At 57.8% G+C, this 141,135-nt stretch overlaps 1 protein-coding gene across 5 annotated transcripts; it reads right to left on the bottom strand.

Annotated features, from left to right (window-relative positions):
- Positions 1-24,164: 24,164 nt before the first annotated feature.
- On the bottom strand, positions 24,165-129,487 carry ARHGEF10L (Rho guanine nucleotide exchange factor 10 like). Of its 5 annotated transcripts, XM_069479410.1 has the most exons (28): positions 129,345-129,487; positions 123,576-123,761; positions 122,758-122,791; positions 108,888-108,979; positions 107,613-107,696; positions 103,611-103,780; positions 98,673-98,789; positions 95,701-95,809; positions 92,532-92,638; positions 90,382-90,459; positions 89,197-89,376; positions 87,969-88,085; positions 86,387-86,479; positions 84,975-85,148; positions 80,893-81,038; positions 79,080-79,094; positions 78,645-78,826; positions 76,126-76,241; positions 75,496-75,623; positions 73,534-73,634; positions 66,234-66,355; positions 62,323-62,409; positions 61,119-61,342; positions 59,382-59,536; positions 52,424-52,572; positions 33,402-33,576; positions 26,196-26,318; positions 24,165-25,026 (listed from the first exon to the last, which is right to left on the bottom strand). In XM_069479410.1, exons 1-28 carry the CDS (start codon positions 129,379-129,381, stop codon positions 24,488-24,490), a joined length of 3,840 nt encoding a protein of 1,279 aa, XP_069335511.1. In that variant the 5' UTR covers positions 129,382-129,487; the 3' UTR covers positions 24,165-24,487. The 5 variants fall into 5 exon arrangements, with proteins under 5 accessions (XP_069335511.1, XP_069335513.1, XP_069335512.1 ...); XM_069479412.1 differs by lacking the exon at positions 98,673-98,789; XM_069479411.1 differs by lacking the exons at positions 79,080-79,094; positions 98,673-98,789.
- Between the last annotated feature and the right edge of the window lie 11,648 nt (positions 129,488-141,135).

Raw genomic sequence — 141,135 nt, 5'->3', positions numbered from 1 at the left:
GCGGGGCCGCCGCACCAACATTAAGAGGGAGCAGCGGCTGTGGAAGCAATTGCCACCCCCTCTGGAAGAACGATTACTGTAGCGCTGCGTAAACACCCATCCAGACCCGTTCTGCGGGTAAATGAAAGTACAAGAGCATCCGGGCTGATTTATCTCGGCCAGAGGAAGCTGGAGAAATTCATTTCCCCTCTAAACGATCTGCTCCGGCTCCTAAATATTCAATAATTTCCTAGCTGGGAAATGGATTTCTTCCCCTTCCCCCGTGGCAGGCGGTTTGCACGCTTACACACGACAGCAGCAAGGTGTTAGGGGCACCTTTATGGCAGGCTCTGGTCTGCAGCCCCTCACCCTTTGCCGGCTCAGGGGGACTTAGCGGCACGCCAGGACCACAGACCCCTTCCCACCTGGGGCCACTCTGAGCCAGGCAGAGCCAGAGGCTGCAGGGATGTCCCAGCCCAGCGTGCCCAGACCCGGAATCTGCTGAAAGCTGAGCTCAGAGCTCCCTAATTGTCTACCTGCTTGTCTGTCTTCCCCACTAGGGGGGGACTTTGAGGGCAGGGACCGTCCCAGGTTTATTCCTGTAGCCCCAAGGCCTGGCTGTGTGACTGGCATAGTAGGTGCTCACTGTTTATTGAATAAATGGAGAGATGAATGAATGATGAATGGACAGAAGGGTGGAGAAATGGCACCTTTTACATTATTTGCTTGAGTCCTTTGGGTGAAGACTGTGATTATTTCTCTTTCTACCCCGTGCCTGAAATGCCATAGTCACCCCAATAAATGTTCACTGAATTAATGATTCAGAGAACCAACCAGAGTCACTATCCCAATGGGTCTCAAGGACCCAGCTTCCCTACCCAACCAAGACTGACACCTGCCCAGTGGGGACTCTGACCCTTGAGTAGCCCCGGGCCCTTCCACGCCCAGGGCTGGGGAGAGGCAGGATGCACCAGCCTCTCTGGCTGTCCTGCCAGGGAGGGGATTTCGTGTCCACGGGTAGAGGAAAGGAGACGAGTCAAGGAGATGCCAAAGGGTTCCTGGAGCTGCGGGTGTGGATTGTCCCTCAAAGGAAGGCGACACAGTGAGAGCAGAGAAACCCAACCGGGAAGGGGCTTCCCAAGGAGCTGCAGCTGGAGGAAAAGCCAACGTCCCAAGGTGGCCGGGGCTTCTGACTGCGTGCCTGGATGATGGAGACCCACAAAGAAAGGAGAAACAGAGAGAACAACAGCAGAGAGAAAGAGTGAAAACAGGAGACAGAGGAATAAAAAGAGAGAGACTCAGCCAACGAAGGAACCGGCCGGGCAGAGACCTAGACAGACGGGCTCCCAGACCCACCAGAGGGGACAGGCTCAGGGTGGATAGGGGGTGACTGCTGTCATCTTTGTTGGAGGCAGAGGGTTGGACTGGGTGACCCTGAGGTGCCTGTCACCTAAGAGCTGACCAAGGTCTGCCAAGAGGAAACAGTCTGACTCCCATCTTGGAGAACATGCCCAGAGTGAGGACTGGGAGCCTGCCCGCTGCCCCCTGCCCAGCCCCGACCCCAGCACCTGCCCCAATACCTAGGTTCCATCACTTGACAGTCGGGAGTAGGAACAGAGCGGCCCTCAGTTGCCAGGGCCCCTCTGGACCACACGCTGCTGTGCTGGTGCCGAGAACGTCACGAAGGCCGGCAGCTCCGTCTGCTTCGTTCGCCGCTGTGGCTAGACACCCCCGCGCACGTGTCTGCAGACTCCCGGTGGTGCTGAACGAACAGACCCCCTAGCAGTGCCAGACGCCAGCTACTTTGGTAGCTCCAAGGGGCAGCTCCCGGCCTGCCCGGCCCTGAGTCTGGGGGTGGCTCTTGCTGGGAGCTGAGCCCCAAGGGGGTGTCTTTGCCTCCCCCCATCTCAGCACCTCTAGCAGGATACAGCAGCTCACTTACCCTGCCCCATGCGTGGCTGGTTCCCAGCTCTTAACCACACACTAGAATCACCTGGAGAACCCTTTAAACTACCTGCCCAGCCCAGGCCAATTAAGTCAATCTCTGGGAGTGAGGCCCTGGGCCCAGCAGAGTTTTCAAGATGATTCTCAGGTGCAGCCAGGGCTGAGAATTCATCATCTAAATTCACGGGACTCTGGGAGGGTCAATTTCCTGAGCTGCAGTCTCAGTACGTCCAAAATAACAGTACTCTTGGGCAACTAACACTCCTACAATCACAATTTCCAGAGCTTGGGGTCCCAGTAGCCCTTAAATATCAGTATTCCTGGGGCCTTCGCCTTCTAGGGTATCAATAATCCCATAGCAACGCCAGGGGACCGGCAGGGTGGAGCACTAATCTCCCGAGATGGGATCCAAACCCCTTTGGTATCAGGGCGGGCGTCACTTATTTCTGGAAAGTTTCTCCCCAATTCCTATGGGATCCCTGCCCGTCGTCCTCACCCACTGCCAAACGGGGCCAGTTTCCACAGCTTTTTCCTAAAGCTCCTGAGACTTGGAGGAGAGGTCAACAGGGGTCCTGCAGGCCCCAAAGGTGCTTCCTCCTTTGCCCCCCAAGATAAGACAGCTCCTATTGCTACCAAAAGCTTGGCACTTGTCACAAGGCTGAGTCAGAAAAAACGAGAACAAGTGGTTTGAGGGGAAGGAAAGACTTTATTACTTTGCCGGCCAAGGCAGGACAATGGTAGACCTTCTGGTTACTATTCTAATGTCCCATTTCTGCCAAAGACAAAGCCTGTGATCTCCGCCCACCTGGGCCCACCTAGGGGGCTGGCGCTGGCCTGGGATGGCTGAGCTATCTCCTGGAACACAAAGAACAAAAAAATTACCCTGCCCCTCCCAACCACTGGCCTGAGGCTGGCGTGCAGGTTTTCTCAAAAAGAAGTGGAGGATGTTTTAAGGAGACAGAAAATATTTTTGCCATTTTTTCCAGGCGATTCCCTCGGTTACACATTCCGCACTCTCAGTTTCAGGCTTCCACGTGAAAGGAGGAGGAGCGGGCGATTACCCGGTGACATCGCTAATCAGTCCACCATTTGAAGGATGATCCGCTCAGAACATCAGCTTCTCCAAACTGTGTGCACCCCAGCCCTGGGTGGGGACGGGAGGTGGACGCCCGGACACTGACCCCCAGCCCCTGACAGAAGGGCACGGTTTCCCACTGGCCAGACGCACCAGAAGAGGCTGAGACGGAGCCTGCATCCAGATGTGGTGACACCCCGGGGGGAGGATGCAGAGGCTGCTGGGCAGGAGGGACGGCCACCAGAGGCCACCTCCTGGGCCCCAGCCCTGGGTGCCCGAAACTTCTGGTCCTGGCTCCATCCCAAATGCTGTGTCATTCTGGAAATTCCTCTCCTCTAGGCTTCAGTGACCATGTCATAAAAGGACAGAGTGAGCCTGGCTGGTTTCTGAGGCCCCTTCCGGGCGATTCCACTCCATCTAATCGAGCCCTCTGCCATCATTCAGCGAAGAGGATATGACCGTCTCAAAGATGGAGCCACTGAGGCCTAAACAGGCAAAATGACTTGCCCAAGGTCACACGATGAATCAGGGCAGGGGTGGGGGGGTTGGAGCCCTGGCCGCTGCCTTCTGAAGACAGTCAGATAGTCCCTTCCGGGGCAGCAGGACTTAGGGATTTAGATCCCAGCTCCACCTGTGTAGCCGTGTGGCCCTGGACAAGTTCCTTTCCCTCGCTAATCCTCAGTTTCCTGGGGACCTCTCAGAGGGCTCTCACATAAAGATCAAAAAAAGCATCGACCACAAACATTTACCCAAGCTTGACTCTGTGCCCGGCCCGGTTCTGGGCACTCACACAGATCGACTCATTTAGTTTCTCAAAATCGCCTCTCGAGGTCCTTGTGAAGCTGCTGCCAGTATCCCCAGCTCACAGAGGAGGAAACTGAGGCTCAGAGACATCCAATCCCTCATCCAAAGACACCGGCTTTCATGTGGCAGAGCCAGGACTCCACGAGCTCTGAGTGTCCACACTGTGCGTGCCGCGTCGAGCCACCCCGATGGTGAGCATTTGGGACTTGGCAACCCCCCGTCGCGGGGGGTTAACTGTGTATGTCCCTCTTCATCGTGGCCAAGTCTGGTTCCCTTCACAAGGACGATGGCCTCCTAGCATGACAAGTGATCCAGCCCAAGTCAGCGAAGGAGGCAGGGACTTTCTATCCAGCAACATGAGTGTCACTTCTTTACAACCTGAGACAGGAGCCCGCAGGGTCCCCTTGGCGAAAGGGACCCTCCCTCCCCACCCCGGTTCAGAGGAAAATGAACCTAAGAAGATGCAGGGCGGTCTGTTCTTTCCCCTCTTACTGTGTTCTGAGACCTGCTCTGTGCCAGGCCAATGCCACAATGCCAGTCCCCGTCCTTGCAGGTGGGAGCTCACAGTCCGGTAGTGGCCCTTGCCAGGACACACCCCCACCCGAAGCTGGACAGAGTGCCACCACTTCCCGGGAACGTGGTCACTCCCTGCGCGGTGACAGAGGCGTGCACCAATGCACTGCATGAGCCAGCCCAGCCCCGAGATTGCAGACGAGGAACTTGGGGTGCACTCTGGAGAGAAGCCCGGGCAGTAAGGGATTTCCAGGCACTTGCAGCAGCGGCTGCAGCTGGGGGTGGGGACGGGAAGCAGCCAACAGGCGAGATAATTGTTTCGTGTGTCTAAGAGGGAACATCCAGGGCTGCCTGCGGCCTGATAAACAAGCCCTCCCCACCCTGGGCCAGAGGTGTGCAGGGCCCCAGATTTGGCTGGGGCGAGATAAGGTTATTAATTCCCCAGTCGCGCCCTAGTCAATGGTTCTCATCCTTAATTGCCATCAAGTGGGCAGGAGGCCGAGGGAGGGCAGGGAAGGGAGGGTCCCACTCCCAGGACCCGGCCTGGGGCTGAGGCGGCTCCATCGCAGCAGGCAGCAGGGTACCGAGGGCTTCAGGGACACCCCGGACCTTAGTGGGGGGCAGGGGCTGCCGGGTGGGGTTTCACCCAAAATGCGTTGGGTCCCCACTATGCATTCGGGTCCCAGCTCTGCCCCTCAGGGGCTGTGCGGCCTCGGGCCAGTTGCCATACCAGCCTGAGCCTGGATGTCTTCACCTGCAAGGGGGGGCGGTCCTACTAACCCCACCTGAAATGGCCACTGAGAGACCCAGCTACATAACCCATACCCCGAGCACCCAGCACAGCGCCTGCCCCCCATGGCCGGTGCATGAGAACTCCCGGGGCTTCCGAGTCAAGAACAGAACAAAAAGTGGTGGTTTATAAAAATAACTTCCTCTGCAAAATGCCCATTGATAGCTCTGGAGGGAGGCCTGCGCCTTTAAGATAGAATCGATCCAGCCTTCGGTCAGGCCAAGGAAGAATATCAATCCTTGGGCACATTAGGAGCAGGGATTGATCGGGAGCTCGGGAGGTGATGAACGGACGCCTGGGGACCAGGCCCTGACCCCTGCAGTGGGGCTCGGGGGAGCCTGGGGACCTGCGGGACCCTCGGGGGTAAGAAGGCCACCCCAACCGTTACTCCTGGGCCTTTTCCTGAAGGAGCAGCCGGCATCTGAGGTCCCTCCCCAGACACACACACACACGCACACACACACACACAACTGCAGGACAGCTGTTTACAGAACACCTACTATGTGCCAGGCCCTGGAGTACTGATGGGAATGGGAGACAGGCCTGCCCTCAAGGGGCCCACAGTCCCACCTGGGAAATAGTCTTAGAGCAGGACCTACTGCTCAGGTGATGGGTTCTCCAGAGAAGCAGGCCCAGGAGCTGCAGGAGCCCAGAGGAGGGCACAGCCCAGGCTAACAGGCAAGGAGGGCTTCCTGGAAGAGGCAACCACCGCGCTGCGCCAGGGGAGAGAGAGCTTTGTTAGGCAGGGGAGGGAGAGGAAAGGTGTTAGAGCCGGAACGGCATGAGAACGAGCCAGGGTGTGTGTACAGGGCTCACAGTCATCCTGCAGGGGGACAGGGCAGAGGGGAGGGGTCCTGGTGTGACCCTGTGGGCTTTAACACTCAGTTCTAGGCCAGCTCCCTGCAGTGGCTCCTGGCTGGGAGAGTAGATGTGGTGGAAGAGAAGAGCGTCACTGGGGTTCCAGAGGGGCACCGAGCAACCCCAGATTGTTGAGGGAGCCTGGCCTGACCCACAGAGCTGCCCCCATAGCTGCCCCCTGGGCCATGGGCCTTGCGTTCAGAGTAGAAGGGCACCATGGGTAGGGAAGGGAGACCCCGCCACCACCCGATGCCAGCTGCGTGACCCAGGCCATGCACTGCCTGGCTGGGTTTTCAGTTCTCTTCACCTGGGGCTGGAGGGAGGGAGAGAGAGAGGGAAGGAAACGGACTTAAACCTACTAAGTGCAGCAAGGGCCGGGGGAGGCTTTGTACCCCGATCTACTTCCTGGGGAGCAGCTGACCCGCCTCAAGCCCAGACCGGCTCTGGCCAGGGACCCCGCTCAGCAAAGCACGGCGGCAAGGAAGTGCACACGGCTCGGGCTATTTGTTCAGGCATTCCGTTTGGAATGAATCTCCTTTTATCCCTGCGAGTGAAGTCGCCCGCGCTGGGCCACTTGCGTCCAAAGTGAGTGTCTACAGCGGCACGGGCCCCCATTTATCACGAGGCGTTTGATGGAATATTCCTCCTCGAGGAATTGTGCTCCCAGACACTCTTCATGCTCAGCAAGGGTCTTTGAAACTTAACAGTGGGTTCTTTAAAGGGACGGGAGAGGCGTGCTGCATTCCAATATGAGGCTTTGAACGCGCCAACATTAATAGAGGTCACCATTCCAGGGGACGCGGGGCCCTTCCCAGAAATAAATCAACAGCGGATGCCGCAGGCCGGCCGGTTCCTTTAGAGTTTCCATCGGCTGCTGGTGCCGGGGCGGTTAGAGGGTGGGGGCGGCAGACATATCTGCTCACGCGTTCCTGGGCCTTGGGGTGGGGGAAGAATCCTGTCTGAAAGGGGCCTAGAGAGGTCATTTGTCATCCTGTCCCTTCCACTACTGCCACGTGGGCTCACAGTGACTCAGTGCGGGACGCCAGTGAGCACTGTGGAGGGTGTACGGGGTGCCAGGCACCTGGCTAAGGGGGCGTTATGCGTCCTCTCATTTCACCCTTACAGCTGTCTGGGAAGACGGAGGCCCAGAGAGGTTAGGGTCCTTGCCCAAAGTCACACAGTCACTTAGGTGAGGCTCAAACTTCCATTGTCTCCTAATCCAAAGTCTGACTTTAGCAACACAATAGGCTGCCTGTCAGAAGGGCTTTGGGATCCAGGATGCACCGGAAATGGGAATTCCCGACCTGTAGGAAACCGCTGAGCTGAGCGCCAACTGTCTGCCCTGCAGCTTTATGAAGACCAGAGGCTGTGTGGCCGGAAAAATGCACCGGGGATTTGCAACCCGACAGGCCTGGTTCGAATCCCAGCTCTGCCAGGCCCTCGCTCGCTGGCTAGCTTGGGCAAGTGACTTGAGCTCTCTGAGCCTCCGTGTGTAAGCAGTCTTCGCTCTTACTGTGAAGACACGGGGCCCCTGCACTGCAGGGTCTGCGTGACAGTCTCCCCCAGGGTCCCGGGCCCGTCTGGCTCTTTCCCCAACCCTCACTCTGCAATGATGCCCTGCCGCGGTCCTGCCACATTTAAAACTCTTAACGAGGACTCAGATGCACAATGCTTTACGCTTCTTTCGTTTCTCAGTTACTGATCATTTTATCAATACTGAGGCTTATGTGAGTCCCATGATTTATCTGGCTCTGCCCCGCCTCCCTGTGTGGCCCTGGGTGAGTCGTTCATCCTCCCATCACAGAGTACGGGAGCCGGGAGGGAGGGCCCCAGAGATCATCCATCCGGGCCTTTCATGACACTGATTCTAAGCACAGTAACAGCCCACACTGCCCACGGGCCTATGGCAGACAGCACAGCGGTGGCCCCCAGGGACCCGTGCCCTCATGGAGTCACCGCCCACACTGACTCTGGGTTAGGCCATGCCACCTGTTTCGGCCAAGCAGAATCAAGAGGAAGCTCTACAGGTGCTCACTCCTTGGGGCTTTCCCTCTCATAACACGCCCTCCTGGAATGCGGCCTGGAGCGCCCCGTGCTGTGAGGAAGTCCAAGCCCTGGAGGAAAACCTGGAAGTCCTGGCAGAGACCCCTCGCTGAGCTCGCAGTCCCCCAACTCGCCAGCACCAACTGCCAACCACGTGAGCAAATCTATCCTGGACATCCCAGCCCAGCAGCCCACAGCAACTGCAGCTGCTCGAGTGACCCAGACAGCAATGGGGTGACCGACACATCTTGCTTTGCCTGGGACTCTCCCAGTTTGAGCAGGGAAACGTCTCCGTTCCCAGGAACACCACCGCCCACCCGCCCCCCATCACCCCACTGAACACACAAGGAGCAGGAAAATCAATCCATTAACCCATAGAATTAAGAAAAATAATACACAGTTGTTTCAAACCTCTAAGTTTTGGGGTGTTTTGTGATGCAGCAATAGATAACTGAAACAAGCTCCTAATATGTGCCAAGCCCTGGACTCAGTCCTTGATGTAGAATTTCTAATCCGCACGGCAGTCCTGGGAGATGGTTGGATTGTCCAACAAGGGAAGGAAATGAGGCTCAGACAGGTCAAGTGACATGGCAAGTTTGGGCATGAAGAAAGAGGTGGCACTGAGGTTCTAACCCCAGTCTAACTCCAGCATCTAAGCGTGGTTCCCTCCCACAATTGTCACCACAAAAGCCCGGGGTGTGATTACTGACGTTGAGCAGATAGGATTCCACAGTTCAGAAAGAAGTGACTTCCCCAAGGTCACGCAGCAAGTTGGTACCCAGGGCTCCCCCTGTCCCTGTAAGTTTAATCATACAAACATCTGAAGCAGTTATCTAGAGCCCTAGTAAGGTTGTGTAACAAAGCACCCTACAGTCAGTGGCTTAAAGCAACACGCATTTAGTTAGCTCACGAGGCTGTGGGTCTTGGTGGCTGTGGTTTGGCCTGGGCTCCTGTGCCTAGCGGGTGTTGGCGGGGGGCTGCTCTGGGCTGGCTGCAGTTAGGGGTCTGTGCAACTCGGGTCTCCATTCATCTTCCCCCCTCCTGCAGGCCAGCCCGGCACGTTCTCAGGACAACGCAGAAGTGCAGGAGCAAACTAGTGGAAACACACAAGGCCTAGACTCGGAGGAACTGGAGTATCATGGCTTCTATCACATTCTACTGGCCAAAGCAACAAAGGATGGGGAAATAGCCTCTGCCTATCGAGTGAGAGCAACCGCCAGGTCCCGTTGCAGAGGATGCAGGTGCAGGAAAGACTGGAAACTTGGGGTGTTGATGCAATCAGTTTATCACAGTAAAATGGTCCCACGCGCCGGGGCGGTGTGCAGGTTATGTTATGCTTGTTATCATAGATTTCTTGACTCCTTCTGGTAATTTAATTACTACTGTTATTAGTCTCCAGATCCCAGTTAGGGAAACTGAGTCGTATGAAGGTTAAGCAAATAGCCCGAGGTCACACAGCAAGTAAGTGACAAAGCCAAAATTCAAGGCTGGGCTGCTTTACTCTGAAGTCCGTGCCCTTAACCCCTGCGCCAGCCCAGTTCCTGCGCCCGGCGCCAGCCCTGACATTCCAGAGGACGCCAGGCTGGGCTCTCCGAAGGCGCCTCCGGAGTCAGGAGCCTGTTTCTTCCCCAACCAGAAGTTTCTGCTGATGCGGCGGGAAGTCCCGCTCACAGAGATGAAAGCCTCTTTGTCAGGCGAGGCAGCTCTGCTGACAAAGGACAGGCTTCCTTTGGAGTCACTCCTCTGGGAAGGGAGCAGGTGGGAGCCACGAGCGTGGAGGGCGGGTGGAGGTGGGGGCCTTCCATGGATAAGTAAAAAATTTATGTCATTTTTGAATATGAGTTCTATCATGGAACCAATGCAGCGCAGACAGCTCCAAATATCAGCGAAGTGTTTGGAAAGGGTGTGGCTAACGAACACATAGTACGTCGATGGTTTGAGAAGTTCCATTCTGGTGATTTTCATCTTGACAACGGGCCATGTGGGCGACCTAAGATCAAGGTGGATAATGATGAGCTGAAAGCTGTGGTGGAAGCGAATCCATCTCAACCTACGCGGGAATTAGCTGCAAGGTTTGACATTACTACTCCAACAATATTGGACCATTTGAAACAAACGTGCAAGGTAAAGAAGCTGGATGGGTGGGTTCGGCATGAATTAAACAAGCGTCAGAAGAGATGTCGTCTCCAAGCCTGCCTTTTCTTTGCTGTCGCAACATAAAGGTGAACCATTTCTATAAGGTATTGTTACATATGATGAAATATGGATTCTTTTTGACAATCACAATTTTTGGGCACAATGGTTGGATAATGATAAAGTGTCAAAACACAGTCCAAAACTGAATATTCATCAAAAAAAGCTAATGGCGTCTGTTTTGTGGTCCAGGGCCGGTATGATCCACTACAGCTTCATGAAACCTGGTCAGTCGATTACAGCGGATGTCTGCTGCAACCAGTTAATTGGGTGAAATGATGAAGATGCTTGTGATGCCAGCCGAGATTGGTCAACAGAGACAGGTCAATCCTCTTGCAAGACAGCGCTTGACCACATGTCGCACAAACAGCGCTGCTCAAACTGCAGAGGCTGGACTTGCAAACTCTCTGTCATCCACTATATTCATCAGACCTTGCACCAACTGACCACCACTTCTCCCAGGCTTTCGACCACTTCTTGCAAGGAAAAATATTCAGTTCTCAACAAGCTGTGGAAAACACATTTCATAATTTCATCGCCAGTCACTCCCCAGGCTTCTTTGCTGCTGGCATAAACAAGCTGCCTTTAAGGTGGCAAAACTATGTCGATAGTTTAGGTGTAGACTTTGATTAATTGTACTGCTTCTTGTTTGAGATATAATAAACTACACTTTTGATTTGAAACTGAACATTTCATATTTAATGACCTAATATTTAAGCCCATTGAAATAGATTTTCTGTCACTTGCAACCCAAATTGTAGTATGGGGGTGGGTGTTAACACAGGCACAGTGCCGGGGCTGGCACAGAAAGGGCACTCGGAAGACCACAGCCTTGTGCACAGAGGGGCAGAGCAGACAAATTAAGAGTGTGGGCATCCATACAAGACAGATCTGGGTTCAAACCTCAGTTGCATCTCCTCCATGCTCTGCTGTGTGACCCTGGGCTAGTGACTTTACCTCTCTGAGCCTCAGTTTGCTCATCTGTAACTTGAGGATGATAATATCTGCCTTCTCGGGGTTTATGAGAATTAAAATAAAATCCATAAAAAGCTCTCCAACTTCCTACCCTATAATAAACACTTAACAGATTATTCTTATTATTTATTAATCGTATATTGCTACGGTAATTTTTATTATTACCTTTCTCTCATGTTTGGCAGTGAGCATCTTGGGGGAAGGGTGGAGTTTGAGTCGCCTTGTGTTTCTATTGCAGGGACCTGAGTTATCACCTCATTGTCGATTGTGTGCTGTGTTTTGCCTCCATGGACGCAGCAGTGACAAGCTCCCTGAGGGCAGGGGCTGGGACCCGTGTCAGAGCTCTGCAGAGGATAGAGCAGCCACGCGTCCCAAATCCCTCCTTGAGGCATCAGTGGATCACAAGGCCTGCTGTGCCTGAGAAGCACAACACCTCGCGGAGGCCATCACCTCTCTCCAGCTGCGACAGATGCGGAAACTGAGGCTCGGAGGGGAGCAGGAGGCAGCGTAGAGGTTAGATTCCAGGTCTGTCCCCACCTCCTCGTCTTCCCTGGGCAGCTCTGACCTTCCACTGCAAAGCCGGGGGCTGGCGGCACCTCCTAGCCGGGCCTGAGTGTCTGACAAGAAGGGGAGGACCCGGGGCTTCCGCAGGGAGTGATTCCCTCAGGGCGCAGAAACACCAGAGGCCAGACACCTCCTCCTTGTCCAGGGCTGACGGAGGCGGAGGCGGCAATTTACGAGCACCCTGGGACGGGGGACTATCTCTGCAGACACCCAGCACCTCTGAAAGCATTAACTCCGCTTCCCTTCCGTCCTCAGCCTTCCTCTCTGGCCCGCAGCTATCGATCCTCCGTGTTCGCTGCTCCTCCCGGCACCACCCGCAGTAGCTGGCCACACCACCAACCAGCCACACCACCAACCAGCCACGCCACCCGGCTGCAACTTCACCTCTGCAACCTGGTCCCCTCGCCTGGAACTGCAGATGATGACAGCAATGCCCACAGGACTGTCTGCAGGGTGGCCCCTGCACTCATAGGCCTTGATAATGTTGGTTTCTTTCCTGAGAAGTGGCCACAGGCTCAGGCCTGCAGCTCCCCAGGCCACGCGTCCCTCCCTGCCCTCCCAGAGTTGAGAACGTCTGTTTCCTCAGGAGCCGTTTCCCCAAGGTTTGTCTCCGGTTGTCCAGCCAGAGCTGAGGGAAGGGCCCAGGTGTTCTGAGAGCTCAGTGAATAATTGCGAGTGACTGACCAACCAACAGGAGAAGCCAGACCCAGCAGGATGCTTCCAGGAACCCCCTCCTCCAGGAAGCCTTCCCTGATCCTCCATCTGGGCCAGGTGAGAGGCTCCTCATACGAGATCCGCTATTACCCAGAACTGCAAAATAGTTATAAAGTGCAGGTTCTGGGGTCCAAATCTCAGCTCTGCACTGATATGGCTGTGTGTCTTTGGGCAAGTGGCATAACCTCTCTGTGCCTCCATGTCCTCACCTGTAAAATGAGGATAACAATAACAATGCCTGCTAGATCTCATCGTCGTGAGGTGTCAGGACACACGTACAGCCACTGTGTGGGGCCAGATGCATCCAAAGAGAAGCATCTCCAGAGAGCACAGATTGCACCCAGATCCTCACCTCCCAACCAGCCGCCTAGGACAGTAAGTGGCAAAGTCTGTCCACCTCTGTCCCGTGCCTAGCAGTGCCCAGACGTGGGAGAGCTTGGTCAAGGTGAACCGAGTGATGTCATCGGGAGAAAGACGGGGGCAGTCAGCCTTGGGAAGAGTTCTAAGAGGGGGCGGCCATGGCTGAGAGCCGGGGGTCTCCCGGCCGCTCCCACCTGCCCCATCCACACACGGCCCCTCCCTGTCCACACCGCAGAGCCATTTGCAACCATAACTGTTCCATGGAGCGTGTGGGCTTTAGTGCTTGGTCCTTGAGCTGCATAAACCAGGTTGTAAAATTTAAAGCCAAACGGGGCTGGGATCCCAGAGGCAGCCGCTGACATCACAGACGGAGGCGGGGGCTGTACGGGTGGGGGCAGGAGCAAGGGGCAATCTGGCCCCGCCTGATGGCTGCTCACGGTGACTTGCTTTGCAATCCTGTGACCTGAGATGTCGCGTGGAAGCAGGGCGGCATCCAGACATACCGCTGTTCAAGGGGGTCAGGTATCTTGTCTCTTCCACAGAGAACCGATGCTCCTCCCTGCTGACGAACAAGGACCCACACAGGGATGCACACGTCGGGGCTTCAGCCTCAGGTGAACAGGACGAAGTCCTCGCCCTCCGGGAGCTTCCATTCTAGAGGGAGAACCAAGCAAGCAAACGAGTAAGTTGCGCCAATTTTGATACCGATCAGTGCTAGAAAAATGAGATTGGGAGGGAAGCCTCCTTCCGATGGGGGGGGGTCACAGTGGGAAGACACCCCAGTAACCTGGCGGGAGCCCCAGCCCTCGGGAGGGAGGTGCTGGCCCCAGAGCTCTGCCGCGAGCACAGGCGGGTGGCTCCAGCCTTCCTCCCCACCTCCCTCCACTGCAAACCGGGCAGCCGTTTGCAGATCAGACCCACCCCGCGCAGCCCACCCAGTGGGGAGTCCTCGCCAGCCCAGCCTCCCGACTCCGGGCACCGCTGATGCAGCCTGGCACCCCGGAGCCACCGTCCTGGGTTCAGGTCCCACCTCTGCTGTTCACCGGCTGTACGCCCCTGGGCAAGACATGTGCCTCATTCCCTGCGCTGTCGCCTGGAAATAGTGGCGGTCCCTACCTGGCAGAGTCTCTGGGAGGACGAGGTGAGGCAGGGCACGGCGCACACTACGCCTGTCGTGAGGGCTGGTGATGGTGGCTGTGTTTAGCACTGTCGTTCACTGCTTGCTGTGACCGGGCACAGCTCTGCAGCCCGCTTGAGCCGATCAGCAGGTCTGGAGCAGGGGCAGGCAAAGGGTAGGGCCCAGGGACGCCAGACTCTGGCTGCGCTGGGAAGAGAAGCGGCCAGTCAGGTGGAGACAGAAGCAGCTTCTGGCGCAGAAGGGGCTTGGGCAGGGGGGCGGGGTGGGGGGGCCTTGAGGCCTCCAGGCTCTGGACAAGAATGAACGTGGGGCCGGGCGGGGACTGCATGACCCCATGTAAGAGACGCCACGGCAGACTCTGGGGCAGGGAGGGTGGCCCCTTCCGACCCTGGGACGCTCGGCAGTTAGCCTGGTTTGTGCGATGAGGGAGGCGGCAAAGGAAGGGCCAGGTATCTGAGGCGCCTGGGCCTCGTCCTGGCTTCGGGGCCATGTGGACTTGACCAAAGAGCTTACTCTGCCTGAGCCCCGACGGCCTCATCTGCAAATGGGGAGAAGCCTGGAGCCCACCGCGCTGGGTCCCTGCCAGGGCAGACCAAGATGCTGCGGGAGGTTGGCTCTCACACACGCAAGTTGGTAACGTTATATGAAGAGTCTCTGATTTAAACATTGAGTGAACCCAAAACTCAGATTTCAAGATGCTAAATGATGAGATTAACCCGAAATTCTTACAGGAATGTTGGCTCTGTGAGGACAGGGATTCCGTCTGTTTGTTCATGGTGCTAATCCCGTGGCACACAGAAGGCGGGCAGCGTGCGTGTGTGTGTGTGTGTATGTGTGTGCACGTGTGTGTTTGATGAACGACTGAATGATGCGTGAATGATGGAGCTGGCAAGGCCGACCACTCTCGGTCCAGCAGCTCCCACCCACCCTTGAGCCCGCACCACCACAGCCCCCGCGGGCCTCCCACCCCCCAGTCTCACCTGCCTTCCCCTCCCATCTTAAAAATCTCATTTACAGAAAGAAAAGAAGTTCATTAACCAAATTGGGGGCACCCTGCTACAGGGCTGAGCCATCAGCAGACACAAGAGAAAGTCAAATCTCTGTCACTTACGAAATTAACGAGGAGGAGCTAGGGGCGAGGGATCTGCGGTGCTGGACTGCGGCTGGGCCTTCCAGGGAGCGCGGGCCCCAGCACACCTGCCTTCCCGAGGGTCCCGGAGAGCTGAGGACCTCGGCAGTGGGACGGACACAACGACCAGGGGTGGACACTCTGGACACTCGCAGCCCCGGACCACGGCACGGCAGCAGCCCCGTGGCCATCACGGCCTCACTCCGACACCCCCACTCCCCTCCTCACCCCAGGACACGCGAACCTGCGTCCAGCTACTCCTGCCTCATTAAGCAGCCAGCACAGGCCCTGGGAAATGTCTTAATTAGGTGGCCACACTGGCTCACATAAATTAATTTGATAAAGATAATGAAGTTCATCAGAGCAGAGCTGACGACGTTTCCGAGAGTAGCTGCCTTGAGATCCGAGCTTGAGGATCAGGATGGGGGGTGCGGGGGGGATGTCTCCGGGACACACTGTCCCCCCTGCCCAGGGGCATTTTTCCTCTGCAGGCTGAAGAGCCTGGGGAATCCGTCTTGTCCTAAAGGTGGTCTTCAATCCCGGCCTTGCCACGTGCCATGGAAATCAAGTCACCTGATTTCTAAGAGCCTCTGTTTTCTCAGCTGTCAAATGGGCCCAGCAGTCCTGCCTCCTTGCACTGATGAAGTGAGATAACGCGCACGAAGCATTTGACACGTGCCTGGACTGTACGCTGGACCCGCGTACACGGCAGCAGTTATTTTTATTACTGAAATAAAATAATGGAAAACAATTTTTTAAATAAATAAAATAAAATAAAGGAAGCCCCTCTTCCAGAACCTCGGGTGTCCATTTGGAAAGTGACTCTTTTGGCTGGACGCTTACCTCCTGGACCTCCGTGAGCTCTGCCTCACGCTGGGCCTCCTGCTCCCTTTGGGTTCAAAGGGTTGAAGAATTTGGTCAAAGTCACAGCTGGTAAGTAGTCGATAGAGGATTTGAACCCAGGTCCTCTGACCCCAAAGCAAAGCCCGTCCATGTGCTAAGAAGGGCGCAGACGTGTGGGCCTGCAGCCCGGGGGTGGTGCCGGCACCTGCACACGTTGGACGATTGTTTCCCCTCTGATCCCGACTGACTCACAGACACAGTCGGTCGCAGGGGAGGTTTAAACAACCGTGACATCACAGTGGCGGCAGACAGCGGCTAGAAAGACTGTTGGATCGGAGGTCAGGGGACCCAGCGTTCAGTCACAGCTCGGCCACAACTGTCTGCAGCACCTTGGCCACGTCACACGCCTCTCTGAGCCTCAGTTTCCCCATCTGCAAAAGGGAAGTAAGGTTTCTGACTCTGAACGCTTTTCAGCCTGATTTGTCCCTCTGATCCTCCTCGGAGCCACCTGGTCTTTGCCCTTTGGCACCTGAAGTTTCTCACCATGTGTCCTGCGTCCTGGCACGATGTCATCCCTCGGGGGCTGAGCACACTGGCACCACCTGCATTCCGTCTCCTCAGAGAGCAGCAGGAAGGACTAAGGGTAGGTGTCAGGGGTCCTCTGATCCTGCCCAGGGCAGTGTCGTGGGATGAAGGATCCTCAAAACTGAAGTTCTCTCCTTGGGATATGAAATCCCAGCGCCGGGGCGCGTTACAACTGCCGCTCGGCAAAGAATAACAACAATGACGGTGCTAAGTGTTTCTCCTCCCCGTGCTAGAAACAAGAGAGATGCATCGGGTGTCTAATTAGCAAAATATTAGATAATTGGTGTAATCTGGTTCTATTCCCTTTTTGACAGCCCCTGCCGTGTTGTCCCGTTTCAAGCTTGAGCTGCTGGTGATATTGGGCCCGTAATTGTAATACGGAAAATGAAAAATCAAATCAGAGTCATCGGAGACTCCCATTAAACTGATTTAGGACTGCAAAAATTAATGGGATTCCCCGGCCTCCCCTCTCTCCCCCACCCCGTCTCTGCCTCGCTCTGCCCCAGAGCAGAACGGCCACACGTTGAGAGGGAGTCGGCGGTTTTCTGAGCCACGGGTGCCACCTCACCGGGGCTCTGCCTCTCGGCCGCTGACCTGCTCCCACCCTGGAAAGCGGTCGGGAGGCGTCTCCCCGGAAGGCAGTGGGGAGAGTTCAGCAAGAGAAAAGAGTACAGCGCCCCGCACAGGGGCCTGGTACACAGCACACGTGTATTTTCTCTCCTTTCCCGTGAGAACCGAGCCTCTGAGACCGAGAACAGCACGGCCCGTGCTATTTCTAAGTCACATAAGGCACAGACATGGCACCGGCATAAAGTGTATCCCATCTGTTCAAGGGACAGTAATCAACTCCAGCTAATTTTAGGAGGAAAGGAACATTTATTGGCTCACGAAACTGGGAAGTCTAGAGGGAGAGCTGGCCCAGAGACACCAAGAACCCAAAGGCGTCACCACCACCTCTTCTGTCCCCGTCTTTGCCTCCTTCCCTCCCCGGTGGCAGGGACTGTTCCGTACTGAGCCGGGGTAATGACGGAGGAGGGGAACATGACCACACAGACTCAACGTTCACATCCTCCCGGTTTAGCAATATCAGAGGGAACAGAGAGTGTCTCTCACCCAGCGTCAATATGCACAAGGGGAGGGGCCTTGATTTGGCTCCTCTTGGGCCACGTCCCCGTCTCCCTATTGCCAGGGTGAGTCATTCTACTGGGCAGGCCTGGGGCCCACACCCACTCCTGTGGCGGAAGGCATAATGTATGTTTATGACTGGCAACCCCACCGAGTGAGGGAGGCTGCCAAAACAATGCTTTTGCTACCAAAAGGGGGGAGACGTGGTTACATGAAACAATCCACCCCAAAATGTAGCATCTTAAAACAACAGCCTTTGTTGTGCTCTCTCATGACTCTGCGGGTTGGCTGGGCTCAGTTAGGTGGTTCTTCTGCTCGACATGATGTATTCTGGATTTATAGTCATCTGGGCACCCGACCAGGCAGCGACGTCCGAGGTGGCTCAGCCGCATGTGCGGTGCCTCAGCAGGGCCAGCTGGGATGGTTGGGACTCTCAGGTCCTCTGCCCACATGGTTTCTCCATCAGGGCACCTGAACTTCTCACATGGCAACTCAGGGCTCCCAAAAGCATGAAAGCAGAAGCTGCCAGGCCCAGAACAGGCACAACATGACTTCCATCATATTCCGTAGTTAAAGTAGTCAAAGACCAACTCAGATTTTAGGGGAAGGAAAATAAACTCCAATTCTCAATGAGGGGAAGTATCAAAGAATCTTTGACCATTTTTAACTCACCCTGGGAGGGTTGGGCAAACAAGGGTAGCAGGTGTGCACCTCACACCCATTTATCTGTGAATGAACTCAAGATGCGCCCACGGAGGTCCCGCTCTGGGCCAGGCTGTGTACAGGGAGCTTCCCTCGATGGACACACGACGTTTGCCCTCACAGGCAGCTGCCCGCCGCCCCGCCACATTGCCAGGGAGGCCTGCAGGCATGCTGGAGGCACAAGTGTTCCTACCGTTCCTTCCTGGCTGGTACCTGAGGCAATGCGGTGAAACACGGGAAAGCCAGAGAAGTTCTCTCCCCGGGAGAAGGGAGGGTCAGGAGGCTTTGAGGAGGGCATGGAGGCCGCAGCTCCCAGGGCTCCTGGGGCAGCCACAGGTTGGATTTTTCACTCTCCTTGATCAGGGTGGAAAGTTCTCGAACCAAATTGACCTATGTTTGAATCCATGGCCTCCAAAGACCACTCATGAGGCCTTAGATGGGTCACTTTAGCTCTCAGAACCTCAATTTGCTCGTCTCTAAAATGGAGTTGATAATAACCCACTCATAAGGCTCTGAGAGGCAATGAACTAACACACCTGAAGAGTCTGGCACACAGTAGGCACTGAACCAGCAGGGCCTGGTAGAACAGTTGCCACCACAGCCCTGTCTACCCCTGTGCCGAGGTCTGTGCTGGGCAACCGAAGACGGCCTACAGTGAGGTTCCATCTCAGCTTCTTTAGCTGATTTGCACCCAGGTGCCCAGAGCGCCCCTTCCCCACCCCCGGGCCTGGGCTGAACGGGGAACAGCCGGCCCCAGGGTCCTAACCCGTGGGTGCTGCCCACCCCTCTGAGCACCTTTATCCCTGCCTCTGGGCGTCAGGCCGGCTCGGGATAGACTCACACTCTATTTCATTTTACGTACATTGAGTTTGGGCCTCTCGAACCTCACTTCCAGAGAAACATGCAAATGGATGCAAATGAGGCCCTGGTTTATGCAAAACAGCATATAAATGCACGGCCCTGGATTTGCCAAAGAAAAAAACCTGGTCACCTAATTTAGCAGAAATAACAGGGGAAGAATATCGTGTCTCTCCACCTGAGTTAGGTTCAGGCCAGAAGGAGCTCACAACACCTTCTGGGATAGAGTTGGGGGACCCCTGGCCCCCCTTGGCCATAGCCCCACAGCCCTGGATCTGAGAACAGAGTCTTGCCTCACAATGGTGCCCCCCTCCCCCACAGCCCAGCACCTGACCTCCCTGCCCTCCAGGTGGGGTTCTCAAAGAGGGTGCCCCGGCCCCAGGCTCGGCCCCACCGTGCTCACAGCAGGGCGGGCCCATTATATGTCACCTTACAGTCAACACTGCTTGAGCACCTCCCCTGTGCCAGGCCCCACGCTGAGCAATTTACGCACATTGTCCCCTTTAATCCTGGGAGCAGCCAGGTAAGTTCTGTCCCTTGCAGAGGGAGAAACTGAGGCCAGTGAGGGCAAAGCACCAGGAGTGGAGCTGAGTGGGAGACCCCACATCTGTGAGTCCCGAACCAGCATCCTCTTCCCTATGCCCCGGGCATTGAACAAGCTTCTCTTTCAAACCTGTGTCGCCCAGGAGGCTGGAGGCTCAGCTCCAGGAGGGCAGGACCCTGTCTGTTCCCTCACGGCCCCGGCCAGGGCCCAGCCCAGAGCCTGGCACGCAGCGGCCAGGGCAGACACTGCTGAGTGAGTGAGGCCTGTGCTCCTGGACGGTGCCTGCCCAAACACGACCCCCTCTTCTGCAGTTTGGACCACCTGCTCTCTGAACCCAGCGACGGCCCGCGGTGGGATGTCTACCGACAGCGCAGCGTTCCTGGGCTTTGCCCTCATATTCCACGAATGCTTGGCACCGCGGTGTGTGAGCCCTCAGCCAGCAGGATGGATAGAAGTTTCTGCACAGACGGCCGGGCTCTCCGGCTAGCTTAAAGGGAGCTGTTCCACTCTAAAGAAGGGGCTAAGAGCGCAGCATCTTGCCCGAGTGTGGAACACTCTGGGGGGCATCTCAGAATAGACGGACACCTGGTGGGCTCCTGCATGAGCCAATAATAATTCAGTTAACCAGGGCTCACCACGGGCCAGGAACTGAGCATCACGTGAACTAGCTCACGTCACCCTTGAAGCAGCCCCTGCAGTCAGTGCTGTGACACCCCATGTTCTGGAAGAGGAAACTGAGGCTGAGGATTTGCGAGCATTCTGCAGCTTGCATTGGCAGGTGGGCACCTGTTCTCAGGGGTCCTCAGGCAGCACAGCAGGGTGGGGGGAGCTGGGAAATGGGCTTCATTTTGTAGCTGAGGCTGGGGCAGCAGGCAGTGCAGGGTTAAGGGTATGGGCATTGGGCAGGTGCGGTGGCTCACTTTAGGAGGCCAAGGCAGGAGGATCGCTTGAGCCCAGGAGTTGGAGGCTGCAGTGAGCTATGATTGTGCCACTGCATCCCAGCCTGGGTGACAGAGCGGGAGCCTCTCTCTAAAAGGAAAAAAAAAAAAGGAGAATATGGCATTGAGTCTGCAGCCCTAGAGTCCTCTTCTGTGCCTTGAGACCACGGGCAAGTGACCTCACCTCCCTGACTTGGTTTCCTCCATAAAGTGGCAATAACAGGACCTCCCTCTGGGGGTGGCTGTGATGACTCATGTCATCGAGGGTAGAGAGTCCAGCACACTTGGACATCTACTGGACGGGACTTGGGCTCACACAGGATCACACGGCAAACCGTGACAGAGCCAGGTCTCAACCAGGTCTCCCAGATTGAGGCCCAGCCCATGCCATCAGGGGTGGGCCCCCGTAAGGACCCGCCCCGCCCCTGCAGGGGACGAGCCAGCTGTCTGTCTGGAGGGGAGAGCCCAGAATGACCGCCTGCTCACCGGGAAAGGCTGCGTGGTTTCTATGGATATGAAGAGGTGACAAGAAATAGCTCAGGTAATTACATTAATTTTCCTCAATTTACACGTTCCTGCTATTTGCCGTTTCCCGGGAAAGTGTAAACGAGGAGTGTAGAGTGGTTTGGCAGTTGCTGTAATTAGGTCTAAAAAGTTTCTGTCGCATGTCTCGTCATGAGGTCTCTTTCCCGGCTGAGGGTCCTGTCTCCCCACTCAGACCGGGATCTCACCAGGGAGGGGGGATTCCTCTCCCGCTTCGGCCTGAGGGCCCTCCCCCATCAGACCAGGGGCTCCTCTGAGGACGGGGGACGTCTCCGCCATCGGACTAGAGTCTCCTCCTGGGCAGAAACTCTGTCCTGCCCCGTGGGACAGCAGAGCCTGTCTCCCTGCCAGACGACTGGCTTCCCCGTCAGACTGGGTGACGGGGCTGTGTCCTCCATCAGTCTGGGAGCTCCCTAGGACAAGGACATCTTCCCCATCGCACTGGGAGCTTCCCAGCTCAGTGGCTCAGTCTCACCCATCAGACCGACTAAAGCTCAGACCCCATTCTTGTGTGACCACCCACGTCCCCGTAGCTGCCTGTGTGAACACACGCTTTGCAGTCTAAAGAAAGCAGAAAGCAAAAGGCAGGCTTCGAGGCCCCTTTTCCCCCACGGGACAACGGGGCACTTGCTGGGCTTGTATGTGTGAATACTGGGCTTTCACAGGGCTGAGGGCCAGCTGGGGGTCACACAGAACATGTCGGTGGCAGGAGGTCCAGTTCCTCTCTGAGAGGGCAAGAGACCTGTGCCCAGGGGCCTGACATGGCTCTGGCCCCAGGGAGGGACAGCTGGGGTCTCCTCCTGAGGAGGAGGAGGCCAGGCCCCCTGCCCCAGCCCTCCCAGGACCAAAGCTCCCAGGCTGGCAGGCCCCCCTAGGCCGGGGTCCCCCACCCCCAGGCTGTGAGCACACCAGCAAGTAACTGCGACCCCAAGGCCCTGCCTCATCTGCTCCCTTCCTGGCTAATTTGGGGACTCACGGACATGACGCCTATAAAAGCAGTGGCAGGACCCGTGCTAGGAATAGCCCACACCTAAGGCCTCCAGAGTGCCCCCGGCCACCCTGCGAGGAAGGCCTTGTCAGCCCATTTGTTCAGCCGAGGACAACGGAGCTCAGAGGGCAGTCACTAGTCTCAGGCCACACAGTGAAGGGATGACAGAGCGCCTGCTATGCCACAGCTCCCCGCCTCCAGGCAGCCTTCCCGGGTTGACTCTCCTTGGCGTCAGTGTCCTGCTCACTAGACTAGTTCCGTGAGGACAGGGACAATCTCATAACCCCAGTGACTATAGCCTCGTGTCGGGCACAGGAAAAGGGTGTACTCGTGCACTGAGGACTGTTTGAGATCTAAAGCTGAGGTTTATTTTCATCCCCTATAAATCTTGATAAGCTGGCGTTTCCCCATCCCCCACCTCACTGAGCCAACGCCACTTAGTGCTGTTATGGGGGTGCAGCAGGGAGAGTATTATGGGCTTAATGTTTGTGTCCCCCAAAGTCCATGTGCTGGCTGGCCCCCCCATGTGGCAATATGTGGAGGTGGGGCCTTTGGGGGTGACTGGGTCACGAGGGTGGAGCCCCCACGATGGGATCAGTGCCCTTGGAAGAAGAGAACGAGAGACCAGAGCTCGCTCTGCCTGTGAGGACTCGGGGAGAAAGTGGACGTCCACCCTGTACCCTCCACCCTGTGCCCTCCACCCTGTACCCTCCACCCTGCACAGACTGCTCCTCCTCCCCTTCCTCTGCAGCGCCCTCCGCCTCCCCGAGCCCTCACTCGCGGACCACGCACTCCCCGTGGGCATGGAGGCTGCCGTCTCATCCACGGCCCCAGCAAGTAGCACAGTGCCTGGCACATACCAGGAACTCGTGGGGTTTGCAAAATGAGTGAGTGAATGGCTTTTCCAGTGGGTGAGATCCTGCCATGTGGTTAGAACCTGGCTGCAATGCCCACTCCTTGGTGGCTTCTCCACTGGGTCCCCAGAGCTTCAGACTTGCACACGGGTGGCTGGGTAGACAGACACACGGACGATGGTAGAGACGTAGAGAGGTGGGAAAGTGGAGGAAACACTACCTTTTTGGGTGAGAGCTTTTGGGTTTGGTTTTCTCCCTGCAGGCAGCTCTAGAAATCTAAGGATGGACTAAGCCAGAAGACAGATGCCGGGGCCACAGGCAGCCCCCCATCAATCCCACCTGCAGCTGGGCTCTGCTCCTGCTGCTGACAGACCCCCAGTCCCGAGCCCCCCACCCCCCAGGGCAGCCAGCCTGCTGAGACCCCCTTCGCCTTCCCCTCCCTCTGGCGTGTGCCGTTAGACGCCAAGGCCTCCTGCCTCCGTGCCGTTCGGGAACTGGGGTGACCCCATCTTTTTGTCAAAAGATATTCAGAAAAGGAGCCTCAAAGCCCCTTCTCGAGCAGCGGAGAACTTCCTGCGGGGATGGAAACGGCCATACCTGGGCTGTCTAATCCGTCCCCACTTACCCCGTGGGGCTCCTCCAGCCACACCTGAAATGCGGCTACGGCGACTGAAGGACTGAATGTTGGATTGAATTTTAATTAATCTGGAAGTTAACGAGCCACCTGTGGCCAGTGACAACCGTGCTGGACAGTGCGGGGCTAGCAGCTCTGCCCTGCGGAGCCCGGATCCCGCTGGCGGCAGCGTGGCTCCCGGGCCGTGACAGCCCCTGCCGCCAGCAGCTGCTCCCTCTGCCTCTTCCCCACCGCGTGTCAGAAAAACCAGGCCTCGATCCAAGTGCCGATGTGACTCTCGCCATTTATTCCAGCATCTCCCAGAGCTCCAATATGTACAGACTTTATTTATACACATAGAATGTACACCATATATATGTATTTATATATATTCACACGCAGCCCACACGCTCGCACACGCACGCGCACACACCCGCACACACACACCTGCGGGAGGGGCGCGCCGCTGCCTGGGAGCCCCGAGCGGGCCCGCACAGGTGGTGCTGGGCTTGCCAGGCAGTTGTGAGGTTTTGTGTTTTTTGCTTTTAAAAAGAAGGCCATTTCCTCCGGATGTGTCCTCCCTCTCCCCTAGCTCTAAAACCCCTCCCCAAAACACTCTGAAAAAAAAAAAAATATCTTCAAAAAGAAGAGGTTTTTCCTTCACCCTGCCAAAGTCGTTCCTGGAGAACCCAGGCCTGTCCGCGCGCCCCGGGCAGGGCCCTGGAGCAAAAGTCTTCCCGGCACCGCCTGGGGACGGAGCAGAGCCCGCCCGGCCATGCCAGGCCTGCAGCTGCGCCCTGGGGGCTGGGCGGGGGCTATAGCATCAAGGGCACCTGCCAGATGAGGAGGGTGCTGTCCGTCTCCCCACACGGGGCCGGCCTCCCGCTGCTGCTGCCCGCGGCGCCGCCGAAGTTGCGGTAGCCTTGCCCGCCGGAGATGATGGCTACGGAGCAGATCTCCTTGCGGTGGGCGTCGCGGGCGCAGGGCCGGCTGCGCACCCAGACGTCGGGGTCGTCGGCCATCTCGTAGATGGAGCCGTCCTCCTCGCTGTGCTCCAGCGCCGAGCCATCGGCGGGCGGCTCCCGCATGGAGAGCAGCGGGCCCGGCAAGTGGGCCGTGGAGCGCAGGCGGTACTGCAGGAGGATGCCCTTCTTCCGGGTCAGCTCTCGGCCCACGTGGCTGTCTGGCGCGGGCACTGGCTCGTGAGTCTGCCCGTCTGGCTTGTCCTCCTCTGCCCGCGGCCCTTCAGCCTCCTCCTGGTCGCTCCGCAGGATGTCGGGGGCCAAGATGCTGGTCGCCACCGCCAGGAAGGCCACAGGCCCACAGTGACCATTGAGTGAGACCATGCCCTTCCCTACAGGGGAAGCATCAAGGGAGCATTAAGGGAGGCGCCCACACATCTCTCCTGAGAACTTCCTGGGTGGGTTTTTTTTTTTTTGGTGGCTGCAATCTTCGGGCACCTCCCGGAAGGCCATGGGGCTGGCTCTGCCAGGCTCCAGGGCTACCCTCTTCGGCGGGGGTAGAACAGGAGCGACCTTACACACCACTTGGGGGAAGCCTGGTCTGAAATCCCCTGAGAATTTCCTGTCTCCGAACCTTCGCCCACGCCGTTGCCTCTGCCTGGAAAGTCTTTCGCGTCTACCTGAATCTGCAGCTCAAGCTCCTCCCAGCAAATCCCTCCTGAATCTGCCCGTCTCTGTGCCCCCCGGCCCTGGAGCACCTCGGCCACAGCACCTGTCACCTGGACTACAACTGCCCCCAGGAGACTGCGGCTCTTTGCGGGCAGGGTCTCCGCTCGTTCAGCCTCGCGGCCCAGGACCCGGCCTGGAGATGGGCCCGTCATGAACAGCCCTGGGGTGAACGCGATGCTGGGGTGCTGAACCACGACAATGGGGATGTGGGGGTTTAGAAGCGACTGGTCCTTAGCAGAGGGGCTCAAGGTCTGGGCAGGGCCGGCCCACCCCCAGGGCTGCACATTCCTCTCGCCCCACTCTCTGCTGGAAACGACCACTGTGCCATCATCTCAGGACAGACAGAGCGGGGCCCAGGGCTCCAGGCCCTCCCTGGTCCTGCCCTTGCTCTCCTGGCCCTAGTGGCGCAGGTCAGAGCAGACATTCCTCTGATCTACGCACACACATTTGCATGTGGACCCCATGAGGGCGCCAGGCCCAGCCCTCAATTCCTCCTCTGGAGCCTGGACATTTTGAAACTGCGGTGGGAGGAAGCAGAAGGGGCCCAGCAGAGCCTTTGCCGTTAGTCAGGTGTCTCAGCCAATCCTTAAGTCATGACTGTGCCCATTTGCCAGATTAGGAAACTGAGACTCAGAAAGAAGGCAGGAGACAGTGGGACTAACATGACTTAGTTCCACTGCGCCACCAGAGATGACAGGAAGCTGAAGACTGGACCCCCCCAAGTCAGAAGACAGGGTCAATACCTGGGGACAATTCACCCTCCCCACCAAGCCCTGCTGGCCGTCTGCAGCTGAGCCCGGGGCCCTGCCAAGACCCGCTCCCAGAAGCCCACCTGTGATCTTGGGGATGCCCTCCAGCCGGGGCACAGGCAGCAGGACGATGACACCCTGGTCAGTGCCCACCCAGAGCAGACCCTGGCAGATCAGGAGGCTGGTGACACACAAGTGCTTCTGGCCTGCAGAGAGAGAGAGGCAGGGTGAGTAGCTCCCTCCCTGGGGGATGGCAGGGCTCTGGGTGCCACCACGAGGTGAGGGCATGGCACAGTCTGGGCCCAAGAAGCTGGGGGGTGTTGTGGTTAAGACCCGGGGCTTGGGGGGCTGACCTGGCGGGAGTCTGGCCCCTGGAGCCCCCAGCTCGGAGCTCCCCTCCCAGCTTCAGTCTCCCCCTGTGCAAAGTGGGGCTGCCGTGAGGACACAGTGGGGTCGCACCCGGGCCCCGGGCCTGGCCCGTGCGCTCAGCACAGTGGCCGGCTGCTCTGGCACAACGCGTCGGCCACAGGCGGCCCATGCCAGGGACACAGCAGCCAGCTGGGCAGTGGGGCCGGGGTGGGGGGACTCGGAAGGTGCAAGTTTCCAATCGGCGTGGGCGGAGCAGATGCCGGTGCAGACGGGCCGGGGGCCGGGGTGAGGCCCGAGGAGGGGTGTGCCTTGGGGGTCTGCTGCAGCCCCTCTGTGCAGCGCTGCTTCCAGCGCGGGCTTGCCCACGTGGGCCTGTCTCTGGGCGAGGGCTCGGCACGCCCTGCAGGCCCCGGGCCCGAGAGGGAAGCGGACGACCCACTGGCGGAATCAGCATGTTTTTGGCATCAGTCCAGACAAGCTCTTCCCAGGCCTCCCCTCGGTGCTGTCACTTCATTTTAGCAAGAATGGCAGCGTCAGGGATGGCGGTGGGTCCCCCTGCTCCTCACAGGGACACACAGTGTGGGCTGCCCAGCACAGTGGCCAAGAAACGGCTCCAGAGTCGGGCGCTGGGTTCAAACCCCGGCTCTGCCACTCTCTAGCTACGCGACCTGGGGCCAGTCCTAACCTCTGTGCCGCTGTCACCTCACTTACAAGAGGGGATGATGACAACAGTCATGTGCCACATAACGTGTGGGTCAACAATGAACTACACATACAACGTTGGTCCTGTAAGATTATAATGCTGTATTTTTCATGTATATTTTCTGTGTTTAATTTGTTCAGATGCACAAATACTTACTGTTATGTTCCAGCTGTATTCAGTACAGCGACACGTTGGACAGGCTTGTAGTCTAGGGACAAGGGGCTGTACCACCTAGGTTTGCGTGAGTACACGCCATGACGTTTGCATGACGACAATGCGTTCCTCAGAACGTGTTCCTGCCATTAAGCGACACATGACTGAATTTCGTAGCATTGTCCTGAGAGTTAAGTCGATGAATGCAAATGAACCCAGTGCCTGGCACGTGCACGCACAGAGACGTGCTGCCTGCTGTATACACGTCTGCCGTGCCGTTAACGATTCTGACCCGCGGGAACAGGGGCGAGGGAGAGGTTGGGGGCCAGGATGGGAGGACTGTCTCAGAGGGCCGAGAGGCACAGCGTGCAGGCCGCCGGCTCAGGGACAGACCCCCTCCCTCGTCACACGCAGGGTGGACAGCCCTGCCAAGCTCCCACGGGCTCCACCTGGCTCCGGCCTTTCCAAAGGGCTGTCTCCTCCCTGCCCAAATCCTCTGCCCCCTGAGAGGGGTTTATTCTTCCCTCATAGGAAATTCATATTTATGCCATAGATCATGGCAACAGCAATGCCAAGATATATCTGGAATGACGTGTGCGTCGGCGTCACGAGGAGACTGAGGGGCCCGACCTCCAAGAAGAGGCTGCAGGTGACACCAATGCTACTGGCCCACTGACTGCACTGCAAGAAATACTGCGTTGGCGTTTGCAGGGCACTGGGGCAGCTGCTCTGCTCTGACACAAGCCCTGCCGCAGCCGAGACGTGTGCAAGGCATGGACGCTCTCCCGTCTTCCAGACGAGGATTTTAAGGCTCAAGGAGGCCCCCAGCTGGGGCGGGCAGGGCAGGAGGCGAGCTGAGGTCCGCTGCCTCCTACAGCCTGGTGCATCTGTTGCCTCTGCTTTTGAGCAAAGACTTCAATCCCATACTCACTGGTGCACGTGCTTCCTCTGCGGAGCAGCCTCCCTCGCCCTGAAGGGAAGGTTGCCACCTTGGGGTCCACACAGCACCATCTAGCACAGGGTGCCGTCCCATCACAAATCCATTTCCATCCCAGACGCCTACTGTGTGCCAGACTCCACGCTGGGTGCTGGAGGTGTAGCTAGAACCACGCACACAACGTCCCTGCCCTGAGGAGCAGGCACTCTAGAACTTTCTGCGATGATGGAATGCTCTCTACCACGCCACCCAATTCAGTAGCCGTCAGTCATTGGCTACCAAGCACTCGAAATGCAGCCAGTGACTGAGGGACTGAATTTTCGATTTTCTTTCATTTCAATAATGGCTAGTGTATTCGATGGCACAGTCCTGGAGAGGGGAGACCGGACGCGAAAACAGAAACACGGACACAAATGCCAGGCAGAGGATTACGACGGGGCCGGGGGGCAGAGAGAGGGAGGGAGGACTCCCAATTTTCCTGCCTCACTCTGCTTCCCGGAAGGATGGGAGGCAGGTGTGGGCCTGTGAAACCTAGATGACAGGGATGAGGTGGCCACATCAAGACCTTTGCATGCAAGGCCCTGTAACAAGAATGAGCTTGGCCAGTCTGTGGAGCAGCTGGAAGCCAGCGCAGCTCTGGGACAGGAGGCGAAATCGAGAGGACCAGAGGGGAGGTCAGGAGAGGGGACGGGTCAGGGCAAGGACTGGGGTTTTTCATCCCGACTGCAGTGAAAAGCTACCAGAAGGTCTAAGCAGGGAGTGCTGCAGCCCGATCTCAGTGGAGCGTCTGGGTGGGGGACCAGTGGGCTCCCGCAGCAGCGACTGGAGACACGTTTGCAGACAGAGCAGCAGAGCAGACTGGAGGGGGAGGGGAGGGGAGGGGCGGGCCCGGGACCACGCTGAGGCTTCTCTGCCTCCAGCAGCTGGTACAGGGCAGAGCTGTCGCCTGGGACAGCGAAGGAGCAAGCTTTGAGGTTGAAGCCCAGAGCTCCCGACTGGACGCGCAGTCTCAGACGCGCGTCAGACGTCCGAGTGGAGCTACCAGGCAGGCAGTGCAATACGAGTCCAGCAACACGACACAAACTCAGAAAGTCACATTCATGGTGTTGATTCAGTGTGGCAAAGCAAACCACACTGGAAAAGCCCGCTGGTGACGCAGAGGCCCGACTGCAGGGGCCATGTCACGAACAGCATCTGGGTCCCAGCAGAGCGGGGACTACTTCCCACACCTGAATCCACCCAGCAAGCAAAGGCTCAGCACGGAGGCTCAGGCTGTGAGCTGCCTTCTCTTCCTGGCACCGGCCAAGGGCAGTAATGACCTCACCCTGCTCTTTGTTTGTTGTCTACCTCCCCAAACGTAAGCTTCGGGGGGACAGCAGCTCCTCTGTCCACGCAGGGTGGATTCCCACCTCCTGGCCGAGTACCTTGGCTCATGGTACACACAAAAGTGCCTGTGAGTGGATGAGTTGACGGATGGACGGACGGACGGATGAAAGTAGAGAATCTGGACACGTCACTTTCTCTCATCCATCAACGCCTTGCTCAGTTTTGTGATTATTAGAAATATTGAATATATTCATACACACACACATACAATACAGATACACAGTGGAGCACAGCTCTTAGCCCATAGTATGCAATCAATAACGGGAGGCTATTAGGATAATGTTTACGATTATTAAAAGGACCTAGACTCTAATGTCTTAAGATCGGCTCCATCAGAGCCATAAACCCACAACATGACAAAGCCAGGAGAGGGAACGGGGCTGACTCTTCCATCACACACGGCCCGCCCCCCTTCCCCGGGCCCCTGGGGCGTGAGGCCCCCAGGAGACCGTTCCCCACGCCCTGCCTCCTCTCGGCCCCACTGGTCAGCCGAACCCCGACAAATGAGAGGAAGGCAAGCGTGAGACCGAAAGAGATGCTGGAACTGAGAAATGGCTTCTTCTGCAGAGCTTGTTCTGGGGCCCTTCCTCCTCCCCGCCCTGCCTCGAGGAGAAGAGCAAGACACTCCACCAACAGTCCGAAAGGAAAAAAATTCTAATGGTGAATAAATATTTTATCACAGAGACTTAATGCGGCAGTGTTCGACTCGCCCCAGCCATCTATCTGGAGATATACAACTTTAAAAAGCTCAGGCTCTCGGAGAACATTTTATTAATGACCTGTCTAGTTAAAAGGAGGAGGGAGTTTAGGTTAAAAAATGCATTAATACCAGCCGGGTACTCGAGTGGAAGAAACGGGTCAGGGGAAGGAAGCGTGATAAATTTTTAACACACCCTAAAAAAATCCACATTTAGAGGAGGAACAAATTTATTACTAATTATGCAATTATTTCATTTGGTAGTGTGGGGGAAGAAAAAAATACTTAACAGGCTTTTAAAAATCTCTCTGATGAAGCATTGAAGAATCCTGCTTTGCTGTCCCTCTGCGAAGGCACAACACGGGGTGGCTCTGAAGCTGCCCTGTCCTCGGCACGGGGCGCGGGGAGCCACTCTCAGGCCTGAGGGTCCCAGGAGGACCTGGCCTGGCAGGGCCTGGGCTCCCCAGTGTCGCTGACAAGGGGAGGTCAGGCCTGGGGGGAGGAGGGAACATTCGGGAAGCCTCACGCCCAGGAACCTCAGCGGATACCCAGACCGATGCAGGGCTCAGCCCCAGGAGGTCTGGCAGGCGGAGGTCACCCTGTCCGCTCTGACAGAGCCGACGTGATAGGAAGGGCACCGCTCTGGAGGGTAAATGTCACCCCCACGGACCGGGACTGACTCGAGCCAGGGAGTGTGGGCGCTGTGCTGGCGCCATCTCACCTAATGCCCACCCCTGCCCTGCCAGGTGGGGACAGGGGATCGGAGGGCTCTCCATTTGCTCCTGGTCGGACCTGGAAGGCGACAGGGCGGGATTCCCGGAGGAATCCTGACTCTAGGCTCTGGTCTACACTACACGTGGCCAAGCTGACCCAAATCTCAGCCCCCTGTCGTGTGGACAGAGACACTGAGGCCCAGGGAGGGGAAGCAACCACCCCAGGCTCCACAGCAAGTGTGCGAACGCTGTGACCAGAGCCTGCGGTCTCCCTGGCCCTGTCCTTTCACAGTGTGACAACAGGCCAATCACTGAACCTCCTGGGCCTCAGTTTACCCAGCCCTAAAGTCACCACCATCGTGATGACTGCCCTTCCTTCTTAAAGATTAACTGCAAAGAACAAGTCAGTCGATGGGCACGGAAATGTGTGTGGCGCGTACAGCAAAGTCGCGTGGTGCAGACGGGCCTGGCTCACACGTCATCGGCCAGACTCCCCCTCACTCCCCCGCCCCTACGAGGTGGAATTCCTAAGATTTTAAAAGGCCTGTAAGATTACCCATTTTTCACTGTTCTATTAACCTGAAATAACTTCGCTATCAGAGGAAATGTGGAGATATTTTTGTGATATGGAGAAACTTGTGTAATGGCTAAATACTACGAAGCACAGCAAAAGTGGGAAAAAAGAAAGACAAGGAGAAAGAAAGAGAACGGAAGACAGACAGACAAGACCCATAACACCGAGCCTCTCCCACAGCCCAGCGGAACGTTAGAGAAGGGTCCCCCCTCATCGGGCACCTGCCGCCCCACAGGCCTGGGCAGGCCCTGTCCCAGCCCTGGTGCCATCTGGCCTCATGACGGCCCCAAGTCGGGAACCACATCGCATCTCGCAGAGGGGCAAGCGGCTCCGGGAGGCAGAGGGACCTGCCAGAGACTGCACGGGGGCGTCCTTTCTCCCCGCTACACAGAGGGCCTCCGCGTGCCCACGGGCATGACACCTCGCCCTGCTGAGCGAATGCTGGTTTCTGCATCTGTAACACGGGGGCAATTCCCACCTCACAGGGGTGGGGGGAAATGAGATCCTGTACGCAAAGCACTAGGGGCCTGGCTCACGACAGGGTACAGGGCAGGTGGCAGGTATTACTGTCGTCACTGCTGTTGGTCATGTTGTCAGCCCTATGTGGGCCAGTAACCCCTATGTGGCCAGTTAGACTCATGGACAGTCGCAACTGGCCAGGGGGAAGCAGGAGCCAGGGTGATTTCTGGGTCCCTGAGCTGGCGTTAGGCCTCTGGGGTGGGACAGAGGTCCCCAGGGCCCCTGAAGTGCTGGCTAATGTGCCTGTCCTTGGTGCACACTCCTAAGACAGGAAGCTCAGCCCATGGCTCAGCATATGGCTACTGCCATCTGCCTGGTTCTTGTGACAATTAGCTCCAGGTCCCAGCCTGACACACAGCCTCTGTTTCCTGGGCCCCGGGGCCCTTTAGCTCCGCAGCTGCTGAAGCCAGCCCTGCCCAGAGCGCTCAGACAGGACGGAGCTGCTACGTCCGCCCAGACCAGCCACGGGTCTGCGTGTCTGGGGAAGCTGGGCCGAGGAGGGAGGCAAGGTGGGCCGATGCCTGCTGGCCCTGTGGGCAGCCCCAAAGCCAGCAGGGTGAGAATGGGCCCTAAGGCGGGTGTCGGCCCCGGCTCCCTCCCCACTCAGCCCCTGCGTCTGGGGCAGCAGACGGTAAGGGGGGCCTTGGGCAGGGCGGAGGCAGGAGCACCAGGCAAGCCCAGCACTCAGTCCTCTCCGCCCCGTCTCGCTAACAGCTATGCGGGAAGCACCAGCCTCGAGCAATGCCGTCCAAACCCCCTGGCCAGCGAACCGAGAGGGACATTTCCCTCTTCTTAGGAAAACCTTCAAGTAAAGAGACCTTGGTGAGCCTTGCTTTCCTGTCACCTCATTCTGAAAGGGATTTGAGGCAGAATTGGGTTTTCGGTCAACCTGAGAAGTGGGACTGTGTAGACAGGCCTGGGTTCCCGCCAGCTTGGCCTGTTCTTGCAGCTGCCCGACTCAGGCGAGTCCACTGGGCTCGGAGCCCATGTCCTGAGAGCCCAGGCTTCCGTGGCAGGGTGGCAGGAAGGAGTGACAGGAAGGGGGGCTTTGAGCACGGGCCTGGGTGCGAATCCCGACCGCACGCTTCCTGGGTTGTGCCCCGCTTGGCACCCGGCTTTCAAGGCTGACCAAGGGCCGCCAAGAGGGTTAAGGGCTGGGCTGTCCGTGGCGCACCCCTACCTGGCCGCAGAAGGGGCTCCACGAATGTCAGCTCCCTCCCCTCCCGAGGCAGCCTCACCTGGCAGGAGGAAGGTGGTCCTGGTGGCGATGTTGATCTCTTGCAGGTGCTCCAGGGTCTCGGTGTGGAAGAGGCGGATGGAGGAGCCCGAGGAGAACGCCATCCAGACGCCGCTGCCCGCCTTCACCATGTGCGTCACGCTCACCGCCTCGTCCTGGTGCGCCTCGAAGCTTTGCTGTGGCAAGTGTGGGGGCGGGGGTCAGTGCCGGTCCAGGGCTGCCAGCCGAGCTCCTGACACCCCGCTCCCCCCACCCCACCAGGTCAGGGTCAGCTGTTTGCACCTGCCTCAGGTGCACAAGCTGACCCGGGCTCTGACTTAACCAGAATGTCCAAAAACGGGTAAATCAAGAAGCAGCAAAATAAACTAATCAGAGTCCTGAGGAAAGTGCTGGGAGGATTAAAAACAGAACAGGTGGAAAGTATTTTGTTCCACAAAGCAGGATTTGGACGGGAGGGGAAAGGGCCGTTCAGGATAAACCGTTCCGTGCTATTTGATTTTTTTTTTTCCTGGCAGTGTATGTACAATCTTGATCTTAAAACAAACAACAAAAACTCTTATTTTTTTAAAAGAAGATACACCCACTGCTGGGGAAACTCCAAGTTCCCTAACTCGGCATTCGAGGCCCCAGCTCTGCTCCCGCTCCGGCCTTTCCCTGCAGGCTCCCTGAGCTTCAGGCCAATCCAGGCCTGGGCCTGGTCAGGGTTCCGGGCACACCACGCAGCCACACCTCCACCCTCGCAATGACACATCCACAACACGCATCGCCCACTGTCCTCCTTCAACATCTGAAGAGGGTGACTTCCCCATTCCGTGAAGCTTGCCCCAAAGCCCCATGGGCCGGCCACTTCCTTCCAAATGCCACATTCTGCTCTCTAGCCCGGGGACACCTACACCACTTCGTGACTCTACTTAGCCACCTTCCACACTGGACTGTGAGCTCCAAGGACAGACACGGGGCCTCGGGCCCTCCCGTATCCCCTCAGCTGGAAACAGGCCCAGGGCACAGTAGAATTTGGTCAAAGGATGAACGAGTGGACCCTTGAATTCCACCCACAACACTGAGCTGCTCCTCAGTGTGGACTCACTCGAGCACACCACACCAGAAACAACCTGAACGCCCAGCCGCCCGGGGTGACCAGGTGACCTTGGTGGACCCGCTCGTCAGACAATCCCACGTCTGTCTGAAGTCGTGTTTACAGACACTGCAGGACGACACAGAAGAATGTGAATGCCATATAAGTGCAAAAAAGAAAAAAAAAAGCCGTGTCCAAAACTGGGGGGAGTAGACGGCCTGGTGATTTTCCTCTTTTCTAATTTTCTGGGTTTTCGATTTTTTCCTATAAATAACACATCTTTGGTGGAAGCCCAAGACTGCAGGAAGATTGGATGGAACATTTATTTAGAATCAGATCTGCTAGTCAATCTGATTTTTCCTGGCAGCTTCGTAGGCCACGGCCTCAGTTTCCCCGTTCGTAAGTATACGTTGTCATGAGCATTATAGGGACCTGCGTGAGCAGAGACCAGTAAGGTCTCATTCATTCAGCAGATGTTCGTAAGTCCCTACTGTGTGCCTGGTGTGGGTCTGAGTGCTGGGAATACAGAGACAAGAAGGCCACAGGGCTCACTCTCACGAAACAAATATTGCCAGTGCAGGAGACAATTAGAACAAATAAAGATGACTTCAAGTAGTGAAAACCACTGCACAGAAAAAATATTGAGCACCATTAAGACTGGGCCGGGGAAAGTCTCTCCAGGAGGTGGCATGTAGTCAGACAGATAAATAACACGAAGGAAACAGCCCTGGGATGGTTGGAAGGCGGGGAGAGCACACCAGGCAGAGGGCACAGCAAGTGCAAAGGCCCTGAGGCAGGAATGAGACGCAGACTGAGGACCAGCGCAGGGGAGCATGCTGGTAAGACAGGCAGGAGAGGCGGGCAGGGCCGGACCACGCCAGGCTGCCTTGGAATCCGTGGTGAAGAGTGGATTTTGTTTACATGCCGGAGGGGCTTGAGCTGGTGAGTGGCACGATCTGTTTGACTTTGAAAGAAGTTCAGCCTGACAATTACGTGGTGGGAGGCCGGATTCCCAGTCTTGGCCGGAAGGCCCAGGGTGGACTTGGGAACGGGACTCCAGCCCTGGCCTCAGCCCCCACTCCATCCTGGCCCGAATCAGTAAGAAGCTTCCCAGCAAGGTAAAGAAAAGCTTGGCGGGGGGGGGGGGCTCTCCATGGGGAGCAAAGCCAATGAGCTTCGTGCTCGCGCCTGATCAGAACGCAGGGCCCAGGAGGGCAGGGCTGCGAGCTGTCCAAGAAAATTGCTTTTTCTGAGCCAGTCCCCGATGGCTGAGTTGTGCGACACGAGGGAGGCGGCGGGGGAAGAAAGCCAAGGCACCCCTTAGGAGGGGCAGGGAAGGAGAGGGGGAGGAGTATCCCCAGCTCTCTGGCCTTTCACCCCCATATCTGCTGCCAACAGCCCTGGCAGTGCAGTTTTCGGTTCTCTGCTCTTAAGAGGAACTCTCCTTCGAGGAAACCCGCAGGTGGTTTGTTGTTTTGCTGAACCAGCCTGCAAGAGGAAGCCAGGAGGAATGTCCAGGTTCAAACGGGAAGCCTCCCGAGAGGCCTTGCTGGCGAAAGCCAGCTGAGGTACCATCGACCCCAATCACAGATGACAACGCTGAGGCCGAGGGGGCTCCCCGCAGCGCCAACCGTGGGCAAGCAGATGGGCGAATGGATGGCCGGCGGGACGGTGGGGAGACCTGGCATGCTTTGTCTGCAGACTTTTCCAAAACACAGCCTACACTCCTTGCTCACAAATGCACAAACATGCACACACCAAGAGAGTCGTCTGCCTGCTCACACGCATGCAGTTGGCCTCCTCCTGCCTGACTCCCCAGGAAAGGTCGAAGCATTTCCTGCCTCCAAAAAAGTCAAACGTGCTGAACCCCAGAGGCTTGGGACCATGGAAAGCTGCACCTGAATTTGCAGCCAGGCAGCCCTGCGTGCTGCTGTCAGAATCTAATTAAAAGAGAAGTCGGTAGTGGAAATCCGGGCTCATTTCTCCAGGCATAACACGTCTGTCTCCAGGCCCAAAGGGCTTTGCAGAAGGCTTGTGCAAACCTGCCAGTCCCGAAGGGGCAAGGCAGGAGGGGAAAGAGCAGGAATCTACAGCAAGAACAACAGAGCAGCTCCAGCCCTGGCCCCAGCCCCTCTGGGCTCCTGGGCTACTGGGCCTGTCCCCAGTAACCCTCCTCACGCCAGAAGCCTGGGGTCCTGGCTGAGCCTCCTGGGCCACAGGACAGAGAGCAGGTGGAACCAGAGAGACACGCTGGCATCACAGGTCCCAGACGGGGCTGAGGGACCTTAGGGTGAGGGTAGCCGGCAGTGGGGCCCAGGCCTCGCCGCCCACTGGGCTTGGTGTTAGCAGGCCACGCAGCTCATTTTGTTTTCCAAACACAGAGGAGCTCAGAGTTCATCGCTAGTGGAGGCTATTAGCCCATCCAGCTCCGCTCCCCTCCCAACCAGGCTGGGGTGAAATACTGCCCACCCGGTGCCCCCATCCCAGGCCATGGCTTCCCATTTGTCACCTCTGGACCAGTCCCCTCATCCCTGGACAGTCTGGGAGGCCCAGGAGTGGGGGGCCTGCCTTAACCACAAAGAGCCTCTATCCGCCTGGTCCCTGAGAAAGGCCAGCTGCCCACCCGCCACGGGGAAGGCCCTCTCCGCCTCTACGATCCAGGCACAGCTATTTCCTGGGAGCTTACCCTGCACCAGCAACTGCTCTGTTAGGATTATATACTAGACCAGCGTCTGCAAACAGAGCCCCTCGGGCTACGTCAACCTGTGCCGGTTTTGGTAATTCAAGCTTTGTTGGAACACAGTCACGCCCACAGAGGAAAGAATCGTTCAAGTAGCTGGAGGTCACAGCACTCGACTATGCATCCCCCGTCATTGCTGAAGAGCAGAAAGATCTGCAAGGAAGTCCTGAGCTTGCCTGAGGGGCTGGGAGGCGGTGGGAGGGCACAGAGATTCTGGACCTGGGCGGTGTGACTGAGACAGGCTGACGTGACTGGGAACCAGGGTGTTCGCAGACAGGAGAGCCAGTGCGGGAGGCGAGGCGAGGGTGGAGCTCCAGGGCCTTGGATTTTAATTGGCGGTATCAGAGTGAACTTCAGGGTTTTCCCGGCTCTGTCTGCTGAAAGGGCCTGGAGGCCAGGATACCCCGGGAGCAGCGCACACGTCTTGATTTTGCATCCCATTCTCCACGAGAGGGAACTAGCTAGGGCATCCTGGAGAAATGGCTAGAACTTCTCACAATGCTGACACACAAGGAAAGGCTCAAAGAAGATGGGGAAGGGTCCCAAGGACCCACGAGCCAGCACGAAGGAGCCCCCATTGGCCAAATTTGAGACAATTTGAGCATCAAAAAATAATACTGATGGTCCTGATCACAACACACTGAATTTTAATGAAAATCTAGGAACTTGCAGTGATAACATAAGGGAGGGGTGGGGTGGGGGCAGGGAAAGCTCTGTAACCCACGACTACCGGTCAGTGCGGAAGGAACGGCAGAATTAGACAATGACCCAAGGGGTCGTCCTGGATGAAAGTTTGCTGGGGGACAGGACGGTCAGTCCCAAGAGCCACCCACAGGTGACTTAGTAATTACAAACAGAAAGAGCGCCGTAGGTGGGAGACCCGGAAACTCCGCCCTAATCAGGCCACCAGGACGGGGCCAGCTGCACTTCTCCCCCACTGAATGTCACAGCGCTTTCCCTCCGCAGCACCTGGCCACACACGCACACCTCATCGGGAGGAAACAGCCAGGCCGTTCCAGATTGTTCTCGACAAAGTCAATATCATGAAGACAAGAACAAAAAGGCAGAGGGATTATTCTGGATTAAAAGGAGACTGGAGAGACGTGACGCCCAAAGGCAGCGCGCGATCCTGGCTACGGCCGGGGCCTCCACAGGCTGAAGGGAGCCGCTTGAAAGCCATTTCTCGGACCACTGGGAAAATAGCATCTGGACGGTGCTGAGATGACATCGGTGCACTGGCGTCACGTTCCCGGGTGTGACAGGCTGTCGCAGTGACGCAGGAGAGACGTGACGCAGGAGAGACGTGCACAGCATTTAGGGGTGAAGGGTATGATGTCTGCAAATGACTTTTCAAAAAGTGGGTGTTGTCTACGTATGTGCATAACATGGGGGGAGATTATAGCAAAATGTTAATAGTTGGTTAAATAGGTGAAGAATATCTATGCGCTTATTATATTATTTTTTCACTTTTCCTGTTTGGAATTTTTCAAAGTAAAAAGTTACAGGGGACAAAGCAAAGTTACTTTAAAAAAAAAAAAAAAGGTGACAGCTGAAGGGGGCGGGGCCGGGTCTGCCTCCCCAGCTCCCCGCCCCCTCTGCAGAGCCACTCGGTCTCCTCTCTCCTCCGCTAAAGGGGACAGAGTATGCCCGTGGCGCTGACTGAGGACCCACGCGACAGTGCTGGTCCCCCGTGAGGGCTCCATGCACGCCGCCGCGCTGGTCGGGGGAGTGGAAAGGAACCCGGGTGTCCTGCCCCAGGGCCCCTCCCTGCCACCTTCCCACAGCAGGCGCCCACACAGTGGGTTTCAGGTGAGCGACACTGTTCCAAATAGTGCTGACACAGCCCAAACTCCCGTCATGCAATATTTATGTGCCTCCAGGTGACGCTTCTGTGCCTGGTTTCCATAAATTCCCAGGGTGAGCCGCCCAGCACTGAGTCATTAGAGCTGCGACGTGGCCAAGGCGCGCTGGGCCCGGCACCCTCAGGGGCCGGGAGCTGCTGAGAAAACGGCAGGAGGAGGGCAGGGCTTCGACTTCCTGGCACCCACTGTGTGCCAGGCCTGCCAACACTGCCCTGGGCGCTGTGCACGCAGAATCGCACCTTCTAAGATGTTATGAAAGGAGATGGGACAGGCCCGGGGGGATGGGTGCCCCCCCACACCCTCCACGCTCACACCCTGTCCCCCGAGGGTCTCACAGGAGACTCTCACGCTGACCAGAGCAGGGTGTGGGTGTGAAGGGGCTTGTGCCACCCACTCCCTGCCCGTCACCACTGACAAGCTGGACCTGGGAGGCACGTTTGTGGGCCCAGAGATCACCCACCGAGCACCTGCTGGCACCAACTCTTCCTCCCTTTAATCCCCACAGCAATCTGGGAGGTGGCATCACCATCCCATCCTCATCCTCATCCAACGGGTAGGACACCGAAGCTTCAAGGAAACAGCCCTGCGGGGTCACTGTGCCAGCAAGGGCGTGGGCTGGGAATGGAGACCCCAGGGTCACGCAGACAGGCGGTCTTCGACAGGCAGTTGGCCCAGCGTCTCCCTTCCCTTCCCTTATCTAGCTCACTCTCGTCAACACTTCGCAGCTCAGGAAGCAAACTGGCTAACACAGGTTTGCAAAGCTGCACCGCTTAAGAAACAGGCAAAAGCCAGATTCAAACCTACGGTGACCAGCTTGTCCCGGTTTGCTCAGGCCTGTCCAGGCTATAGCTCTGGACGTCCCAAACCCCAGGAAATTCCTCAGTCCTGGGCAAGCCAGGCGCTGGTCACCCGCATAGGACTCCAGTGCCCACGCTCTGCCTCCAGGCCACGGATGGCTGCCTTCGCGTGGGCTCCGTGTGGTGCCTCGACGCTCCTGCCTTCAGGGTCGGGCCTGGCTGAGGCCAGGGGTCGTGTGCCGGGAGCGGGTCTGCGCTTCCTGCTGCGTTTCCCAGGGAGGCTCAAGGTACGGCACCTCCACCTCTTCCCAGCAAGACAGAGAATGTCTCTGGGCCTCAGTTTACCCACCTGTAAAGTGGGAGGGAGGTCATTCCTGTCTACCAGAGATACCACTGGATGCTAGACCCTCCTAGCTCGGGGCCATCGTGGGAGCCCAGGAGGGAGAGAGGGATGGACGTCCCTGCCAGCTCCAAGAGGGGTGGTCAGTCCATCCACACGCTTTCCTTTAAATCCATTTTGAAATTGTGCACAATTTTGGTGTCTTTGGTGCGTTTTTCTAGAATGAAGACGAACATTTTTTGCCAACATCTTGAAAGGGTCTGTAAACCACTCTTGCCCCGCAAAAGTTAAAATTTCCCACACTAGGGCCTGCTTGTTACTAAGCACACAAGAAACTGGACACAGATGTTGGGGTCCACCATCTCGTCACCCCAACAACCACCCAGACCGAGGCACACAGAAAGCACCACTGCAGAGAGAGCCGTGCTGTCGAGGCCGTGCCAACATTTTGCCTTTAGCAACTAAACTAACCTAAAACTCACCGGTGCATCTGGCTGTTCTGCAGAAAGTAGAGAATAAAGAGCATCTCCAAGTGTGGGCTGTTGACATCCTTCTCATTAGTCCGACTTAATCTCCTTTTGTTTTCTTCAATTATGAGAGCCAGCCCAGCGTTTCCTCTCCAGCATCGGTATCGAAGGAAGGAGGGCTGGGCTGCTGGCCGCCTGGGGCTACACACGGCCGCCTGGGGCCACCAAGCACCTCTGCTGTGAGTCTTGCCCTTGGCAGCTGCTCCAGCCTTGCCTTGTACAAGCAAGTGCCAGGGCTGAGCCGGGGACTGGCTGGTGCCTGCCCCACCCCAGCTGCCACAGGGACCTGGCGAAGACCAAGCAGCAGAGAGCGGGTCAGGCATCTTCCAGCACCTCACGGAATCCCGGCAACCCCCATGAGGAAGAAGGACCCCCGAGCTTCTGAGCAGAGAGGACGCAGAGGCCCAGCAGGGAAGCAACCTGTGTCAAGCTTGGGTCTGCTGGCTCGTGGGCCACATGGCCCTCACCGCGGCCTGAGACAGACAGACACACTTTCTGGTTATCTGTGTACTGCTTGCAAGAGGCAGCAAAGGCACAGGCTTGGGGCCAGACCCTGCTACTTCCTGCCTCAGTTTCTTCAACTTTAAAATGAGGGTAATCATAGTAACTACGGCATAGGGTGCCACAAAGACTGCACAAGTTACTCCTGGCAGAGAACCTGGAACCGCCTCTGGGACCGGCGAGTCTCTGTAAGGGTTAACTTGTTCTTGGTGGTGTCGGTGGCAGTGGTGTTGTCCTGGCGACAGACAGGACAAGAGAGGAACTGAGCACACAAGCCAGTCCACCCTGGGAGAGAGATGCATGAAAGCTGGAAGAGGGGAAAGGAGGGCACGGGAGAAAGACGGAGAGACGGACAGAGGGAAGACGAGAGAAAAGAACACGAGGCGCGTGTGAAAGACACAGTATGGGCGAGAGGGCGCAAGTGGGGTGGTTTCTCTTGACACATTTAACATCCAGAAAGCAAAACATCAAAGACAAAATAAGGCTCCCAGTCGAGTCCCTGGACACAGGAGTTTGGTGACTGCCCACTGGTGCTGGACACAGGGATTCTGCGCCCCGCTGATGGCAGGCGTGGCCCGGGCAGGCCCCTCCTGGGCCTCACTGGCTCACTCAGCAAACCTCAGGAGCACCCGTGCCGGCCACGCCCCGGGGACACAGCGCAGCCGGGGAGATGCTCAGCGTCCTGTGTGTGACCTGATGAGGAGGGGACAGCTGGGCGGTGGGGACAAGGGATAAGGGAGCCCCGAGGGGAAGCAGAAAGCGGGGGGACAGCCAGGCTCGTGGAGACCAGGGCAGGAAGCCGAGTGACAGGAAGATTCTGCTTAACGGGAAGTCAGGCAAGGGGGTGGGGATGGGGCCTGGCCAGAGCCTGCAGGGGCCTGGGACCCATCATGGCTAGAGAAGGGGACCTCAGGGGAACAGAGACCAGGGGCCTTGACCGTGGGCCACAACAGCCTGGACGGTTCTGACTCAGAGTCAGGTGTGATGGGAGCTTTGTTCTAGAAAGATCCTCCAGCAGCCAAACCTCCACATGAGGCCCAGAAAGTGTCCCCAGGCACCCACTGTGGCCGCTGGGCTTTGCTTCGAGCTGTGCCTGGGGAATCCTGTGGAGCCTTCGGGCCCTGCTTGCGTGACCTCGAACGGTGGCATCTAGGACCTCGCCTGGCGCTCCACGGCCCCCACACCTGCACTCAGCATCTGCTCAGCACCCACCTGCACGTGCCAGAGGGGGCGTCAGTGACACCTTGAGGCCCAGACGCCAGGTTTCCCTCGGTGACAGCTGGCGGGCAGGAAGGTGGGCTCGGCCCTGTCTCCAGCTTGGGGTGTGAGAACCGCAGGGAAGGGTGGGCCTCAGTTTCCACACGGAAACCCACACCCAAGGCTGCTAGGCCACAGCAGCTGTGTGAAAGGTCAGAATCGGTGTGACCAGGACAAGGCATAAACCAGGTCAGGCCCGGTGGGGCTGGGCAGGGGGCAGGGGAGCGGGGAGGGGAGGGACGGCCGGGGTTTCCAGGCCTAATCCGGAGCCCCAGCTCCCAACTGCCCGACTGGACACTCTCCAAAGGACTCGAGCTCAGTCAAGGACTTACATGACACAGTCATGGATTGCTTAGTGGTAGGATAATGTCATTCTGCGAAATTCGTCACCGTAAAAACATCACAGAGTACATTACACAGCCTGCATGGTGTAGCCTACGATACCCGGGCTGTGTGGTCTACGGCCTATCGCTCCAGGCTACGCACCTGCGCAGAACGTCCTGCGCTGAATACTGTGGGCAGCTGGAACCCAACAGTAAGTGTCTGTTTCTCTAAACACAGAAAAGGCACAGCAAAAATACAGTATTATTATGTAATCGTATGGGACCGCCTTTTACATATGGTCTGTTGTTGGCCGAAATGTCCTTATGCAGTGCATGACTATTAACATGATTGACTGACCCCCCCCCATACGCACACAGGTAAACACACAGGCACAGGTGTCTGCTCACACTGCTCAGGACACCCCTCCCACCTGCCAATTTTGCTGAACCCACTCTGGGAAGCCTGGCCCACCACCCTGGCCCACTCTCACTCCTCTCCTGGGCTCCTTCCTGAGCTCTTTGAGGGCAGTGGCAGGTGTGTCTGCCCCACAGCTGGGCACGTGCACCCTCTCCTGTGGGCGAGGCTCCCTCTTCGGGCACCTGCTCTGCGCGGCCTGTGCTGCCCCTGGCTGGTCCCGCTACCCGTGCTAGGAAGCTCCCTTCTCTCCGCAGGTACTCAGGGTGGCCAGCAGCCCCCACCAGGGCCCAGTGGCCGTGCGAACCCCAGGGGCCAAGTGTTCCTGGGGTAGCCAGGAGCCCTGGGAGGCTCAGAGCCAGGCAGAAGGGAAGAGCTGGGTGAGGAGAAGACAGCAGAGGAGGAAGAAGTCAACTCAACACCCGCACTTGCCCTGTAGGACAACACGGAGAGAACAAGATGCTGTCCCTGCTCACAAATGACCTGTAATCCCGAGGGAGGGTGGCACAGGCGTGCACATCCACAGGACATGACAGACCACAGGGCCCAGGACAAGGCAGAGGACACGGCAGCGGGCGGGGGCTTTGGAGTCAGAAGCACCCCGAGATCCCAGCTGTACCATCTAGTGGGTGGCCCCTGGCACCCTGGGCAGTCCTGTGACCACAGTAAAACAACAGCTGACTGTGTGCTTTCTCCCACCATGCTCAGCCCTGGGGGATGTATGTACACAGAGCTGCTTAGTTCTGCGGTGAGTTCTGTAACTGTCTCTATTTTATAGGCAGGGAAACTGAGGCCATCAGTGGTGGAGCCAGGATACAAAGCCAGCTAGCCCAGCTCCGGGGCCCACCTTGGCCACCGTCCAAGCCCACTCAGACAAGGCCTGCAGGGACAGGCGGGAAGGCCTCCCGCAGAGTCGCCTCCTGGTGGGCCCCCTGCAACGGGCAGCCAGGCTTGGGGAGGGCCACCAGGTAACAGCCACTCTCGACTGAGTGTGCGGGAGGCACCGGCCTAGACTCTGCGCGTGTGACCTCGTTCAGAGCGAGGGAGGCTCTGTAATCACACCCAGGGCCCGGCTGTCACCCCGTGCCCTTGGCCTCTGCTGCATTAAGCCCCTAGCCCAGGGCCTGGCAGTCAGCAGATCCCTGTCGGTGGCTCCATTTCATCCTTGCCAAGTTCCAGAAGGATTGGGCAGCTGCCCTCTCCCTCCCCCAATTCGAGGCTCAGAGGGGAGGGGGATGAGGAAGAGCCACGAGGAGAGGAGGCCAGCACTGGAGGCCAGGACAGGAGGCTGGGACGCTACTGACAGCCCAGACTGGAGGCGGGCTCAGAAGGACAAGACTGCCCCCGCTGCGTCACCTCCGGTGCCTTAGGTTCCCTCCCCCAGGATGCGCTTGTCCTCCTGCCCTCCTCCAGGTGCTGGCCCGAGCCTTCTGGGTCAGGCTTTGCAGAGCCTGCTCCCTGAGCCAGCAGCTCCCACCCGCTCTGGAAAGCACGCGGTTCTTTCCTTAACCTAAATCCCCCAGTGGGAGGAGACCAAGTATTGGACACGGGAAAGATCCGAGTTCTTCCGGGTGAGGAGACAGGGGCCTGGAGCGCCGCCCCTCTGCCACCTGCTGCCCCACAGACGTCCCCTGACATGCCCCTCACACCCTCGGGCACCAGGCAGAGTCTGCACCCAACTGACTCGTTTCCAACCCCTCCACACCCCCCAGGCAGCAGCCCCACAGGATCCCAAACCCACCCCACCTCCCATTCCTCACAAGCTTCCTGAAAGGAAGTTCTTCTGAACATCTAACCTCAAGCCCTCCTGCTGCTGGAAAACACTTGCTCCCTCCCCCCCACACCTCCTTCCCCCTGTGAACTTGTTCCTATTGGAGACTCCTGGGAAGTCTCCACAATCTTTAGAAAATTGATTTCTCAAGTTTTCCTTGCCAACTTCTAATTTGAAAACATAACAGGACGACAACAACAATGACACACACATTAAAAAAAAAATTAAGACAAAACTACTGAACAGAGCCAACTCTGCGGAGTGACGTGACCCACGACCCCGCACGCTCCAGTGGTGGCCCAGACGCCAGGTACTTCCACTCCTGGCTACCGGCGGCACCGTGAGAGCCTGGTGCATCTTTTCGCCTTCACGCCAATTTGCATACCATTACCCAAGAAGCCCTGCGCTGGATTTTGCTTTTGCAAATTCCCACCCGTTTCGTGTCATAAATAAGATAGGAGACAGAAAACTAATACAGCCCAGTGATGCATTATTCATGCCTCGTCACACTGGCATGATAGATTTACAACCGCTAATACATGCAAACTAAGTTTGGGCACTAAACATGAAAATTAAGGGTGGGGAAGGCACTGGACGTGGTGGGGGAGGCCAGGGGAACCGAGGGGCTGCTGGAGTCCAGGAGCCCAGAGAAGTTTCTTCTCTGTCGTGCTGAGGGACACAAAGCATTCGTGCTGGTACCAGAGGCCAGCGGGAGGCGCCGGCGGGAGGCGCCGGAGTCAGACACAGGGTGGGACTGACAGCTCGTGCGCTCCGAAGCCGGTTAAGATCAAGCCCTCCGTCAACTGTTCTGCCCAGCCCTGCCCAAACCTCCCTGGCAGGCTTAGGGAAGACGCCACAGCGGAGCCCACCTCCCCTAGGGCTGCCCTTCCGGCCTCGGCCACCCCCGACTGAGCACCTGCTACGTGCCAGGCCTGGTCTCGGGCACCAGGGATGCGACGGGAACAACGGGAGCCAGCCAGGCCCAGCCCTGCCCTGCGCTCTTTGGTCTGGTGATCCCATCATCGGGCCCAAGATGACAGCACCAGCACACAGCGACGGCTCGGTGCTACGCCAGCAGGTCACAGGGGACAACCCAGTGTGTGCGAAGGGGAAGCCGAGGGTGGGGAGCTACGGTCTGCTGGGAGAAGGGCTGCCCCAGTTAACCCCCACGACAGCCCTGCGAGGCGAGAGCTGGGCCTGTCATCCAAACACACACACGACACACTCCGTGTTCCAGCGCTTTCCAGGCAGGGCCCAGGCCTTTGCTTCTACAACTGCACCAGGAAGGCTCAAAATCTGTCTGCAGCGGACAGGGTGGGTGGGGGTAGGGGGTGTTGCCATAGAAACAGCACAAGGCTGGCGCAGGGATGGGGCCTTGTCCTAGCAGTCCAGCAGACTGGAAGATGAGGGCTTTGCCTGAATCCCTGTGCGACCACCACCCTGCTCTGAGGCCCAGGCAGGACCCACCCTACTGGCCACAGACCCTCTGAGAAGCCCTTTATGCAAACTACCCCCCACCTTCTCTGGGTGAGGCCCCCCTGCCTACTGCCCAAAGGCACAGTTCCTCCTGGGACACTTCCCCAACCGCAGCCGAGAAAGAACATGTTCCCACCTGGCCACATCGCACAATCCCACGAGCGCCTGGCGACCTGCCCTACAGAGGTGGCGCCACCATGGCAAAGAGGGTGCCTGCATGGTCACCCCACTAACTGGCTGGGAGGCTGCGCCGTGCCTGGCCCCGGGGAGCCCCAGGGAACAGGGCAGACGAGGCCCCATTTTCTCAGACCGCGATCAAAGAGGGAATCTCAGAAAGGGATCAGTGCTCTGATGGCAAGAAAGCTGGACTGGTGACAGGCGAAGGTAACTCAGCTGGAGGGGTCGGGGCGGCCTCACGGAGGATGTGGCGGTTAAGCTGAGACCCGAGCGACAGAGAAGGAGCCACACGGGATGGGAACAGTGCGCAGGAAGAGGGAACAACACAGGCCAGGCCTGGCAGTGGGAGGAGCTTCACGCGTTTTAAGACCCCCAGAGGGGCCAGCATGGCCATGGGCGGCAACTCTAGAGGCCTGGCGTCCCGTCCACGTCCCCGTCCGTAACGGGCCCTGCTGCCGTCTCTGCAGAGCTCCGACACCACAACGCACATTCACAGCCCAGCCCCCACCACCCCTCCCTGTCGCTACCGCCCGTCTCCTGGGAGCCGGGGTGGCAGAGACCCCAGCCCACGCCGTGTCAGGGAGCAGCCTCCTCCGGTCCCCAAACGCCCCACCCAGCAGGGCACACCCTGCGTGCTGCAGGGCTGCTGGCAGCCTGTCCCCAGTAAGTTTTCTTAAAATTAAGATGCAACAATCATCCCACAGCCGGCTTCCCCCTCCAGCGATCGGTTAAAATGAACTTCAGACGACTGGATTAGACTTTAAAAGCGGTGCAATCTAGATCACGAACGCGGAGAATGCAGTGTTGACACGGGCCCCGGTGAGCGACATTATTATTTAACAGGCCTCGCTCCAGCCTCCGCCGGGATCAAGGAGCTGAACGAGCTGTTGGTGGGCGAGCGTAGAACCCAGAGACAGGCCACGGGCGCAGGCTCTGCGGGGGACGGCGGGAGGAACGAGGTCGGGCGACCAACCAGGGACCAGCTGGTCAAGGGGCAGAGTCCCAGCTGAGTGGGCCTCAGAAAGAGTGACAGTCCCCCAGCTCAGAGCCCCCCAGCCCCAGAGACCGTGTGGCCACTCAGCGCCCAGACACAGTGGCCCACAGCACCCTCCTCCCCCGGACCATGGCTTCCCGTCGTCCCACAGCCACACGGCAGCTCACCTGCCCGGCCCGGCCCGGCCCAGGGATCCTGACCTCCACACACCTCCCCCTGCTCCCATCCGGTCTCCAGCCGGGTCTGGCACCCTCCTGGCTCCCCTGGGTTCCCACGGGGCCTGGACTCACCCCCTCCCAGCCCTCATCGCACCAGGCAGAAGCTGACAGTCCCGGCTATCTCTCCACAGAGGACTGTGAGCTCCCGAAGAGCTGAGACCAAGCCTCACTCATGTGCACCCCCAGCACATGTCACAGAGGGCCTGGGAGCGGCAGCACCTGTATGTGCCAACAACGAGCTAGACGCCGGGGAAACAGACCAGCGGGATGCACTCCTCAGCCCGGAAGACGTATTGGTGGGAAAAGCCGGCTGTGAACACATGGAAGTTCTCTAGAGTTACATCTGACAGGGACAGGAAACCATGGGGCCAAGACAGCCCAGAGGAGACTGAGACTTCTGCCTCCCGCGGCAACCGGCAGGGGGATTAACACTCAGGAGACCTGTGCTCAAATCCTGACTGCCTCTTCTAGCTGTGTGACCTCAGGCAAGTTACTTACCCTCTCTGTGCCCATTTCCTCATCTGTAAAGTGGACATAATAGTAGTGCTCATCTCATAGCATGGTTCGAGGACTAAATAAGTGGAAAACCCATGTCTGGTCCAAAGGAGTCTGAAACACTCAATAGATGCTGGTTCTTGTTACTTCCTGGGGATGGTAGGAATAGGGGAGAACTCCTTAGCGCTAACACGATTCCTAGATTAACTCCCGTGTCTTCACGTTTGGGCCTGGGCCACTCTGGCCACCTCCTCAGCCGACAACACACTCCTGGACCTCCTGGCTTGGGTGCTGAACAGCCCTAAGTACCTCAAACCCCCAAGGGGGTTTTCTCAAGCCTGGGGGAGGTTCTGCCGCACGGCTGCTGATAGGGAACGCCCTTCCTCTAGACCGAGCTTCCTGCGGCAGGCAGCGCACGCAGGCACCGCGCTGTGGTGCTGAGCCCTCGGCACACCCGGGAGACCACAGCAAGTGAGCGAGCCACCGCAGCCAGGCTCCGGCTGCTCCTCCCAGGCTGGCTGGCCATGCAGGGGGCACCACGGCGAGCGTGGAGCCGGCCAGCCCAGGAGCAGGTGGGGCGGCTGTGAGGAGTGGCCAGACGGAGCCATTTCCAGAGCCCCAGCACTAAGGCTGAGCGGCTCCCCTCCATTCCAAGCAGCGGGAGCGCAGCCGTATTAAATATGCATGGCGATCACCCTGCGACTGTGCCAGATGACTGTGTGTAGCGAAGGTGGGCGGCCCGCCCCATGCCGCACACAGAAACTTTTCAATTTCCCGGCTGCAGGCGGGGGTACGTGCTCCCTTTGGCCCTGCCGTAGAGGCTCCCTGAACACCCCTTCCTCATGCTGCCTCCCCCAGCCAGTGGCCCTGCTGAAGCCCTCCCAGGTGTGCCAGGCAGGTGAAAGGCCATATTGATCCCCTTCTTAAGAGCAGCTGGTCCAGAACTAATCTTAAATCACCGCAGCCTCATGCTGGAGCCTGGTGCTGCTGGGGCCCCAGGGACAGTGGGGTGCACTGCGGCTGGCAAGGTGCAAAAACGGGTGAGGGCAGGGCAGGGCCCAACCCAGGCCCCGTCCTTCCTGATGTCCATCCCCTGGGGCTGTTATCAGCAGGAGGAGAGCTTTCTTCCAGGGAAGCAAGCGGTCTGCAGTGCAGACAGGATGCCCCGCACCCACTGGCAACACCAACACTAAGCGAGCACTTAATTTTCCAAATAAACGACATCAACAGCAGTAAGGATTTAAGTTAAGGAGGCCCTCCCAGGCAGGCTGGGTCTCCCCCATCAGTCCAGAGGCCCTCCCGGGCAGGCTGGGTCTCCCCCATCAGTCCAGAGGCCCTCCCGGGCAGGCTGGGTCTCCCCCATCAGTCCAGAGGCCCTCCCGGGCAGGCTGGGTCTCCCCCATCAGTCCAGAGGCCCTCCCGGGCAGGCTGGGTCTCCCCCATCAGGCCAGCAGGCCCCAAGGCTGGGGATGTGACTCCCCCATCACACTGGAGGCCTTCCGAGGGCAGGGCAGGGTGTCCCCCATCAGATTGAAGGTCCTCCAAGGGCAAGGCTGGGTCCCCCCGATTAGACTGGAGAACCCCCAAGGGCAGGGCCGGGTCTCCCCATCAGGCTGGAGGCCCCCACAGGCAGGCTGGGGCTCCTTCGCTCCCCCCACCACTATCTCAAACGAGCACCCAGGGCACAGGGCTGAGCACCCCCGTCCACCACTGTTCTCCTGGGGCTGTCAGCAGGATATCACAGGGCCCCTGGGTCTGGTGTGAGGATGGTGCTGGCTGCCAGGAAGGGGCTGCAGCGGGGGCAGGCCTAGGAGTCAGAGATGTCCTTCTTCCTGCCAAATGGCTGGAGACCCGGTTCGGTTGGGGGACCCCAAAGACCCTGGAAAAGCCGGCTGCCCTCACTCACCTTCCCCCCAGAGGGCTGAGGAGGTGAGAGGCCCTTGGAGGGAAGTGATTGGGGGGGGGAGCAGGGAAGCCCCCAGAGTGACCCAGGGTGGGAAGGGAGTCTGTGGCTCCAGCTCCTCCCAGGGGGAAGGGGATCAAGCAGGCAGGGCTTCGGGGCAGCAGTTTTCCCTCCCCGGGTGTCCCCCTGGCCCCTGGCCCGGCCCAATAGCACCAGTGAGGTCCCAGGTCCTCAGTGCCATGACCCAGGTACGAGCAGAGAGGGGGCAGCCCAGGCGTCACTGCCAGCCCCCAGCCCTCTTCTCTTCCAAGGAGGGTCACAGCTCCAGCACACACCCTCGGTTTCCACGCGTGCTGCCCCTGCCTGCTGCCGAGGGGCTGGGCTGTCGGAACTCCACCCTGCTTCCCGGCACCCAGGAGGGGCCCGCACCGGCCAGGCACTGTGGCTTCCAAGCACCATCTCACTCAGTAAGGACGTGATGGTGAATTTTACGGGTCCACTTGACTGGGCCACAGGAGCCCAGATATCTGGTGAAACATCATTCTGCGTGTGTCTGGAGGGTGTTTCGGGTGAGATTAGCAATGAATGGGCACTGAGTAAGGCAGGTGGCCCTCCCCAGCGTGGGTGGCCTCAGCCGATCCACTGAAGACCCGAATAGAACAAAAAGGCCGAGAAGGGAGAATCTGCTCTCTGCCTGGCTGCCTTTGAGCTGGGACGTGGGTTCCTGCCTGCCTTCGCAATCACGTGGAACATCAGCTTTTTGGGTCTCGAGCCCGCCAGATTTTGAACCGGAGTTTACACCATCGGCTCTGCTGGTTCTCAGGCCTCTGTATGCAACTGGGCTGCACCCCCAGCCCTGCCGGGCCCGGCTTGCTCGGCCACAGACCTCAGCTTCTCAGCCTCCACAGCCCCGTGAGCCAATTCCTTATAGTAAACCTCTCCATGCACACACACACACACACACACACACACACGGCCAAGTACATTCTGTTAGCTCTATTTCTCCAGAGGACCCTGACTAATACAGAGAGAAAAAGGACTCCCAGGAAGGGACACTTATCTCATTTTTACAGATTGGAAAATCAGCGCCCGCAAGGGGCCAGCACAGAGGCGCCGGCTGGTAGGTGGCAGAACTGGAAAGCAAAGCCACAGGCAGCTCCGAAGACAGCACCTCCGTGCTGTGACAAGACAGGAAAGTAAGCCAGGGAAAGTGGTGGCCCCCAACCCTTACACTCACCCCCCAGTTTCAGAGCTCATTCGTAGTGCCCCATGCCTCAGTTGCCCCATTTGTCAAATGAGGATTGTACCATCTGGGACAGCCCTGACCTCCTGTGTTCTTGACACGCCAAGGACTCCGCTTAGTGTGCTCGCTTGGCTGGTGATGAGCAGACTTCTAACTGTACGAGGAATAACCAAGAAGACAAGGGAGCAGCCCTGGGGAGCTCCACCCAGAGCTCCCAGTGGCAGCTCATTCCAAATTGATGATCCAAACAAATCAGGCGACAGCAAACATCACCAGACAGCAAACATCACCAAACAGCAAACATCATCAAAATATCACTCAGGGAGCCACACCCGAGTCTCACACCAGCGGCCCGGGAGGGACTGCAGGGTGTGGCAGCGCTGCTGGTCAGTGAGTGACAGGCGTGGCCCCAGGATGAGCCAGGCACAAGCCCCCAGGATCAGGCCCTCATCCTGGGGCCAAGTATGGGCTGCGCTTAAAACAAGGCAAGGCAGGACCCTGGCAGCCTCGACCCCATGTTGTTCAAAGACCCAGCCTCCAAGGTGGCTGCGTCCATGCTGGCCACACCCTCAGCACAGCCAGGGCTCCGTGGGCACAAGTCCTGAGTACCAGTCCAAGGACAGGACCCGCCCCATTCTCACAGGTAGCAGCAGCCACAACTCAGCATCCACTGCAGTTGGGCCCCTTCCCCCCTTATCGGCCCTGGTGACACACGTCAGAGGCACAGGCCAGGGCCCAGCAGGGATCTTGGGCCCCCTCTGCTTCCTAACAAACTCTGTCCCATCCATCCCTGAGACACAGCGAGGAGCTGAGGGCAGTGCTGGAGAGGACATAAGAAGGGTCAGCAAACTGAGCCAGGCAGATGGCCCCACAGGCCGGGGACCATGAGCCACAAGACAGAGCCAGTACCTGAGTCTGCAGGGTGGCGGCATCCAGGACAGTGACCCGGGGCCCACAACTGGCCCACACAGCATCCTCCAGGCTCAGCAGGGTGCGGATGGGCCCTGGCCCCACAGTCAGGCACACGGGAGGGCTCTCCAGGTCCCACAGGACTCCTCCTGGAGGGGGAGGAAAGAGGCAGGTCAGGGCAGGAGTGGCAGGCAGGTCAGGCACCCGGGGCTCCCCCAGCCTCAGGAACAAGGGCCCATGGCAGTGAGCACAGATGGGCCCCACACACACCCTCTCGCCCTGCTGTGGCCTTTCCCCCTCCTCTGGCTGGAGGGTGGCTGCTCCCGTCTGCCTCTGACTCCACCATGTTCCACCCCATCAGCGGACTCTTAAATCCTTCCCTTCCTGCCCTCCCTCCCTCCTGCCCTTCCCTGCCCCCCTCTCATTCATTGATTCTGCACACACTTAGTAAGCACCTACTCCAAGCCAGGCCTCACGCTGGGTGCTGGAAGACCAGAATGAGTCAGATACTGGCCCTGCCCTCAAGGAAACCCCAGTAATCAGAGAAGCCAACAGGTTAATTAACAGGCACCCTGCAACGTGCCAAACACACATGAGCAGGCATGCGCAAGGGGCCTTGAGAACTGCTGAGATGGGAGGAACTAACTCTGCATGGGGGGAAATCAAGGGAGGCTTCTCAGAAGAGGCAGCATCCACACCGGACCCTGCCAGGCCAGTGTGACACGATGGAAAGTGTCCTGGATCTAGAGTCAAGAGACTTGAGGTCTAGCCCTGATTCTGCTACCAACTTACTAAGGACCTTAAGCATATCTCTCCCCTTCTCAAGGCTTCAGTTTCCCCACCTGTAAAATTGGGGGCGGGGTGGGGGTCTATTAATAAGGTTGTCTCTGAGGACTTTTCTCACCCTGTAGCTTATCCAGACTGAATCTTGATTTCTCGTGCATCTTCTCGCCTATTGCAAGGCACTTCTGTCAACTTTACCAAGATCTCTGATCTCTTTGCCAAGATCCCTCCCCTTCCAGAAACGTCCCTGCCAGCAGGTGCAGAAGGAGCACGCTCTGAGAGGCGATCAACTCCTCGTCTGCATCCCTGACGGTGAACCAGACCGAGGGCCCCGCCTGGCGCTGAGCAGGGTGCTTCCCCCCCCCACCCCTCCCCGCAGCGGCGCTCGGCTCACACGGCAGCCATCTCCCCGGGCTCCCAGCAGGGTGCACTGAGACTGGTCTTCCTCTGCAGTCACTCCTGATGCCACACAGAACCCCAGTGGCTGCCCTGTCTTGACAGGGTGCCAGGTAGGAGTGGGGCTGCGGAGGAAGCTAGGGAGGCAGCATGGAGCTGGCTGCTGGCTTGCAGGGCCCTGCTCCCCTGCGCCCTCCACCGGATCCCCGGAACGAGTACAGAGCCGCCCACCACAGACAGCCCCTCCCTCCGAGCCAGCTGCTGGGTGGCGTGATGGGGCACAGCCGTCTCCAGGGCTGGAGGGGCCCCAGGTACACGAGGGAAGCCTCCCGGTTTTCCTCCCCACAGATTCGCCTTGTGCCCTTCCTAAAACAGGCTGACTCCACGTTCAGCCAAGAATTTGGAGAAAAGGGACTCCCCCACCCCAAACCATCTTCCCAGCCCATGAGCAATTGTACGTGGGAAGCAGGCCAGGCCAGAGCAGTCTGCGGCCCCAGAGCTTCTGCACGAACTTGGACAGGGGCCTTCACCCCTCTGGGCCTCAGTTTTCCTCATCTGTACACTGGGCACGATAACCACACCCACACCGCTCCAGAGGTCGCAGGGAACCCGTGAAATGAGCACAGAATATTTAGCTGGGCACAGTCAGAAGCACTGACAGCTGCTGCGACATCCCCTTCTATATCTGCACACCAGGCACTCTTTTGATGAATTGTTTCCTTAACTCCCAACAAGCCTGTGTGGTAGATACTATTATTATCCCTGTTTATAACTGAGATGATTGAGACACAGTGAGTTTAAATAACTACCCTAATTTGCACTGCTAAAAAGGAGTCTGTGTTCATTGGCTCTTACCGTTTGATGTCATTTGCCACAACACAATGGTGTGTCAGGGCAGGTGTTGATTCCATGTAACCAATGTGACAACAGAGACCCAGAGAGCCGAGAGCTTGGGCAAGGCCACCCGAGGGGTGACGGGCCAGGTGGGATTTGAGCTCAGCTCTGTCTGGCTGTGGGCCCAGCCTCTGCTCCAACCCCTCTGCCCTCTGCCCTCTCAGGTTCCGAAAGAGCTCTGTGGCAGGGACCGGGGTCCGGGAGGAGTGCGTGGCCCGCACAGAGGCTGACCCCACCGAGGCCAGAGCAGAGAGCACGCAAGGCTCTGAGCGCCCCCCAGTGGCCGGGGCGAGTGGTGTTTGTGGCAGAAGCAGGAGCTCCAACTGCAGTGGCCAAGATGGGGGCTGGGACTCCACCCCAAAACTGGGAAGTGGAGGCTCTGCCCTGGGGGCTCAGCAGTGATGGCCACTGGAGCCCCTGCACCCTCCATCCTGGACAGAGCCCCGCCGTGGCTGCCGGGGGCGGGGGCAGGGGCCTGAAACCCCGGAGGGTCACATGGAGGCTGATCACCTCCTCCATTTGCTGGGAGTCTCCAGAAATCCTCTACATCCCGACTCCAGGACAGGACATGCTGTGATAAAATTTAATAATGTCGACACTGTTGTATCAAAAAGGACACTGGACAGGAGTCCCCGATTAGAGGCCCATGGTGAGATCCTGAACAAGAGGCTCCCCCTCGTGGGGACTCAGTTTTCCCATCTGCACGATGAGGGGACAGAACTTTGTCCTCTAAGGGTCTCCCCAGCCCCTACACAGCATGATTCTAAGATTCTAAACGCAATGGCTGTGAGCTCTGGGCGGGCTGAGCCTCCCCTGCCTGGCAGGGGCTCCATCCTCTCCACGCCCCCGTCCCATGTTCTGGAACACGTGCTCACATGCATGCTCCTGCCCCTGCGTGACAGCCCATTCGACTAGGCCTGGCACCAGCCCTCACAGCCAGCCAAAGGGGGACGAGGGCCCCGTCTCAGCAAAGACACCTTCAGGAGGCCACAGGGAAGACGGCCCCACTGGGCTCCCCCAGGGGTGCAGATTGCGAGCCAGAAAGGGACACAGAGAGAAAGCCATCGCGGCTGAGACGGGCCCGCGGGGCAGCCCCGCCTGGTGAGTAACAGCAGGTAGTGAGGGCAAGGGCGGCAGCTGCGGGACAGGGCCCAGTGCGGGTCACTGTGCTCCACGCTCTGCTGTAGGCACATTACTCCTCACAGCCACTCTGAGAGCTGGGCCGTCCTCACCCCGACTGCACAGGTCAGGAAACTGAGGCTCACAGAGGCAAAGCAACAGGCCCAACCTCTCACAGCTGGGACCCAGTCCCAGCCAGCCCGACCCCAGTTTCCCCTCCATCCATTATGTCCCCTGCCCCCCCCCGAGGGCAGGGCCCTGACCCCGTCCCCAGCGCCCACCCCAAGCCTGGCAATGCTCCTGTGTCGGCTCAGAGGCAGGGGCAATCCTGGGTAGCCCTGTGCAAGCACACGGGAGGGGACAGTGTCCACGCGGCTCAGCTCCAGGTCCCCGCACCCTGCTCTGCACCTGACACCTCATGGGCACTCAATACACACTCACCGAGCAAATGAATGAATGAATGCATGCATGCAGATAAGCAGAGGCTCCTGGGGGCAGCAGAGTGCCTGCCATGGCCACGCTGCTCTTGGCCTCAGTTTCCCCATCTGGAGGTTGGACTCCAAGTCCCCTCCAGCTCCGACAGTCTGTGACTCCGTGTGGCCTGGCCACCTTGGAGTCCTCACAGGTCAACTCTCAGTGACTGGTTCTGCAGGTTGTCCAGGACTTAAGTCCCCAGGTTGGTTTCTGCCTGTTTTGCTTACCATGCCTGGTCCTGCCCTTCTGCAACGAGCCAAAGCGTGGGCCAGGAAGGCCAGTTCTATCCAGTCGTGGCCTCAGCCGAGCCCAGGCAGGACAGTGAGCCTGTCACTGCAAACGCTGGCAAACACCCCACGCAGTACCCGCTCGGAGACGAAGATGGGGGGTCTGGATCATCCACGATCCCCAGACCCTCCACGCCACCGGGGCACCAGAGATGGGTTCTGAGGGGCACTGAGCCCGGGAGGTTGACCCAAGGGCAGCTCTGAGTTCTGGCTCTGCTGCTAGGATTACGTGGGGGTGTCGGAAGGGTATCCGAGGTCTCGGTGGATCTGGAGGAGAACAAGGCTGATGCGGCCCCACTGCTGCTCACGGGCCAACTGATGATTCCAGACCCGGCCACATGCAGGGCAGGTGAAAGGTGATGGGCAGGGATCCCACCCACCCCGCACTGTGCGGCAGGTCCTGGGAGCCTCGCTTCCTGCCCGGGCCACCTCTATTGGACACCATGGGGCAGGGGCGGCGAACCCTCTCTGAGGCCTCCCTGGCCACAGCCAAACCCAACGCCCAGGAGTGGGCTAAGGGGGAGAGTGTGACCACCAGAGTCACCTGCAGGGCCACTACCCCAGCCTCCCACCCAGCCTCCCTGCCTCCACTCCTGCACCCAGCCAGAGGGAGGGAGCCCAGAGCTCAGCCACTTCTAATGTCTCCCTACTTCCTGACACACTGAGACAAGCCCAAGGCCCTCATGACCAGCTCTGTTTGCCCCGGGCCATGCCTAGTACCACTTCCTCCTCCGACTGTCCGGCGCAATACGACCCTTTGTTGTCCCCCACCAGACCAACCGCTCTCCTGCCTCCAGGCTTTTGTATGGGCTGTTCTCTCTGCCAAGAACACTGTTCCCCCAACTCTTCACCTGCCTGGCCACTCCTCCTCCAGTCCTCAGCCTCAAGATCCCCCTCCTTGGAGAGGCTTTCACCATCCACCCCCGACACACCCAGGCAGCCAGGCTCTCACACGACACCCCACCCCTTTCCTTAGGAACCCCAGCGCGATGTGTGGTCTCATGCTTCCTGCTTGCTTACTTGCCTAACCTTGTCCCCCACAAGGGCAGGGGGCATGTCCATTTTGCTCAACACTGAATCCATGGTACATAGTAGGTGCTCAGTAAATATTTATTGGGCAAATGTTCACAAAGCAAGAAAGCTGGTGAGACATCTCAGCCTTTTCCTCCAGGCCCCTTGGCCTCAGCTCTGCTCAGAAAAGCCAAAGCCCCTCACGTCTGGAGAAGGCTATAGCCCAGGAGGCAGGAAACCTGGGTTCAGGTCTCAGCTCAGTCGTGGGACTCTGGACAGTCCATTGCCATCCAGAGAATGAGGGGATGGGCCCCAGTGCCTCTCCTGGTTCTGATAGCCTCTAACCCCAGGCTGAAAGCCAATGTGGAGACCCAAACCTCTCTTTATGGGTTCCCCCACAATCTGCATGTTGAAGTCTTCACCCCCAGTACTTCCAAATGTGATCTGATTTGGAACTAGGGTCCTTGCAGATGTAATTAATTAACACAACGTCATACTGGAACAAGGTGGGTCCCTAATCCAAAATGACTGGTGTCCTTGTGCAAAAGGGAAGTTTAGACACAGACACACATAGGGAGAATAACTTGTGCCGCCACAAGCCAAGGAACCACCGGACGCTGGGCGAGAGGCCTGGACCAGACCCTTCCCTGGCTCCTTCTGGGGGAGCAAGGCTCACCGACACCCGGACCCCAGACTCCCAGCCTCCAGAACGTGAGCTGCTAAATCTCCGTTGCTCATGGCACTCTGTCACGGCAGCCCCACCTCCTCCCGACCCCGGCTTCCACACAGATGAGTCGGGAACCCAGAGGGAAAGGGCCAAAGGCGACCGGAGCTGGGGCCAGGCGACAGCGCGCGGCAGGCCTCACGGTACCGGCAGGAGCCGGAGGGCAGGTGGTCCCTTCCAGCGGGTCTGAACCTGCTCAGATCTGAGCCCACAGTTACATTTGCACGCACGCTCTGCCTGACAGTGAGAGGGATTTTTTTCCCTCCCTCTTCCCCCTTTAATTAAAAACTATAAATGCCTTATCAAAAGCTAATTAAAAATACCAACACAGTGCCAAGTGGCAAAAAAAAAAAAAAAAAAATAGCTCAGTACAAATATCCGTTTATAACCCTGCAACAGGCAGTGATGACGCAGCAGTCAGCGGCGGGGGGAAGGGAGGAGAGAAGCGACACCGCTAGCCACAGCCCTGGCCCTTCAGGTTCCTCTGTCCCCTCTGGGGGGCCGGGGGTGGTGACGCTCTCCACCCTGCTCCCCTCACCAAACTGGGGGCTGCGCAAGCCGCCGGGGGCGAGCCTGCACACTCCGTGTGGCTGCAGACAAGCTGCATCCCGTCCCGTGGTCTCAGCATCACCGCCCCCGCAGCACGGGGAATTCTCAAGGGCTGCGGTGAGAATTAAGATAATGCGCGTGCATTAAGCACTTCACCCACTCCTGGGGCACGGCAGCCCGAACGCCGCTAGCCCTGCCCTCCCAACATGGCAATTTTGTGCCAGTGATGGCCCAATAAAACAACCAGACTGAAATGCTTAACTCCACTGAGCTGAGCCTTCATTGAGCTGCTGACTCCTCCACGGCCCGTGGGGTGGGGACACTCCCATCAGTCCCAGTTTGTAGACGAAGAGCCCAAGGCACAAGAAGGGAAGCCGCTCACCGAGGGACACAGCTGCTACCAGGGCAGAGCCTGAACAGGAAGCCACGTCTCTCCAGCCCCCAAGTCCCTCTCTGATCCATGGAGTCCCCTGCCAATGGGCTTCACCGCCTGCCTTGTAGCGAGCACCCTGTTCCAGCAGGGATTTGCGTACAGGGGGCCACGCAGGGAACCCCAGTGGGGCTCAGGGATCTCCAAACCCCTCCGGCACCGAGACCCCCCAGTCCTTTTCTGCACTGTCCCCTCAGCTGCCTCCTGCGACTCCCCTGGTAGAGGGCCTGGCACCCAGCTGGCACCCAATACTGCCTCCCAGCCGCCCAGCCCCGCAACCCCGGTCCTTACCACTGGCCCGAGGGTAGGCGGCGAGGGTCCCGTCCTGCAGGCCAGCAAGCAGGTGGAAGGGGCTGTGCCGCAGGCAGAGCACGGGCTGCAGGCCTGGACTCCTGCAGGTCGCCAGGCACTGGGTGCCGGTGTCCACGCTGCCGTAGAGCAGGATGCTGCGGGAGAGGTCCGAGAGCTGACCAGGACTCACTGAGCGCCCCCATCAGCTCACTGCCCCATACCCTCCTGGGGAGAGGGGGCCCAGGGGGCTTCTCCCTCTCGGCCAGGCCTTCCTGCTGTGTGGCCAAGCCATGGCTCCACCACGTGGGAGCTCACTTTTCCACGGATGGCTTTTCGAGGAGGGTACCCTCCCTGGCCTCTGTCATGAGAAGGACTCAGGGAGGCTCCTGAAGCAGGACGATAAAGGTGCCAAGGGAGCTGTTCTCAGAGTCACACAGACCCGAATCCAGACCTGTCACCTTGCAGCTGACCGCCCCTGGCATGCTGAGCCTCAGTCCCCTGCATGGATGGGATAATGACGCCCACCTCCCCGCCATAAAGGAAGAGGGTGTGACACATGCTACCTGCATGCACCTTGCAAGTGTGATGCCATGTGAAGAGAAGCCAGGCACGAAAGGCCACAGTGTGTGAGACGTACATAGTGTACAAGTCCATTTATATGAAATGTCCGAACAGACAAATCCAGAGAGACAGAAAGCAGATTAGTGGTTTCTGGGGGATAGACAGGAGAGGAATGGGGGCTGATTACTAAATGGGTATGGGTTTCTTTGGGGGGTAATGAGAATGTTCTGGAAGACCCCTCCTAAGTCCAGGCCTGGACTTCACAGAGCATGGGGCAGCTCCACGTGGGTTCTATGTAACGTTAGCTGTGCTCCTCGCTCAGCTTCCTGCGCGGGAAACAGGAGGAAGCGGCTTGCACGTCACAGTGGGGCTGCTCTGAGGCTGAGGCCCTGACCTGGGGAGCAGCACACAGTAGGTGCTCAGGGAACACGCTTTCTCCTCCTTTCCTCCTCTCTAGGAGCTCAGGGAGGACGGGACACGGCAATGCCAGGTCCACGGGCTCTCTGGGGGGCGCCGCCCATCTCAAGGTCGTCATTAATCTTCACTTCACCTCCCGATGCACGGGACGAGTATTTCCTCACCCTTCCCACCAGGCTCCTCTGCTGACCCGGCAGGCCACAGACCGTGGGCCTTCTCACTGCCGGGCCGCGTGCTGCTGACTCACCAGCTCTGGGCATGTCCCACAGAGGGCAGCCCCGTCTGCCAGAGTGACCTCATAACCAGGAACGCCCTGGAACCCTCACCCTGCCCAGCAAGGGGAACTGAGGCCGCGGACGGGTGGACACTCAATGAGCTGAATGAACAGAAGGCTTCACGTGGCCTATGTGTCACAGGACGCTCACAACAGCCCTGCATGGGGGGGACTCAGATCCCACTTTATAGACAAGAAACTGAGGCTCAGAGAGGTTAAATGGTGTGCCTGAGGACACACAGCAAGGCGCGAGGAAGCTGAGATTCAGGCCTGGATCCGGGTGAACCACACGGCCTGGGAGGGGACTGCAGTGCAAGCTGCTCCTGATGCTCCGGCTGCCACAGGGGGCGGCTCTGGCCCCACCTTCCTGGGGTCACCCAGCAGGGGGCAGAGAATGTTGGTGGGCGACAGGCAGATGGGGACAGCCCCACCCGGCCCACCTGGCCCTGCACAGACCACTCTCCCCCGCATCCCAGGCCCCTCACCTGCCATCCTGGAGCCCCAGGCAGATGGTCGGATGCGCCGCGGCCGAGGGGTCAGCAGCTGCCCGGCTCTCGTCTCCGCTCTCCGCCTCCTCCTCCGGCTCTGGGATGTACTCCATGCAGAGCACGGGGGCTGCCAGCGGGAAGGACTTGACGGTGCGGGGCGAGGGCCGGTTCAGGGAGAAAATCTCCACCTGGCCCCCGGCGCCCTCCTGCCCGCCCCCGACCTGGGAGCAGAGACCCAGAGAGGCCGTCAGGCAGGAACCACGGAGCAGAGGTGGCGCTCAGCCCCTGCCTTCCCAGGGACCCCGTCCCTCAAGAGGAGGTCCCCTCTCCTCCCTACAGACGTCCTGCGGTCACGAAGGTCACTCGTCCCCACGTGCCATGACAACAAATTAGCATCAGGGCCCAAAGGAAATCCAGTAAGGAGCTCAGGTGGACTAGATACACAGTTTTCTATTTCCCCCTCTGCAGGGTGTGTTTCAACCAATATATGCTCAACATCTACTCTATCCCTTCAAGATACCTTCTCTGCCTGGACCACGGTTTTACCCTGTGTCTAGCACACGATATGCAGCATGTGTTAGGCTGGCTGGGTGGATGGCTGGATGCATGGAAGGGTGGGTGGGTGGACAGCTGGATGGACGGAAGGAGGGACAGGGGAACAAATGATGGATGGATGAATGGATGTGCGGGTGGACGGATGTGTTAGATAGTGGGGCAACGAGGAACAAATCACTCTCAGAAGGGGAACACTGCTGAAAGGGCACAATCATCATCACAAGGAGCCTGGGGACACCTCGTGAGTCATGGCAGGCTGTGCCAGGAAGCCCGGGGGTAGAAAGGTGGCTGGAATCTCTGCCTGAGTAGGGTGCCGGCCAGCCTGGTCCCTGACTCCAGCAGGGAGACCCTGTGCCCACGGCCCTGAGCACGGGTCCTGCTCATTTCCTTCCCAGCGCTCTGGCCACCTGCAAGAGCCGTGCTCTCTTATTCGCTCCCTGGTTTTCTGCTGCCCCAGGTGAGGCTGCACCTCCCAGCGCCAAGCATAGCGCCTGGCACCAGAGGGTCCTCGGAGGACCCTGCTGCACGAAGCTGCACAACATGGGGCCCAGCAGGCAGCCGGCTGTCCCAGTGCCCCTCCCAGGTGCTGCTCCCCCTGCTCCTGTCCTGCGGCTGGAATCCCAGGCTGGGCGCGGGGGTGACTCACCCAGAGATAGCCCTGTGGAAGGGAGGTGCTGACTGCCGAGAAGCCCAGCAGGGGACAGTTGACAGGACTGTGGACCAGGGCCCCGAGCTGCAGAGACAGAAGAGGCATGTGGGTTTAATCATCAAGGTGCTGAGATGCCCGCACTTGGCAGATTCCTGGGCCCTATCCAGCCCCCGAATGAGAACCCCTGAGGGTGGGGGCTAAGAAAGCGTCATGTTTCACAGGGTCCCCAGGCAGCTCCTACACACTCACATTTGATCATCACGCTCCTGGAACCTTCCATGGAGAAGGGGCCTGAGTGATGCTCTGTATCAGCCCAGGGTGTGTGAAGCTGGTACGGTTTGTTGAAATTCATCAATGCCCACCCCCCTTATTTTACAGACGGGGAAATGAGGTCCACAGTGCACAGGTGACTCCCCAGGCCGCAGGGCAGGTGAGTGGCAGGGAGGCCCACAGGGCTGGGTGGCTGGTGCAGGTCGTGCACAGAGGCCAGGGGCTCTGCCTGCAGCCACCAGCCGCCTCTCCTGCTGAAGCCGCTGCCCCAGCCCCACGCTGGTGGCACCTCAGCAGCCCATTTCCTGAGCCAGGCCTGGCCGGTCTGTCTCTCTGGCCGGGACAGCAACGTGAGGAAATGGCCTGGCCCTCTCATGGGCCACACCGAAGGGGAAGGGGACAGTGGGGACAGCTCCTGCCGAGCAAGGAACACAGTGGCCACCAGCCCTTTCCCAGGCAGGTGCTGCCCTCTGCTGGCACTGCAGGCCCCCGCTGGCCACGCACCCCTGAAATATTCCTACAAAATTTCTAACAGCCAGATGTGAGCGTGCCCTAAGAGGTCACCTCATCCAGCCTCATTTAGCCGTAGGCCAACTTGAAGCTGGGGGCAGGGGTGTGACTGGCTGGAGGTCACACAGAGTGAGGGGCAGGGTCAGGGCTAGAACTCAAACCTTCAGTGCCTGGCCCGGTGCTCCTTCCACTCTGGATTCTGCCACGAGCCAGGCTGCAGGCCGAGGCCTCGGCACTCGGGGCCCCACCGCTGTCCACTGGGAACGTGGGTCCCCATGCCCAGAGCAGGTGGCTTCTCTAAGCCCGGCCCCTAGGCTCCCTGCCTTCTCTGCTCCTTGGTGGCCACAGGGAGCTAGGGGTGCTCACCCTGGCTCAGACATCTCCATGGCAACTCCATGGCCCCGAAGTCAGCTGGATCAACAGAGCTGGGTCTAACATGATGGCGAAAACTCAGATTTCTCCTTACCCGGGAAAGCCCCGGCCCTAAAAGTCTTGCTCATGCCAGGAAGCCGACTTCTGGAAAATCCAGGCACCCCGTGCAGGGGAGAGGAGGGGAGTGCAGTGAAGGGAAGCAGGCTTTGGACACAGCCAACCTGGACGCCAGCCCCAGCTCAGCAGTTACCAGCCGGCTGGTCCCAAGCAAATCATGTCCTCCCCTGTGACGCAGAGACCCTGGCATCTTGTCAGGAGGCGACCGGACGGGGAAGATACAGAGCAGCTAAGGCTCACCGAGGGCTGCCTATGGGATGTTCTAGCACTTTACACGCACGAACTCACGCAATCATCAGAGCAACTCGATGGGGCGGGGCTGCCACAGTGAGAAAATGGGAAGTTCTGGCTAAGAGGCCAGGAAGGTCAGGACGGAGGCCGCAGACCCTGGGCAGGTCTGGGCTACAGTCCCGCAGTCCCCCAAGGTGCTCGAGTTGCACACCCCTCAGAGCGGGCAGTACCCCACCCCTGTCTCCAAGGCCCCGTCCCCAAGGCCCTGACCGCAGGCAAGCTCTGAGACTGACCTCGGCCCGACAGAGGAATGGGCCTGTGCTGAGCAGCAGATACCTGCTCCTGCCTCCTGCCCCTGACACCTCGTTCCTTGAGGGACAGAACCCGATACATCCTCGTGCAGCTGGGACACGAGCACTGATCTCATCTATACTGGGAAAGGAGTTGGAGCTGGCAACTCCCTCGGCCCAGTCCAAGCCCTCCCCAACAAACAGGCCAGCCGGAGCCAGAGCATCTGCCCCAGGATGGCCTGGGAAACGTGGCGGGCTGGGAAGGGGCCCAGGGGCCCACGCTCACATCTGCTTCTGCAGTCCCTGGGCGGGGCGCTGGTACTCCAAGGCCCTGATTCATCTGGCTGCCAGCACAGGGCTGATGGGGCACATCTGGCTGGGCTGGGGTGGGGGTGTGGGCAGAGCGGGAAGGGCGTCTCAGGGCCCGGCAAGTGGCCCAGGAGCAGCCCTGAGGCCCCTTAGCCATGGACATTCCCTCACGGCTGCCTCAGGTAGCACGGGGGCTCCCAAGAGACATGGGCAGCAGGCCTGGTGGGGACCGAGGATGCTTCTGGCCTATGTGATCCTGGGCCCCGAGAGCTCCAAACGAGGAGATTCATGGCCCCTTGTCCCCAGGTCTGCGGTGGCAGATGCTCCCCACCTGGGTCAGGGTTTCTGCCAGGGAGGCCCTGGGGGCAGCAGCCTGTCTGTGAGTCCACCGCCTGTACTCCCAGGAAATCAGGGCCCTCGGGGAGACCGGAGAATCCAATCCCCACCACCAAAGTCACCCAGGGTCAGCCTTCTCCATGGGATGCAGAGGCCAGGTGAGTTGCAGGTGCATAGGACCCTAATGATCCCTGCTCCACGGACTCTGGTCTCCACTCCAAGGCCACAAAGCCCACGGTAGCCCCCCATTTTATGCACCCCGTCTGTCACCAGTTCAGCCAGCCCTACCCCAACACACATCCCCAATGTGTCCCCCCCACTGCCCCACTGCCTCCCCCAGGGCCAGTACTAGGGTGATGGGACAAGATTGTACCTATCCCTGAACCCACTAACCGTGTGGCCCCACCTATGTATCTACCGCATGGTATCACTGATTTCGTTATGACACACAACACTCTCGTCTGTTTCCTTTTGTTCGCAGAGTTTGTTCTGTCTCTACCACTAAATTGAAAGCTACATGAGGGCTGTATGTCTTAGGCACCACTGTATTCCCAGTGTCTAGCACACAGTAGGGACTCAAAAGTTATATGCCTAATGGACAAATGAATCAACGAGTGAGCAACTGAACTTACATCCCAAGGCTCCATACTTTCAGCTGTTTAGATCCCCCATCTACAGCCCGATCCGCACGTCTGCTGGGGCTTATTGACCTGGGCCTGGGTCCCAAGCTGGCTCTCCCATCCCCAAGCTGAGACGGCCTCATCTCCCTGGGAGAGGAGGGACAGCAGTTGCTCCAGACGGAGGGGCAGCTTGGCCAGAACACGAGGGGCAGGTGACCAGCGCTGGCTGGGCATCCTGTGGTTAAGACCACGGGTGCTGTAACCAGGCAGCGCAAGGTTCAAACTCCCGGATCCATTCCTTACTAGCTGTGTCCTTTTTGGAAAATCATGTCACCTGTCCGAGCCTTAGTTTCCTTATCTGTGAAATAGACACAGAAACGGCTACTCATGGGGTTCTCATAAATGTTAAAATAAGAGAATGACAGCAAGGCCCTGGGAAGCACGGTGGGTGCCTGACGCACGGGACGCCTGGTGGCCGTGGAGAGTGACGTGGTGGGGGCAGTCCCCGCACCAGAGCTGGCTCCCGCCTGGCGGCACCGTAATGGGCCAACCCACGACGTCTGGCACAGCTGCTTCACCGTGTTCTGGAACCATGCCATCCACTGGTGAGATCATCGCTACTTATCATCTCAAAATAATGTAATTTTCCATTCACTTGACCCGAAGTGGTCACTCACCCCCATTCTTGGTGGGAAAGCTGACTCCTGGAGCAAGAAACAGGCTTGTTCAGCTCGTCCACAAGAACATACAAGCTGGACCTGGAACCTGAGCCTTTCCTGTTGCGGCACTACCTGGGAACAAGTGGGAGCCACGGCCACCTTCCAGGCGGCTCAGCAAGGTCCACTCCACTCACCTGCAGGCTGAGGGCCCGAGAGGAGAAGGCGGGGACGCAGCAGGCCAGGATCGGGCACCAGAACGGGGCTTTGCTCTTCTTGTCCTCATCCGGACACAGCCAGCCCGGCTGGTTCTCCTCCCCTATGGCAAGAGGAGGGAGGAGGGTAACGCCAGTCAGGGTCCAAGGACCAGGCGGGAAGGGAGTGGCCCTCCAAGCCAGGGAGCCACAGCGGGCCCCAGAGGCCCGGCCCCACCAGCCGCTCCCCACCTCCACTCCCGCCCGCGTGCCGTGAAGTCCACCCTCTCTCGTCCACAGCATGGGGCCAGGCTGGGAGCTTGAGCCACGGCTTGACCACCCTACCACTGAGCAACTGTGCACCTCACCCCAAGACTGAGTTCTTTGCACTAAACCAGGCAGCCTTCAGTGCCCACCAAGGCCACTGTCACAAAGGCCTGTGGGCACAGTGAAGCTGGACGACAAGGTGTAGCTCTGCCCCAGGTAGCCAGAGCCACTAGGCAGGCACCCTGAGTGAGAGGGACACTCAACGCAATGACACCAAGCTGAACCGCTGTGACAGCAGCCTTCCCCGCAAGGCCCCCCTGTGGCAGAGCAGCAGCAGGGACCCCAGGCCCGCTCCGCCTCTGCCTGGGGAAGGGCCAGCTCGGTCTGAACGCCCGCCAGCCACACGGGGGCCCCCGGTTGCTCTTGCCCCGCCTGTCCTCACTCTGCAGCCAGGGCCACCCTGCTAAAACTCACGCTGGACCTCACTGGTCCCCTGCCTGGAAATGTCGATCAAGTCCCCAGTCCACTCAGAATAAGATCTAAACTCTTCTGGAAGAACCATAAGGCCTTCCCTCCCTCCCAGCCTCACCCCTCGGCCTCCACCTCACTAGACTGTTCTCAGGAACCCGAGCAGGACACACCCAGATGCTCCCTCTGCCTGAACGCGGCCCCTCGGCGCTCTCCAGGCTGGCTCCTCTCATTCCCGGAGAGGCTTGACCTAGCCGACCATGTCCCCACCCCTCACCCCCACCGCTTCCGCTCAGCCCTGCTGGAAGGTGTCACAGCCCTCACCACTCTTCCCAGCTCTTCCACCGGCCTGGCTCTTTGTCCGTTTGTGTGCGTGTGTGTGTGTACACATGGAAGGAGGACTCCCCTATGCCAGTATGTACATCTGTGTGTGTGTGTGTGTGTGTGTACACATGGAAGGAGGACTCCCCTGTGCCAGTATGTACACCTGTGTGTGTGTGTGTGTGTGTACACATGGGGACTCCCCTATGCCAGTATATGCATACATGTATGTGTGTGTGTACACATGGAAGCAGGGCTCCCCTATGCCAGTATATGCATACGTGTATGTATGTGTGTACACATGGAAGCAGGGCTCCCCTATGCCAGTATGTACACCTGTGTGTGTGTGTACACATGGAAGCAGGGACTCCTCTATACCAGTATGTACACACACATATGTGTGTATGTACACATGGAAGCAGGACTCCCCTATGCCAGTATATGCATACGTGTATGTATGTGTGTACACATGGAAGCAGGGCTCCCCTATGCCAGTATATGCATATGTGTATGTATGTGTGTACACATGGAAGCAGGGCTCCCCTATGCCAGTATATGCATACGTGTATGTATGTGTGTACACATGGAAGCAGGGCTCCCCTATGCCAGTATGTACACCTGTGTGTGTGTGTGTGTGTGTACACATGGAAGCAGGGACTCCCCTATGCCAGTATATGCATACGTGTATGTATGTGTGTACACATGGAAGCAGGGATTCCCCTATGCCAGTATATGCATACGTGTATGTATGTGTGTACACATGGAAGCAGGGATTCCCCTGCTAGGCCGGGGTCCCAGGAAGGCCGAAACCGTCTACACCACAGCTGACCTGCCCACACAGTGCCGGACACAGCACAGACCATCAGTACATTCTGGGGACATGAACAAAGTCTTTTCCCAAAACCTCATTTTCCAGGTTTGTCCAACGTATCCATTACGTGAATGTGAACCTGACTTGTCATCAGAGACACCGCGGGTCAGAGAGGAGGGCTGGACACACGTGAGCAACGACGACCCTGAGAATGGCCCCTTCGCCCAGCACGCTCGCAAATGCCATCGCCGCCAGTGAAGGTGGCATCTGAGTGCCATCACGGCAGGAGGAGCTGGGATGAGGCGGCAGCGTGGACGCTCTTTGAGAAGTTAAAGACATCCTCAAATGTCGGGCTTTATGACGTGAAGGAGCCGGCACTCAGGGGGCTCACGCCCTCAGCCGGAGTCGCTGGGCCTTGAACTCGTTCCCTAAATGGGCCAAGAGGCGTTCTCTGTGCTGGGCCCTCCACCCCATGGGGCCCCATAAGCAGTGTCACATAAAACCTGGTCCATGCCACCAGGGAGGGAAAGCCGACGTGGGGGACCACCAGAGAAAGGACATGGCAGCACAGGATGGGACAGACGGCTCCACGCACACCGCACTTCACAGTTTACACGTCGTCTTGTTTCACCCTCGCAGCCACCCGGGAGGCGGGCGACCCCATGCCCAGTCCACACTGGGCAAGCAGGGCCGGGGAAGGCACGGGAAGGGCCAGGCGCCAAGGAACTAAGTGGGGGGCGCCGTGCACAGTGCCTGCCACGCAGCGGGAACGGAGGGGCTCCCGTGGGCAGGGTGCTCACGCCACGCCTGCTGTGCTGCCTCCTGGACAAGCCACCGGGCAGCAAACAAAGACGGACACCATTTCAACGTCTGTCCCTGCTCTCAAGGAACTTACGATCACACAGACCTCACCTCCATCAGACAAGAGCCCAGTGGAGCCCTCGATCCCCAGTTCCAGCCCCTGCGGCCTCCTGGAGCTGGTCGGTGAGCGTCCCCCAGGCCCCGTGGCCATGACGCCCCAAGCTCATCTCCTCTCTTCCCTCCCGGCACACCCACAGCCCGAGTCCTGCCGATTTATTACTGTATGTATTTTTTAATGATCTGACCTTCTCTTCCCAGATGGTGCCTTCCCTGCCTGCGACTGGGAACATTAAAAGAAAATGGAGTTGTTGCTCCCCATCTGCCACTGCCATTGTTCCCGTCACAAAGCCAGAGCGGCTGAGACCAAATGAGAAGGCTGCTGCCACTGAAACCGAAAGCCCGCTTGGGATAAGTGACATTAAGAACTGGCACCGGTGGCAACGCCGTGATTTCCAATTGACGTTAAGTGGGGGCTTATTGAGCGTCCGGCTGTGTTTGCCGGTCCCCACGGAACACGAGGGCACCCACGGGACAGAGGGAGCAGCTCCAGGTCTGAAGCCCCCCCGTCACCCCAGCCCTCAGAATAATCCCCTCTGACTTGCTAGAAGGGCCCTGGGCAGATCCTGACTCAGTCTCCAGCTTGCTGTGTGACACTGAGCCAGGTACTTAACCTCTCTGAGCCTGTTGCCTCATTTAGAAAGTGGGGGAAATAAATCCAACCATTTGGAGTTGTTGTGAGCACTGGGAAGAATATATAAAACACGAGCACATGCCAGGCACTCAAAAGAAATAGTGGCCACTATGATCACCGTCCTTGCTGTCAACAGCATGCCCACTGCGATCATCGAGGATGCCAAGCCCACTGCGGGCCCCACCCTGCTTCTCCAGCCAGACCTGCCTCCCAAACCTCTACTGTGCTCCATCCCAGCATCACACCTTTACTGTCACCGTTGCCCAGCAACAAGCCCAGGCTGCTCTTCTTGAACTTCCCAGACCTGAGGCCACCTTTGAGGCGCCGCTCACACCTTCCCAGCACCACATCAGGCTGGGCTGGACCCCAGCAGGCAACTTATCCAACACCTGTCCCCTGCAGAGAGGACCACTGGTGGCCACAGTCTCCCAGCCGGGGTAAAACCAGAGTCAGGCTCCAAGGCCAACGCCCTTGGCCCCCTCCCAGCGAGCAGACCCACCACTTCCGCTGTGGGGCCCAGGCCTCTGGGACGGGCGTGAGGGTGAGGGAGATGAGGTTTAGGACGTGCTCAGCATGCTGCCCAGGCCGTGCTTGGAGCCCAGCCACTGCAGGAGTATCAGGGTTACTATGACGACTGTGGGCTGGAAAAGTAAACCCAATTAGAGGGGCAAAGGAGGGCCCAGCAGGCCCTGCACTCAGGCTCACCGCCTCGAGCCACGTGGATATGTCCCTGTGAGTGTGAGACCAGCCTGTGGCCTGCCAGGCCCACGTCCTCCCGGGAGGTGGACACGAGGAGGGCCGTGAGTGTGAGAGGCCCCGAGCACATGTCGGGTGTAAGGCCCGGGGAGGCAGCGCTTTGCAAGCTGGTGGTCAGGGAGCCCCCAACCTCACCTCTTCCTTCTCTGGAGCCTTCCATCGGCAGCCCTTTTCTGGAGCCCTTCAGAGCAGGAGACCAATTGGTAGAGAGAGGCTGGGGGACCCTGGTCCTGCTCTGCACTGAGCTGTGTGCGACCTTAGATGGGCCATGCCCCGCCCGACACATGCAGACACGCCTCGCCCGGGAGCCTCTCCCTGCCGCCACGTGCCCACGGCCGGCTGTCCAGGTGCCTCCCGGGCACCGTCTCCCCGCATCCTCACGAGAGCCCTGTGCAAGAGGCGTTTTCCCTATTTTCTTGTGGGAAGTCCGAGGCATCCAGAGGTTTTGTAGTTTGCTGAGAGCACAAAGCTGGTAGGTGGCAGAGCTGGGAACGGAACCCGCCATCTGGTTCCATTTCACGTGGTGCCAAAAACCACCCTTTACCGCCCCGCACACCCTCCTGTGCACCTAAGATCCAAATGCAACAGAGAAAGGGCCCTTAGAGATCTAATCCAAGTGACAGATGGAAAACTGGGTCTCAGGACAGAGTCCTGCCTTCCCTAGGACCCCACAGCATGGTGGTGGCCACGCCGTGGGGCCACGCTGGGGTCTGAGCTGCGTCCCAGATTCCCCAGGGCTCCCTGCCCCTCCGAGTGCAGAACTAATGCCCCTCTCGGATCCCAGCTCCCACCCTCTCCCCTTCCTCAGTCTCCGTGGATTATGATCCTGGCACACGGTGGTTAGGGAGGGAGGAAGACACAGGAAAAAAAAAATTAAAGGAAAAACATCCTTTGTGAATAAATGTTTTTAACATATTCTATTTCAAACAGGCTTATATGATCCCCCCCAAACCAGGCACTGCAGATAAAAAAAAAAAAACTGGCAAAATAAAAGGAACAAATTATTCAAGCCCCAGGGGAACCCAGGCATTCAAATAAGATTTCAAATGACTCTCCTTCCATTAAAACTTCTGCTGCAGTGACACTCCGTGGAGATAAGGCAGCGTCTTCACAGGCGCCGAGGACTGGGGCTGCCCTGTCCCTCCAGGGCCCAGCCCCACACAGCAAAGCACGTGGGGTTCAGATGGGAGCTTCATCTGCCTTTAAAGCAGGTGTCCACACAGGTCGTGGGCACTTCCCAAGATGGCGTAGGGACGTGGGCGTGGAGGGGCGCGTGTGGCCTGAGGCCCGGCGGGGAAGCGCCTTAGCCCCTCCGAGGGCCAGAATTCCCAGTCTTCCGCCAGGGACGGGGCAGCTTCTGCCCACAACCCCTGCTCCACCCTCCAAAGCCCTCCTGGCCACCCAGGAACATCCAGCAGAGGCTCGAGCACCATCAGCACCAGAGCCGAGAACGGACGGGCTAAGTAGAAGCCTCTGCCCCAGAGCCACACCTGCTCCCCACCCCGCCCGCTCCACCCCTGCCCCTCCAGAGCCCTCTGCACGCAGCAGCCTGCCTGCTCAAATGGACATCAGGTGTGACAAGGTCCGGCTCCCAACGCTACAGTGAACAGTTCCCATCACGCCCATCCCACGTGCCTCGCCCTGGCTTTTAAAGAAAACCTGCGCCCCCCCACCCTCCGAACCAGCCACCCGCCTACTTCTCTCCCCTTCATCCTCCAGCGCCGCCACCCTGGTCTTCCTCCTATCCCCACCTCAGGACCTTTGTGCTGGCTGATCCCACACCTGGACCACTCTGCCCAGATCTCTGCAGGGCACCAGGTGTCACCGTCCCAGAAACCCTCCCTGCCGGCACCCCGACGCCCCGCTCAGTGACAGCCGCACAGCGCGACCCTCTCTGTTGATTTGCTCCCCGTTTCATGTCCACCCACCCCGCAGAAACCTAAGGTCCTCGAGGGCAGGGACCTTTCTGTTTTTGTCACTGTTTTTTCTCCCATACTTAAAATGACTGCAGAGATTCAATAAATGGTTTGGTTCTTTAATCAATGAAAGCCAGTGACAAAGGTCCTGACTTCACTCCAGAAATGTTTTAAAACCTATTGGAAATACATACTTGTCTACAAAAACATCACACCAGAAACAAAGCCAGAAAGTAAAACAAAAACAAGTCCCCACCATTGGATGGCATCAGCAAACAGGAATTCTGGGACGTCACAGGGGATAAATGGCTCTGATTGGCAAAGGCATAGGCCTTTCAGCAATTCCAAAAATGGACAAATAAAATAATTACGGCTTAATGAGCGTGGCTTGGCAGAGAGAATCTTGCCAAGTTGAGGAACTGGAATGGACAGGGATCTAGACTGGGCTTTGGAGACAGTCTGCCCAAGGTCTGAGTCCCAGATCTGCCCCTTCCTGCTGTGTGACCTCAGCCAGGTCCCTGTGCCTCTCTGGGCCTCAGAATCCTCAATGATCTAAAGGGGTTCACAACAGACTTATCTCATAGGGTTACCGTAAGTGTGAAATGAAAAAGATGCATGTAAAATGCTCAGCAAAGTGCCTGCCACACAGGAAGAACTCTGTAAATATCCATTCATTTGTATTAGTATGGGGTGCACAAGAAGAAAAAAATAATATAGGTCTCTGGTTGAGAATCAGTTTAGTCCAACCTGCATCATTTTGGGTAACAGTTTTATTGAGATATAATTCAGTTACCACAAAATCCACCCTTTAAAAGTGTGCACTTCCCTGGTTTTTAGTGTATTCATGGAGCCGGGCAACCCCCACCGCTATCCCATTTAGAACATTTTCATCATGCTCACCCCAAAACCCTTAGCAGTCTCTCCCATTGCCCTCTCCTCACAGGAGTGGAATTTACTTTCTGTCAAGTCCTATCATTTCACAATGAGGAAACTGAGGCTCAGAGAGGGGAAGTGACTGGTCCAAGGTCACACAGCAGAGCCTCAGGACTCAGAACTCCAGCTCCAGCTATTCCACCACTGCACCACCTCCTTCCAGCTCAGAAACCTCCGTGTCACCCACTGACCCTGAATGCACATATGTCCTTACACACCCCAAACCTCAGCGCTCTACGTCCCCGTCCCCCAACGTGCTGTCCCTGGGACTATACTCACGGAGTCCGATTTTGGCCAAATGCAACCTGTTGACCCAGGAGATCTTGCTCAGGGGGTTGGGAGTGATGAAGACCACCATGAAGCTGATGGGGCGGCCGGACCTGCGGTGAGAAGGTGGGGAGCCTGAGGGTGGGGAGCCTGAGTGCCCAGAACCAGGGCCTGGCTCCCAGGGACCGTCACCCAGTGCTCCCTCTAACCCATGTGCCCTGCAGATAGAGGGAAGTATGGTCAGAGGATCCCCAAAGGTGGCCAAAGAGGCTGGTGGCCTGGCAAAGCCTCAGCCCCTGGGGGAGGAGTCCCTCCACCCATTGTGGCCCCGGGAGGGGTACCTGGCCAGAGTGGCCGGGCCACACTCCCCAGCCCAGCCCCAGGAGCCTCTGGCTTTGTGCCTGGCAGAGCCTCTGCAGGCTGTGACTCCACTTGGTCAGCCAGCAGTCAGCTGTCCACAGGCCTCATCAGACACCTTACATGTCTGACCACGAGCCTCTGGAGGGAGGAATGGGTCTCGCTTGGGTCTGTTCCCAGCACCTGGCATGGGGCAGTTGCTCAGTCAGTGCTGGCTGAGTGGACACATGAACGAATGAAGAAATGAACAAACAGGGTTGAGCGCAATCTTGGGGCAGCCAGAGGTTGCTATTGTCACCACACTGTTCTCTGGCCTTGGAGCAGCAGGGACTCCTTTGCAGTCCCTTGGGTCTATTCTCCGCCTGGGCCGTCCCAGCCCCCAGGAGGTGGGCAGGGTGGAGTCTCCACCCTCCAGGGTGCATGGGGAGAACGGGGCTCAGGGAGAAGGGAGCTGAGCTAGGCCATGGGCAGGGAGGTGGCGGATTCCAATTTTTTTTGTTGTTGTTGTTTGTTTTTTTTGAGACAGAGTCTCACTTTGTTGCCTGGGCTAGAGTGAGTGCCGTGGCGTCAGCCTAGCTCACAGCAACCTCAAACTCCTGGGCTTAAACGATCCTACTGCCTCAGCCTCCCGAGTAGCTGGGACTACAGGCATGCGCCACCATGCCTGGCTAATTTTTTCTATATATATATTTTAGTTGGCCAGATAATTTCTTTCTATTTTTAGTAGAGATGGGGTCTCGCTCTTGCTCAGGCTGGTCTTGAACTCCTGACCTTGAGCGATCCACCCGCCTTGGCCTCCCAGAGTGCTAGGATTACAGGCGTGAGCCACCGCACCCGGCCCGGCAGATTCCAATTTGAGCTCAAAGCTGCTGATTCCCGCACCCAAGCCCCACAGCCCCGTCCTACACAACAGTGCTCTTCCTTCTCTTCCCTGCAGCCACTGTGATACTCTGTCCCCACCTTCTCCCCTCCCTTGGGAACCAAAACCTGGGCTCTGAGACCCTCACTGCACTGGCCTGGGCTTCAGAGTCAGACCCCATCAGGACCCAACTCTGCCTCTTCCTGTGTGGCCTTAAGCCTCCCGTGCAATTCTCTGAGCCTCATCTTCCCCACCCGTAAAATGGGGACAAGAAGACCCACCTTACAGAGCTATGGGAGGATCAGAGGGATAGTGTTTCCTGTCCCTGCCAGGCCAAGCAGCTAACTCTGTCATCAGTTCCACAAACATCAGCTGGGCCTCTATGCACACAAGCTCCTGTGGTGGGCATCTTGAAGGTGGGGCAGTGATGGAGGGAGCCGGGGTCCCCAGAGAGGAGACCCAGGGTCTGGCGTGTGGGACCATACAGTCTGATATGACTGCAAAGGGCACGGCACAAATGGGCCAACCAAGGGCAGAGTGAGTATCCTAACAGTGAGCCAGGCTTAGCCGGGCTATGAACATGGTGTCCAGTCATTCATTCATTCGATGTCTTTTCACGAGCACCTACCACATGTCAGGGGCTGCTTGGGCACAGCCCATTCTTGACGCACAGGATGGCTCCAGGTGACCCCCTCAACCTCCCCGCTCCACTGGCCCCGCAGAGCCAGCAGCCCTCTCCCCTCACCCCCTCGTCTCACTTGTCGGGTTTCCCGGGAAGCAGGAGCCTGAGGCGGCACTTGTTGGCCGAGTGGATCTCCTCCTCCTTCACCCGCATCAGCCTCTGCAGGGCCAGGCACCAGTCTTGAGCCACGGTCATGTTCAGGTTCTAGATTCAGGAAGCCAATGAGGTCACCACACAGCCCGCTGGCTCCCCGAAAGCCACACCAGATCCTACAGCAATCGCAGCACCCAGGAGAGGAGCACCGGGAAGACGTCCCGAGCCGCACTGGGTCTGCACGTCAGCCACGAGCAGGAGGCCAGCTCCCCGTGCTCTGGGCTAAGATCCCACCTGGTGGCCCTGCTCTGAGAGGGACCCACTCTCCCAGCCGGCTTCCTCTCCAGACTGGGCAGAGGCGCAGGAAGGGGCCACATGACCAAACGGCCACTGTACAGAGAACAAAAAAAGTTCCCGCAGCCAGGCTCTGCTCAACCCGAACCAGGGGCCACACGCAAGACTTCCAGGGAGGGACATGGAGCTTCAGCCACTACTGCCGCTTGTGGGAGCTCAGAAGCCAGGAGCACAGCAGGGCCTGAGCCAAGAGAGGGGCCCTCTAGACGCTGCCCGCAGGGAGGAGCTCGGGCCGTCGGGCCAGGCCGCTGCCGCGCACCTGGTAGGTCCCGTGCAGCGTGCTGATGAGGAGTGTTATCTGCTCCACCACGGCCAGGTCCTTCTGCAGGTCCTGCAGCTCCTGGAAGAGGCGTGGGGGGCCGAGGTACACCTTATCTGGAAAGAGAAGAGACCCAGCTCAGCCTAAGGGGAGAGAAGGCGCTAAGAAGCCACTCATAGTGAACAAGAAGAGCTGTTGCCCTGGGATGTGGCACTGGAGATCCGGAAGGAAACATCCAGTCTTGCCCTGACGGAGCTCCCAGTCTAGCTGGGAAGGCAGATGCATGCACGAGTAAGGTCTAACACCTGGGATCCGGGCCACAGGTAGTCTGAGCACCCGGTCACAGGAGACCACAAGACCAAGAACCAACTGTGCCTGTGAGCGACAAAGAGCCTGCACGTGGTAGGCTCTCCGGAGAGGGTCAAGAGCACGTGCAAAGGCACCGTGGCTTGAGGAAGCCCCCGAACAGCGAGTTGTTCAAAGACACACTGAGGACATACTATGTTCTAGAGTCTACGGCAGGATTGGAGACAGAGCAGCAGCAAACAAGACAGAGATGAGGGGCCGGGCAGGAGGGGTGGGGGAAGACGCAGTCAGTTAACAGCCGCAGGTGGTGGCAGGTGCTGGGAAGAAAGGTATCAAGGCAGTGGGACAGGGATGGGATGAGGGGGCCCAGATCTCTGGGGGTGATAAAACAGAGTACGGCGGGGTGCAGGGGTGGGCGGCAAGAGACAGAGCAGGAGGAACTGGCAGGGCCAGACGGGGAAGACCCTGAACGCCGTGCTAAGAACTTGGCCTGTGTTCTCTAGGCCGTGGTTTCTCCAGCTGAGCTCGTAGGAAGTGCTAGAGGGGTGGATGGGAAGCCTTATTCTGGGTTTTCGTTTAGATGATTGTCTAAAACACAGGTTCGCACGTTCTGCTGCGTGACGTCAGGGCTTCCGTGGACTTTGGTGCTTGAATGGTCCCCGGGTAACAAGCAACGAGCAAAGCGGGCTCGCGATGGGGCACACGGCTCAGGAGGGCTCTGCAGCGACCCAGAGAGGGGAGCCGGCGGGAAACGCAGACCCCACCAGGTGCCCTGTGGCCCAGGCACGAGGTGGCCCGGGCACGAGGTGGCCCGGGCACGAGAACGCGGAAGAACCGGCACCACCAGAGTGCCACGTCCATATTGAGAGCAATTTCGTTTCAGCAAAACGACGTCATCCATCACATGAAATTAATGCTGTTAATTTGAATTTTATTGCTTTGTAGCTTTATTTTTATTCCATTTGTGATTTTGTTTTGGTTTTATGGTTGTGCAAGGGCTATAAGCATAAGGAGTCGATTATACCGAGTTTTCTATTTGTATATATTTGAATAACAATATGATAAAAAATCAGCCGAGGCCAACTGGGGTTCAGCAGGAACTCTCTCCCCTGTGGAAGGGCCCGGCAGTGCCTGACTCCGGCTTGAGGAACACGGCTGCAGACAAGTTAGAGGCGCTGAAGGAGGGTCCCGGGCACCCCCACAAGGACTGGGAGGGAGGGTGTGGTCTAGCGAGGGCAGAAAAGGTGCCCGCGAGGGAGGTGAAAGGGACAGGGGCCTTCCTGGCTCCTCCTGCCGCACAGAGCTGGGGGGAGAGACTGCATCTGCGAGTGGGCACAGCTGTCGCAGCCCAGCCCCCGATGGCCAGAGGGGATGGTGCAATCACTCCTCAGAATTTCCAGAACCGTACGCAGCCTGTGAGGTGCCCTCCCGGGTCAGGCAGTGGCCAGAGGGGGAAGTGAAACCCAAGTGCCTTTCCCGTCGTGGAAGGTGCTTCTGGGCACGCTCCTTCCTGCCAGCCCTGCAACTCAGCGGCCTTCATGGATTCTAGGAATGTCTATTCATGCCTGGCAAGAGCTATAGTCGCACTAAGGGGGAGACATCAACCAGATGATCACCAATAAAGGGAAACATGCAACTGGCAGGCGTGAAAGGGAGGAAGGGAGATAGCCCAGCTGAAGGGTCTGCAAAGGCTGAGGAGGCGCCATTGAGCTGGGCACGATCGAGGAGGGAACCAGGACAGGGCCCGTGTCGGGAGGAGTGTGGCCCATCCAGGAGCCCAGAGGCCAGTATGGCCAAAGCAAGGAGAGAAGGGGCAGAGTGAGGGGAGGTGGGGGCAGGCGGGGTGCCCCCAGGACGAGCAATGAGAGCCCCCAGGGTCGGGGGTGACACGCTCTGATCTGGTCTGTACTAACCTGCATTTTGAAAAGCCATCCTGGGGTGGGTGGAGGTGGACAGGAAGGGGGCACACGTGGGGGAGGGACAGCAGCCAGGACACCCTGCAGCAGGCCAGGGCAGCCCACACAAGGTGGCAAGAAGCACACCTGTGCACCCTCAGGTGAAGCCGTGGCTGTGCGTTTTGGCCCAGTGTGGGGGCCGCAAAACCGGCAAGAGCCTCCCAGCCAAGTGGCCCACCAGCCTGCGTGCGGGTCCCTGAGCTGAGCCAGCCCGGCTAAGACGGGCGGGGTGAGGGCAGCAGGGGGCCGCGTACTTACTCTGGGCCTGCCCCGAGGCAGAGGCCTTCTTCGCGCCAGCGTGCTGGATGAGCACGTTGTCCTTGTCGTAGGCGCCGCCGTCCTGGCCCACCTCCACCACTTGCACCTGGGGCAGCGCCGTGTTCCACTTCACCACGTACTTGGGCCCCAGGGGCACCAGGCTGCTGATCTCCAGCTGGCCCCTGCAGGGACAGAGAGGATGCAGCGCTGAGAGCCCGCGGCAGCCCCGCGCCAGGGCCAGGCCACAGCACCGCTCCTCGGCACACCAGTCCAGCCAGGCTGCACGCAGCCCAAGCACCAGACCTCAGCCAAACCAAGCCAGGCAGAGCAGGGGCCCTCGCTGGGGCAGAAGCGTCAGGGTGCCCAGGCCCCAGCCCCAGGTCCAGAATCACATGCCCCCAGAGCCCCTGAGCCCCCTGAACCCTCTAAACCTACCTGTGGTTGGCAGGCCTGAGGAAAAAGACAAGAAGGAAAGGAAGGTTGTTACTGTGACCGAGAGATTTTTATGGGGGCTGGGGCCAGCTGGGGACCGGCCACAGGCTGGGTGTCAGAGTGGAAGGAGGGCGGCCTCCCGGGGGGTCATGGCATCAGAAGCCAAGAATCAACAGGGGGGACCACACGGAGGGCCTCCCGGGCTGGGCCTTCCATCCTGCCTCTCACACAGCCCTGCCAGGAAGCCGTACATACTCCCAGACAAGGACACAGATGCCCAGCTAGGGTAAGTGACTCAGCCCAAATCACCCAAATTGTTCCCCCAAACTGGGCTACTAGCCCCCCATGCTAGACCCTGAGCAACATGAGGGCAGACAGGTGTCCGTCATATCGCTGGCCCTACACGGTGTCCAGGACATAAATAGGGAGTGAGAATTACAGCGCTTGAATGAGTGAGTGGGTGAATGAATGAATGGGTCGGCCAGGAGCACTGCCCACACCCGTCTGTGACATAGCCTTCCTTGCCCGAGTCCCCCACCAGGGCACGAGCTTCTGGAGCAGGGGCTGGGTCTTGTTCGGGGCCACGAACTGGACAAAGTCAGGGCTCAGTATGCGCCCGGTGGACTCACAGAGAACCGGGCAGGTGGCGAGTGAGTGCACGGGTCCCGGCTTGCTCCCCGTCCAGGACACGTGATCCACAGCCACAGAAACCCCAAATCCCTCCGCGGCTGCGCACAGACGTGCACACGCTGACTCTGGGTGCGGAGTCGGAATCAGGCTCTGCAGGTGCCCCCCATCTCCACCTCCCCTCCCCCACACGCTCAGCTGGGAGGTGGGGGAGCCCAGCTGGGACTGTTTCCCCTTCTGGATCTCAGCTATCGTTGCCACATGGTGCTTTTATGACACTTTGTAAAGTGTTGTCAAATACTGGGAGCAGAGATTCTCCTAAGAGCCCAGCTAGAAAGGACACAGCCGGAGTTCTCAGGGAGCCCTTGGTTGAGGGTCCTGATCCCTGATGCCTACAGAGCCACACGGGGGGTGCGAGTGGGAGAGCTGGGCCTGCGGGGAGGCTGAAGGACGGCAGGGCACAAGCCCCAGCTCCAGGCCTTGTGGCCTCGGGCACAGTGGACCCAGAATGTTGGATCTCCTGAAGTTTAAGAGAAGCCAAACATCTCAACCTCGGTGTGGATTCCCTGTGTAAGCCAAACACGGATGCCCAGAAGCCTGATGCAACCAACACGCCACCAGCTCACAGGCCCAGGCCTGAAGTGTCACAGCCTCATCCCACTCTGGGGCTCCGGCTCTCTCAGGCACAGCCTGGCAGCCGGGCTCTGGGCATTGCTACAACCTCTGGCCTAGAACCAGGACCCAGGCTCCTGTGGGCAGAAGACGCTCTGGGCTGTGGGGAAAGGCAAAGACTCATGTTGAAAGAACGCTGCAATCTGGCCAGAGGAAAACCGATCTGAGTTACAGCAGCAGGGATTTGGGCTGGACACAAGGAAGAATCTCCTGAATATCAACGTGGTCAGAAAAGATTATTCAGTCACCAACTGCCATGTTTCAGAGCAGACAAACTCTGCACAACGGACGGCTGTCTGCCCAAGGCTGGGGCTGCCCATGGCCTCTCCAGGCACTTCCCAGTGCTGGGACCAGTGGCAGAGCAGGTCGAGAGGGATGGGAGAGAAAGCGGAACATCGGAGGCCTACACCGAACTTACGTGGGCCTCCCCACAGAGCGGCCAGCCGAAGAGACTAGGGTAGGACAGGATGGGGTCTCCAGGGTCTCCCCCAACCCAGCCCAGCTCGGGCCCGCTTACTTGAAGTTGATGTTGGCACAGACCAGCATGTCATTGAGCAGGAAGACCCTGCGCTCCTTGGACTTGATCAGCTGCCCGCGGTCACCGTACACGGTCTCCGTCAACGTCTCACACAGGAGCAGCTGCCGCTGGCCGGAGGTCAACAGCTGGGGAAGGGGGCAGGAGAGGTCAGCATCGCAGCCCAGGTGGCTTTACCTTGCCAAAGACCCAGATCCTCCCACGGTGCACAGGGAGACCCAGGCTGGCAGAAGCAGAGGAGAAGGCGGGGCCCCTCCTCGGTCCCTGGGTGACAAGATGCACTGGGGAAGCAGACCAGACAAACACTCGTCGGGTTCTCCACTCTGGGGAGGTCTTGGGGAGCCTGACCACCCACCCTGGCACCCACAGGGCCCAGCAGCCAGCACCCCCTTCTCAGGTGAGCCAGCCACTGCCGGCCACTCCCTGTGGTGATCCTGCACGACCACCACGGACAAGGACACAGCTCTGGAGTCACAGAGACCAGCTCCAGCCCGGCCCCCAGCCTCAGTGGTGAAGCCCTCAGGCAGGTCACTTCACCTGCCCTAGCTTCAGTTTCCTCAGCTGTCAAGTGGGTGCAACGACCTCTACTGCCGAAATCACATCAGGTAACGAACGCGTGACTGGGTCTGACTTCACGATTTTCAGAGCCCAGTGCAAAATGAAAATGAAGGCCCCCATTCAGAAGTTATTAACAAATTTCAAGACAGCCACAGCAGAACACTGAACCAAGCATGGGGCCCTTCTGGACACGGGGTGCATGTGACCACACAGGTCGTGGGCCCTTGAGGCCAGCCCTGCATGCAGCACACAATGGGCACTCCACAGACAGCCACTGTCTGTGACGGTCTCTGCCGCGGAGAGGCACGTCCTTGTGCAGGGGATGCCTGGCCTGGCAGTCAGTCCCGGCGCCGCACTCTGACCTGCTGAAAGCTTTGGCCCGTCTCGCCTCTTGGACGGCCTCGTGCCAGGGTTGGAACGGATCTGCCAGTCCACGGGTGCACCCTCTGAGCAGGCCAAGACTTAAGCCCAAGGCATCAAGCGGGCATTCACTGATCTCAGGGTGGACACAGAGACCCTTCTGCTAGCACAGGGACCACCACCCCATCCAGGGACTCGATGGGAAAACATCCTTTTTCCTAACAGGAATTTTTTTCGGGGGAGGGATACTCAACAAAATTCATTCCCCAAACCTGTGACTCTGATGACAGCCACTCCTTCTCCCTTCCTTCCCCATCCTGGCTGGGAAAGGGACAGATCACGCCAAAGCCTCCCCTGCAGAGAATGCTGCTGCTCTCCAAAGGAGCACACCTCACGAGTCCACACACAACCGAAAGTCCGAACGGGACCAAATGCCTGCCGTGCGCTGGGAGCCCCGGGTGGCCCCCACTATTCCACATCTCACTGCGTCAGCTCTGCAGTCCCCGTTTCCCAGATGAGGAAACTGAGATTCCAGGGCTACTGTGACTTCCAAGACCCAAGCCCTGATGAAATAACAGAAGGTTCAGGATAGAGCCGAGCCACTCCACTGTCCCCTGCACCGTGCAGCCAGTGCACAGCACGACAGGAGCCAGGGGAGGCCCCGCTGGTCCTGACACACAGGAGGACTCAGAGTTCTCCAAGGGTCCCCCATACCACTAAGGCTGGGATCCCCCCACTGTTTCCACAAACGAGCTGAGCACCAGCTCGTGAAAGCACTACTCGGACTCTGAAGACAGCAGGGCCCCCACAGAAGGCTGCCAAGTGTGACATGATCCACAACGTGGAAGAGGAAAGTCCCCTGGGCTCGGGCAATCATCCCCTGCCCCTTGAGCTGATTTAAAAAAACAAAAGAAAAAGAAAACCCGGATATTGCGCAAACATCCCCCTGGAGGCTCCTGAGTAGGCCGTTTTGAAATAGCCGGCATGGTTCCTGGTTCCGTTTTGGGCTACACTCAGTTTCGTTTCCGCTTCTCCCTGGGTGATGGTGACAGGGACATCACTGAACAGGTTTAGGAACTGACCAGGACTGCCCAAGGAGGGCCCCAGAGGGGGAAGCGTGGGGTACAGCCCACCACACTCTTCTCAACATCCCACACGTATCCAACTCAGCTCCACTTGACAGACAGAGAAACTGAGGCTCAGAGCCTCTGGTCCCCTTTGCGACATCAAACAGGCCCCCCTGACCTCCGGCCAGTGCCCACCACAGTCTGCTGCCTCGGCCTCCACGGGACAGAGCGGAGGACAACAGAACGGCCCTTCCCAGGACAAATGCTACAGGATTTATTTCCTTCTGCCCGTGGTCTCTTCCCACTGTGGCTGCACAGATGTATGAGCCACAGCCAGAGAAAGAGAGAGAAAGCCTCCTGGTCACAGGCAAGGGAACTGAGGGTGGAGACAGAAGGAGAAACTTCCCGAGTGCAAAGGCCAGCACAGGTGGCCATGGTTGGGCTGAAGCCTTTTTCTCCAGTCACATTCCAAACGAGGAAGCTTGCGGGGGACGGCTGAGTTAGTCCTGCCTGGAGGCAGGGGGTGGGGGAACGACTTCCCCCCTCACTAATGCCCCCTCCTGAGCGGTCCTGGACGGGGACATCCCCCAGGAGAGGGCTCCGTCCCCTGCCCGCCTTGTCTTCCCCAGCCCTATCCACCTGGAGCAGGTGAAGCAAACCCAGATGCCTTCGGGGCCAGCAGGTAGCATCAGTGGAAAGAGATGGGTAAGGATGAGGGGAAGTGGACAGCCACTACTCAGGTGACCAGTGCCACGCAGGAAGGAGGGCCAGCATACTGGCTCTTCCAACCCTTCCAAAAGACCCACAGGTCTGAATTTTATGGGACATCTCACCATTTTTAAATGTTGGCAACCACTTCTATGTTCTTAAAAATGCTGCGTGGGCCCCAAAATACACCTGCAGCCTGAGTTTGGCCTGTGGCAGAAGAGTCCTAGCGTGTGGGACGCCTGGAGTTTAGCACTTCACCCTACAGGTGATCGTGTCCCAAACCCACTTCTCAGGGCTGTCAGGAAGATCAAAGACGGGAAGGCAGGCCAGAGAGCACGCTCCACTGTGACGTGCAGTGCACGTGGGAAGGGCTGCCATCTCTCGGCAGTGCTTCCGGGACCATTAGGAAGATCCCCCTCATGCCACCGAAATAGCCCCCCTGCCCCCGACAGGAGCTGCCAGCCACCAGCCTTCACTCTGCGTTTGGGACCCCACGGGGCCAAAAGGCTCCCAGTTTTTTCCCCAGAAGCTTTGAGCTTCTCCCTATGACTCCACACAGTGTCCCTTCTCCAAAAAGCAGTCCTACAATATGCCCGGGGCAGGGTGGCCACCCTGACCCATCCCGGCCCACCTCCACCCTCCCATGGGTGAGCAGGGGGAAGGGGGGCTGGACCTCCCAGAGATCTAGGTGCAGCTACAGGCGTCTCACGTGGTGTGCTGCTAGGGAAACAGAGGGACTCCAGTGACCAACAGGTGACTCGGTGAGTGACCTTGTGCTTCCACACTGGATTCTCCATGGACTCATTTGCAAGTCTTTCAAGATTTTTTCCCTAGAATGTTCCCAAGCTGCAACCCCAAAACGCGGCATGGATTTTTCATCTTTCTTCCTCCATTAAGGACTCTCAGGATGCCGCTTTGCTGGCTCCCTCACTCTCCTGCGGCAGCCCTGGGGACCAGCTGATACTGAATGCTCCTCGTTTCAGAGGGAACAAGTGGGGTTCAGAGAGGTTGGGTGATTCCCCTGAAGCCACCCAGCAAGCACCGTGGCACAATCTGGACTTAAACCCAGATGCTGCTCAGAGGCCACTTGTATAACCACAATACTACGCCATCATTGCTGGTGTCTTTACTGGAAATTACACTGATGAGCAAAATCAGCATTTATCCTAAAATAACATGAACAGTAATGAGCATGGGAGTCCAGTCCAGAACCAATCCTCAAGGTCGGGTCCGCGGGCTTGGAAAAGCAAGGGCTCCCCGCCTCGGAGAACAGCGCCACCTGGTGGGTGGCCACGGGGCAGGCGGCATGAGCACAGGTGAGGAAGGATGCAGAGCAGGTGCAGGCGGGCAGGTGGGCGGCCCTGAGCTCACCTTGTTGAGGCTGCTCCGGTCACTGACGCTCTTGGTCAGCTGCTGGATCTCAGCCACCTGGTCAGCCAGCCGCTTCTGCTCGTTCAGCTTCTCGGCCAGCGTCTCCAGCTCTGTGAGGGCCAGCTGCAGCGACAGCCTGTCGGGGTGGCCCCGGGGTGTGTTCTTCAGCATGTCCTGCAGGCCAGAGAGCAGAGACTGAGAAGCCCGCCCCACGGCAAGTCTCCCACACACTGCAGGTCTGGGAAGGGCCCAGCAGGCAGCCAGGACAGACGGTGCCAGACACAGAATGAGACCTCAAGAAACAGCCGATGAATGGGGAAGAAAAACAAATGTGTAGCTCTTTCTGGAAATATACCCCAAAGAACAGAAAGCAGGGTCTCAAACAGATATTTGTCCACCCGTGCTCATGGCAGCATCATTCACAACAGCCAGAATGTGGAGGCAACCGTGCCCCGACGGATGAATGGGTAAGCAAAACGCGGTCTGTCCACACGAGTATTAATCAGCCTTAAAAAAAGGAAGGAAATTCTGACTCAAGTTACAACACAGACGAACCTTGAGGACATTATGCTAAGGGAAATAAGCCAGTCACAAAAAGACAGATATCGTATGATGCTACTTACACGAGGAGCCGAGAGTCGTCAGAGTCACAGACACAGAAAGCAGAGTGGCGGGAGGGTGGTGAGGTGCTAGCTGGGCAGGGTGTCAGTTTGGGAAGATGAAAAGGTTCTAGCATGGGTGGTGATGGTTGCACAACAGTGTGAATGTGCTTAATGCCACTGAACCACACACTTAAAAATGGTTAAGGAGGTACTAAATAAATAAAAGCACGATCACGCACTGATGAATTGATAAGTGGTGTGCTTCCATCAGAGCCCACTCCCACAGCCTGGCAGCTCTGAGGACAGACAGGAAAATGCCACTGGACCCCTCAGCCTGGCAGCCACCCTCTCAGCTCCCTGGTGGGAGACAGCCCCTCGGGACCCTTGGCAATCAGGGCAGTGTCTGAGCTGTCGGGTTCCCGTGTGGGACTAGTGTGCCCCCGGGCATCCTGAGCCCATCCTCAAGCTGAAGCCTGAGGCGCCCAAGGCACGTTGGTTCACTGAGCATCTCCTCCGTGCCGGAAGCCCTGCGGGTCCTGGGATTCCACGCGCCTTCAATCCCTTCCCAAACCCCGGCTCACGCCCCACCAGCTACTCAGCATTTCTCAAGGGGGTGGGGGGTGCAAAACAAGCTGCTGATTGTGATCGGTTCCACTCTGAGAGTGGAGGAAAGATGAGGCAGAGCCCCACGCAGGTGGAGTGGTTGCAGGTCCTGGACAAGAGCCTGGGCCTCCTTCTTCCCACGCCAGGAGCCCCCACCAGCCCAGGCCACACCCTGTGGGTGGCAGTTGCGGGAATCTTGAGTGGTACCTGAAGCAGGAGGATGAACTGTGGGAACCTCTGGATGGGCTTCACCATCAGCCCGTAGAGGGTGACGCGGTCCGGGCTGCACACCTGCCGCCGCTGTTGGAGACAAGGTCCCATCATTCAGCGCCCCAGGGTCCAGACACGATCCCCGTCCTGGGCTCCTCTCCCCAGGCCCCAGGTCCCTGCTCAGCCTCGGGGGCCTGGAGAGAAGAGCCAAGGGAGGGCCCTGATTTCACAGTCAGGGACCACCCCCGCCCCCCCACCAGTGCCCCCTGCACGGCCCCTCACCCTCAGGAGACCAACACAGTCATTTTAAGGGCTCTGACCTAAATGCACGACTGGAAAATCCAGCAACTTATTCAAGAGGTCAGAATTATAGAAGTAGCCAAGGCAACCATTCCCTCCACTTAAACTAAACACAGGCCGGGCCAGGGTGAAGGGCGGGGCACAGGGGACTGTCCTGTCTCCTGCATCTGTTCAGCCCTCCACCCACACACCTGTCACCTTCGTCCTGGCCCTCATCCCCTGCAACCCCACAGCCTCTCCATCAGCCTCCACTTCCATCTGCCCAAGTTCAAAACTCTTCAATGGCTCCCCACGGCCTGAAATATTACATCCTACCCCCGGCCTGGAAGTCCAGGACCACCCTAACCGCCCAGCTGGCTCTCCGTGTGCACACTCAGGTCTTCCCTCCTGGACTCCCCAACAGGCAGCAGTGCTCCCAGAGTCCAGCCAGACCTGCCCACTCCAACCTCCTGCCTCTGACCTTTGCCCCACTGTCCTTGTACCTGCAGTACCCTCTCCTCTGTCTCCAGCTGTCACAATCCCACCATCCCCTGCCAGGGCCATGTCAGATAGCACCCCCTTGAGAAAACCCCTCCCGACCCAGTGTCCTCGTTGACGGGGTCAGCGGGCTCCCCTGCTGAGGTCCCAGCACGTGCTGCCTGTGTGTCTCCTGGCACCTGGGCCACCTGCACCCTCTGCCAGACGGCAGGCCCCCCAGGCTCCCTCTGGGCAGAGGCTCTGTCTGGCCCACCCCCCTGTGCCCACCCCAAGGAAATCGGGGGAGCCTGGCCACAGCTACGCGAAGACTCTGAAGTTTTTCCAAGCCCTTTAATCTCTCTTCTCTCATGGGATGCCCAAGATACCCCTTTGAGGAATCTTCCTCATCCTTTTACAAACGAGGAAGAGGAACCAGCTCAGCAACACCCGGAGCCGCAGCCCTCCAGAGGCAGGCCCGAGACCGCGGGCTCACCCTGCAAACCCGCCTGCACAGCCAGGCCTCGCAGGCCAGGGTCGAAGATAACACCGATCTCCCTTCCTCCCTGTCACACCTCTAGGATCCCAAGCTGTCTACAGACACCTTGACTCTTTATACGCCTCCGCCCAGCGGGCAGGAGAGAACGATTTGCTTCCATGGGACGGGGCTGCCCCAAGGGAAAGAGGGGAGGTGTCCAGGCCAAAGCCATGAGGTGACACCCAAAGCTGGGGCCAAAGTGCCCCTCCCTCCTGAGTAACCTTCCTACCCCCCCCACCTCCAGCCAACGCCCTGGTGAAGGGGCCCCGGGCCACCCTCGAGGCCCACCTTGAGGAACTCGAGGAACGCGGGCTTGGTGAGACAGGCCTTCTTGATGATGGACATGGCATTGGTGAAGTTGTTCACATAGTCGCTGTACACGTCTAGCACCATGGACTTGGAGAACTGAAACAAGGCACAGCCGTGAGCCGGGGAGGGCCACCTGGATGCAGGGTATTTGTCCACCCTGCACCCCACCCTCACTTGGGACCACAAGCTGAGCTGACGGCGCAGCCTGGACGACCTCAACAAGCCCTTGAGGTGAGTACACCCATCACCCCACGTAGGCGAGGATACCAGGCTCAGAGAGGTGGAGAGGCCGGCCCGAGGGCACAGGCAGGACCAGGCAGTGCCACGAGAGCCCAGGGGCCTTTGCCTCCCAGGTCTCCCTCCCCAGCGCAGCAGCCCAAGCCCATGGGTGCAGGGAGGAGAGGGCCAGCGTCCCTGGCCTCGTGCTGGGCTGTGTGCCCGGGTTGAGCTGCCCAGGGGGCATGGTGTGCCTGGAGTCAGCCAACCCTCTCACCTGAGCCCCCTGACACAGTGGCCCAGGATGTCAGATCTATTTAGCAAATCTACCGAGTGCAGTGGTTTTCAAAAAATAAATTTTTTTTTAGCAGACCCCAACTACCTAAAACAGATCAAAAGTGGAGTTCCACCAAATGGACCCTCCCTTGCCCCATGAATCTCTGGGGCCCACAGACTTCAGTTTGAAAATCCAAGAATTCAGTGCACCCCTTCATTCCACAGATGGAGAACCCCAGCCCAGAGAAGGTGCTGGACCTGCCCAAGGTTACGGAACTAAGCAGGGCCCAGAACCAGGTCTCCTGGATCATGGTCCAGTGCTCCTTCTCCGACACCATGGGGCATCCTCTTAGGGCCAGGGCTGTGGTCCGTGCCAGCATTTCACAGAGTGAGGGAGCTTGCAACCTGCCAGGTGGCTGGCCACAGTGGCTAGGAGGCCACCCAGTCTCTAGGAGGGGCTGCCACCTGGGCAGAGACAGAACAGCAACCTGGCTTCCGAGGGACCAAAGCCCGGCAGACACCTCCAAGGACACTTCAAGGTCCTACACCCACCCCAGCTTAGGCCCGGAAGACACAGAGTCCTGGCCACCTCTGGCCCCACTGGCTTGGACAAGGGGACCCGGCAGAGGCAGGAGGCTGTACTGCATGACCCCTGGGGTCAGGCTGGCTGTGGTTTTACCTTGGTGGGCTGAGGAAAGGGTTCGGGGACACCTACTGAGGCCACGAAGAGGTCCCCGATCTTCTCGGTGGAGTCCCACTCGGCCACACGGGAGGACAGGGCGATCTGGAACATGGAGTGGCAGTGCAGGATCTCCTTCACGCGGAAGAACACCACCTGGCACTTGCGGGCGCTCAGCACCTTGGGCTCCATCTCCATCAGGGGGTTGCGGTAATCCTGCCGAGGGCGCAGGTGAGGCCGAAGGTCAGGCCACAGCCTCCCCCTCCGCCCCCACCTTCACGCAGCACTCGGCCGACCACGGTGGCCTCCTGTGGGGGGCACTTATCCCTCTCTCCTCATGCATCGTTCTGGAAGGATCTCCATGACTGTCGTGCTCCTGGCCTCCCTTTGGCCACCCCCAACCAACCCCCTGTGACTTCCGTGTTGAGTTGGGGTGAAAGCCTGCAAGGGGCTCCTGCAAGGGGCTCCTCGGAGGGTGGCCCTGTGTGGCTCTGCCTGTCACTGAGCCCGTCTGACAGTGGTGAGGTCGCCGTACGCTCCCTCGCTCCGAGACCTAGCGTCAGCCTCTCCAATCAGCTTTGTCAGAAACAGGTGACGTTTTCATCGCTACCTGCCTGATGCCCGGGCTCCCTCTTTATGGATCCAGACTCGGGAAGGGAAGACGTGGGTGTCAGCACCCTGCTGCCCCGACTACTTCCTCTCCTGACGGCCTCACTCCCACAGCCCACGGCACCCCGAGGAGTCACCATTTCAGGGATTCAAACTACAGCCCAGGTCGACACACCTGGTCGCGGCACACGAGCATCTGCTCAGCAGTCCCTGGGCCTCCTGATGGGAGAAAGAGGGGCGATCCTGCCTCTCGCCCGCCTCTAAGAGCCCCAGGATGATGGGGGGACACAGCCTGACCCAGGGGTGCACAGAGTGGCAAGGAAGACCCAGTCCCTTCCAGCACAAACGCGGCCGTATGCCCTCCACTCTCCAGGAGTCATTTCAAAGAATCCCAGTGTCATTTCAGAAAACAGTCACTCCCGTGAACACGAGGGCCTCAGGGGTTCTTGGTGCCCCCATCTGGAGGTCCTACCGTCCCCACGAAACAGTGCTAGCTTTTGGCCCCTTTCCCTTAAAACTGCCCACAGTCCCCAAACACTCCCTGTAAAGTGTCTCTCTGGGGTCCTCCCTGCCCTCTCCCCAGAGACCCCCGAGGACCCCCTGAAGTCACACCTGGAGTATCCGCTTCAGAGACTCCACGTAGCTGCCTTCGCTCTGTACGATGGAGCCCAGGATGTGCCTCCGGACCACCTGCGCAGGCCAGAAAGCACCGTCAGGGCCTGGGGGGGGTGGGGGCTGCCCTCCCTGCCAGAGCCCCCACCCACCTGAGAGAAGTGCCCGTGCTCCCCAGGCCGTGGGACGGAGGAAGGAGGGCACACCCCGGGCAAGCCCCTCGGCACACGCACATCTGGGGATGGGGGACCACAGCCTCTCCTGCGTGGTGATAAGAGACGGCCTCCCCCTTTGGACAACTCTAACAGAAAATTCTTTCTTGGACTGAACTGAAACCTCAGCGCCCACCACTTGCTGTGCACTGAATCCCTGAGCAATCTTTCTTCCACAGGACAATCCTGAGGGTGCCCTCCCCGCCCACCGGCGGTCCCTGCTTCTGGCTAAACAGCCCCAGTCCCTTCTCCTTTCCCTCTCGCCATCCTGACCTCTCCCCGCCTGAATCAGCACCTTCCAGAAGTACAGCCACAGCAGGGACCGCCGCCCCCAGCTGCAGCCTGACCAGCACCCAGTCAAGCACGGCGTGACTCAAGCCTCCCTCACCTGGATACGGCAGAGCGGTGGCCCCCAGCTCTGCTGCACACTGCCATCACGTGGGGATCCTACAGCTCCCTCCCCAAACACTCTGAGTTGGCATGGGGTGCCCCTTGAATATCAGGGACTTTTAAATCTTCCCAGGTGACTCTATCGTGCAGCAAAGTTGGGATGTCACTCACAAAAGGAGTCACATGTGGGGTGTCCGAGGGGGCAGCCTGTCTGCCTTGATCCAGGGTCGGGAGGGTGACTGACCCTTACTCTACCCCCATGGGTGTTCTGAGAGTCAATCACACACCCCTAGGGCCCCTCCCCTGCCCTGCTCGCCTGGCACCTCCCTGCCTCTGGCGCACCCTTCTCATCTCTCGCCACTGCCCTGCCCGTGGCCCACACGGCCCTGACAGATGGGCAAGGCCACCGTCCTGCAAGCTGTCCCACAGCTGGATGCACTGTTGACAATCCCCAGGCGTCCAGGCGGCACCAGGAGCAGAGTTCTAAGCCTCGCACTCGGACGTTTGGGCCCAGGTAACTCCTCGTGCTGGGGGCTGTCCTGTGCCTCCTGGGATCTTTAGCAGCTGCCCTGGCCTCTTCCCACCAGACGCCAGCAGCAACCACCAAAAACGTCTCCAGACTTTGCCAAATGTCTCTTGGGGGGTAAAAATCGGCCTCGATTGAGAGCTGACTGCTGGCCCAAGTAACTGACGTTGTCTGACCTAGGAAACGCGTGGGGCTGCGGGGCAGAGAGCACCAGGCGGCACCAGGAGGGGAGGCCTAGACTGTGAGCTGGAGGCAGTGGTCTCCCCCGCCTCCCTGACACAGCCCCCTGCACTGGGGCGTCACCACCTCAAATGCCATTCAGGGAGGGCAGGTGGTGCGTACGAGGGAAGTCGGCGGAAAGAATGCCGCGAACCGGAGAGCGCGTGCCCGAGAGGAAGCTGCTCCTCCTCGGCTCCGGCCAGCTGCTGCCGGCAGGGACCTGGGCCAGCGTGGCTCTATCCTCCTGATTTCCAAAACAGGCCAAACATCAGGATTTCCTGCCAACCAAAAAATGGGCAAATCCTGCTGCCCCGACACATCCTAACAGCCAGGGGAACCAGGGATCTCACCCGCTATTCGTGGTTGGCAAAACGCAGACTGGGAGGGGGGAAAGCACGCCTGGGCCACCCCGACCTCAGCACGATGCTCTGGGAGGAGGAAGACATTGCCGAGAGCCCCGGCTCTGGCAGAAGCCGGTGGCAGCTCTGAGGCCCAGGGTGGGGACAGGTGGACCAAGGCGGGGGCTCCCTGCGATCCCTCCCTTCACATAGCGCCTTAGTTAGAAGCAGCGATCAGCACCCGCTCTGGTTGCCATGGGGAGAGGCCAGCGCTCCAGACGCTGGCATCCCCCTTCCCCCCAAACCACAGCGTGGAGGCCGTGTCCAATCTGGAACGCCCTCGCAGCCAGCTGCGAAGAGAGCCCAGGAGGCCCCACCCAGACGGTCACTTCCCCTTCAAGACCCAGACCAGCGGGGCCCCAGGGAGCAGGCTGGGACCCCCCGCCCGCTTCAGCCCCCACAGACCTGCTGAGGGCTCAGGCCGTCTGGCATGGGGCCCAGCTCCGGGGCTGGGGGCTTGATGTCCGAGACACTGACCTCCAGGAGCCCCATGTCCTCCTCCTCGGAGTCACCTGGAAAGTCAGACAGGCTGATGACATGGGGACAGCACAGCCTGCTCAGGCCCCAGGAGCTGAGAAACCCCCAGACCAGCCCTGGACCTGAGTCCAAGGGCACAAGCAGCTCCCAGGGCCACACGGGGTCACAGCGACTCACTGGTGCACTCTCGGGCGTCCCCTGCTACACCCAGGGCCTGGAACAGCCCACCCGTAACACACACGCATGAGTGGGAGCAGGTGAGAGAGCCAGGGAGCAAACGGAGGGGCACAGAGCCGCATCCTACGGGGCCTGGACTCTCAGAGTCAACTGCCAGAAGCCTCCGTCCCCGCTCAGGCCGCCCGCTCAGCCTGGCGGAGGCCAGCCACTCTGTCCCCACTGCTAGGCACTAAAAATAGTTTTCTTCTGGATGCCTGAAAGGGGGAAGAAAACACGCCCCGAGAAGAATGGGACAGCTTGACTTTACACTTTCTTTTCTAAAAAACTAATGCAAAGACCTAAAGGGGAAAAAGTTCCGCTGGAGTCTGACAGGGAACCCCGGGCACAGGTCAGGTGGGTCTCGGATAGAGGATGGAGACAGAAGGAGCCCCAGGCCTCCAAGACAGCGGGGGAGGGCAGGCACGAGGGTCCTGGGAGGGGTCCGGCCCCCACATGGGGAGGCACAGGCGCAGGGACCTGTGACCCCAGCGGCTGGTGCCTCTGACATCCGGTGGCAGCTGTGGGCAGCAGGAAGTGGACGCAGTGGGGAGGCTGGAGCAGAAGGAGAAGTGGCAGCAACCCCAGGGGGCAGAGGGAGCAGGGACACCCAGGCAGGCCCTTACCTGAGCAGGAGACAGAGGAGGAGGAGGAGGAGGGACAGCGGACAACAGCGTGGGGGTGGCCCTCCTGCCTGGCCCACATGACGCCCCGGGCATCGCTGCGCACCCAGCACAGCCGCCGGCCCCGCGGCTTCCTCTTCCCCCACGCGCCGCTGGGTAACATTCTTGGCCTGTGACTCGAGCCCTGCCTGGCTATTAATAACACCCCTGGGGGAGGGTCACTTTAGGAGGGAGCTGGCTCATGGGCGGGGTGGGGACAGTCCAGGCCAGCCTAGGACTGGGGAGGGTGACCCGAGGAGGGCTCCCAGACAGCCAGCCTGGCCACTCTGTCCTTTCTTAGAGCCATCCCAATAAGTTTAGAATGGCCACCCGGCCTGTTCCCTCCCTTGTTGGGGGCCAGTGGTCCCCCAGAAGTCAGGGGAACGCAGACATTTACTGAGTACCCAGCCTATGCCAGGCACGTACACGCCACACCAAACGCAGAGTGGTGGGGTTCAACCCATTTTACAGATGAGGAACCTGCCACTCGGGAGGGGAAGAAGTGTAAGGTGACAGCCAGGAGGCACAGAGCCAGGACGTGACCAGGTCACCGTGAGGCCATAATGGCACCAACGCCTCCACTGACTAACCAACCACCCACCTGCCCAGAATAATGCCTGCCACACAGGGCTCTCTCCACACACTACCTGTCATCCTCACCACGGCCCCAGAGACGGATGCCATTATTAGCCCCACTGTACAGATGAGGAAACTGAGGCACAGAGAGGTTAAACTACAGAACTTTGCAAGAGGGTGCAGGCTCTCACAGTTCTCCCTGGCTTGAAGCCCACGTTCCTTCCGCTGCACCAGGCTGTGTGCTGAGGGTGGGCGGCAGGCTCCCCCCAAACAAGGCCTCCAAGGAGAACTGGCACCCCCAGAATTCCGCCCACTGACCCTTAGCCCACTGTACTGACATTTCTTGTCTCCTTGTCTGTCGCCCCAAAAGACGTGAGCTGCGTGAGGCAGGGGCTGGGTCTCCTTGACCCTGTGCCCCCGACCCTGGGAACACACCATGGGCCCTGCCCGGGCATTCTCTGGGGGAGGAGACCAGAGCCCTGGTGGGGACCAGGAGTAAGGGGTGGGCACCTGAGGGGAGCTTCAGGGGAACGGGGGGCCAGGACATGTGTTCAAAGCTCTCCCAAGGCCTTAGGACAGTTCCTGGCATATAGTAGATGCTTAATAAAACTTGTTGCATGAATGATCAATCAATTGCTCAAATGTGACCATGGGACACTTCTGCCTAAAATCCTCTAATGACCCTCCAGTGTCCTTAAGATCAAGGGCAGATGCACAACAAGGCCCACAGAGCCCGTGCTGACCGGGCCCTGATCTCTCATCCTGCCCTCACTGCAGCCAGATAAGGCCTCCTCCATCCCTTCCCTGTGTGTCCTCAGGCAAGTGACAAAAGCCCTCTGTACCTGTTCCCTCTCCTGCAGCATGGAACGTGAGAGTCCTCTGTACCTCGTTTGGTGCTGACAAGGATTAAGTGAGGAACTGCAGGCTCTTAGGAGAGTGCCCGGCACGCGATAAATACGCCATCAATGCTAACTGGCGTGAACACCATTTCCCGAACGTCTCAGACTTTCCCCCCTCCGGGCCTTTGCACATGCTGGCTTCCTCTGCCTGGTGACCTGGGCCGCCTCCTCCTTCCCTGACCTGAGTCCACCTCACTTCCTAGATGCTCCCCCAGGGTCCCCACCGTACCACCTGTCAATCTGTCCTGTCATTTCCCATTTATGTGTGGTGTGCCCCACTATGCCAGGAGCCAGCCCCTGGAGGAAAGGCTGATAAATTCGTCTTGGCGTCCCCGCATGCAGCACAAGGTGTGGCACTTAGTAGGTGTTCAATGAACATTGGCTGGGTGGAGAGATGGGTGGATGGATATGGGAGGCAGTGAACAGGGACGTGCAAGGATGAGGCCCAGTGAGCCAGACCTCAGGGGGCAGGAGGCCCAGACAGCCATGACAAAGGCAGGGCAGGGAGGCCGAGGGAGAGGCCCACCTCTCCCAGAAGAGGCAGGACATGCCTCCAAGGAGCGGGAAGCAAGCTGGGACAAGGACATTTGTGACTCCGCCCCCAACCCTTACTGCCAGAGGAGGCCAGACACCCACGTGGCACCCCCACCCAGCATGATCTCAGGGAGATGGGGCAAAAACTCACCCTCTCCCACCCCCCAGCCTAGAGCTGGGCACCAGACCCTACTGGCCCGAGCAGTGCCTCACCGAGGACATCCTTCCTGTGCAGAAAGGTGACCTTGCGCATGACGGCCATCCTTGTCTTCTCCAGCCCATCCTTGGTCCCGCTCTTGGCGGCCTTCATGAGCTGGGTCATCTGAGCAAAGGTAGAGAGATGCATCAGGGAAGCCAAGGGAGGGCCTCGGACACCTACCCCCAAGGGCCCCCCACTTCCCCGGTCTCGGCCCGGACTCAGAGGACAAAACCACCCAGCCACTTCCCTCCCAAGTCAGTGAGCAGAGGCCAAGGACAATGGTGGGGGTGAGACGGTACATTCATGCCCTGGAGGTCTCCCCACAGGAACCCTCTTTATGGGCAAGGGGAGGCCCTAGCCAATTTTAGGGGAGGCTGGAGGCCTGGAGTCCTGGGCCCCAATTCAAGTCCTAGCTCTGCCACTCCCCAGTGGCATGACACTGGACAAGTCACTCAACCTCCCTGAGCCTCAGTTTCCTCAGGTAAAACCAAGGTAACAGCAATATCCATGAGCACTAAACAGCTCAGGTCTGGGAACGCACTCTGAACAGCAAAACGTGCCGTACAAATGCTGGACGTGATTTTAGGAGCAACTAAGAAGAAGTGCAAACACACTCTTATCCCATCTGCCGAACCCAAGTGAGGAACCCCAACCCTTGCCCCGCCCCCAAAACGGCCAGGTTTCTTACTGAGCCACTGCCTGGGAAAAGGGAGGAAAGGCTGAAGCTGCCGGAAAGCAAGATGCAGCTTCCCGTGGCAGGGCCGGGATCCGTGCACACGGCTGCAGCAAGCTAAGCGGTCCCTGGAGCTCGAGGAGGACACGCGCCCAGGACAGGGAAGCAGACACCCTGGGTGCCGGGGGAGCCCAGGCCTGAGAAGAGAGCTGCTGGCCCCCCAGCGCCAGCCCCAGCCCTGGTGTCTTTTCCAACACACAGCTGCGGCGGCACCAGCCAATAGAAGGTTCTGCAATGATGGAAACGCTCTCTATCTGCACTGTCCAATATGGGAGCCACTGGCCACATGTGACTACTGAGCCCCCGAAATGTGCCGGTACGACTTAGGACTCTAATTCCTAATTATATTTAATTGTAATTAATTTCAGTTTAACAGCCACATGACTATCATCATGGACAGCATAGTTCTAGAAAAACCTTCTCCTTTCAAAAACTCCCTGCAGAAGGTGGGAGCAATAATCTGGGGGGGGCCTGGTCCCCCCATTCTCACCGTCTCCTCTGACAACCCCGTGGTTCCCCACTTAAGGGCCCAAGCACTTCTGGAGGTCTGGGCAAGGCAGGCAGGTGGGGCACTGTGCGCGGACAGGCAGGAGTGGTGGCTTTTCAGGAACAAGGCCTACTTTCTGGAAGCCACCAGCAGCGAGAAAAGGGAAGGAAGTCCCCAGCTCCTCTTACATCTACAGGGTACAATTCTGGAGCCACAATACACGGCCTTCCTGGGGCAGTGATCATGGACACCTTTGGGAATCTAGTGGGAAGGACAGGTGCTGACCCCAGAAACTGCCCACGGATGCCCGTCCTTCCCCGGGGGTCACTACCCCAGGGACCAGAAGCCTCTGATCCAAAGCCCAGCTCCCGTCCTGGCATAAAGTATCAATAGGCTGTCCTGTGAACCCCCCAGAGTGGTGTTTGGGGGAATCACCTGAGGCCTTTCTCTTGGCATCTTCCTGGGCAAAAGGCAAACACCCCTGAAGGGTCCCTGAGTCAACCTGCTGCATCCACCTGGCCACACAGCGTGGGACTGTGCCCGGGGGAGGCCCCTGGTCTTAGACTCTGCCCTTCACTTGTTCCCTGCTCCTCTCGGAGCCTCGGCTTCCTCAGAGGTTAACCCTGCCCCACCCTGGGTCACGGGCCTGGCGGGAGGTGTCTGTGAAAGGGCCTCACAGGCTCTAGTGTCTCTCTTCCTCTTCCTCCTCCTCCTCCTCCTCCTCTTCCTGGGAGGCCCCAGGTTCTGACAAGCTGCAGGATGGAGAACGCCCAGGCTCTGGCATGTGGCAGACCCGAATTGGAACCCCAGTGTGACCACCAGCCAGGTACTTGACTTGCCTCAGGCTAAATGATGGCAGAGAGACAGCTGCCCCAGCGTGCCATGGGGACAAGACGGTCAGGCACAAAGGTAACAAAGGCCACCGTCCACGGAGCCCCAGGCCAAGCACAGCTCCGAGCACCTGACGGACCTGACCATCAGAGCCCCATGCCCACCCTGGGGGCTGGGGCTATTAATGCCCCCTTCCACAGGCAAGGAAACCGAGGCTCAGAGAGGCCAAGGGGCCTGCCCAGGATCACACAGTGAGGATGTGGTAAGATTGGGGTTCGAACCCAGGCCCACAGGCCTCCAAAGCCCAGGCTTACGGCCAGGACTCACAGGAAGTGGTCAATTAATGGAAACTACTATTTCAGTGTCATCATTATCCAAAAGTCTGAGTCCAATCTGAGAAGAGGGTGCTGCGCTTTCTCCTACACACTTCCTCATCCCGGATCTCTCCGAACAGCCTGGAGGGGTAGGAACGTCCAATGTCACCAACACTCACATTTTTGAAAGTGCAACCCAATCCCACCCAGCATGGTTACTAAATGCACAGATTCCTGGGCCCTGCCCCAGACCTACAGAATCAGCACCCCTGAGGGTGGTGCTCAGGAATCTGCATTTTGATGAAGCACCCGGGTGATTCTGAGGGCCCTGGAGTTTGAAAACCCACCCGGGAATGCTTATGGACCCCCGGGCATCTTTCACTTGCGGGTGGAGAGAAAGATACAGGCAAGAACCCGGAAGGGAACACGTGGCTTAAGGCCTCGACCAGTTCCAGCACAGACGCAAGTGCAGCCAGGTGCCAGGTGTCAGGGCAGCCCTGGGGCTCAGAGGCAGGTGCTGGAGGCTCAAGCCCACCCGAGGTCCCAGGACAGCAGGAAAGCCCCCTGGAGGTAGCTCAGCTGGAAGCGGCCCATGCAGGACGTGGGGGGGACAGACAATACCTTCCAATCGTACTTGTGCTTCAGCTCCTGCATGTCTCTCCCCCCAACTCTCAAAGCCAAGATGTCTCTCTTAGTCCTGGCGTATCTCTCCTTTAGCCTAGTCAGGTCTGGAGAAAGCTGGAGCCCCCAAGCGGCCAGGCAGAAGGAGAGCAGGTGAGAGGAGCAGGCGGGACAGGGAGGAGACAAAACACAGACAACAGAGGAGAAAGGAGACTCAGGTGAAGTGGTGGACGGTGGCTTGGGGCAGGCGGGATCTGGCAGCCCAGGTCCCAAGCAGCAGTCCGGCCAGGTCCTGCCTGGAATCTGTTCCAGCCGTGTCCAACCCCAACATGCCAGGCGGCTGGGGGCTGGGTCTCTGCAGCAGGGAATCCAGATGCCGGGGAGGGGAGGCGGGAGGGTCACAAGCCCAGGCCCCCCCCCCCCCTCAGGGAAGAGGAAGAATGTTCTGAGGATACGGACTGTGTCTTCTCCTCAACCTTGTAGCCCTGCACAGGGCTTGTAACATGGAAGTTCTCAGTAAGTCTGTGAGATGGATGGATGGATGGCAGGTGGATGGACGGGTGCAATGGGGGGTGGGGGACAAGGGAATGAATGGGTTAAGTGGACAAATGCATAGAAAGATGGATGAATAGGTAGAGAGATGCTTGGGCAGATGGACGGACAACAGACAGATGGATGGGTAGACAGGCTCACGGATGGATGGATGGATGGATGGATGAACAGATAGATGGACAAATAAATGGATGAACACACGATTACATTTGGTTAGGTGATGGCACAGCTGAGCAAATGAACAGATGGATGGTTGAAGAGACAGTCACATGAAGGAATAAAAGGATGGATAGGTAGGTGAATGGATGAAGGCAGTGCTGTGTTGGTAACTTTAACTACCAGTTCTCCAGGAAAAGGAGCCCTGCTCTGTAGCATTTCCATGGCGTGAATACTCCCGCCATGGCCAATTTCAAGCTACCAAGGTGGCAGCTTGAATGTGGATTTGTAGGAGAGATGCACACAACTGGTTCTTGAGTTTGTGTGAGCTGGCACAAGCTGACTCCAGCACACAACTGGAGGAATGGGTGGATGGATGGAGAGAAGGATGAGTGAGGAGATGAAGGGACGGATGGAAGGATCAATCGATCCATCCATCGATGAACAACTGGATGGAGGGATACAGAGATGACTGGCTTACAGACCAGGAGGATGGATAGATGGACAGAAGAACAGGATAGTCAAATGCATGAATTGTATGAGCAACAGTGATACTCGGTAAAGTACACAGAAGACCAAGGCAGGGGCTACTTCCAGTGAAGCAGACAGGTAAAAGGATTAGGAGTCTGAGCTTTGGAGGCAGGTAGGCCTATATTCCAATCATGGCTCCCGCTTCCCAGCTGGAAACGTCTTACCGCTCTGAATTGTAGCTTCCTCACTGATAAAGTGGCCACAGTAAGAGCTACTTCATAGGGTTGTTAAGAAAATTAAATGGACACTACATGTAAAGCCCAGAGCTTAGTAAGTACTCAAAAGATGGAAGCCATTATTACTGTATTTTTAAAATTGTAAGTACTCCATATTTGTTGACTAGATGGATAGTTGGATGGGTGGATGGATGAATGGACGGATGGGTGAATGGGTGGGTGGGCAGATGAATGGATGGGTGGATGGATGAATGGGTGGATGGGTTGATAGATGAGTGGGTGGATGGGTGGGTGGGTGGATGAATGGATGGGTGGATGGATGAATGAGTGGATGGATGAACGGGTGGATGGGTGGATAGATGAGTGGGTGGATGGGTGGGTGGGTGGATGAATGGATGGGTGGATGAGCTATTTTCATCTGTGTGTGATGTTGAGTTCTGGCTCTACCAACTAACTTACTGGCTGTGTGACCTTAACCTCTCTGAGCTTCTTATAGATTTTCTGATCAACAAAATGAGAATCTTAATGACAATAATACTGGCCACTCTAGGGTATGAGGAAAATTAAATGACAATGCTTTGTAAACTGTCCCATGCCAGGCAAATGTTCAGTATCCTTAGGAAGAGAAGTACACAGGACACAGAACCTTCTGAATGTTACCCAGACTCCCAAAGAACTGGAGAGTTTGGGGCTTGTACTGACTCAACTATGCATCTATAAAAAAGCTTAACACAATGAAACCATAGGCCCTGGGCCTCCTGGTGCCCCTCTCCTCTCTCAGGGCCAGAAGAACTAGAAAATGTTGGGACCACAGGTCACTTGCTGAGTTGGCCGATCAGAGCAGGGGTGTGGACAAGGCTGAAGCCACAGCTGGCATTTCTGTAATGAACCCACGAGTTCTGCATAGTTCCTTGCCCAGCTGCATCACAGAGACCTCGATTGCAAAGGGGTCACAGTCACAGAGTGAAAGAGTTCAGTGCAGCCCATCCTACAACTGGAGAAAACCTCCCACTGACCATGGGTAGCAACCAGCAGGATAACTTGTTAACGTAACAGCATGGCGTGGCCGCTTACGTTCGGGTCAGGTGCTTCTAAGGAGGTCCCTCGGCAGACCCCTGGGTCACTTTCTTTGGCAAGAGCCCGCTTGCCTAGGGCTGGCCTCCCCAGACGCTTGCAGCTGGGCAGGGCGCCAGGCCCACAGTCAGACTCTAAGGACAGGACAAAACACTTCCGCAGACCCCTGTGCCCCAGTGCCCCGCAGCACACACAACACACAGCCAGGCAGGGGCGGCCCTGAAACATGCAGCTGCTGCAGTGCCAGGTGTGTGAGCAGGTGCAGCTGGGCAGCTAGGAAGGGTGACGCACCACAGGCAGGGCTCAGCACGCACCCCTGGGCAGAAGTGGGCACCACAGGAAAATCCCCTCCACAAGCTCCTGTCGCCTGGGGCCTGCTGGTCAGGGAGCAGGTGGGCCTTGGTCATGGCCAAAGAAAGAGTCCTCGTGGTTAGGACAATTCCAAGAACTATGCCACATAGCTCGTCTGCTGAGAAAGGGTCCAAAGCCCCCAGCCTGAGCGTGTGACGGACACGAGCTCACAGGCAGTCCCCAGGGCCAGGCCATGGTGAGGTACGGCCCAGCATTTTTTGGGGTGCTCCGTGGGCGCCTTGCACTCCCTACGGCCAGAGAGCTGCTCAAAAGGCCAATTTTCAGGCTTTATGCAAACTCTGAACCAGAGTCCCTGGGAGAGAGGTCCTGGCAGCTGCGATTTCAAACAGGTACCCACACGACTCTGACGCCCATGCGAGTCTGAGGACTGCCACTTGAGAGCCCGAATTCAGCGTCTCCATCGCCCCTTCCCTCCGAGAGATGCCTACAGTTTCCTCCCAGTCCCCGGCAAGAAGCCAGAGACCTGGGACAGTGACCATAGACATGGGAGAGGAGGAAGGATGCCAGAGGCTGAGACTCAGAGGCTGGACCAGGACTCAAGAGTCCCATCTGGTCACACCGTCCAGAGCAGGACTGAGATGCACGGGTCCTGCCCACATGGAGAGGCCACCCAGGGGTCTTGGGGATTCAAAACCAAAAGCATAACCTCTTCTTCCCTAAAGTGGTGTGCGCTCCTGCTTCTGAGCTACACGGAGCAGAAGGAGGCCGTTCCTGGGCTTTTGCCTGGGCCGTTCCGCCAACCTGGAACACCTTTCCCATCTCCTCTGGCTCCTGACCCCGGCTCCTGCTCACCTCTCCGAGGCCGCCTTGGACTGATCTCATCAGCCCCCACCCACGTCAGGCATGTGGCCAGGCTGGACTCAAGCTCGTGTTTACATGGAGGAATTTTTGTCTTCATTTTTGACAAATTGTTTCACATTCATTATCTCTTCCAAGACCATAAAGGTTCACGGAGCCTGAGTCAGGTCCTCCTGTTCCCGTGTATCCCAACCCACAGGCAAACATATGTATTAGGCACACAGTAGGTGTCATGAATTCTTCACTTTTAGGCTGGCAAGACACGAAGGCCGGTTTGCACAGCGCAGCCGCGGAGGCCCATCCCTGGGAAGACAGGGGCCCGGCCTGCTCAGAATCTGCAGAGCCCATCGTGGTCTGAGGAACGGACTCTCAGGTGTGGGTGCTGCCCTGGCCAGCATGCCTCTCCCAGAGAGGACCTCCAAACTCAGAAAAGGGCAAGAGGTGCCAGGAGAGTCTTGGAAGCCTGCAGGTGAGGTATAAGCTGGCCCCGTAATCCCAGCCCGACCTGGGCCCCCGCCAGGTGGCAGGACGGGACACAGGTGGAGCTCTCCTGCCTGTCTGCGTCTTTCTAAAAGGAGCCCGAGAGGGACCCGTCCCCTCTGCTCAGGCAGGGCCTGCGAGAAACTGCTCCCACAAAATCCCACATCTTGGCATGGACAGACTGCCTTCCAGAGGCTTCTACAGAACAACGTGGGAGGACTGAGGCCATCCCAGGAAAGGAGGAACCAGACGGTCTGTCCCCCTCTCAGCTTCAGGGGCTCCCTCCACGGAACAGGCAGAACGGTCCCTGCTCCAGGCAGAAACACCAGAAAAACCAAGTGCGTGATGGCACACAAGAGGCTGTGGAAAGAAGCTTCCAGGCCACTGTGGCTCTGCCACGGCAGCCCCTGCTGTCCCCTTCCGCTGGGCAGAGAGGACCGTGTGGGGGGAGGACTGGTCTGAGGATCGCCCAGTAGGGCAGGGGGATCGAGTGATTTGATCGAAGTGCCAGCTCTCCTCGATTGGTCGGGCTGCCTGGAGCACGGTGTTGAGAGGGTTCTGAGGCCTGATCTGAGCCCGCGAAGCGTCTGCTGTAGCCATGGGGGTGGCACCTGTGCCAGGGCTCTCCACAGCCAACAGCAGGGCCTGGGCGTCACCTCCTGCTTCGGGATGACCCAGGCTGCCTGCCCCGCAATCTCCACACACTTCCAGATGTGAGACTCAGGCCCGGCCCTCGCCACCCACGCACCCCCTCCCTGAAGGGGTCTCGGTGCCCTAAGAGGCACCCCTGTCCCCTCACCTTGGGCTGGAAGGACACTCGGTGCTTGGTGGGCTCGACCTCCGGCTTGGTGTCCTCCCCGGAGCCCTCGCTGTAGCTCTCAAACTCGCTGGAGCTCCAGCCTAGGTCCTCCGCCTCCCGCGGCGCCCCTTCCCGGTGCACATCCTCATACAGCAGGTTCCTCTCCGCCCCTGCGGCCGAGGGACAGCCGGTGAGCCAAGGCCCTCAGACCAGGCCCCCAGACTTCAAGCTCTGTAAGGGGTGGGGAGGACGTGGGGGCCCTGGAGCTCCGGCTGCACTTCCTGCACCATGAAACGGAGGCGGTGACAATACACCTCCCACCTCATAGGCGGCATGAGAAACCGGGGAGAGCACGAGAAGTGTGTCACACACACAGGGGCTCACTAATTTCCTCTTGCTGTCAGCCTTGCTTTTCTGTGATCTGAGTGCTCGTTCTGGGCATTTTTTGCTGGAGAAGAGAAGACCCAGGGTCAAGTCCTGGCTCTGGCCCACAGCATCCTCAGGGGTGAAGCAGAGATTGTTGGGACCTTTAAAGCGTCAGCACAGGAAAGAGCTGGCACAGAGCCGGCCCAGGGCAGGCCTTCATAAATGTCACTCCCTTCTTATGGACCCCTCACCCTAGATCTGAGTCCCCATGTGGGTCCAGGACAGTCCGGTAGGGGGCGCACCTGGCCCAGCGTCCGGCAGTGGTCCTCCTCCAAACCCCACAGGAAATGCCTTGGACTGAAAATGTGGGGACAAAGAGCTGAGAGTCTCCTCCTCTACAGGGACAGGTCCCCAGGGCCAGGGCACTCTTGGGGCCCTTCCCAGTGGGGTGTGAGATGTTGCTTTAAGGCTGAAGCAGGAAAACCTCTGTCCCGAGGCTGGAGCACAGGGGGTCCCAGCCCCAGTTCCGCCACTGGGTGATCTTGGGGAAGGCCCTTGGCCCTCTGGGTTTCGTTGCTTCATCTGTCACCTGGAGAAGAGCCAGAGACCTCACAAAAGTGGGGTCAGACCCCAGAAAGTGCATGAAGATGAAAATGCCTTTGTCAACACAGAAGAAATCCAGCATTGGGAAGGGTTAAAAAGGTCTGCTCAGCCAGGTGCCGTGGTTCCCACTTGCAATCCCAGGTGCTTGGGAGGCTGCGGCGGGAGGAGGGCATGAGGCCAGGAGTTCGAGGCTGTAGCGGTGCGCTATGATCACACCTGCGAACACCCACTCCAACCTGGGCAAGGTAGCGAGACCAGTCTCCAAAAAAAAAAAAAAAAAAAATCATCTGCTCAGAAACAACTGTGCCACAGACCTGGGAGCTTTGGTTGTCAGAGACCTCTCTGCAAAATGCAGATGATAACAAGCTGACAGGGCAAGTAAATAGGACACAGCCGAGATGCTCTTAGGAAAGAGCCGGGCACACGGCACACACTCGACCAGAAGCAGTGAGGCCTCGCTCGTGGTCGCTCTGGGCGGGCACAGGTGTCATCCCACTGACCCAGAGCCCCCAGCTCCACCCCAGGAAGGCTAGTGGCGGGCACTGGCGAAAGGCGAGGAGATCCTGAGCCAAGAAACAAAACAGATGTGCTAAGGCTGAGCGGAGACTAGGGTCCCGGGACCAAGAGAGAACATGGGTTATTTTTAAGCAAAAGACAATAGTGACTAACGCCTCCAGAGAGTGCAGCAGCTGTGACCTTTGCTGCTCGTCTTCTTACTGCCATGGAGGCCCCAAGCCTAGTGACCAGAGAGGCAGAGCTCAGTTTTACAGATGAGTCAACTGAGACCCAGAGAAATTAAGCCGTTCTCTGTCTGACCTTTCCCAAAGGCCTGTGAGCTCAGGATATTTTTGTTTTATATGAAGAAGCCAAGGCCCAAAGGCACAGAGCCCTGTGCCCAAATCAGTGGCAGAGCTGGGATTTGAATCCAGGGCTGTGTGTGTCCACTGGCGCATACAGCCTGCCCCTTGGCTGACGACCTCCTCTCTGAGCTCCCGCTGAGCCCACAGAAGTTCCAGGCAGGCCAGCGCTGGGATGCTTGGCAGGCGAAACTCTAACAGCAAAGCCAGCAGTGGCCCCGTGTGCAGAGCACCCACCCAGAGCCAGGCCCTGCGCTGAGCTCGTACAACCGTGTCTCACTCGACCCTTTGCAGCCCTGTGGGTGGGGATCCCGGGGTGGTGATCGTGGTCCTCAATTTGCAGGCTCAGAGCTGGAACTCCCAGGCCACCCGCTCTTAACCACCTCAAGGCAGGATGGCAAGGACGTGCCATATCCTCCCAGCCCCTGTGGTGAGGGGGGTGGGAGGGGGTGTCGCTTGATTTGATTCAGGTGGGAAAACAGTCTGAAGGGGTTAAACAACACTGAGGCCCCTCAGCCACTCAGACCTCCTGCCAGCCCCGGGACGTTACTGTAACACCCCACTGCCTCCCAACGTAGTGTTCCGTTGCCCAACTCCCTGGATTCAAATGAGCCACCAGCAAGAAAATGCACTCCGAGCACATCCCAGGCATGCTAAAGGACGAGCATATCATTGGCCCATCTGTCCCTGTTCCTGGGACAGCAGTCAGGAGCGTGGCTCTGGGGCCCTCAGGCCTCATCATGTTGTCTATGTGACTCTCCCATCAGACTGCGTGCTGCCCAAGGGTGGTTACAGCTGCTCAGACTAGGAGCTCCTCAAAAGCAGGGCTGTGTTTCCCCCATTAGATGGAGAGCCCCTGAAAATAGGCAGAAGAGTGGAGTAGAAAAATCAGGTGCGGTGGCTCATGCCTGTAATCCCAGCAGCCAAGGCAGGAGGATTGCTTGAGGCTAGGAGTTTGAGGCCAGCCTGGGCAACATAGTAAGATGTCGTCTCTACAAAAAAATTTTTTTTAATTAGCTGGGCATAGTGATGGGCACCTATAGTGCCAGCTATTTGGGAGGCTGACGCAGGAGGATCACTTGAGGCCAGGAGTTCGAGATCAGCCTAGGCAACATAGCAAGACCCTGTCTCTACAAAAGACAGAAAAATTAGCCCAGTGTGGTGGTGTAGACCTCTAGTCCCAGCTACTCGGGAGGCTGAGGCAGGAGGATCGCTTCAGCCCAGGAGTTTGAGGTGCAGGGAGCTAAGATGACATCACTGCACTGCAGCTTAGGCAACAGAGCAAGACCCTGTCTCCTCCCCCCAAAAAAGAACAAAAAAAGACAAAGACAAGAAAAAGCAGAATCGTCTGTCCAAATCCTGGCTATGTGATCTGGGCTGGTGGCTTAACCTCTCTGAGCAACTGAAGCCATAATCCCTGCCCTGCTGACCTCACGGGGTGACTGGACAGTGAAACCCAATGTGCTTTATGTGTCATAAAATGCCACTCAAATCCTCCCGGGCAGGGGACAGAGCACTGAACTTGGGAGTCAGAATGACCCGCATTCAAATCCCAGCCCTGCCTGTACAGTTTCCCTGTCGGTACAATGAGGACATAATCCCCCAAATCACAGTTTTGAAGCAGATTACATGATGCAAAGTATGAAGAGCAGGCTGGCCTAATGTGTCCAGGCAAGATGGCTCTCCCTGTTAATTGTTAGCCAGTATTCCTCCTCTCTCCCATCAGGTGCGCAGGCAGGACCTACTCCACCCCAACCCTATTTTCCCACTGCCACAATCTCCTGCCTGCCTGTCCCACCTCGGCCCTGGACCCATGGCAGGTGCAGAGCTTTCTGCAGCATTATCTGCTAGGCCCTTTGGGTTTAACAATCTTTCCCCAATAGCCCTGGGAAGCCTGGACTATGGCCCCATTTCCCGAAGGAGCAATCAAGGTTCAGAGAGGGGAAGTGACCTGCCCAGAACCCACAGCCAGAGCGTGGACCTGCCCAGCCTGGCCTGGCCCCGCCCCTGCCAGCTCCAGCCGCTCTAGATGACTGCAGTGGTTTTTACAGGCAAGAAGGAGGGACCTGCGCTGGTTGGGGATGGAAAGAAAGGGAAGGAGAAGAGCCTCCCCGGGCCCCGCCCGTCCTCCCCATCCCCGAGAGAAGAGAAGCAAGGGGCATGGCAGAGACTGTACCGGGCTGATGGGCATCCGGGCTCTCGCAGGGGACGTCGTCATAAATCACATCTTCTTCCAGGGCTGGGAAAGTGAACCGGTCGACTGGGAGGGAAGGGGAAGAGAGAGGGCACCAACGCGGGTTGTGGCGCGGGCTAAGGCGCTGCAGACTGACACCAGGACTGCACCAGCAGGCGGCACACGGCACCCTGACCTCTCTGCCAGCCCGGCCCAGCCGGAGCCCCGCCAGCTGCTCTCGGGGGATGCCGGCTTCCCTGCCTCTCCCCGTCCCCCAGGCTCTCCAAGGCGCCCTCCCAGTGACCGCACAGACCCCCACCTGCCTCCCCCCACCCACAGGCAAGGCCCGCCCATCTGGCTGATGGGGCAGCTGCTCACAGCCCGCAGGCGGCATGACGCAGCCCAGCACCTGTGCCCTGGCCCCCAAGCATCCTCAGTCACCCAGGCCCCCGGGACAAGCCCCTCCCCCACGGAGCTGAGCCAGGATTCAGAAACGGGCCCCTGCCCCAGATGGGAGCCTGTCCTTATCCCACGGGCCTTCTGGGAAGAAGACATGGGACCTGCTGTTCTAACTGTGATGTTCCCTGAGTCCTAGGGTCCTAGAGCCCTGCCAGAGCCTCACAGGGACCCCTCTTCCTCCTCCCACACTGACTGTGCCTCCAGAAGGGCCCGCAGGCCTGCCCACCTCTCACCAGCTCCCTAGTTCAGGCCCTCAGCCTCCCGCTCCTGGAAGACCCCACAGTCTCCCCACTGGCTCCACCCATCCCAGAGCCAAGGGACTGAAAGGCAAATGTGGCCGCATCCCTCGCCTTCTGTGGCTCCCTATTGCCTTCAGAAACCTAAGCGTAGCCCTCAACACCTCAGGAGCTGCTGGCCCCATAAGGTGCCCCACCAGACGGAGCCCTGCTGCTTCCCGAGGTGCCAGGCATCCCCTCACCCTCGGGCCCTCGCACCAGCTGGCCCCCTGCCTGGGACCCCACTCCCTCCCTCTCTGCCCGCAGGACTCATCAAGGCACCTGCACCTGCCTGGCAACTGCCTGCCTACGTGTCTGGTCCTGCTCACAGAGGGACCTCTCCCGGGTCACCAGGGCACTCCCACCACGGGCCACCCTGGCCTGCCGTTGGGGCTTTGTAAGTATTTGAAGAGCAGGTGGAACGTGTCATCTACTGCTGGACCTCGGCTCTCGGGGGCCGTGGTGGGTCAAGGGGAGACTGAATCCTGGCACCATTCTGGCGCTACCTGGGTGGGCAGTCAGCGGGGGCAGAGGGGAGACTTACTGCGACGGGTGCTCTTCCGCTTCCAGCTGGAGCGCCGCACCCCGGAGCAGGCTGCGTCCACCGCGTCCCCATTGCTCACGACAGCCGGCACCCTGCGGGCCAAGACGCGCTGGTGAGCTGCAGGGAAGGGGACGGCAGCCCCTTGAAGCCTCTGGCAGCCCCTGACCAGGTCACCAGGGCCCACGACGGTGAGGAGGCCTGCGGGGGGTTGGCCTTGGACAGGGACTTCTCTCTCAGTGTCCTCGTCTTCAGAAGGCACTACAAGACCCAGCCAGCTTCTTTACAAGAGCATAAAGATCAAACGCGTTCACAGCGGTGAGTACCAAGCGCTCTGCGAGAGGAGGCTGTCTGTCCTCCAGGGCAGACTCCACAGATCTCCGTCTCGCCATCGTCCCATGTGCCCATGAAGGTCCGGGATCCCTGCTTCTTGCAAAAAACAAGGACCTGCAACGCTTCACAAGATTATCGTGGGAGGTAGAGCTTAGTCCCCCACACCCTTGAAGACGGGCTGGACCCAGTGACTCCCTTCCAAAGAACAGATACGCAAACCACAGAGCAGAGGAACCCGCAAACACGGCCTTAACCAAGAGATCAAGGTGAGTACCCCCAGAGATGATACACGGATGCCACGCGCCCCGATATGATGTCATGAGACGGGCACCTCCCCTCCACGGTATGTTTACCCCAAACCCATAACCCCAGTGTAATCATGGGGAAAACAGACAAACCCAGACTGGGGACAGTCTACGAAATGCCTGGCCCTCACCCCTCAACACTCTCAAGGCCATGGAAACCGAGGAAAGACCGAGACACTGCCACAGGCCAGAGGGCTGCAGAGACACGACAGTTAAGTGCAGTGTGGGACCCTGCATTGGATCCCGGAACAGGAAACGAACCTAAGTGGGAAACCTGGTGAAATCCGCATAAAGTCTGGAGGTCAGTAAATGGTAACGTATCATCGCAGGTCTCCCAGCTTTGACAACGGCACCAAGGATCACGTAAGATGTCAACAGCGGGGAAAACTGGGTGAGGGGGTACGTGGAACTCTGTGTATCTCATCACTTCTCTGTACATCCAAAATTATTCCAACATGAACTTTTTAAAAAAAATTGATGTTCAAAAATAATAAAACAAAGACCACTTATGCCAACCTAGAGGGTAGAGGCCTTAGACTGCCCGAGACAGCGGCCACTGTTGCCAAAGAATTACCTTTAACTTCCTGGCACCTGAGCCCTTAGCAGGGGACGAGGAGAGGGACGCGAAGACCAGGACAGTGCAGGGGAGAAGGGAGGGGAGGGGGCTGCGAGGAGGGAATTCACGCTGTTGAGCACCGCCTGCGCCAGGCCCTTGGCCTCACTCCCCAACAGCACCGTTTCGCAGGCGAGTAGAGGAACCTGCCCGAGACCACGCTGCCCAGGGAGTGGCAGGGCCAGGCCGTGAAGCCAGCTTGCCTGGTCATAAGGAGACCAGAGACATGCCCTCTGCCTGTGCTGTCCAGCACAGCAGCCACCAGCCACACGTGCTACTGAACACCTGAAATGTGGCTAGTGTGACCATGGAACTTAATTGTATTTTTTTTTTTTTTTTGAAGCACTATAATTTTAAGCAGACCCATGTAGCTAGTGGCCACTGTCCTGGGCAGTGCAGTCTAAGCCACCTGCACTACTGAAGGAGCAAGTCTCGGCCCACATGTCACTGCCAGAAGTCAGCAGTGTCGCCCTGGGGTGAGGAAGGCAGCATATTTCAGTCCTGGGGTAGCGCTTTCCACAACAGGAAGCACAGGCCAAAGGAGACAGGGCTATTCTGGACCAGGAGAGGGGTGCTGGGCTGCAAGGAGCTGCCGGAGCCCCATGGCTAACAGCTGCTTCCCTGAGCCGCCACCTCTTCAACACAGAAACATCCAGAAAGAGCTGAATCAGGCACTCAGAAATGCTCAGGCAGAGCCAAACTGTTCCAGCTGGAACCGACCTGAGCTTAAGAGAGGCTGGCTTGATGGGCTGCCAGCCTCTGGTACACAACCACGACCATCGGTGACCATCACAAAGCACCCTGCAGCACCTGCTACGCGCTGCTTGCTTTGCTTTACATGTATTTGCACATTTAATTTCACAGGAACATGCAGGAGATGGGCGTCGCTATCCCCATTCTACAGGCAAGGAAACTGAGGCTCACAAAGCCTCGATTGCTTAACCAAAGTCACTCGGCTAATTGATGGGAGCTGGAATCTAAAGCTAAGGCTATCTGCAGAGCTTGTGTTCTTTCAACCAGACCACTTGGAAGTATTTGCCATTAAATATTCACCTACGTCACAGACTTGCTGTGTCATAAGGTCTCCTAAACTCTTGCCTGTTTAGCCAACGTTTTTTAAAAAGGAAGGAGAGCAGCACCCCTCAGCACACAGTCAGAGGCACAAGTTCAAGTCTCTGTCTGCTAGGGTCTGAATGCCTGTGTTCCCCCCAAAGTCCATGTTTTGAAATCCTCACCCCTAAAATGACAGAATTAGGAGGTGGGGCCTCTGGGGAGGGGATCAGGTCACGATAGCAGAGCCTCCATGCAGGGCATTAGTGCCCTGACAAATGAAAGAGGCTCCCGAGAACTCCCTTGTCCCTGCCACCATGTAAGAACACAGCAAGAAGGTGCCACCCGTGAACCAGGAATCGGACCCTCACCAGACACTCAATCTGCTGGCGCCTTGATCTTGGACTTCCCAGCCTTGAGAACTGTAAGGAATAAGTTTGTATTGTTTATAGCAACCCAGTCTATGGCATTTTGCTATAGTAGCCCAAACAGACTAGGACAACGCCAGGCAGGAGTGGGGGACCTGCGGCCTTCTGATTTCAAGATTTTCCTTTTTTAAGCACCAAAGGAGGCAAGAGAAGCTTCATCTTTCTCTGCCGCACCCCTTTTAATAAGAGGATTTGTTATGCAAAATTTGGATTCAGTCAAAGGGCTGCACTTAAGGACCTAGAAGGCCACATTTCACCTTAAGGCTGCAGGTTCCCCACGCCAACACTGAGAAGGCCCTGTGTAAACGCTCAAGGTGACATCCGGGCAGGGCTGGGCACCCTGGGCTGAGCTCAGGCAGCTTTAGAGAGGATCTGAAATATACTGAGCAGACCAGTAGCCAGGGAGGCTGAAGTCTGGGCCTCCTCCTGGGGCGCATTACCAATGTCAGCTCTGGTGTGGGTCCTTAGCCTGGCTGGGGAGTGGGGGTCCACAGCACAGAGCAATCACCTCCGTGCCACCCCCACTGCCCAAGTCACCTGGCCAGCAAGTGCCACAGCAGCAATGTGAACAGAGTTGATCTGCCTACAAAGCCTCTCAACGCCAGCTCGGTGGCCCCCCAGACTGGAACAGGGGTTCCCCAGGGAGCCAGGCAAGGGAAGAGGAGTAAAGCGAGGGTTGCGGGGGGGAGGCGGGGGGAGAGCAGAACACAAGCAAAGGTCCAGCTCAAGGCAAATACGCAAAGAGCATGGCAAGAAATGAGGTTGGGGGTGTCTCCTCCCCCCTTGCCTCTTCCTGCTGCCACCAAGGCCACTGCTCCACCCTGCAACCACCCAGGGGCAGCCTCTCCCAGCTGCTGTCTGGAAGTCACACAGGGCGCTGCCTGGCTGGAAGTCTAATGCTTCCTGCGACCAAACACTCCTTCTGGGACCTCCTCAAAGGCTCCAGATAACAAAAGAGCCATAAAAACCAGCAAGAGGCCAATTATCTCACCCTTATCTGCGCTTCCTGCACTCCCAGTGCCTCTCAGCCTGAACTTGAGAGCAAGGCCAGCGACTAGAATTACACCAGGCTGCCAAGGTGAGGCCAAATCCATGCAGAGAAATAGAAGAGGAAGAGTTCAAGTAAGAAGGGGCAGATGCACAAACAAAGTTCATTGGCCGTGGTCTCTGGTCTACGGAGCTCCAAGCACCTCTGTGTCCCACCTCCTCTCTCCCCAGAGAGCAGCCAGGCAGGAGGGGCATGGGCCCTGTGACAGCAGGACCCCCACGCCTACACACAATGATGACTGAAGCCCGCCCACTCCAGAGAGCGGCAGCCCAGCCCTCCACAGCTGCTGGTATAGGCCCCGGTTCTGTGAACCTCCTCAGTGAGAGGGGCGGCCTTGCTTAAGTAACAGGAAAATACCTAATCCCGCAATTTCCTAATAACAGCTAAAGATGGGTCATGAGCTCTCTCCCTGCTCTCTGCTCCTTCTCTCCCTACTGACAGGCACCCTGCAGGGGCTCTGTTTTCACAAACATCTGAAAAGAGCTGGAAAAAGACAGAAAGAAACATAAATCTTTCTCTTTACATTCATTCCCCAGCCACTGCCCTTTAGAATCTGTCTGTATGGCCTGAAGGAGTTCCCAAGAAGCTCCCGGACAGACAGCAGGGGACAAACTTTGGGCTTCAGAGCCTGCCCCAAATCACATCATAAGGGCTAGATCGCAGACAAGATCTCCGACATGACAGCCACTTCTGCTGTTATCTGCCTGCCGAGAAGAAAGAGAGGAGGGAGGCAGCCTTCATGGTATCCTGTTATTAATAATTTGGCTACAGCCATAAATCATCTTCACCCCCTTTTTACAATTCCTAAATAAAAACCCTGAATACCTGATTCTCTCTGACGACACTTGTTCTCTTCCATTTCACCATGTTGGCCCTTTCCCACTTGGGAAAGTAAAATACATTTCTTTCTTCTATCCTAAACTTTGGAGAAATGTTTCTCAAACCCGCATGCACCAGCACTCCACCCTAACACAGAGGGTCCCTTCCCAGAGGCTGCACAGTGTGGGCGGTCGGTGGGGAGACCCCCAAAACCAGAACAGTCTGGGGATTGCTGGCCACACAAACAGGCATTTGGGGGCCTTTTCTGGGATGAGGCATGAAAAATATGAAAGAGGAAAGAACTCCATCTTTGGGGAGCGGAAGGGACCAGAATGACGTTTGCCTTAGAAGGCCTGGAGGAAAACCCCAGCCTGCAGTACAGGGACGGCCGGGACAGCACAGCTCGCCCAGGATGGCCCCACTCGGAGTGTCCCCACCTACCTCCAAAACTGTCCCCACCACCATGAGATGCAAAGGAAAGGCAAAAACATTAAGCCCAGATTAAACCTATTGCTAGATTTCTTTTCTACCCCGGCTGCTCTGTTTGATAAGAGCATGTTAAAGCCAAAAAGACCTTAAAGACTATCTGGTCTGAATATTCAAAGCCAGCTGCCCATTGGAGTCACCCAGGGAGCTCCTAAAAGATCCGGGTGCCGGGGACCCTGCCCCCGTGACTGTGATCATTGGTCTGGGGAGGGGCCCAGGCATGGGTGTTCTTAAAAGTTCCCCACTGACAGGGCATGGTGGCTCACACCTATAATCCCAGCACTTTGGGAGGCTGAGGCAGGAGGATCATTTGAGGACAGGAGTTCAAGGCCAGTCTGGGCAACACAGCAAGACCCTGGCTCTACTTAAAAAAAAAAAAAATTGGCCAGGCATGGTGGTGTGCACCTGTAGTCCCAGCTACATGGGAGGCTGAGGCAGGAGGATGGCTTGAGCCAGGAGTTTGAGGCTGCAGTGAGCTATGACTGCACCACTGCACTCCCGCCTGGGTGACAGAGTGAGACCCTGTCTCAAAAAATAGATAGATAAAAATAAAAGCTCCCCACTGGCTCCAATGTGCAGCTAGGGTGGAGACCCGGGCTCACGGGCTTGGAGGTGAATCAGCACACACTCCAGAGCCAACAGACCTAGGATAAGACCTCGGTTCTGCCACTCGGCCGTATGCACCAGGATGAGTCACTTCATATGGAATGGGGCAAATAATCAATTCTACTTCCTGTTGTGAGGATTAAATGAGATAATGCAGGCAAAGCACTTAGCACTTCTCCATGCCTCAGTTTCCATATCTGTGAAATGGGGCAATAATACCTCCCTCTTAGGGTTTTGCTAAGGAATGAATTTTAAAAAGGCATATACAGCCTGGGCAACATAACAAGAACCCCATCTCTACAAAAAATAAAACAAAGAAAATAGTCGGGTGTGACGGCGTGCACCTGCAGCCCCAGCTACTCAGGAGGCTGAGGCAGGAAGATCGCCTAAGCCCAGGAGTTCGAGGATGCAGTGAGCTAGGAAGACGCCACTGCCCTCCAGCCTGGGTGACAGAGCAAGACCCTGTCTCAAAAAAATCAATAACTAAAATAAAATAACTTTAAATTTTTTTTTAAAAAAAGGCACATAAAACCGGAAACACAGGGTCTGGCCCGCGGTAAGTCCTCGTGTGCGCTCCTTCCCTGCACCTCTCTTGCAGGCCCAGGGTCCCTCGATGGTCGGCACGGTGGGGCCTCCACCCTGCACGTGTTTGCCTCTCTATGCTGCTGCCGGCCATCCCTCCCACACAGAGGGGCTCCAGGACCCCGTCTGTCTGTCCTGTGCCACCCCCTGTGTGACCCCAGATCCCTTTACTGAATGAGGAGAGCAGTGGGAGCCACCCAGGGGAAGTCTGGGAGGGCCTCACATGCACCCGAAACCCAGTGCTCAATGGGGAGCAAGCGTCAGGCCCCTGGGGGCCATCTCTACGCAGCTGGTCCCACAGCACGGGGGCTGACCCACACCCCGGCCCCTGGCCTCCCGCCCTGTGGCACGTGCACCTTCCTCCGGACATCTCGGGGGGCCCTGGGCTCGGCAGTCGGACGCGGACAGGCTCTGCACCCCAGCAATAACGTATGGAGAGTCATGTGGGGTGTTGTAGATGCAAGTTCCCATGGGGAGATGCTCACAATATGTAATTAGGCAAAAAAGCCATGAAACAGCATGTGCAGTAAAACCAGAGTTCTATATAAAAAATTACGTACGCTCGTAGATGTGCCGAGGGAAGAAGCTAGACAGAAACACACAGCAGTAGAACTAAAGGTGCTTTTGGTCTACTATTTTCTATACTTTCTAATTTTTCTGCAATAAACATATATGATTTTTTTACAGAAAGGGAGGGAAGGAGGGAGGAAGGACAGACGGACGGACCTCTCGGCCAATGCTAAGCAATGGACTGGCCAGTGTGGGGTCCCTGTGCCCAGAGTCTTCCCCAGACAGATGTGCACCCTTTGGGGACAGTGACAATGAGCAGCTCACTGGCCAAGCACCTGATCCTCACATCTCACTTCATCCTCCAGCAGCGCCATCAAGCGGGTCTCATCATCCCACCTCCCAGAGAGGAACTGAGGGTCAGGCAGATAACCGACAAACAGGTGCTGGGTCACGCGGCTAACGTCAGGGCAAGTGGGCTGCAAACCAGACGTGCGGGATAGGGCAGAGCCAGAGGTTTTAGAACACGGGTGTGGAAGCCAATGGTGTTTAACCCTCTGCCCATCTCATTCCGTGACCTCGGGCTGGTGTCGTGTCCTCTCTGTGCCTGCTTCCGCATCTGTACAATGGGGATTACAATAGCGCCTGGCCCGTTAGAGTGTCGCGAGGATTAATGAGAAAGGGGAGGCAGAGCCCTCAGAACAGGGTCCACCCAGGCACACAGAAACAACACGGCCTGGCGCAGCACGTCAGCCCCTCATCGCAGGCGCTCAGTGAAGGTGCTGGACGGAAGGACAGAGGGACGGGAGGACAGAGGGGAAGGGCGGGGGAATCCCGGCCAGTCGGCAGAGTACGGTCCAAGGGCTGCCCCGAGCACTGTCCTGGACGCACAGAGAGGGCCACAGAGGAAGAACAGACAGAGCCCCTGCCTCAGGCTTTAAGCCCAGCCCCCTAGACCAGTGACCCTCCTCTCTGGGTCTGCAAAAGGGGACCCACAAGAATGTCCTCTTTGCAGGGCTGTTGCATTACTCTCCTGTTGCTGCTGCAGCACGTTACCACAGACTTAGTGACTTAGAACACACATCTATTTTCTTACAGTCGTGGAGCTCAAAGTTCCAAAATGGGCTTGGCTAGGCTAAAAGCAGGGCCGCGCTCCTTGCAGAAGCCATTCCTCTGCCTTTTCCAGCCTCGAGAAGCCGCCTGCATTCCTTGGTCACGGTCCCTTCCTCCATCTCCAAAGCCAGCAGGGTAGCATGTCCCCACCTCTCCTCTGACCCTCTGCCCCACTTGTGCAAGGACCCTTGTGATTCCATTGGGCCCACCAATAATCCAGAATAATCTCCCGTCTCAAGATCCTCAAGTTAACCATACCTGCAAAGTCCCTTTGCCATGCAAGGCAGCACATTCAAGGTTGAGGACATGGAAGTCGTTGGGGGTGGGAGGGCCGTTACTCTGCCTCCCACAGCTGTGACAATCACAGTGAGGTGCCTGCGGAAAGGGCCACGTAAACTGTAAAGTCCGTGCTCGTGTCAGCTGTTAGTACTGATGTGCCTTCTTTGTGGCAGGCACGAGGGATGAAAGACTGACGAGGCAGAGTCCTGTCCCTGCAGGGATCCAGGCATAGCTGTCACTAGATTCCTCAAAGGTGTGTTCAGTACAATGAACAGGTACGTCGCGTGTACCCTCGCGTGTACCCTCAAAGGGCCTGGGGTCCAAAGGTCATGGCTCTGATGTGGAAACCGAGAACTGTTTCCACCCTCAGAGGTGGAAAAGAAGGAAAGAGAAGACAAAAAACACAGCTTTTTCAATTTAGGGACTTGGCAAGGGACCAGAGAGGTCTTTAGTGAAAGGAAGGGCCTGGTCTTCATAACCCTGCCGTGGGGGCCTCCACAGGGCAGAGCCGACGGCAGCCAGGCCTCAGCTCCCACACCGACCCTGCGGGACAGGACGTAGGAGGCTCACATGCTCTGAATTTGGGAACAGCGGGTGGAAGGACAAGCCCAGGATTCCAAACAACTCCCGCTAGGTCTGCGGCAATCTGGAAAGCCTTGAGAATTTCCTCTGGGGACTAGGGGACACTCTGGCCTTGTTGATCTGCTCTTTCTAGGTACCCCCGTGACCCCCACACCCAGAAGCCTCAGAAGCCACAGGCCACCAGCGCCCTGTTTCTATTCTGTTCCAACGCTGCTTCTCTGAGCCTGGTCTCCTCTTGACCGGATCCTCTCAGCTCCTCATGCGTCCAGGTCTCCCTGTCCTTTCCAGGAATCTGGCTGCCCCATTCCCTCCTCCAGTTCCAGCCCAGGTGGGAGACATTGGCCAATGTACAGCAATCCATCTTGTCCAGAAAAGCCCAGGAAGGGGCAAGACAGGTACCTCCAGGGAGCCCGTGAGGGCCCCCACAGCTGAGGTCAGCAGCCAAAACCCTGACCCACTAGGAAATGCTGAGGCCACAGGAGCCCTGTGTGGACGGAGACAAAACTGGGCAGGAAAAGCAAACAACTGCGGCGGGGGCCAGAGTCCACGGGGCTGTTGCACTCAGAGGTGAGAGGTGCAGGCCTGAGTCCAGGAAAAACACAGGGAGCCAGCGACCCTTGGCACGCACGTTTCCTGGCCACTGCTGGGTGCCCGGGGCTGCCCTTCCAACCACAACTCCCCCAGGAGAGCTCAGGGTGGACGTGAGCGCTTGGGCTCCAAGGTCCACCAGCACCCTGTGCCCACACTGCTAAGCCATGAGAGTACAGTAGCAGACACAGTATCTCCCCCTGTAAAAGACAGAAAGTGTCCCTGTCCCCATGGAGGTGACTGCAGGTGGGAGACACACCTCCACACTCCCCACGCTCACAAGACCTCCGTGCAGGGAGAGAAGGGAGGGAGCTGCTTTAATTTGCTCCCATTTCAAGGGAAGGGGCCTCACCCAGAATCACACACCAGGCGGTGCAGAGAGAGGCTCCCCAGGTGGGGTCTGCGGAACACTCCACCCACCGCTTAGAAACCTCTCTCCCCAGAGCTCAGAGATCACCCCTGAGCGGGCAGAGTTCTTACCCCAACACACACACAATCAAGCATTCACATGGAGGCAGCCACGCCCTCCCACAGGGACCAAAGCGTGAGTTTCTGCAGGCAGGGTAGCCACAGTGGTGGGAGCCCTCCGGGTCAGCAGGGCCTTGGTTCTGAATGAACTTGTACTGTCCACATGTAACCATGGGCACAGCACGTCACCCCCCTAAGCCTCGATTTCCCCATCTGTAAAATGGGTAATGACTGTGTCTACTTCCCAGAGATGGGAGGAGTAAGTGGGACTGGGCATTTAGCTCAGTGCCTGGTATGCAGCACACATGATCATTATTATATTATTATTATTATTATTATCTGCTAACAGGTATGTCCCACTGGGAAAAGAGAACGTGCCACCAGTTAGCCGAGCACTTCGGTGCTTGCTTTTTCCCAGCAGTGGGGTGGATGAGCTCCCAGCCACCCTCGCCCCTGGGGACTGCTGAGTAGGGTGGCCCAACTCTAAAATCGTCCCCCGGGCCTTGGCCAAAGCACACACCCGGCAACACCAGCAGCTCCGTGTACCCCACAGCAGCCTGGCCGCCCCCTCTCAGCAACCCAGCAAAGCAGGCGAAGGGACAGGGAGGTCCACGGGCCTCAAAGCTAGAGCCGACCCCACACCCTGCTCCTTCCTCAGCGCCGCTGCCGCCAAGGTCACTGGCCTGCAGATCAGCCTGTCATCCTTGTGACCACCTGCCCCGCAGGTGTGATTCTCCTCACCGTGGAGACAGGGGACACAGACTCAGAGAAGTGGGGGGCCAGCCCGTGTCACACAGTTTGTCAGTGAGAAACAGGCTAAAGCCAGGTGTGTCTGACTCGCAGGGGCACAGAGCCACCCAGCTCCAGCACAGCAGCTGCGAACACATTTGAGCAGCGAGCACATGCAGCACTGTGCCTATCTACGCTAGCTTATTCACGCCACACACAGCCCTGCAAGAGAGCAGCGTCATCATCCCCATTTTACTGATTAAGAAAGTGAGGCTCAGACAAAAAGCAACTTGCTGGGCGACATAGCTAGTGAGTAGCAGAGCCAAGACCTGGAGCTGGCACCATGCGGCTCAGGCCCCGGAAGCCCCACTCAGCCCTCACTCCCGGCACCCCAGCAGCCATAAAAGAGGACTAGGACCGGCCCTGCCTCCTTTCCTCCCCGGCTGTGGAGTGAGGTCACTTTGAGACAAAAGCTCTGGGACCTGGGCAGTTATTCCATCTATGGTATCAGGAGCCCTAGGCCAGGTAGACGGACAAAGCCCAAGGCCATTTCCAAACCTCCCCATTGAGGGGGAAAAGCAGTGAGAAGAGGTAAAATGTTCTCCACTTTGAGATTTGTTTCTTCAAAAGTGTTTGCTTAGTGACCACCTTTGGACAAATTTTAAAAAAAAGAAAATTAAGATTTTTTTCCTTTCTCTTGGATAATGAGGAGGGGGAAAGTGGTCTGGATTGATTCTTCTCCCAGAAGACTCCAGAGTGGAAAATCACCACCCAGGGAGCAGCTGCAACGTAAGTAAATGGGGACCTGGAAGGGAGGGGACAGAGCTGGGGGCAGCATGGAGAGCACTGGACGAGGAGTCAGGAGGCTGCTGGCCTCTCACTCCCCGAGCTTGGGCAAGTCCCACCCCACGGCCTCCCCCGGGTAAGACTAAGAGGCTGGACTGGAGCCTCCTGGGACTCCTCCCCTGACCAGCGCTCTGCAGGGAGCACGTGTCCCATGAACGTTGTCCAGAAAATGACAGTGAAAGCCCTAATGCCCAGTTTAGGGCATTCAAAAGGGATGCTTATGGCTACTGCTGCTGGTGAGACGCCAGCCCCCAGCAACCCAGCGCAGCCCCGCAGCTCACGGCGCCGGGCACACAGACTCCGCCCTGGCCCTGTCTGCTGGAAGCGCCCACGCTGGGCAGGAGGCGGGAGCAGAAATACACACGATGCCCACTTAGGAGAGCTGGGAGCCTCCTGGCCATTCCCACTTGTTCCTCACAGCGCTTTGCAGTGGACGTTATTATTTCCATCTAACAGATAGGGAAACTGGGGTTCGGGGAGGTCCACAGGTAGCCCAAAGTCACGCAGCCAGCGAGGGGCCGAGTGGCGATCAGAACCTCCGAGCTCATGCGCCCCCTGTGCCTCCAGGAGACGGTGTTCATGGCAGCTGGGGTAACTCCAGGGTGAGCCTAGGACAGGTTGTGGCACTGCGGAGTGGCAGGCAGGGGGTTAAAGGCAGAGACCAAGCCCCTCTCCCTGCCCGGAAATGCCTGGCCGGTGCTGACCTATCCTAACCACCAGGATGATGAAAAACAACCCCGTGCAGCACCAGCTCTGGGAGCCACTGGGTCACTTGGCCTCTGCTTGGTGCCCGGAGCCCGCCTGACACGTGACCTGGCTGCAGAGTCACCAGGGCCCAGCACAGGAGCCAAGTCTCCAGGACGCAGCAGGACTGCTGGGCCACAGGGCACAGAGAGACGGCAGGCAGGGAAGGGCCCCGCTGCAGCACTCCTGACCCCTGACTTGAGTTCAGGGCAACTGGGGTCTGCAGGAGGGTAGCCTGGGGGAAGTGAGAGCACTAGACCCCAGGGAGGGGTACACTCGCTTGCTGCCCACGTTGCTCCCCAGCCCTGCGCCTCTGCTCAGGGGCTTCCTCCCTGCAGACCTTCCTCCCACCCCCCACTATCCCCAATGGTGAATTTATACTCACTTGCTCAGCAAAGACCTGGTCAGAAGTCTTCCCTGACGGCCCCACCCCACCCCAGCACAGCCCCCCTCTTTCACTGTCCCCTGGGCATCTTTCCCTGTCCCACTGTGACATTTCTACATCCCCCACCAGACTGAGCTTCTCTGCAGCTTCATTCCTGGCCCAGCCTGGAGGACCTCACCCCGTGGGAGACTGCAGTCCTCACAGGCCTCCCCAGCCCAGGTGCAGGACCAATGGCTGCTGATTCATTTCAGTCCCTAATCAGGGAGGAGAGGCTGGCCCCTAATTCTGACCTTAATTACACAGTAGCAAGCCCGGCAGAAACCCTCCCAGGGTCCACCCACTCTGGACAGCAAATGAGCACATACAGGGACTCCTTCCCCTCCAGGGGCCCTAGGCCTGCAACCTGCATCTCTGAGACCTCCCGCTGGGTGACACCTGCCTGAGAATTAGCCCCCCTCACTTGGCTCACCCCAGAAAGACAAAAGGGGCTCAAACACCCCTCCTCCCACCATGGTAGCCAGGATTTACACTCAGGGCCCCAGATGCCCCTGGCCTAGACCCGCCACTGCTTAGGCAGGGAGGCTCTAAGCACCCACGTCCTGAGTGGCCTCAGCTTCCACCATCCTGGCCCCCAAATGCACCATCCAACCCAGACCTGACTTGCCGAGACCACAGAGGAACTGTGATTTAAAAGTAACTGTCTTGATTAGGCACCTACTACGAGGCTAGGCATCTTACCCAATAGCCCATTTTACAGATGAGAAAACCCAAGCCCAGGAGAACTGTGACCTACGCAAGGACCCATGGCCAGTGTGGGGGCCAGCATCAAGGCACAGGCAGTCACCCCAGCATCTAGGCTTTTAACCATTAGGCCACCCTGCCTCTGACAGGCCCCCAACCACAGAAGGGCACAGTCCCTAACAACAAGTGCCACAGGCAGGGAATAGCAATGGCAATAACAAAACAAGTGGCAACAGCAAAAACAATTACAACGGGCTGGCACAGTGCTGAACGCCAGACAGCTGTTTAGTCCTCAACAACCAACCGAGTGTACGAACCGAATGACACTTGGGGAGTTTCTGTGACTCCTCCAAGGCCACACAGCTAGCAAGGGACAGAGGCAGGGTTTGGAGCCAGGCTGCTTTCTGCTATTTCACAGGCTTGTGGGCAAAAGAAGGGAAGAAGGAACATGAATTTTAGAGACTGACCTCTTCCCCTGGACAAAGGCTTTCAATGACATGCCTTCCTCCTTTGCCAAAGACCTGTCAGAGCCCTCCTGGCCTCAGCTCCGCCCTGTCCCCAGCCCCTGCCTGGTCTCTCCCTGTTTCCAACCACCCGAGCAAAGGAATGAGGTTCACTTACTCTGTGCCAGGCGGCTCGGCTGCTGGGTCTGGGTCTGTGGGACAAGAGCAGAGGGAAAGCCTGTCAGGCCAGAGGCGGCCCCACGCACATCCCCGCCCCTTTCCCAGCCTCCCGCGGGGAGCCACAGACAGGGCCCGGCCAGCCTGGGTGCCTGCTGGGTCCTGCCTCCTCTCGCAGCCCAGCTCAGTCACTGAGCTCCCCTACCTGTCCTACGGCACCACCCCCACCTCCACCCTGTGGCCCACATCCCAACCCCAGCCAGAACCAGCCTCCCTGGCTGCTCGGGGCCTGTCCTCCTCCGGAAGCCCTTCTCCCCAAGCCTACAGGAAGTTCCAGCTAGTCCGGTCCCCAGTTTCTCGCCCAGAATCTAAGAGCCCAAAAGCTGCCATTTAATAGCAGCCTTATCAGGGCCCTCCGCCTCTAAGGGCTGCCAGCTCCCCCGCCCCCCGCTACCCCCCTGGCAGCAGAGGGGACCTCAGGGAGGCTGCTATTCTGGCTGGTGTAGATTCTCCAAGAGAAGCTGCCTCGGGAGGGCTTCAGAGACACAAGCTCTGGGCAGCAACTGTCTCCAAAGCAAAACCCCGGCCAACCACTTCCATTTACAATGTGCCAAAGTGCGCCAGATGTTGCAGGAATGCTAGGAATTTTGAATTCCCAAGGGAAGCAATGGAATGCAGCTTCTTCCCAGTGGTTTTTTCCCTTCCTGCTTTCTGGGGACAGCAGAGAGGCCACCAGACATCCCTGGGAGCCTGGAGCTTCCGCCAGTTCTCTATGCTCCCTGTAAGCCCTGGGACCAAAGGTTCCCAGAAATACCTTACCAGTGACAGGAGTGGAGTCAAAGTGGATCAGGGGAGGGTCTGCGTCCCTCTCAGGAGGCAGACTGGGAACAGCCAGGCCTGTGCTGGTGTCCTCTTCATCATCACTGTCATCAAACTCAAAGGCTTCTCCAGGGTCGTCTTCCGGCTCGGGGGAGGGGCCTGGGACTCCGGGAACCAGCTGATCTCCTGGAAGAGAGGAGGAGTTAGCCAGGCTGCAGGGTCTCACAGGTTTGGTCAAGCGAGAGATGGCTGGGGTCCGTAGGCATGGGCTGGAACTGAGGGTCTGAGCAAGGGAAGGAGAGTTCCCAGAGACAGGATCAAGCTCAGGCCAGGTGGCCCTACTGTGCCCCTAAGGTTGGGTCAGGTCTGTAAGCAGGTGGTGGCAATGGAGAGAGGGGCGGAGAGCATGTGCACACCTGTACTTGAATGTAAGCCTTCCTCTTCCTAGTGCCTGGTTTTGTGAACAAGGGGGCTCTTTAAATGCATCTGCACACGTGCACAAGCCTTCATGTGTGTTTCTGTGTGTGCTTAGTGCACTTTGTGTCATGCCACTGAGAGGACAGACAGACACGTCCTGCACGCTGTACTTCATTTGGTATGCACGGCAGCACGGAACACAGCTGCTTGGAATGTCTGGGGCTTGAAGGCAGCCAGCTTGCATGTACGAGGGCACAGACTGGCCGGGGCAGGGGCCCGAGCTCCCAGCATGGAGGTCTGTGGGTCGGGCCTCACTCCTTGCTTCTCCCCACCTGGGAGACCCCCTTCGCGGCTGTGACCTCCTTTCCTCCTCCTCGTCTGTGAAAGCGCAGCTCAAGCACAGAGACCCAGAGCACCCTGATACAGCAGGCCCTGCCTCCCTTCTCCATGCTTGCCTGCTGACTGTTTCCTTCATCCAGTCCTGTAGGACGTGTGAGTGATTTATTCTGTACTCGTTTGCACTCCCCTCCCAGGCTAGGATCCCTAAGAGCAGACTTCCCACCTGACTGTGCCAGGCTGGGAGCTCAGCAGCTTTTGTTAAACTAGTGAAGGAATGACTCCTCTACCCTGAAGAGCATAACAAGCCCCCGCCTTTCCAGCCAATCCTCCAAGCAGAGGTGCCCCAGTCCTCTTCCTAGAAGACTTCTTTCCGAGAATTTGGGCCTGGACAGAACCGTAGGGGTTCACTAAGTCCATCACCTACCTCGTACAAACCCGCTTCAAAGCCAAAGGGAAGTCTGGTCTGGTTTTAAACGTCTGCCAAGCTGACCACCCCTCTCTGAGCCACTCTGAGCAGTCCTCTCGTGCCACATGCCACACATCTGGACTCAGATGGCCATGTCTGAGACCCCTGCTCACTGTGTGGTTCTGAGCAAGTCACTCCACTTCTCTGAACCTTGTTATTCTCCTCTGTAAACTGAAGAATAAAAACAGCACTTTCCCCACAAGGCTGACATGAACGTCAGTTGAGATGCAGAATTGGGTTTCTCTGCCTTGACACTCGGGCTGGGTAATTCTTTGTTTTGGGGGTAGCTGTCCTATGCAGTGTGGCATGTTCAGCAGCACCCCTGGCTTCTACCCACTACAGGCCTCCAGCTATGATGACCAAAAATGTCTCCAGACATTGCCATATGTCTCCCTAGAGGGAAAAATCGCCACTAGCTAAGAACCACTGGGGCAGGTGCAGCCCTGGGCACAGTGCCTATGTACATAAGAGTTATGACAATAACAAGTATAATTACTGTCCACCTGCCAGCCTCGGATCCTTGGGGACAGACAGGATTGCCTAGTCCATGGGTCTGCGGACCCCCGCCCAGCAGGTGCTCCATAGAGATTAAGATGATCGACAAGTGAACGGTGAAGAAGTGGACAGAACAGAGAGAGAGATGGATGGGCCAGCAGATGGACAGACGGACATCTGATCCCAACAGTCTCTCCAACCAGAGAAATTCAATCCCTTCCCCACAGCAACACGGAAGTTCCCCGAGCAGAATATTTTAGGTACAAACGTAAGAAACCCTTCCTTCAGCTGATCAACTGCAGCGGGAGCCCCAAGCGTGCCCTCCCTGCCCAGGGCGGGGAGTCCCCGACTTCCTCTGAGAGGTGATGGCCAAACGGAGGCCACTGGGGAGGGACCCAGCCCCTCCTGCTGGGGCTTTGGGGATCCCAGGGGCCGACGCCAGCAGGGGTGGACTCCTCCGGCACAGACTCCTTCCCCAGGTGTGGAGAAACAAGCGCTCGATGGGCCCACGTGGCGTCCTGTGGCCTCACACCCACCTCCATTTTACGTAACCGCGACTCGGAGAGCCAGAGGCAAAGCGATGCACCCACAGTCGTGAAGCTAATGGGGCAGGGTGGATTTGAACCCAGCTCCGTCCATGCGCTACGCTCTCCACTGAGCCCTGCCCCTCCTGCAAGTGGCTGAGCCCTCGGACATTCTGCCCTGTGATGACAAATTAACAAAGGAAACACAGGGGTTGGGTGGGAAGCTGGATTTGTGGCTCAAAAATTCAATGAGGGGATTCCCAATCAGCATTTTATTTTGTGTTTCGAATTGCTTGTTTCAGATATTTAATAATGTTGTTATAGTATTAACAAAATCACACTGGGTATTACTTTTGGTATTACGATACCAAATAAAATATACTTGGTATTAAATTATTTCAGATACTTAAACGTATTTGTATTATAATCTGATATAATTTTAATATCTTATTTGACACTTCTGTTCCAGGTATATAGATGTGTGTGTGCACGTGTGTGTAGAATCTTCTGCTCCCCCCTTGCTCCTTCCATTCCAGCCATGCTGGGCTGGTCTCCTTCCTGTACCATGAAGGTGCTAGACATGCTCCTGCCCCAGGACCTTTGCACTTACAGTCCCAGGGCCTAGAACATTCTTCCCCCAGGTACCTTCTCCCACTCTCACCTCCTGCAGGTCTCTATGTCATCTTTCAGTGACGCTGCCATGAAGACACCCTGAGACTCCGTTTGCCTTGCCTACTTTATGTCTCTCCATGGCCTTTATCAGCATGTGATGCTGTGTGTTATTTCTTTTACTGTCTCCTCTACTAGAATATAACCTTCATAAGAACAGGCATTTTTGTCTTCTCTAGCATCCAGTGCAGTGCCCAGCACACAGTAGGCATATTAGAAGCTTTTGTTGAACACACACGCATATACACACACACTCCTGTTGCCATGTCTATGGGTTGTGGCTTTAAACGTTTAAAAAGTACTGGAATAAGTGACCACAAAGTCCCGGCCCACTATTTTGGAGGTACCAGATACAGGCCCATCATGACGTACAGGGCTTGCCTAACCTCTCGGTGCCCTCGGTCCTTGCCCGATTGAATCTGCTGGGCAGGGGGTGGGGGTGGGGTTCCCTTTACACAAGGATGGTGTCACTGCACTGACAGAGGTTTTAGAGTCAGACCACCCGGGTTCAGCTCAGACTCCAGCTCACCCAGGTGCCGGCTGTATGAGTGTCCAGTTATCTGTCCCCAGGTTTCAGTTTGCTGATCTGCAAAATGAGGCAATAATAGTGACCACCTCCCAGGGATGCTGGGAGGCTGGAGTGAATTACCACACACGAAGCACCTGGTACCAGGTGAGTGCTCATTAAATGCCAGCTGTTCTTATGATGATGATTCTACTCATTGTTGTCACCATCATTACATCATCATTATCACCATTATTATCGCTGTTACTATTAGGATCACAGTCCTGCCATAACCAAGCCCCTGCCCCGGGGTGAGATGAGCAGTCCTCCCCCACGCACAGGCCAGGCCCAGCCCCAGGCCACTCAGGCTGTGTCCAGAGACTCAGGTCACCTCTGTGCCTTCTCCCTTTAAGAGTATTAGTACACATAGCTTCAGTTATCCCACTGACGGTCATCCACTTGTCCCTGCACAGCTCCTGGCAGCCCCTGGGCCAGGATGTTGCAGGAAAAGTAAGACACGGTCCTTGGGCATCTGGGAGCTCACTGCAGAGGGAGGGAGGCAGATCCAGCAAGAGAAAAACCTAAACCCCCAGAGATGTAGAGGGTGCTGAGACAAAGGGGGCTCATGCTCGCTGGGGCTTCAGGAAAGGCTCTGGGCGTGAGGCTGCCCTTGCACCAAGCCTTGAAGGACGAGAAAAGGCCCGACAGGCCCAGGTGGGGCTGGGGTGGTGGGATTACTCCAGGCTGGGGCTGCAGCAGGAGCAGAGAACGGACGGAGAACGGACGGCAAGCGACCCAGTGGGAATGAAGACCTGAGCAAGGATGCAGGGGTCACAGACAGCTGACAAGGTGCTTGCGGGAATCCCCTTCTCAGGAATTTGAATTTTATTTGGGAAGATGATGGGAGCTCTCGAAGAATCAGAAAATGGTAAAGAGCTCGGTGCGACCACATGACACTAGCCAGCAATATCAGATGGAGCTGGGATAATAAACGTTTGTCAAATATTTGCTGAACAGAACAGAATTGATTTAGTTGTAAAATATTTTTTTCCCACTTCCCATGTTTGGCCCTCTTGGCAGGTAGGAGAAAGGGAGTGGGGTGCTCACGGCAGCAAGGGCCAGGGCACCATCCTGGGACCCAGTCCCAGTCATGAATCAGGAGACAGGTGTGCTTGTCCCCAAGGCCCGCCCCCTGCCAACAGGCTGCCCTCCCTCGAGGCAATCAGTCACTGCTCCCTATCAGAGGGAAAATCAGGAGGCCCAGCCCAGGATAATTGAGAGCTGAATGGAGCCCTTCCTAATGATCTGGACAGATGGCACGACTGGAGCTGGTCGCTTATGCCTCTGACATTCCTGGACACACCCAGTCCTCGAGAGAAACAGCCCAAGCAGGGGCAGGAGGCAAAGGACCCTGGGGAGCCACCCATCACCTTGGAGAAGGAGGGTCTGCCATGCTGTCCGCTGTCCAGCGGAGGAGAGCACTGGGGTTCAGGGTGGGAGACTCGGCAGTCAGCTCTACCCAGCAGGGGACCAGAGCACAGCAGTCTGTCCTGCCAACACCCTGCCTGATACGTGCTCCATCGTTGAGCAATTGATTAATTACCACATGCCGGTGGCTGACACATACTTAAGTTTGCAACAGGTCGGGAGAGGCTGTACTCGTTTTCCCCATGTTTATTAATGAAGAAACTGATTCACAAAGACACCACGTTGCTTAACTAAGCTCACGGTGTAAGTGCCAGGGCTGGGGCTCAAACTCAAACTCGGATCAGGCTGGTAACAAAGCGCTGGCTCCCCAAAGGGGCCGGTGGGGAAACAGCCTTGGGCCCAGCGCTTCCAGGGCAGGGCCTGGATTCCACCTGCTGCGTCTGAGGCCCCGCTGCCAGAGTTGCCAACCCAAACACAGGAACTGAATTCAAAATACATTGAATTTCAGATAAATAATGAATAATTTTGTTAGCATAAGTATGTATTTTTTTTTTTCTTTTCTTTTTCTTTTTTTTGGCTAAATCTGGCAACCCTACCACTGCTCAAGGATCAGACTCACGGCCTGGCCCCTTCCACTCAACCTCAGTTCCCCACCCTTGAGTTACAAGCTTCGGCCCAAGTGCACGTCGGTCCCCAGACCCTGACTGCTCACCTCTCCAGGGGATCTTAGCCACACAGGCAAGGGAGTAACCCTCACCCAGAGCCTCCTCTGTGAGGAGGGAATTACTTCCACTTTGTAGACAAGAAACAGAGCAGAGGGGTGAGGCCCTCACCTGGGGTCAGCCTGCTCCAAAGGTAGGGCCCTCCCCCAGCCCCCAGTAACCCTGAGAAGGACATGCAGGAGCAGGAAGCCCTGGGTACGGTACCTATGGCAGGCTGCGGAGGTGGGTTGGAGGAAGCCATCAGACAGGGTCCAGCTCAGGCCAGCACCGTCCCAGCCGCACGCCTGTGGGAAGAAGGCAAGAAACCTAATTAGATCTTGAGCTGAAGTTTAAGCAACAGAGATGAGTCCCTGCCTCTCAGCCTGTGCACTCCAACCTAGCAGCCCTTACACTCCTTCCCAGCAGCTCCCAGGGCGTGGGGCAGCCCCAGAAAGGGCCCAGCCTCCAACTATCGTAAATCATTAACCCGTAGAAAAACTGGCAGCTGCACAGCCAAAAACCCCATCTTCCCAGAAAACCCCTGCAGCCGTAGACCTTCCTTTTCCAGTACCAAGGGACCCACGGGAGCCTGCTGGGGCCAATGGGCTTTCCTCCTTGTCCCCTCCGGCTTACAGGTAAGCCTCAGCCCCAGAGAGGATCACGCTCAGGCCCCCACGTTCCAGAAGCCAGATCACACCTGAACCATCGCGGACAAGGCTGGACGTGCCTCCCCCGGCTGCCCAGGAACCATGGGCTCCCTCAGGTCTGCTCACTCTCACCAGTCTCCTCCTGGGGTCCCGCCGAAGGCCACGTTCTCTTTGACTCTCCTTGTCCTGCCCCACGGATTGGCCAGCTGGCAAGGGGTCACCTGGCCTTGGCACATGGGTGTAAGGAGGTCAAGGGCTGCCGAGGCCGATGGCACAAGATGAGGGCAGAACCCAAATGCTCATGCTGGGTAGAGTTTCTCCCTGCCCGAGGCGGCACCTCCCTCATCTCCCAGCGGAGGCAAATACAAGCAAGAGAGCGGCGCCTCCAACAGGCTTCCTGGCCCTGGAGCCATCCTTGCCTGACGTCCCCTGCCACGCAGTGAGGGAAGCAGTTCTCACTCCCTGCTGCCACCGCCGATCCCGAGCTGGGGCTGCCCTTCTAGACTCCCCTGAGGAGGGAACCGGTGCTGGCGGGAAAGCACCGAGCCCTCCAGACTGATCCACCCCTGCCACACACTGGCCACACACTGGCAGTAGGCTGGTTTACTTTTCCATTCCCAAAGCCTTTGTTTTTATAAATTGGCTTACCAAATAAAAATGGAAAGCATATATACGGCAATATTAGTAATAAACACTCGTGTAGCGCCCACTACATATCAGACATTATTCTAAGCACTTTACAAATATTAACATATATTAATTCAAATTATAAATGAGAAAAATGAGGCCCAGAGTGGTTAAGTAACTTGTCTAAGATCACACAGCCAGGAAGAGCCGGGGTTCGAACCCAGGCCATGGAGACCCAGAGTCTGTGCTGATTATTGCAATGATTATGCTCTAGCACCTCTCAAAATTCAAACAATGCAAAGGGTGTACAGTAAAAAGTAAGTCTCCCTCCCACTCCAGTTGCCTAATCCCCCGGAAGTAACCACTATTACTAGTTTCTCAGGAATCCTTCCAGAACTATTCCACATACAGGCCAGATACAGACATGCCTGTCTGCGTGTGTGCCTTGGTTTATACAGAAGGAAGTACATGACGCCCACTGGCTGCAACTGCCTTTTTAAATTAAGTCTTGGTGATGATTTCAGAACAGTACATAGAAATCAGCCTCCCTTTCTTTTTAATACTTACATAGTATTTTTTTTTGATGCACCATAATTTATTATATATAACCCCTATCAAGGGACTCTGAGGTTGCTTTGGCCTTTTGGTATAATACTACTAACAATGCAGCCACTGACAACCTGCACACACAGGGCCTGGAACACGTGGATGAGCGAGCCTGTGGGGCACTCCTAGAAGCAGATCTGCTGGGTCCAAGAAGAAAAATGCATTTTCCACTATGACTGACGCCACAGGACGCTCTCCACTAAGCGATTGACTATGTCTTTTAAACCCACACTGAAAACTCTCAGGACTAAAATGTTCTCTCCAGCAAAGGGCTTGGGAAAGAAAGCTAAGTCGTCCGCAAGCCCCTGTGCAAGCTGAAAGGTCAAACAGCCGCACAGCAGTCCTCCTGCAGGGGCCCCTCTCTGTGGGCTCATCCACCACCACCCCGGTCTGCTGGGCCTTTCTCTGAGGGCTCTGGGGGTGCCCCAAGAGCTTTGAGAGGGAAGAATTGGGGAGACTTATACTAATTTTACAGAAGGAAAAAGGGAGGCATCTTGCCCAACTTTTGTGTACAAACTAATCTTTAAATACAATTTGATGATGATGCAGAAAAAGGCTGCTACTTCATCCTGGAGCCAAAACCCAGGATCCTTCCCCTTCCAGGCCAGAAAGTCTGACGTCCTCCCCTTGCCCTTCACCCTTCAGGGCTGATTCCCACCCTCCACGTGAAGCCCAAGGCTGTCCCTAGAAAAAAGAGAGACAACACTTACGGAGCCTAAAGCTCTATTATCCGGCTAATTCTCATAACATCCCATTTACAGAGGAGGAAACAGAGGCTCAAAGAAGTAAAGACTTGCCCCAGGTCACAGAAGCAAGAGGACCAGGTGACAATACTTGGACTCAAGCCAGGGAGCACTGACCCCAAAGCCTAATCTCAATCACCCTGCCTTCCTGGACTTCAGGGCTGGAATCTGGGAGGCATCCGCTATAGGCTAATCTGGGACCCTGAAGCCCCAGGGCAACGACACAGGCCTGTGGCCACCATTTTGCACACACATGCCACTAGTCTCAGAAGGAAGTGGACAACGGAGTGGGGGTGGCTCGGAGCCGCCCTTTGCCACCTCTATAGACCCTCAAGGGGTCAGGAAAGAGTTCAGGCTACCTGATATCACCTGGGTTCTACTCAGTAGCTATGAGACCTTGGACGAGTTACCTAACCTCATCTCTGGACCTCAGTTTACTCAGCTGCAAAATGGGGATTTATAAAAGTAGCCACCTCACAGAGTTAGTAAGAAAATTAAGAGTAAATACATGTAACGCTCTTGGAAGGATCTCTGGAACACACTGGTCTGTGACTGTCATTAACATTCATCGTTTCACCCAAGGCACAGGGCACAGGCTGTGACGACCACAGCTCCACCTTGGGAATCGGGGACCCAGGCTGGAGTCCCATCTCACCACTGGCAGGCAAGCTGAGCCTCGGTGTTCCCACCTGTACGATGCAGGTCCTACTACCTGCCCCACAGGACTCTCTGCGGGATACACGAGGTCAACAACAAGCTCTGGGCAGGCTCGGTCAGTGCCAAGATGTCCGTCCTTAAGCTGGCACCCCCAAAATGTGTGACAGCAAATGGGACCCCGTTTGGGGGTTCTGCACCCCAGGAGTACAAGGGACCCCGCAGAAGGTTTGCTGGGGGATCCCCAGAGCCTAGAACTTCACACTGAGGATCTGGGGTGGCAGGATCCACTCGCAGGCTGGCTCTGCCTCATGCCCTCTGTGTGACCGCAGGAAGCACCTGTCCAGACCATCTCCTGGGCTGCCACACGCAAGAGGCCAACGACGTAGTGGGTGTGAAGACACTGGGCAAACACAAGGTTCCAGAAGCTGCTCGCCTGTTTCCTCATTGCTGTTTTTTTAAGTCTTCCTTGAGCTACGCACGGTCTGGAAGCTTGCAACGTGGAAGGCTGAGCCAAAAGACCTGTGTTGTGAGGCCCTGAGATAGAGCTCTCTCTGAAAAGCAGTCCAGAACATTCCTCCCACCACAGTTCCTGGAAATAGAGGCAGTCAGGCTGGAGACAGAGAGTGGACAGAAACCAAACGTGGCCGGCAGAGCACAGGATTACATCCACTCCGGGATTCCGACCATGTTCTAAACGCGCGTAGAGGAAAAGGGCTGGAAGGAAATTCGTGAAGATATTAATAGAGTCGCACCTGGGTGGTAGGGTTATAGATTTTCTTTCTACCTTCTATTTTTCTGAATTTCCCAGATCTTCTACAGTGAGCTCTACAATGAGGGAAAATCAAAATAGCCATTCTCATTTTTAAAAAGAGAAGTAATACAAAAGCACCACGGCATGTCAGAACCAGAAAGCAGCTCCAAGATGGGTGTTGCTCTCGCTTTACAGACAGAGAAACCGAGTCCAAAGGTGGGAAGGGACTTGCCTGCAGCAATGTGGCACTAGAGAGGCGGTGACAGTGAAGGCCACGGTTAGAGGAGGGGATTTGGTGCCAGGATGATCCAAGTTCAAATCCCAGCTCTGCCACTTGCTGGCAGTAACAGGTAACAGCTTTCTCACCTCAATGGTAGGAGCGATACTAGCGCCTGCCTCGCTGGTGTCCTGGGCTACGGAGGATTCAGTGGCAGGTGGGACAAACCCCACAGTGCCCAGCACAGAGTCAGCTCCGGGGTAAACAGTGGCCACCACTATTGTGGTGATACTAACCATGCTATGCTTGGGTGGTAGGGTTACAGGAGACTGTCTTCTCTTGGGGGTCACCTTTGGAAAGATGGACAGGCAGGCAGACCCCCGAACAGTTCTCTTTCTCGATACACTGTGCAGAACGTCTAGAAGGAGACCACTCACTCTTTCTGGCGGTGCTCAGATGGGCAAGCTGCACAGGAGCCAGGGAAAAGGACCCCGGCCCCAGGCTGCAGGCGTGCCACCAGAGGCCTGGAGCAGGCTGAGCTCAGTGACAGGACCACCACCACAGGCCAGCACCAGCACCTCCCACCACCCTCAGCTGCCCAAGCTCCCCAGAGCAGGTGTCTCCCGGCTCTGGCTAATTCAAGCAGAGCGCTTATCTGTTCCCCTTTCCTCAGGGTTCAAAGTCCATCCCGCCCGGAGGCCCCATTAGGAACCCCTCCTCCCACCTGCACCTGCCCCTCCTCACTAGCCTGTGAGACTCACCCCATTCTGGACCATCTCCCACCTCCCAGCCAATCAGGTGGCTCCGATCCCTCTCCCACCTGAATGAGGCTGGGAGAAATACACTGGGAGGGCCCTGAAGGTCAGGCAAGCTGCACAAGGTCAGGGAAGGCTGGTTCTGGGGAGAGAGGCCAGTGCCGGTCGGTCGGGGGGGTCCAGGCTGGGAAGAGTCAGTCCCAGAAGCTGGGGAGGCAGCAGATGCCAGCATATCCACGAGGGGCAGCCTTGCCAGAGGGAGAGTGGCTGCCATCCACCCTGGCACAGAGGGAAACAGGAATAGGTCCTGGCCCAGGCACCCATCTCCAACTCTGGCCTCAGAGGCACTCTGGAGATGTCTGTCTGCTGGAAGTCAGCAAGAAAGTGGGGGGCGGGGAGAGACTAGGTCCTTGGACGGGTCAGAACCAGAGCCCCTCCACGGGCCCGGTCTCTCTGGCTTTCGGCTCTTACCAGATATGCACTTGGCCGACCCACCCTCCACCTCCATTGCCACAGTGACTGTTCCACAGCACACACCTGATCACGTCTCCCTGTTGCTTCAAACCCTTCCTCGTCACCTTCAGAATGAAGCCCAGGTCCCCACAAGGCCCTCTAAGATTCCCCCATCCACTGACCTCTCCAGTCTCAGCAGCTCTCGGGCTGGCCTGGAACTCTGCTCCAGCCTCACAAATGGCTTTCAGCCCCGTGACCCTGCCGACCAGGACTTTGCTCAGGCTGTTTATTCCCTCCTGGTAGAATTCTCCCTCACAACCAGCAAGCAAACTCCTACTCAACCATCAAAACCCAAACCTAGTTTCTCCTCTGTGAAGCCTCTTCCCACAACCCATTCCATGCAGTGTTTCCCAGCCCTGGTCATGGAGCTTTTAAAAAAGTATGTCCCAGGCCCCTGCCCAGACACTCTGATTCAGTGGCTCGGGGTGCCAATGGCAGTGGGCCAACAGACTATCTCCAAGGAACACAGGTGGTACTGGGATGCATACACGGCTGGGGACACAGCCCCTATTGTAACAGTTGCCCTCACTGGCCTGTGACCTCTCCGAGGGCACTGGGCTTCTTTCCATCTCCGTCTCTGTGGGACTGGCCCAGGCTACACTACACGCTAGATAACAGCTGTGATCTGAACAAACAGCCTGGGACGTCCCTGGACCTGTGGAGCGTAGGTGTGGGGCTTCGGCCCAGAGGAGAGGAGACCAGCTGGAAGGAGGGACACAGGCCCTGGTGGGAACCTCAGCCCTCCAGGTGTCCTCAGCCCTGTCCAGAAAGCCCAGGGCCAGGGAAAGAGAAGGGAATGCAAACTGGATGGGGTATGGGGGCTGGACAGGAAGTGAGCTGGGCCCAGGAGGGAGAGCCCCAACCGGAGAGTCCACAGCTACTGGCTACGGCACACAGGACAGCAGGACACCCACAGCTCTGTCCTCAGAGTCCCTCGGTGCAAAGGGCCACCTGGTGGAGACTCCAGGAGAGAGATGGCTCCCAGGGGCTCTGGAGAGAAGGGAGCTGCCTTTCCAAGAAAACACAGGCAGAGCTACGGCAGGAGGAGTGGGCAGAAGAGAGGTGTGGGGTGCGTGGAAAGGGGCTCAGGCTGGGTCCCAGGCCGCTCAGTCCGCTGCTCTCCGGTGGCACCAGGGCAGGAAGCGGCCACTCCGAGGCCCCTATGCTCACCTGCCAAATGCAGATGTAAACAAGACAACCGTGGACAATGCTCGTAGGTTCTTAATGAATGCCAGTTCCCTTCCCAGAGTCCCTGACCCTCCCTGAGGACAGGCAGCGTTGTCCTATTATACAGACTGCTAAACTAAGTCCAGGCCAGACTTATTCTACCAGAATACCAGCCCTAGATCACGAAATTCAAAATGACAATAGCTGACACCTCTCAGGCACCAGGCCGGCCCCATACCAAACAATTTAGCTTTCATCTAATTTCATTTCCGTAACAGAAGAGGAAATGAGGCTGCCAGAGACTGAGGGATGTCCCCAAGGCCACGCGGTTACTGAGCTTAGCACCCCTGGGAAAGCATGTGCAGGTTGGGGAGCATCCTCCCAGGTCCTCCTCGGGCCCTGGCGGAGTTCCCTGCAGGTGCCAGAGCGGCAGAATCTGCCAAAGGGACAACAGGGCCCAGCTCCTCCCCTGGCCCGCCCTGCTGGGGGCGGCTCCACTTCCTTTCCTCTTCACAGGACAGGAGGGAGGCTCTGGGGGCAGGGCCCTCCTCCCTGGGGCAGGGGCCAGGCTTGGTCAATGGCTGGAGCCTCAGACAATGGAGGCTCTGTCCAGAGTAGGTGCCCTCCCTCCCTGCTGACCTCCTGGGCGAGCCCCTGGTCACTGATCCGCAGGCAGGAAGAGTGAGGAGTGGGGAGGGGGCCAGGGGCAGGCCTCTGTGGGAAGGAGCTCACCCTGGGGCCAGGCCAGAGGGGACTCCTGGGGGCTGTTGCCTGGGAAACCAGAGCCAGCCTAGAGAAGCTGCTGGACACAGCCTGCCAGGGGAGCTACAGCCAGAGTCCTGTCCCAGCCTCCTCCTCCTCCTCCCAGGCCCTAGACACATTAACCCCTAAATCCCCCACGATCCCAGCTGAAGAGCTGGGAAAAAGCCTCCGTCTATCAGCTGAACTGTCGCCCACTCTTCTAGGGAAGGCCCCAGACCCTGGCCCTGGGCACATCCCAGGTGGCCCTTGCGATGGGGCACCATAGCTTCTACCTAGAGACCAGAGAGGGGACAGCAGCTAGCCTGAGATGGGCTCTGCGCCGCCACCCCACCTATCTGAGCCTCCCCGTCCCCACCTGTCAGTTCCTGGAGTGCAGCGGCTGGTGCAGGGCTTCGGGCCAGACTGTTCCAATCCCAGCTCCACCACTTGCTCAGACTTGGACTTCATTCGCTGTGTGAGTACAGCGGGGTGAGTGTGCAAGCAGGTGAGGCTCTCACGGTTCGGATGAGGAACGAATAAGGTAATAACCTTGGCCGGGCACCAGGCAGGAACTCACCAAAGGTGCTACTGTTACTACCACACGACAGCCAGACAGTGGGAAGGTGCTCACACTTTGCACTAACACACAGCAGGTGGGAGCAGCCTGCAGCCAAACCCTTCTCTCCGCACTTACAGACTCACTACTCCGACCTCCTCATAGGGCCCACCGAGCAGGGGCCTGGGGAAGGTGTCCCAGGTTCCCACAAGTACGCAGTGCGAGGCATTCTCCTCTGACGGTGTCCCCATGGTCTCTGTCTCTGGCCTCACCCCCCTCCATGGCATCATGTGGACTGACTTCTGCAAGCACAGGATTTGCATCAGTGCAGGGAGATGACTTCGCACAGCTGGATTTCAGAACCGCTCCTCACTGTGACCTGAGTCCCTGCAGCGGTTCCCCTTGCCTGCCCTGTCACAATGGCACAGTGGCATGCTCGCTGGTTCACACCTCCTCGGTCCACGAGTCTCCGGATAGGGAGACGCGAGGCCCCTCCCCCTCACCTGGCCTCTGAGCTGATGCCGGAATGGGAGGAAATGGGGCATGGAGGGCGGGGAGGAGCGTGTTTTGCATGGTACAGGGACATCTTTCTCGGGTGGAAGCTGAGGCCACCAAGAGACACCTCAGTTCCTCTATACTGGATCATTCCCAGCAAAAATAAATACGCCGTGTTACTGCTCATCTTTTCAAAAGCCCAGAAAACCTCCCTGACCCCACATGCCCTCTGCCCACCACCCCGTCTCTCTGTCCCCCTCTATGAGACTCCCCCAAGAGATACCATGAACTCATCCATCACGTTGAGCTGAGCTACCCATCTCCGGTCAGGTGTGTGCCCCCCACTCCACCTGCCAGCTCACCAGGGTCACCGGCAGCCCTGCAATGCCGGGTGCAGCGGCCAGACTCGGTCCCCATCCCGCTCCACCTGTCAGCTGCTCCCTCCTTCAGACCCTCACTCGCTCGCTCGGGCTCTCCGTCCTCCACCTCCAAATGCTGGAGGCTGCCAGGCTTAGACTCCAACAGTAACTCAACCTGGCTCCTCCCCAGGCAATGGGCTCACCTCACGGGTCCTCATGCCATCCACGCAGGGAAGCCCCTGCCCCGCAGCCTGCTCTGCACCTTCACTCCGTGGCGAATGGGGCATCTCTGTCCTAACCTATCCCTGCGGAACTCCTGATCACCACCCCTGCTCAAACAAACAAACAAACCCGCTCGCTCCCAGCCCTCCCTCCCCACTTGCTGGCAGCTCCAGCCTGCCAGCTGCTCAGGCCAAAACCTCGGAGCCACCCTTGCACCTCTCTCTCACACGCACGCCCCATCCAGCAGCAAACCCTGTTGGCTCTACCTTTAACATATGTCCAGAATCAGACCATGTCTCGCCACCCCCACGACTACTGCCCAGGCCCAAACCGCCACCATCTCCTCCTGAGCTATTAAGACAGCCTCTGGAGGGTCGCCCTGCTCCCACCTTTGCCCCCACCCTGTACGCTTTGTTCTCAACACAGCAGCCGAGTTAAGCCTCTGCCCAGAACCCCTGAATGCTTTCCCACGTCACGCAGAGGGCCTCAGAGTCCTCATCTCATCCTCTGGGGCCCGGCATGTCACAGCCCCCATGACTGCCCTGACTTCATGTCCTACGTCTCCCCCAGCTTACTGCACTCTAGTCCGACCACCCTGCCGTTCCATGACCGCCCCAAGCATGCTCCTACCTCGGGGCCTTTGCATTGCTGTTCCCCCAGACAGCCACACGTGGGTGCCCTCACCTTCAGGGCCCTGCTCCAAGGTCGGCGTATCAGAGAGGCCTTCTCCAGACTGCCCACACGCGTCCTACCACACTCTCCCCGACCCTGTGTCCCCGGCCTTCACAGGATCTAACGCTTCCCGACATCCATGTATTTCAGTTATTTGTTTCCATAAGTTTCCTCCCATGAGTGTGGACTCCACAAAGGCAGGGTCACGCTCACTGCTGCTCATCGCTCTTACCCGCAGCCCTGGCACAGGACTGGCACACAGTCGACCCCCAGGCACACCTGCTGAATGAATGGATCCCCGGTCCCATGTCAGCCCCTGGGGAGAAGGTGGCCAGGGCTGTGGGCGCCCACTCCTGGGACTGTGCTCCTCCCCTCTGAAATCGGCCTGCACCCAGGACAGCTCCTCCCCGGCAAACTTCACAAACAGATTCACTGCCAAGCTGCACAAGGGGCAGCTCCCCAAGCCAGTGTGGAAAGTGGTCAGGGCCAAGGCCAGGAAGCAATCAGAGAAGAGGGGTGGGGCAGGGCGGGAGAAGAACTTGGACTATTTTTAAAAACTCACTCCCAAAAAGACCACATTTTCCTCTGATGAATCAGAAGCATGTGGCCAAGCAAAGGGGACAGGACCCAAGAGCCCCCACGGCTGCCACCGTCAACCGCTGCTGGCAGGCAGGTAGGCGCACCAGCCTTTCCCGCACGGGCAGGTGTGGGACCCTGGCATCTATGCAGCTTTCCAGGGATGGGGCAAGGCTGGCGCTGGTGTCCCAGGCTGGCAGGCCACGGAGAGCGAACCAGGCCTCCCTCTCAAAGCCCACAGCGTCCAAATTGGCTCCACTCTTTCTTCAGGCCCAAGCTCTGGCTTCCACAGGGAGGGGGCCGTCCATTCCATCCCACAAGGGAGGTCTGGGCAGAAAAGAAATAGCCTTCCCAAAACTTGGAGCTAAAACAGCTCAGCCCACCCAACCAAGGCAGGGCGAGGCAGCTAGCAGCATCCGAGGTCTCCCGAAACGCGAGGCTAGCATGGAGCCCCAGGACACCCAAAGGGCCCTCGGCCACACAGCCCAGGACAGCTCTGGCTGAACTACCAAAGCAGCCAGCACTTCCGATTCAGACCACTCAGTGATGTGCCGTCCTCCCAGCTGTTCTCCGCACCCCTGGAGAGAGATGGGGAAGGGAGTGCACTCTGTGCACTGATCCAGGGCAGGGGCCACATCCGGTGCCACCTCTAATCCTCCCAACTCCCCAAGGCTGTGGGGATATCCCACAAGGAGACATGATCAGCCCCATTTTACAGAGGAGGAAACTGAGGTTCAGAGAGGCAGAGAGATTTGTCCAAAGTCAAGAAGCCGATCAAAGGCAGATCCAAGGCTAGACCCAAAGTCTGTCTGATTACAAAGTCTGGAAAGATCCATCAGGATCAAGCCAATGGATCCATCCCACTCTGTTGCAATTAACTTCACACATCTGAGAAGATGCTGCCCAGACTATGGGAAGGGGGCAGGGGACACTGGGCTGGAGGTGTCAGGGCAGCAAGAATAGAGAGGGCAGTTTCTACCATGAAAGGGATTTGCCCTGAATCCTGCTGTCCTGGGTTGGACGTGACCAGGACCATGACCAGCCAGGGAACTGTTCCCAAACACTCATCCTCTTCCATTGTCAGCTTTAACAAGAACCGAACTGGTGCTGACTGACCCTGGGGTGCCACTCACGAGGAACTGGACAACTCGGATGCTGCCCGCACCCAGGTCTCAAACTCCCTCCTAGTATTCCTCCTGCCGTGGCATTGAAGCCACACTGAGTGCCAGGGGCTGCGAGCCCACCCCTGCCTACGTCCTGAAGGTGAAGATGCTACTCAGCTGCCTGCTGCTCCTGGCCTGAGGTAGTCTCTGGTCTGCCAGGGCACCCAGGTGCCCCTTTTTGCCACCATCATGCTGTGGATATGGTTTGTAGGATAGTGAGTTCTGCATTCAAACCTGGCTAGGTCCTGGCTGTGACACTGAGATATCACTTTACTGCTTTGATCACTGGTTCTTCTTCCACACAAGGACAATTGTAAGAATCTCCAGGGCAAAGAGCTGTTCTAGGATTAAATTAGATAATTCACAGAAAGTGCCTCCTTGAGAGCCCGGAACATAGTAAGTGCTCAATAAACATTTGTTGAATGAATAAATGACCAACTCCCCCTAACTGGCTGGCAGCACTGGCCCACAAGAAGGAGTGGTGTACCAAGCTAGAGCTGAAGGGTCCTATGGCCCCTCATCGCTGCCTTCCAGAGCCTTCCTGGGACA

The sequence above is a fragment of the Eulemur rufifrons genome, chromosome 8 (genome assembly GCF_041146395.1).
Source record: "Eulemur rufifrons isolate Redbay chromosome 8, OSU_ERuf_1, whole genome shotgun sequence".
NCBI classification, from domain to species: Eukaryota; Metazoa; Chordata; class Mammalia; order Primates; family Lemuridae; genus Eulemur; species Eulemur rufifrons.
The sequence above is the reverse complement of the archived record's forward strand: the minus strand, read 5'-3'. Positions and strand labels throughout refer to the sequence as shown.

Excerpts from the sequence above, each read along its gene's own strand:
- ARHGEF10L (XM_069479410.1), bottom strand. The coding sequence starts at position 129,381 with ATGGCTTCCTCCAACCCACCTCCGCAGCCTGCCATAG. Across the intron at positions 86,480-87,968 it reads CGTTCCTCGAGTTCCTCAAG|CGGCGGCAGGTGTGCAGCCC; the intron begins GTGGGCCTCGAG and ends TGTCTCCAACAG. Across the intron at positions 73,635-75,495 it reads CTTCCCGGGAAACCCGACAA|GTCCGGCCGCCCCATCAGCT; the intron begins GTGAGACGAGGG and ends TTCTCACCGCAG.